Here is a 144179-nt window from a genome sequence, read left to right as displayed (position 1 = left end):
TGTCTCTAAAAAAGTTCAAAGCATGTAGTAAGCGAAAGCTTATAGAAAAGTCCTTTTATAGTATAAAGGATTACGTAAACGATAAAAAAGCTTGGGTATGAACTATTGATTTTATCACGTTGCTTCTAAAATATTTTCAAATTTCAACATAAAACACTCTCTTATCATATTATGTAAAGATCAAATAAGTATTAAATCCATCAATACTGCTAAAAACCCCTTAATTTTTAAATTATAGATTGGATTATCATAAAATTATTGTAATGCTGTATTATAACCTCATAAAACTATGCCTAATTTGACTTGCGCGATATGGTTAGCTAAGCGACGCTAAAAATCTTGTCCATTAGTACATTAACGTAAGCGAAGTCGCAGGCAAAAGCTAGTAGTGTTTTATGAACAAATTTATTCAATATTGGATTGCATCTGAGTTGGTTTATCTGATCTCATTTAACTTTCGGTCCAAGCTTTTAAGCTTACATTTTTCAGCTTACAGTAAAGAAGATTTTTTGTCATTTTCCGGTATTTCTCACCAGTAAATCTCTTATCCAATGCTTCAAATAAAAAAATGTTTATCTCTCGAGCAACATCCTTTGCAGAGGGGTTTTATATTTCATCTAAGAAATGCATATCTTGGCTGGGATCTTGAGCGAAAAGTGGAAAACTCACTTGCTATTTACGTCTTTTGAGCAAATTGGAGTATCTTCGACGTAGCATTTTTCCAGTATAAATCTTAACAAGGAACCAATAATTTTACTATGTAGACTTCACCATTTTGCGCACAAACCCTACTTTAGGTAGGAATATGCACCCAATTCAAAAGGACAACCCAAAAACTGTAAAGTACCTACACAGAACTAATAGAGAACTGTAAAATAGTGAGGTTCCAAGAAAATGGCGCAACTGCACTGGGGCTAAGTTGGCCCCAAACTTACAGGGCCCCTCAGCCTCTATGTTTATTTGTCTAGTTGAAACTAAGAATTTATGACTTTTAACTAATAATAAAAATAAATAAATATACACATCGTCATCTAGCCCCAAAGTAAGCGTAACTTGTGTAATGGGTAATAAGATGACTGATGAATATTTTTATGAATAATACACACAAATACTTAGAATATACATATAAACACCTAGACCCTGAAAAACATTCATGCTCATCACACAAGCATTTTCCAGTTGTAGGAATCGAAACCACGGCCTTGGACTCAGAAAGCAGGGTCGCTGAAAACTGCGCCAATCGACCGTTTGGCTTTTTTTGTTTGGTTTGATCAAGAAACCTCGAACGGATTATTACATTATTATTAATTGTACAGTTTGAGAAAAGCAGCCGTTTAAGTATTTCATCACCATCATCATCCTATTTTGTAACCATCAGATCCACTGCAGTCGGAGATTCTTGCAGTAAGACCCCATTTCTAACAATTAGTTTAAAGCCATTTTGTTTAAATAGAACAGTGTTTGTTTCGGTACCTTGGATAGGAACGCAACTGTTATTAGGTACCGAAGTCGTGACCTCGCCCAGGAAACCTCAAAGTTCTTAGTGCTCGATTGGAGGTGGATAGACGCCATCAAAAGAGTCGCAGGTAAATGAAGAAAAATAACCATTATTCAACTGAGTAAAGAAAATATAATAAGGAAGTCAGGTTAGGAAGCGATTCAAAATATATAGCAGTATGCTCCCTTTGTATGTTTTACGCAATCACTCCTTTGTACAGATTTGTCGAATTTGGATCCCGTTATCAAATATGCTAACCAGTAGATCAAAGAGGTAGTCATTCGCACCCATAATAAAGGGATATTTTATAAACATCCAACGTGTCTTAAGGAAGCCGTTAATGAAGAAAGAAAATAATAGTGGGGGCGCCTCAGTTAATTTAAATGTAAAGTTTGGTGTGACCATGAAAACTGGAGAAAGTGGGAAATTCATTAAAACAACTTCATTAAGGTCTGCTACGGACTAAAACTTTAACTACAGAACTTTCCAAATTATTGTCTCCTTGCAATTTATGTTTTTTGGTCACGAGATTTATAAGTCGCTTAGTTTGGGAAGTTCAGCGACGACGCCTTAATTACTTATGATTTTGAGCATCGTTATTTAAACTGTTCTCCTATTAGAGAAACGTTGAAGAAGTTTGTTATGGACTTCTTAGTCCAGGAGACGATTGTGTTACAAAGCTTATGATTGATAAAACCTGCTGCTTTTAAAGCTGCACGGTGTGAAGATCACAGGCCAGGTTCCGAACAGTCATACTGCAAAGTCTTTTCAGATACGTCCCTTAGGACATAGGCGCTCTAAAAATAAAAGGAAAGTTTTATTCGAGCTGAAAAAGAACTATGAACTAGCGATTGCTAACTTGTCGTGCACGTATATGTCAAGGCTGGCAAAAGTGTTTTCAATCTTGGTTCAGACGAATGTAACTTTGTATAGAGCATGATGGGAAATATTTAGAAATTATTTAAAATAAATAATATTGCACGGCTGACTGGGCAGCAATCCTACTTTCTGCGTCGCGTCGAAAGCTGAGGAACAACTGGAAAATGTTTGTGTGATGAACATTAATAACTAATAGTCTGGGTGATTATCTGTATATTATAATTATATGTATATTACTAATAAAAATATTCATCAGTAATCTTAGTACCCACAACACAAACTACGCTTACTTTGGGGCTAGATGGCGATGTGTGTATTGTCGTTGTATATTTATTTATTTTACTTATATGTTGAATACTTTTTCCAAGATCGACGACTTAACATGCTATCAAAGAAACCTGGTTGGACAGCGCCAATTTACGTCGTCAAGGTCGTCAAACCAGAGGTACCTACTGAACTTCAGAAAAATCCAATACTTTATTTTATACTTTACCTATTCAGCAGTGAAATTTTTCGTGAACCAACCAAATTTTCTCGTAATGTCAGAGAGTAATCGCCATACAACCATTCCTTCAACAACAAAAAATAAATATTTAAATTCACAACCAGTCCCTGGTTAAAAGCAGCGTGCTTACCCGAGTTTGCTTGCGATGCGCTCTTTGCCACTTTAATTAAAATTTCTTTGTTATCTTGCAATCTTTGTCTCGGACATTGCAGGCTATAAATACATATTAAATCGTATTGAAAGGTCCACTATTACTATTAATACTTATTATTATTATTAATATATTTATTAGTGATTATAATTGTTACATTAATATAACTTACTTATTTGCACTGCATATTATTCAACTTGCACTTGACAGCATAAATAGAGATCCGCACACCAAAGACAGTGTACTGACCCGATTGTGCCCACGACGTGTCGTCGGTTTGTGAAAGGCGCACGCCTGGCACTTTAATTAAAACCTCTTTGTTATCTCGCAATCTATGTCTGGCACGGTGCAGTTCATAAATAAATTGTATCGAGTCGGACGTGCCACAAACTCTGCTGCAGACTAATCCATACCGAACAATAAAAGACAAAACCTTCGTAGGATCACTTTGTTGCATCTCTACCTATCCGTAAAAATCACATTTAAAAAAAAGGCGCAACGTGTATCCTTTTATAAATCGTCCATCACACACACATCACATTTGAGAAGCGTAATCACATTTGAGCAATAGCCTTACAATGAAGTTTTCTAGTAACATTAATGGACACTTTTTGTAAAATTTCCAAACGCTACGGTTTTCTACCGCTTGTTTGGTACGACTCCCTACGATTCGTTAAGTGATGTCTATTCTCTATCTTCTTGTGAGAAGGGGACGGGCTCTTCCATCACTGCTCTTTTTAGTGCGAGTTCGCAACTCCAGTAGTTTGAGGGCGCTCCGCTCTGTTTGCTCCACCCGTCACTTTAATTCGCAGTTCTATGACCTATGTGAGTAACTCTCCTCATTGCTGATGACTAAAGACAAAAGCTACTCTGTGCTTAGCTCTCTCTATCAGACGCTCACTCTGTGCATTCTTATGAGGCGCTTAGTTAGCGATCATGTTTTAGAGGCATCTCTTGCAGCACGTATAGAAGCATATTATACAAATATTAACTTTATGTATAGATTAAGGACTGCGTTGATCCTGGGCGATCCGTCCCTTGGCAATCCATCGCAAGTGATTACGTAACTGACGTTGTTGTATCAAATTCGAAATTCAAAATTTATTTATTTAATTAGGCTTACTCTAAGCACTATTGAAATGTTGAGCATCTATCTGCGTTTGTAGAGACTCTACCACCAACCTACCGGTTTGAGGGGATTTAGTTTTTACATTAGTACAAGTAGGTATATGAGATTAGGGGTATGTCTACCTTACTTCCTAACAGGTTAGCCCGCTGCCATCATAGACTGCATTAGCACTTGGTGCGACCATGTACGATTGCAGTCAAGGGCTAACTTATAGTGGAATAAAAAAATAATTTAAAAAATCGAGTTCCGACACACCAAAGACAGTGTAGTGACTTGAGTCTGCCGAAGACGCGACGCGACTTGTCCTCGGTTTGTGAAAGGAACTCACTGGCACTTTAATTAAAACCTCTTTGTTATCTCGCAATCTATGTCTGGCAAGGTGCAATCCCAATATAATTGTATCGAGAAATACGTGCCACAACCTATGCTATAGATTAATTGTTATTGGTAATGTACATTTCGTCTATCCGTTTTTTTTTCTATTTTTTTTAACTAAAGCTTTATAAAAATGGATTGCTCAAAGTCAAAGTCAAAAATATCTTTATTCAAGTAAGCCCATAGGTGGCACTTCTGATGCGTACATTACATGAGAATTACACGGTAGTGAGATAATGGCGATAACCATATTCGTAAACTTAAAACTAAAGCTACGAGGGTTCCAAACGCGTCCTGGTCTAAGAAGAAGCCCACAACAAACTTAGCCGGGTGTTTTTTTTTTATGTTATCACAGTCCCACATTGTCATTTTAAATTATTAGAAGAGCAACCTGGTTAGAGCAATTATTCACACCCAAGCTTTTTTATCGATTACGTAGTCCTTTATACTATAATAGGACTTAGGTTCTTCAGAACCTATAGGATATTTCTCCCTTCAAAGACAAATGATCATAAAATTAACTGTCTATTTATAAGTTGTCGCTTAAGCACGTTTACTTAAGGATACCATTTACCGATGGATACGGAACCCTCATAGGATGCGAATCAATATGCTACTTGACCATATATTTCCTTCAGTGACGAGTTTACATTTCTATAGTATTTATAATTGACGGGCCTAATGATGTAAAAAATCATCGCCTATATACAGAGCAATACATGGCAGGGCATAAAAGAAACATGTCCAAACATGTCCTACAAAGTGCCCTGTGTCCATGAACCCGAGGCGTGGGTGTAAGGCCTTATCATACCGCCAACCAACCCCTTTAGATCGGAACATAGCAATGCATCTTGGCAGCATGGACTAGCATGGCGGTACTACCCCGGACGTGCTCTGTCACAAAAAACTCTAGGAACTACTTTCTAGAACGTACACTGCTACATGTAAAATAATGTTTAATAAATTTAAATTTTTAATTGGAATTTATACCAATACGAATTTTGCAATCAGTTTACTCAACTACATTTTTAATTAGCAATCAATGAACTCAGAATTGATAGGAATATATTATTAAATATTGTTTTTATAACTGTCTGAAAATATTAAAGTTAATTGCACACTACCGCAAAAGCCGCGCTAGTCAAGAGTGTAACGCGTCAATCACAACACTTTTTAACACTTTAAAGTAATTGAAGAGTCGCGAAGTCTGTACTACTGATTAATTTTTTCCAAAACTTCCACAAATACGAACGAATTTCAGCTTCATAACACGGCGAGTAATTTGTATTCTACACAAATCATCATACATGTGTTTTGTACAAATAATATACTAAGAGTACAGAAAAAAATGTTGGAATAAAAAATGTAATACATTAAATGCGTCGATCAATGCAACTGTGATGTGTTCTGATAGTGTTACTGATGTGATTTTATCATTAAGTATCATTCGATTTAGGTGCGATTCCCTAAACAAGCGGCGTGGATTTTTAAACTCCCTGCAAAAGACCTATGTCCTGCAGTGGACGTCAATCGGTTAAATTGATGATGTTGATGGAGGAGTTTGGTGCTTAGTCCCTTCAGGTTACTTCAATGAGGAGAGGCGTAAAGGACCGAAAAAAAGCGATCTTTATTATGCAAGAGAAAGACTACCCAGCATTATGTTAATATATAGGATAAGGTTGTTTATGTTGTGACGTACTTTCAGTGCCGTAAAAACAATTTGCGTGCAGTTCTTTGTCGTTTGCGGCTCATACGGCATTCTGCGATCAATTAAAGACAGTCAATACCCGCCTGCCCACGACGCTCCCTCGGTCTGTGAAGGGCGGTCGTGGCCATTTTAATTAAAATCTCTTTGTTATCTCGCAACCTTTGCTTAGAACAGTACAAACCATAAAAAAATTGTATCGTAAAAATGTACTTATACACGCCGCAAACGCTTCAGATGTAAATGAATTGCTTTGTGTTCATTACAATCGTTATTTGCAGAATAAGCATTATTCTCTTATAGCTAATGCCCGCGACTTCGTCCACGTGGATTAATATTGACAGATGTAACTTTTGGCACTAGTAAACTCTAGCTCTTGAAATTGCTTCATGCAAAAATCACATCGAGCTATTATCGCAGACTTACACCCGATATTAATATAATCTATCCAATCCAAAATCTACAGTTGACGGATTCAACGTAGATAAAGCTAAGCAATACTAAAACCAATCTGCCATCTGTAGATTTTGGATTAGATTGATTATTAAAAGAGCAACTGATTAGTTTCTTGCCAGCCTCCAAACCGGTGGTAGAGTCACTACAAACACAGATACTTGACATTTCAAAAGTGCTTAGAGTAAGCCTACTTAAATAAATGAATTTTGAATTTCGAATTTGAATACAACAATGTCACATGCGTAATCACTTGCGGTGGATTGCCAAGGGACGGATCGCTCAGGATCAACGCAGCCCTTAATCTATACACATGGTGAATATTTATAAAGGGGTATATTTTACGTAGTTAGGTATTATACTAAGAAAGTTGATTTCATGGCTTAATTTTTCGAACTTTGAAGTACTGTTTAAAGTTGGAAAAATTGCTTATTAAACTATTTTAAACTCTCCCGAACATAATATGAAAAAGTTCATTAAAGATTAAATAAAGTCAAGAGGCAAGAAATTATCGCTAATATCGCTCCCGACGATATTTGCAGGTGCAAAATTTATTGACACCTTCTAACCGATATTTATAAAAGAAAATATCACAACATTTTCACTATAATTTTTAACACTTTCCAACGCCGTCATAAATGGCTAACAATGACTTGTTAAAGTAAGCTACTAATTTCCAGTCATGCAGGACTGTGTTAGCAGGTGTTATCAACCTTTGTTAACGGGCTGAGTGCAGCGATATGAGGTAAAAGAACTTAACTATTAATAATCTATGTAGTTCTTTACACCGAAAAAAAGATATGTTATTCTTTATCATATTTTCGTAACAACATAGAAGTCTTTTCAAAAATTTCATCTTTCGCCTTATTCTACGTTTAGAGTAAAAATTACACTACGAATAGAAAAAAGGTATTGATTGAATTATTGTAACTCAACTGTCAAACCTTTATTAAAAAAATCCAATAATAAAAATTTAAAAATCCATCATGATCATCTGCAGCCTATTAAAGTCCCTCTGCTACGCAGAAGCCTCATCTCTCATAGGAGAGACGGTTTTAGAGCATAGACCTACGACGCTGCATTAATGCGGGATGGTGGGCTTTACCGACTACTATCACAAGTTAGTGATATAATCGAGACGTACTCTCCGAGGCACGTAGGTTGAAACCGTCAATTTCTTAACTGCGGTCTTGTAATGGAAACTATTTTACAGAAAAAACACTTAATCTTCATTTTTGTCCCAAAAGTTAAAAGCGTAAAAAAAACAATATTTGGGGAATTTTTTTGAGGAATCTGTGTAGGCAATTTGGATAAGGACAGTTTGAATACAAACCTATACAAAATTGATATAGAAGTGTAGATAAATGTACCTCGTGATATCATTTTACATTATTAATATTGTGAAATGATTGTCCAAATATAAATTTCGGATATAATGATACAGAAATGCAACTACGTGTAATTTGTGGTGCGCCAACCGCAAATCATTAATTGTGGCAAATGCTGCAAATGCCTTCACATTTCAACTCGCGATTTATCCCCGGTCTAATATGAAAGTCAGATGTTGTTATTTTCATTCGTATATTTATAGACAGAAAAAATGTATTTATCACCGTAATAACTTAAAGTATTAGTAAAATAATAAAATGTGTACTGAAATAAAACTAAATATAATCTAAAACGTCTAAGAGGCATAGTGCCTAAGATGCTGGCAGCATTGCCCCTCTGAATGGCCAAAGTAATTCTTTGGCCAAGAAAGCGGCTAGCTCTTGTATAACCAGTAGGCTCGTTAACTCTTATTGACAGTAGTTTAAAAAGAGCTCGAGTCCCCAAAATATCGATCTCTCCAAAAGGCACACAAAAGAAATTGCTATCAAGGTTCAATATTTACACCTCTTAGCCTGCTCGGCACAGGTAGCAGCCACACCCATTGATGAGGTAGCCTGAGTGTGTGATGCAGCTAGAGTCTCGATACACGTAGCGTCCAAAATAAAAGACATTGGCAGCCTCCAATCAGGTATGTTGCCATAGTTCAGCGCCAAAAGAATTGGATCTACTATCACAACTGCAACAGACATATACGCAGAAATATTTTTTAAGCAATTAAAAATCACTTGCTTTTACGTTCCTTGGAGGCTGGGAAGGTCGTTTGATTCGAAGTTGATTTTTAGAATATTTAGTTTTTTTTTTATCATGAGTCTCAAATGCTGGAGGTTGTACGTTTTCCCCCCTGCTCCGGGAAATCGCAGACCCGGGGCTGTAAAATGATGCGTTTGTTAAAATACAATTGGTGGAATACAAACCGCAATTAATTTGACGTGCCAAATGCTGACTACGAATTAACAAACAAAGTATTATTATAACAGAATTTTAAAATATATTATTAATTAGTTCCATAATTAAGTACTATGTCATTAGATAGGTAATCTATTACCAAATGTTAAATTGCGTAGGTATACGTTTTCGGTCCGATCACAGATTTATATTCAAATTCCAATTCAAAAATAATTTTCTATTATTTTGAGGTGATATTGTTGATAGACGGCCGATTGGCGCAGTTTGCAGCGACCCTGCTTTCTGAGTCCAAGGCCGTGGGTTCGATTCCCACAACTGGAAAATGTTTGTGTGATGAGCATGAATGTTTTTCAGTGTCTGGGTGTTTATATATATATTATAAGTATTTATGTATTACATTCATAAAAATATTCAACAGCTATCTTAGTACCCATAACACAAGCTACGCTTACTTTGGGGCTAGGTGGCGATGTGTGTATTGTCGTAGTATATTTATTTATTTATTTATTATTTATTTATTTATTTATTTAACTATATTTGTTAACTTAAAACTAGGAGGAGACCACAACAAACTCAGTCGGTTTTTATTAATTGTAAGTACCTATTATACTATTGACTAACAGCTGTTCCGTTACCACAATCTCACAGTCAATAAATAAATATTTATAAAGTGAAAGCATTTCATATATTTTCATTTCATTATCACGTTTTATATAACTTTCTGTTTTTATATAAACTTGTAACGTATTGATATGTAGATACTAATATGTAGTTTATAAATGCGAATGTATGTTATGGAGTGGAAGGATTAAAGTATTTTAAAGTTACATACAAAATATACGGCATACATATATAGCATGAATCTCGGACATACGAAACGTTTTATCCTAGAGAAGTAGCCCGGTAACGTTTTAAACAACAAAAGAGCCATAGTTACCTACGTACTTAAGCAATAAAAATATCACTTGCTTCAACGGTGAAAGAAAACATCGTGGGGAAACGGTTCAAGATACATGCCATATATCTATGTCACGTAAATATCTTGGACATACGATAATTTTATCCTAGAAAAGTAGTCAGGTAACGTTCACGCGAATTTATCTAAATTGCCATTGTTACCTGGTCATTCAAGCAATTAAAATATCACTTGCTTCAACGGTTAAGTAAAACATCGTGAGGAAACCTGCATGCCTCAGAATTCTCCATAAGGTTCTCAAAGGCGTGTGAAGTCCAATCTACACTGGGCCAGTGGTGAAAGCAATTAAAATATCACTTGCTTCAACGGTTAAGTAAAACATCGTGCGGAAACCTGCATGCCTCAGAATACTCCATAAGGTTCTCAAAGGCGTGTGGAGTTCAATCTACACTGGGCCAGTGGTGAAAGCAATTAAAATATCACTTGCTTCAACGGTTAAGTAAAACATCGTGCGGAAACCTGCATGCCTCAGAATACTCCATAAGTTTTTCAAAGGCGTGTGGAGTCCAATCTACACTGGGCCAGTGGTGAAAGCAATTAAAATATCACTTGCTTCAACGGTTAAGTAAAACATCGTGCGGAAACCTGCATGCCTCAGAATACTCCATAAGGTTCTCAAAGGCGTGTGGAGTTCAATCTGCAATGGGCCATTGGTGGACTGCGGCTATAACCCTTTCTCATTGTGGGAGGAGGCACCCGTGCTGTGTATTGGTCATCATGATGATGAAAATGATATTATGGTATTATCGAAGGGCCTTACAGACAGCGTGTACCTTTAGAACTGCATAGAAAGCACTAAAGGCAAACTGGTCGTCCATCGCTATTTGTACGGAACCAACGCGACAATAATTCATAGGCAGTTTGGTAAGTCATAATTCGACGGTGAGCATTTTGTTTCATTCATCACTAATTGCATTGTGAACACTAGACTTCCTTATAAAGTGACTTAAACAGTCCCACAATTTAAATAACTTAGGCCGAATTACTCGGCGGTAAGCAGGCATAAGAGTAAACTGGTGAACCAATACTCAGCGGGCATACAATAACCAGCTAATCGGCTAGCTAGTATTCTTCACTCTAAGGCATGAGGAAAACAAAAGTACCTATTTCTTATGTCTCAAGAGATAATAAGCATTCCCAACGCCGACAACTTTTAATTTTCGTGTTTACGCATAATTGCTCGCGTAATTCGCGTTAAGCGGCGATAAATCTGTCCGATTTGTTATTTATTTGCCGCCGCTCGTAAAATGTAAGCGCGGTTAAATAGCGAATGTAACGATTTATTTTGCGTTTACAACTATCGAACACGGGTGCGGCCATTCACATTTCAGCTCGCTCATTTTTCTTAGCTTGTATGTATATTGTTCTATGTATATTCATCTTTGGCTGATTAAATTGCAAGCACGCAAGCATGAACCTGCACACATACTTTAAACGCAGAGGTGCACAGAATAACATAGTGTTTGGATCCTCTTTACCCTATTTACACCTTAAAATGTAACCGCAGTTAAATAGAGACTTTCGACTCGCTCATTTTTCTAAACTTCCACACATATAATTCTATTCAAATTTTGACTAAGTAAATTGCAAGCAAGCACGCACTCTGAAACGCAGGAGTGCACAGAGAAAAATGGTGTATGTATCCTCTTTGTCCTATTCTGTCACTTGTTTCTAGTTGGAAACATATCTCTACGTAACATCAAAGTAACGTGCACGGGTGAAGTAATTGCTTAAAGGAGCTGCGCAAGACAGCGCGTTATTAATGACGACTGCTTATTTACAAGTCATTAGGCGTGTTCGTAGGCAAATATTGTTGGCTGTGAATTTGATTTATCTAGTCGTGACTGGGTTAAATTCTGTTCTGGTTAAGTCAAGGTCTTTACATCCCATTGTTGGGTACGATGCCGCGTAAAAACCGATTCATGGTATGGGATTACCTACTAGGTTTTCATAAACTTAGTGCACTTCTTGTACATCCAAAGGCTGTAAAATAGCTACTTTAAAGCCATAACATAGCTGACGTACCTTGAATATGGCGGAATATTAGAGTGAACAATGACGGCCGCCTGGCGCAGTGGGCAGCGACCTTGCTTTCTGAGACCTAGGCCGTGGGTTCGATTCCCACAACTGGAAAATGTTTGTGTGATGAACATGATTGATTTTCGGTGTCTGGGTGCTTATCTCTATATTATAAGTATTATATTCATAAAAATATTCAACAGCTATGTTAGTACCCATAACACAAGCTACGCTTACTTTGGGGCTAGATGGCGATGTGTGTATTGTCGTAGTGTATTTTTTATTATTAAAACAAGGTCAAAGCAAAGCTTACAACCATGTTTTTCAGCATTCAAATTTGCGTCTTCAAGCAACCAATCCTGCTCGTACGCGATTCTTGTGATTTGTCGCTCGCAGAACGCAAACTTTAAAGCCGCTAAGGACGCAAATTAAAAACTCCAAAACAAGGTGTGGCCTTCGCTTTAGGGATAGTTCACACAGACAGTGTGTGTGAGTGTTTACAAATATACTTTAAATTGACTATTATACCTAAACCTTTATCAGCTCACTACAGGGCAAGGCCGTCCACTCAGAATGAGAAGGGCATAGGCCGTAATCCACTACGTCTAATACACTTTTTCAACGCCTTTTAAAAAATAAAGGAAAACTCTCAGGCATGCAGGTTTCCTAACGAAGTTTTCCTTCTGAAGTTAACTGTGAAAGTTAGAGATATTTGTTCTCTGATAGATAAAGTAATAAATTAATGGCGTAATTATCAAAACAAAACGCATCGTATCCGTATAGAGTAAAAATAAACATTAGTTGTCAAACAAACTGTACCATAGAAAATACTTACTTTTTTATTTTCTGTGTACCCGTGTAACTGTAGCGCCGACCCGCGAAATATTGTTGTAGCTACGTGACGAGTAATACGAAGAGGCTTTTAACAGCATATTTACCTACCATCATTATTTCAAATTTAAAATAATGAAAAACTCTGTGTAATTTGATAATTTTTTAAGACAGAAAAAAGTAGTCATGTCATTTTTCGAACCATGCAGTTTTTTGATTTATTTGAAACCCGCATGCCTGAGAGTTCTCCGTAATCTTCTCAAGGGTGTGAGGAGTCTACCAATCCGAACTGGGCCAGTATGGTAGACTACGGCACCACACTGGCCCTGGCTACTAGGGGTTAACCCCATCTCATTGTGTGGGAAGACGGGTCTTCACAGATGAATGAAGCCCTATAGTAGGATAGTAATGCTTTGATATGATGATAAGAAGGATTTATTTAACATACTTAAATTTTTCTTAAAGATTACCCTTATGCATACAAGCTTACTAACTTACCAAATTCTCTCAATATTTATTTATATCAATGATGAATTTTTAGACCGATGATTAAAATAGTTATAGTTATTATGATGTACGGGTTAGGTATGCCCAATTTAGAAAAATAAGTGAACTGCAAAATTCAGCTCGGATGGACAGCGTTTGGGAAACTTCGGGAGATCTTTTCGTTTAAAATCCCTCAGTGCCTGAAGACCATAGTCATCGAACCGTGCATGTTAATCACATGCACTTATGGCTCTGAAATATGTTTGCTTACCCTGTGCCTCTTGAAATGATTAATGTATCTAATACCAAGGCTCACTTAGCGCGTGATGGAGAGAAAAAGGTTCAGAGTATCTCTACGTGATCAAATCAGATATCTGTAGAAGAACTAGAGTTACCTCAGCGTATCGTGAGGCTGAAGTGAGCAGGCAATGAGCAGGTCCCATATCTAAGAGTACTATGGACGTTGGGTTCTCTAGGTGCTAAAATGACGAAGCTGCATGAAGTCGCTCCCCAACAAGGTGGACAGACGACATCAAACCAGTGGCTGGAAGCTGCTGGAACCAAGTGACCCAAGACTACAAAAAAGTAAGTAATAAACTAGTAAAGTAGAGTGCACTTTGGACTACAAAAGTCAATCAGTTGATCTCATAATGATAATGGAAAAGCCTTGATAGATTTACTCGGTCTTCATACCATTAAAAACATGACCAAATTCGAATCAATCTGGTAGGCGCAAAGGCTTTCATACAATCTCACAATATACATTGTTTGTATTGTATTGTATAATTGAAGGCGATGTTTAATAGTATTTATTTACTTTTATCTAATTATTTATTATATGGTATACTAGCAGTTGCCCGCGACTTCGCCTGCGTTTGATTTTGTTTTTTGATGTGGCATTAAATTTAGTTGGAAATCTAAATCGTATCTGAGTCAGAATCTAAGCCTTAAATGAGGGGTTTGCTGCTGTACGCTGAGGAGTTCCGTCCTCTATCTCCAACCACAGTTTGGGAAAAATTAAACACATATTATAACCTCTATAGTAAAAAAAGCAAAACACTCATCCCCTCTCCCAAAGGAACCGAGCTTAATGTTGAGATAAAAAGTATCTAGCACTTCCAAGAATATGTGTATAAAGTTTCATGCGGATCGGTTTAGTAGTTCTTGCGTGAAAGCGTAACAAACAAACTTACATTGACATTTATAATATTAGTAGGGATAGTTCATTATTAGTATTTATTACTATTAGCTTATGTAATAGTGTTTAGTTATTCGTATGTATTTATTTTATATGCAGTTGCAGCTGCAGTTACTTCTCCTCTTTTTTTTTCTTTTTCCTAATTCTAAGGTTGCCTTGCAGAGATCGCTACTAAGCGATAAGGCCACCTTTTGTATTATACTTAAATTTTTATGTTTCTTTTTTATGTATAATTTTTAATGTCGTGTACAAATAAAGAGTTATAATAATTGTTGCAAAGTAGTAACATACCCAGTTAATAATATAGCAACAACAAAGCGACAAAAAACAAGGCATCAAAATTATTAAGTCGTAACAGATTTTAGTGTTTAGTAGAGCTTTTTGTGACAGAGCTTGTCCGGGAATTTACTACTGCCAAGCTCATTTTTGCCTTCAAGAAGCATTGCTGCGTTCCGGAAGGGCGTGGTTTGCAGCGACCCTGCCTTCTGAGCCCAAGGCCGTGGGTTCGATTTCCACTACTGAAAAATGTTTGTGGGATGAGCATGAATGTTCAAATTGTATACCTGTTGTTAAATTTTTACTTTTAATTTGTTATGTTTATGTGGTGTACAATAAAAGTGTATTCATTCATTCATTCATTCATTCAATGTTTTTCAGTGTCTGGGTGTTTATATGTACAATCAATGTATTTATAAAAATATTCATCAGTCATCTTAGTACCCATAACACAAGCTACGCTTACTTTGGGGCTAGATGGCGATGTGTATATTGTCGTAGTATATTTATTTATTTTATATAAAAAAAAATATCTACGCCTCAGGTTGATTAACACAGAGTGGTAATTTGTAGGATGTGTCCTTTGCTTACTCTGCGGAGTGTTACAGACATTGGTTTTCCGATAACTATGGAAAACCATGCTTGATTCGTCGTATATTACTATAAAAAAAGTGTGAGACCTTAAGTTTTAATATTTGTTGTTTTCCTTTATATATCTGCATTACTTTTCAAACAACCTCACGTTGTAGAAGCGATGCGTTAGTAAAAGAGCAACGCCAGCAATGTGAACATTACGTGCTGTTGAATTGTACAGTCCCTACTTTCGAGGGTAATTTTCCTGTGATAACACTGCCGGGTTCCATTTAGTTCAGCAAACACTCACTCGTAATAGAACTGTGAAGACATCACCCATTTGCTCCTCTCAAATAAAATATCTACGTTCGCATCCGATGAACTCGTATATCGTTGAGAGCCCATATTATTCGACGGCAGATTTTTTTGTACAGGCGGTTAGAGCGTTGGTTCCCCGGGGTCTAACAAAGCCAACAAGAGAGACATGCCGTGGTAGTTTTGTTTTTAGTTTGGGTATACCCCCTTTAGATGGGGGAATCCCACATAACCTCCGTGATGCCCAAGGGTAGCAATAAAGCTTTTCCACCACGTCAAAAAAAAAATATGGTCAGACCAGTTTTGGGCAAATAGATCGATTCACCTTATGTTTCTGCATCTCTTGCGTCCAGTGTCCTGATTACTATTTGGATGTCGACTCTCCATTGAGCAAGACGATCCACTAACACTTAGCTTACTTATGAGAAGTCTTCAATGTCCAACGGTACACCATGCAATAAATAATTTTACAACTCAATCCGCTATATTAGACACCTTCAGTTGCAACACATCTTAATTTATTTTATTGTGTCTTCTTTCTTATTTTTAAAGAAAAAGTACTGATGATAATATTTTTGGATTTGTCGATATTTTGACCAAGTTGCATGGATCGTGGTCACGACGGGACACAAATGGAAATATCGGCAAATCCAAAAATATTATCGTGGTATGTACCCGTAGAACTATATTTAATAAATGTTGGTTAACCACGAAAATCTTAGTTTAAAATCTTTAAAAAGTACTGAATGGTAAAACTATTTGATTTGAAGCTTTGCTATAATTAAGTCCTACTTAGGTAGTTAGTTGTGCAAATTGTGAAGTGCAATCACCAATTTTATTGTCGTCTTCCAAAAGTTTCGAGGGTTGTTCTTGACAACGCTCAAAGCTTCCATTTACTTCCGCAAACATTGTCTTGTAATAGAAAATGGAAGACTTTGCCCCTTTCCTCGGTAAAGATAAAATATCAAAGAGTATATTTATTCTATTGCACGATAAGCTTTTACTTTGAAACTGAGTGTTATTTTTTAATCATAAAACTGGTGACCTTAATTAAACAGCGTTTGAAATTTAGAAAATCCATGAACCCGTCCTGAATCAAATATTTTAATTGAGATTAGATTCAAAGGACTAACTATAAACAAGAGCTGTAAAGACTGGACCTAAATTGTCATCTTAATCGAAAAAAGAAAACAGAATCTTTTGTTGACATAAAATAATAAAAGAAACATTAATAAACAATAAGTAAATGGTGGGAAGTTATGATGCAGCCTTAGGTGGAGTGTTTTTGTCTAGAAGATGACTCACTCTTAATTTAAAAGGCCCTTACTTTAAAGATATTTTAAGGGTTTTATCAGAAATAAAAATTATGTAAGCAATCTATCTTTTCGAAATATAAGCGGACCATTGTGATTGCATGATTAGTGCCGTTGAGAACTTGGCGGCACCTTTCCCAAAAGATTATCTTGCTTGTTAGAGTCTGGATTTTTAAAGGGTTCTTCTGATACCGATATTCTCCCCAAGCTTTTTTCCAAAGCTGAATCTGTTTCGCACCACTTTGAGTGAATTGAACATTAACATACCACCACAAAAACTTGCCATTAGGAGATACGTCTTCAAAAACTATAAACTACTCCATGTCTTGGCATATAACCTTTTATTTTATAATGTTTTTGTCCACCTTTCGAGATAAAGAGAATTCTAGTCACGAGCGGTCCAACAGCGCTTGGGCGATCGGTGTGCGCGTAGCGTGCAGCCGTGGACATAATATTATTCATGACAAGAAATACACCCTTTTATCGCTTTTAAGCATAAAGAGCTGTGTAATATTTTGTCAGCCGACGCATGTAGGTAACTATATGGCTTTACATTTTACTAAAAGATTTTAATATTAGTATACGTTGTTAGGACTTCATAAAACATGAACAGGATTCATGTGCACGAAAAGAATACTAAATAACGAAACTATAAATCGTTGATTTTTGCTAACAATATATAGATCAAGTGTTGCTTTTTTTCCGGTATGATCAAAGTCAAAGTCAAACTCAAATATTTTTTTATTGAAATAAGCACATATTAGGCAGTTTTGATGCGTACATTACATTTAAAATATAACATAGAATTGAGTTGAGGCGATAACTAAATTCGTTAACTTAAAACTAAAGCTACGAGAGTTCCAAACGCGCCATGGTCTAAGAAGAAGCCCTCAACAAACTTTGCCGATTGTTTTTTTTGTTATCACCATCTCACATTGTAACTTAAAACTATTCTAAAACTAAAACTATTAAAGAAGCAACCTGGTTAGAGCAATAATTTACACCCAACCATTTTTATCGTTGACGTAGTCCTTAATACTATAAGAGGACTTTTCTATAAGCTTACGTTTAATACAAACTTTTAACTTTTTCAGAGACATTTCCAATATATCAACTGGTAATTTATTGTAAAATTGTATACAATTTCCTTTAAATGAATTACTTATTTTATGTAGTCTAGTATATTGCACTGCAAGTCTATTTTTGCTTCTAATGTTGAAATTATTGCAGTCACATTTTCTCTTGTTATCGTTGTCATTGTTATCGTTGACGTAGTCCTTGATACTATATTTCTACACGTAGCTCACGTTTAACACAAACTTTGAACTTTTTCAGAGACATCTCCAAGGTATCAACTGGTATCTTATTCTTTTATGGTATTAATTCACTGACTAAGCAGATAGTAGCCCAACTGTAAGTAACTGTAAAACATCTCCTATTAATGAAGCAACACTACACACTAGACAGAATTGCCTTGGCGAGACTTCGGGGAGGCCTACGCCGACTTAAACGTAAATGTATTTTTAGTAAACGTAAATCTATTTTTAGTAAAAATATGTAAAAATATAATTGTTATACGTTTTAGTAATAAAGGCTTTTTTATTTTTTTATCTTTTTTTTTTATTTTTTAACAGACTAATAATTAAGTGTAAATAATTTATAAGAATGACTTTTTACATTTTAATGCATGCTGTGATAACCTGTAAATAGTTGAACATTTACTATGTGACTCATTCCAAAAGAGCAAGTTTTAATGTATCTACTGTTGGTTTTCCATTATAAATAAATAAATAAACTTGTTTTGCTTTTTTTCGCGTCTTTAAACAAAGCTCGAGTCAAATTTAAGGGACAGATGTCTTGATTTTGTCTTCTAAACACAAAGCTTTGGTCCTAGTCTTAACTAGAGCATAGCCTTAAGTTAGGCTAAGTTGATAGGTTACATACTCCTACCTAGATCCGTAACATAATTTTGTCATACGACTTTTATACAAGCAATTAACATAAGTCATATGTAGAAAAAAGTAAATAGAAAAGCACAAAACCCTTTCACAACTACGAGAGACTCAATCAAAGCAGTTACTTCCGATATAAACTCGAAAGTATACACGTTGAAAAACATTGGCAATAGAAGTTTGGCTCCATATGGGTGAGGGACAGATCCTATCTAAGTCGTATACGCAATTTCTTTGTGGGAAAAGGGAAAATTACCGCGTTACAGGCGCTATTCGGTACTTCCTTCCTTATCAATGCTACGTATCCGTAAATAACACCGTTCGTTTATAGCTCATTTGAAAGATGAATATACCATCAGAAGTTTCAAAGTAGCTTTTGTTTCATTCCGGTTCATATTGATAAGACCTCCCTGGCGCAACGGTGAGCGGTATGAAGTTAAGGAGGAGGTCCCGAGTTCGATTCCCGGAAGGGGCAAATTGGAAATTTCTCTGGTCTGGTCTGGTGGGAAGCTTTGCCCGTGGCTAGTTACCAACATGCCGCTAAGCGATTTAGTGTTCTAGGGCGATGTCGCGTAAAAACTAATTAGCGGTATGATTACCATCTTAGATTGCATCATTACTTACCACCAGTTGAGATTGCAGTCATGGGCTAACTTGTGACGAAATAAAATTAAATAATAAATTAAATAGTTCAAAATAACTAAAAAACACGCAACTAAAAAACAAAAACACACATGGTATAAAAAACTAAACTAATTTCTACCTTTTAGTTTAGTTTATTTATAGAAGCGATTTTTTTAGTTTTTCTTGTTCTATTATTTTTTTTAGAGCAAAATTAATTGGTAACCCATTCACCATCAAAGAGATAATTAGTGATCAAAGAGTTAAGGATAATAGTTGTTTAAAATGAACATCATACCTGCCTTAGTGTCTATAGCTGTAAATTATATAAATTAACAAAAATCTTATTTTACAAATTAAAAACTGGAAAAATCTTATCAAATTAGTATATTGTCATCGATCCTCGATATATCTTCAAAGTTTGAACGAAATCAGACTGTTTGAGGAGGGTCAAAATCCAGTCCGTTACAAAAATACCAACAAAGCTAATAAAAACCTTTTTTTTATGTTGAAAATTGGAATTATCTTCTCAAATTAGTGTATTGTCATCGGTCCTCGATATGTCTACAAAGTTTGAACGAAGTCTGACCGTTTAAAGTGGGTCAAAATAGCATCAAAAGAAGTCGGTTACAAACATACAGACATACAAGTGAAGTTAATATAAAGCGTGTAAAAAGCGCTTTGTGAGTGGAAGTATAGCTTTTTGTGGCAGAGCTCAAATCGAAAGAGCATGGTTGCAGGTGTAATTACAGAGATATGAGTCTTACCACCTACGCCTAAAGTTGCGAATGCAGCGCAACACTTTGCAACCAACTCTTAAGTTTTGCCAATAAAAAACTTAAGAGTTTGGAACATCGTTGCAAGGTAGCCTGCCTTTCGGTATTTTATAGGATATATTTCGGAGAGTGTGCTCAAGAACTATTTGATCTAGTTCCCCCCTCGCCTTCTTACCATCGAACCGCGAGGCATCGTAAGGATCTGCATCCCTACGTGGTCGATATACCGCGGACGCGTACGAAGCGCTTCGCATCTTCGTTTCTGATTCGCACCGCTAGGATCAGGAATGAAAAAAAAACCCATTACCGGCCCACTACAGGGCATGGGCCTCCTCTCCCAATTAGAAGGGGTTAAGGCTGTAGTTCACCACGCACCCGGTGCGGATTGGTGGACTCCATACACCTTTGAGAAAACTATGCAGAACTATAATGCAGTTTTCCTCACGATGCTTTCCTTCACCAAGTAGAAGCAAGTGATATTTCAAATGCACATAACTTATGCAAGTTTAAGGTGCATGCAGGTGAATTGAATTGGGCCCCCCGAAACAATGAGAATATTTAAAACTTACTTTTATGTAGGTAATATTAAAACTATAAACAACGGCACGTACAAAACAATAAGAAATTATATAAAAAAAATTGGTTGTCTGTAAAGTCGGCTTACTGACGATAAATGAACGTGACAACGTCGTAAGAAAACACTGATGGAATGGTTGCATTTTTCAAAAGAAAATTTTAATTTTATTTGTTTGATAGATATTATCGTTGCTATAAACAATTGACACCACATTCACTTTTCACTGAACTTCATCCTTGCCGAAAACATGTAGATGTATTATTGTATAAAAGCTGTCCACGCGGACGCATCGCTCACTCAAGTAGGAGAGAGACAGATGTCGAACGCGGAGGCCGACTATGCGTCTTTGTCGCTCGTTCCGCGCTCTCGCTTGCACTTCAAGCCTTGAATGGAACGCCTCAGAGCGAGGTAACGCCGCATACGTCATGTTTTTTCGTGCGTGCAGCTGGCTCCATCGAATTATAAGACGTTGTCACGTCAAACACTTGCGGGTAAATTTAAACACAGCCCATAGCACTCTTTTTTCATATAAATATTGAAATTTTGTTCTATTTTAACGTAGTTAGGTAATTTATTATACATAAATGCTCCTTCAAAGCTTCTGTTTTTCTTACCAGAATTTTTTCGTGGTTTGTTAAAGCTAAAATTATTAGCACTACGACGTTGTGATCCGTGTTCCTTTTTAGTTGTGAAGTTTAATTGTTTCTGGATTTTATTTTATTCATATATATTTCAACAAATGATTATCTATCTAAGAACCCCTAATATGATGAGAAGAAAGTTTTATAGTAAGAATATGATATGAAGAAATGATGCAAACTAAACTAAACCATCCACGTTTAACTGTTAGAAGAACTACTGCAAAGAATATCAACTTGTTAACAAAGTGACTGAAGAAGTTAGTTCGAAGAACTGAACCATTTAAAAGGGGGTTAGGCGAATTTGCAAGTCAATGTGTCCGATCTGATTTACTCGGTTGGGGAAAGTTTTCGATGTTTAATTCGCTTTATAATTGAGGCGAACAGAGCCTTTGTTAAAGTTACGCAAAAACATATTTTGGCTGCTCTTCAAATATGGCCGATATTTAATTGGGTTTCACAGTGGTATTCAAAATTCAAATTCAAAAATGTTTTATTAATGTAGAACTTATTACAGGCACTTATGAATCGTTCATACATTTAACAAGTTACACTAATGTTAGTGATGGTGATAACTGCATTCGTTAGCTTAAAACTAAAGCTAGGGGGGTTCCAAACGCGCCTTGTCGAACGAAACCGTTCGAAACACCCCCATATTTTCTCCCTACATCATCATCTTTATTATAGTATATTGCATAAGTGCATAAAACGAGCCAATTCATCTTAAACGTTTCTGCAGCTGACCCAAGTATCTATACAGCCTTAAGCAGTGTTGATTGAGGGCCCATCGGGAAGGCCCAAAAACAGAAATCCATATAAAACGTGTAGCTGTATAAAAGTGTCATAAAATAGTCGCGTGAAACTTTATCTACAAGACACAATATCCTGCAATTCATGTATTATGGTTGACATTATGTAGTCCTAATAAAACAAGATTAGTTTAGAGAAATAATTGTAAGGAAGGGAGGTGTGTTTGTATGCAGATATATTAATTAGAAGCGCTCGAATATTCAAACAACTGAACAGAATACTTGAACGGTATCCGTACGCCTAAACTTTACTGAATAAACTAGTTTACACAAGACCTATCCTGAGCGGGGAGAAATTAACATAAGCCACTATTATTTTGAGAGTAACTGATCTTAGCTTTACTTGGATTGAACTATAACAACACTGAAACCACAAGCCACACAATCCAATATTTTAACTTTTATAATGATTGCCCGCGTTTATTAAGGTTTTTACAAAATCCGTGGGGACGGTTGGTTTTTTGGGATAAAAAGTAACCTATGTTTACTACTATACTCTACTATATTAGTTAAAAAGACGGGGAGTACCCCGTCTTTTTAACTAACTCTATACTAGAAATAAATTTGACTTGGTTGCTTAGAACGAGAAGGAAACCAAGACAGATTCGCATTTATAATATAAGTAAAGACAGTTGAAACTATAAATCGTATAGTTACATAAACCGCCGGTCCCGATTTAATAATCGGGACCGGCGGTTTATGTATCATAGTAGTGATAAGTCACTACTATGATGATAATCATTAAAGTCCACCAACTAGAACTGGATCAGTGCTATTGGTCAATGCTCCCTCGCTCCTCTGAGAAAGAAGGCCTTTACTCACCAGTGGTGTTCGTGTCATACGTAAAGGTGGTGATTTGAAAGGTCAAGGTGCAAAATGTTGACAAAAACGCACAGCTTTTGCTGCAACTATTATGTACAATATTTGCACATCTGCATTTAGTACAGAATGTACTTGCCAAGTTATGCAAAATTAAAGCAGAGTTGAAATAAAAGGAGAAAACGAAAGATATTACAGAGGGAGGAATTTTTTTTTTTTAAGAACTTCCCACTAAAATCAAAATATTTTGTTTGCTACTCTGTGAGGCGAATCTTTTCCTCTCGCCAAATAAATTCCCCAATTTTCTATATTCGACTGACATATCGTTCACTTGAGAGCCCTACGTTTTGTTACTCCATCATTGACTCCCCTTTGTGAAAAACGTCTTGTATATTTCACAGAGAGAGCCCAACATCAAATAGAATGACATTTTCATCTATAAATCGCCGCTAAAATACTCCATTCAGATCCGGCAGGATCTTGTTAAGAACGATTCATTGTAGTATTCAATGTTTCAATCACATGATGTTTCCCATTATATGCTGAATTGGACTAATAAGAAATATTCTTACCTTTTATTAATTACTTAACAAATACCTTTTGTTAAAAACTTTACTTATTATAAGCACAAGAAATAAATACCGACTTCTTATAACGTCGAACGATTAAGGTTAAGGTAAATTTTTCTGACTTCGGACTTCGGACTCGGGCCGTGGCTCGTTATCACCCTAAAGACAAAGACGTGCCGCTAAGCGATTTATCGTCGCGCAGAAACCGACTTGAAATGGGTCAAATATAACTGAAGTGGTTTTTTGCAAATAAAAATATGTAAAATCACAGAATTAAGAACATACAGAATCCTCATTCAGCCATTATTGCATGCAGTGCATTGTGTCCAAAACCACGAGACCACATCTCACTTTACACCCGCGGAATATTGCTAGCTCACAGACTTTTCCCGTTTTCACCATTTTATCCAACCAACTGCTCAAGTGACTAACTTTCTGTTCGGGAAACACTACTAAAGTGGAGTAGTTTATGATGCTTTAATATTAGTCATGTAAAGTCCATTCGTTTAGATACCATCGCCTTTGTGCCGTGACGCCTTGGCCCGTGCCGCATTTTGTCATGCGGCTGCAGCGTACATCCACGAGAGAATTTGGAATTTTATTTCGAATATTTTTTATTTAGTGCCATACCGTAGTGAAACGTTCTGTTTGTTGACTTTGGCAGAAAAGGTCTTTTCGTACTTGATGTACCTACGTCAAACAGATATTATGGTATTTATCGATACTTTAGTATGGATGGAGAACGTAATGACGTTGTATCATTAATTATAAATAGGTCACAGGACACAACGAACCCAACACTTCGCGTGTAAAAAAATTGTGTCTATTTTACGTTTTCTTTTCCTTTCACTTGTCTTTATTATTTATATTCGTATTTATTATAATACCATAATAATAAAATAGAAAAAAAAATCAACAAACAGGTACTCACGTAAAGCGCTAACTTTACAAAATAAAAAGCGTATATGTAAAATGCCAAATTCTCCTACCGGTGTACCGAAATTATAAAATTGAACCGACTATAAATGATTTCCGAATGTTCTTGATCCTGTGTAAAATTACTGTTATAACTAGAAACCTTCGAATACAAGGATATCAATTAATCTAATTGCTTGCTTGTTCATTTTTTTGGGAATCTACGTAAATATAGACATTAAGTAAATTTTCGGAATTACGTGCGTTTTTAATTTAACCAATTAAATAACACTTGATTAAAATTGACTGAAAAAAAAATTGTGGAAACCTGCATGCCTGTGAGTTTTCCATAATGTTCTTAAGGGCGTGTGAAGTCTACCAATCCTTACTGGGCATGGACGACGTGGTCGACTGTTTAGTACACCCTACTCATTCTGAGTTGCTAGGAGACCCGATGATGATGATCACATGATTTATTTTTACATGAGCTTCGTCAAAGACAACACAAAACTGGCTTTTTTTTTTTAATAAAATAGAATATTCTATTTTAAGGTTGACAAAGATCTGATGACACACGTAAAAATGAACAAACACAGACCACTCTTAGACAGTTAAATTCATAATCAGTGAGAGTAATTTTCCAGGATATATTCTTTAAATTATATTCTTTAAGAAAATATAAGAGCGGCAAGTTAATTTAATGAACTCCGACCGTAATCCCTTACCCAGCGCATGGAAACATTAGCAAACAATTTAGGACATTTAACGAGCCGTCTCAAAATGTTTCAACGACAAAGGGAAGGAATTCCTAACTTTAAGTACCGCCTTTGACGACAGTGCACTTCCCTTGTATCGCTGTAATGAAGTCATGCGCTGGCTAAACGTCTCAAATCCAACTAAACTGCGATCGCTATCAAATGATATCGATTTGAGATTGAATTTCCTACAGAAAGTGCAACGTGTACTGTGCACGTATTGTGAAAGACATCTACAATAGCAGTGCATTCTTGTTGTTGTTGTACATATATATTTAATATGAGTATTTGTATATAAGTAAGTATTTATGTGTGCCATTCATAAAAAATATTCATTACCCATCTTTGTACCCATAACACAAGCTACGCTTACTTTGGGGCTAGTTGGCGATGTGTGTCAAAGTCCAAAATATCTTTATTCAAGTAGGCCCATAGGTGGCACTTTTGATGCGTACATAAGAACTACACGGTAGTGAGATGATGGCGATAACAACATTCGTAAACTTCAAACTAAAGCTACTAGGGTTCACAACGCGTCCTGGTCTAAGAAGAAGCCCACAACAAACTTAGCCAATGCTAAGCCAAATTTTTGTTATCACCATCTCACAATATCATTTAAATTTTTTTGTATTATGGTTAAAGTAAGCATATGCTGGATGTTTTTTATGTAATTATTTTCTTTATTAACAAGTCATTTATGCAAATTAATTTAACGAACTCCGCCCTTAATTCATCCAAATTATAGAAACATTAGCAAACATTTTAGGTCATTGAACGAGCCGGCTCGAAACGTTTCAATGACAAAGGAAAGGAATTCCTAACTTTAAGTACCGCCTTTGACGACACTGCACTTCCCTTGTATCGCTGCAATGAAGTCATGCGCCGGCTAAACGTCTCAAATCCAACTAAACTGCGATCCCTATCAAATGATATCGAATTCAGATTAACGTGTAGGTACATGTACCATGAAAATCAATTAACGTTTTCATAAAAATACGCAGTGACAACCATAACATCAGCTGTGTTTACATTATAGTTCAATTGCTATGGTAGTAAAAATGATTACGGGATTAGATTATTTCAGAACAATAAATCACATACACTTTCACATGCACACACGAATACTAAGTAGTTTTATATGATAAATGTAAAAAAAAGTAGAAATGTAAAATGAACACATATAGCTACATATTAATTCATCAGTAACGGAAATTAGTGATACATTTTATAGTTAGGTGTACCATCGATTCGTAGCAACAATTCGTAGCACCTATTTGTAGCAACTATTCGTAGCACCTATTCGTAGCAACGATTCGAATAGCCGGGGAACGAACTCGGTCCCTCCGAAAAGAAAAACACGTCTATCACCGATTTAATTTATTATTACAGCAGTTCAAACAATATGAAAGCCGTAACCTAATACAATTGTGAAAACAAAAATATAAGCTCCAATTTTAAAAGCGTTAAAAGGGTCATGAATATGTCCACACTACTCGAGCGCCGATCGTCCACGCTTCGTCGCAGCGCACGTGATTAGAATAAAGCTGTATTTCTGAACCCCTAGTATAAGATGTCGAGTTTAAAAACACGCCAGACTTATGCTTTGTGTCTATGTCTAGGATCAGTTGTTACTGGATGATCTAGTGAGTAACATAACATGTTGATCTTTGGATCTCTTGGTTGACTGCTTTACGGAGAGATATCAATCCAAGAAAACTGCTAATCATCATAACGGACAGACAGACAGACAGACAGACGGACACACAGACGGACACAAAGACAGATAGACAAACACGTAGACAGACAGACAAACACACAGACGGACACAAAGACAGATAGACAGACACACAGACAAACAGATAGACAGACAGGCAGACAGACACACAGACAGACAAACAGACAGACAGACATACACACAGGCAGACAGACACAGACACACAGACAGAAAGACACACACATTCCCGCAGGAACTAATTGTTTTCTCTGGATAAAAGTATCCTATATGTTGACCAAGTATATCAGCTACCACTATACCAAATTTTATTTAAATCCGTTCATTATTTTCATGTAGAAAATCTGTTTTGGACTCAGTATCGATTATAAAGCATCCCCCGGAAAACATTTTCAAAATATTTTTAATGTACAGAAATCTTCCAGTTACAGTTTAATTATAATTATGCAGAGTAGATAAATAGTCGTCTTGATTGAGCGAGATAATGAAATTCAAAAAATTCAAAATTCATTTATTTCAAGTAGGCCTAATATAAGCACTTTTGAAACGTCAAGTCTGTCTGTTTGTAGTGACTCTACCACCGGTCCGGAACTCAGCAGTTGCTCTTTTCCATCATCAAAAATTTACATTTTAACATTCATTTTTCTATCTTGTAAGAGATGAAAGCGGATCCGGATACTTCCAAGGATTCATCAATTTAATTCAGAATTCATCAATTGTATAGTAACCTCGCTGTCATAAATGTGTTTTAACACATTCTTTAAATTTATACATTGGTAGGTCCAAATGAGCCTTAAATATGCCCAGTGACTTCGACTGCTTTAGCCAATATTGTACCTTATATTAGTAACGCAAATAAACCGTTACTTTCCACTAAGTTTCATTTACGTTTCAGTTCTTTACAATTTCTTCCATTACAAACTTCAAAAAATTACTTTCCACATGCCAAAAAAGATTGTAGGTCGCGGGAAGTACCTTATAGGTTTTGAATGCAGGCAATGCCTTTCAGCATGAAAACTGGCTTTGAAAAGCAAAACCTTTTTCTTGCGTTAAGCTAGAAACTGTTAACAGCATGAAAACCATTGATTACTGTTTACAGACCAATTTTTAAATAAGCAGCTCAATTAATGAGGACCTCAAAAACGGATAAATATACTAACGGACACTTAATGAAGTGGTGCCATATGGATTTTGTTTTTTTCTTTATTAGGTTTCGAAGGCTAAAATCGCAATGAGATTGGAAGTCAACCATTTTTTTTTATTTGATAAAAGTATAAGTAAATACTTTACTTATATATATATACTTTATATACTTTACTTTATTATGAAAAACGCAAGGAATTTCTGGCTAGATCTACAGTCCAAACATGTGACCGGGCTTTTAAAGTTATAGGCTGCTATTTGCTCATTTCATGCCAAAAAATATTAGAGTCGCTATGAAATTGACAACTTAAGGTGTGGTTATTAAAAATGAGCAAAACATTGTGAAATACTAGCTATTGTCACTCTCTGTCTCGAACGATGGTCTCGAACCATATATTCTTTGTTGAGTGAAATAATGGTAACAACAAGAAACGCGTATATTCAACCGGGAACAGCTGTACACCTCTTTAAACACATTTAATTCACTTTCTTACACAACCATAAAAACCGTTTACAAAAGATGGACTTAATGCTAAAGCACTTTCTACCAACCAACCTTCGGATGTGCGAGAAAAAAGAGTGAAGGTGTGGCCAAAAAGTTAAGGAGTTTATTTTTATTGAAGTTATACTTATTTTGGCGCGATGGAGAAAATTGATAAGAGTGAATTTTTACGATGCGCGCGATGCGATATTTATCGTTAATCACTACTGCATTTTAGTTATTTTTTTCCACACACGTTAGAATTGAAACCGCTTGCCTAGAAGATGTCTATTCGTTTTCTTAATAGTGATAAGCAAAACAGAAGCCGTAGATCAGGAAGCAAAGCGGATTGTGCGTCTACACGTACAAAGTTACTCACAGCACCTTGCACTGTCTCGCAGTTTCATGGTAAAAAAGTGTTAGAAACTAGATCAAATAGTTCTTGAGTACACTCCCCGAAGTATATCGCGTGAAATACCGATAGACAGGCGATTATCTTCCGAACTCTGAAGTGTTGTAGTTAGTTAGTTTATTAGATTAATCTCGGAACAAAAGTTGCGCATGCTAACAGCTAAATATTGTTGTGAAAATGATAGGCGATAAAGATGATGCCACAATTTGATTAAAGGGGATAAAAGGAAGGCTAGTACAAGGCTCTGCCAACCTACCCATGGTGGTATAAACAAGTGTTAACAAGTACCCAATAGGCACCCGACGGACGTGACGTAGTTGGCACATGATTATTAGAAGATACTGTTTTATGTTCATTTATTTATTTGATTGATATTCCAATAATTGGTTATTTATGTAACCATGAATTATTACACTAATTAATCAAAAAGTATGAGCTATCTAAATATTAGACGTTGATTGATACATCGATGAAAATACTATAAATAGGGTAGTAGAATAAATATGCGGACATTATACGTGTGAGATTCAACCAAGGTGTTACACTGCCCGAAACTCTCTTTTGCGGAAATCTTAGTCCTGCGTAATACATGTTTTTGAGGACCATAAAACACTGGTCGATAGCAGACCAACAGCGTTATCAGTCCTGGAGGGCAAGCAGAGTAGATATAAATTCCACCATCATCATCTGGATGCCTGTTCGAAATACCAGATCATTTCTACCGCGCACTTGCAAATTATGGAACAATCTCCCATCTGATGTGTTTCCTCAAAAATACAATCTAGGGTTATTCAAGAGGCGGATAGACAAATTCCTTAAAAGCCGGCATCGCATCGGTGGCTCCTCTGGTGCTGCAGATGTATATGCGCGGCGGTGATCATTTATCAAATTATCATTAGGTGACCCACTTGCTCGTTTGCCCGCTATTAATATAAAATAAAAAATAAAAAAAGTAGCTCCCGCACCCGGCCAACAATAGGGCACGGGTTTCCCATCAGAATGAGGAGGCCGTTATCTACCATGATAGCTGGCTAAGTGCGGAGTAATAGATTAAAGAAGCCTTTCAGAACTTCATGTAGAACTCTCAGGCATACAGGTTTCCTCGCGATGTTTTCCTTTACCCATAGACATTAGATTATATTAATAATTAAAACATGTTTATGTAATCACAGACGTAAAACCGTTGTCAGCAATCTGTAGTTACGACTATTTTTAAACCCAGGAAATGTGAATTCTTAAAAATGCAAAATCGTATTTAGCGATTGCAATTTCGAATAAATAATTATCCTGTATTCGCAAATGGATATAAACCTGAATAAAAAACGTAGACTTCTTTTAATTCTTTTTAATTATTGTTTGAAGCTTGCGATGACATTCACATGAAGCTTGACATGCTACAAAGAATAATGTGTTGTCGCCACGATATTTAAGATAAAATGCACCTTATAGCTAAAGAATAAAGTCTAATTTCAAATAATCTCAGAAAATAATATACAGAGTTAATGCTTAGAACATTTCGAAAGCGTTAATATTCGAAATTTAAATATGTATTCCACTTCCCTCGCCTTTGAATTATACAGTCAACTCATTTTTTCTGACATTACATTTTTACATCTGGCTATATTAAATTCGCAGATTACGAAAAATAAAAAAGAAATAAATGTCAAGTGCGGTACTTTAAAGAGCGTGCGTTATGGAGGTTTTAAATTTGTGCCCGGGATGTCCACTGAGAATTTAATGAGACTACGTGACGCACAATAATATTTGCCTCTGCTTCACCTTGCCTTGCAACCATTACCTTTGAAATTGAAGCACCATAGAGTTGAGGCTTTGTTTCCAAATTGGCGATTGATTGACGCTGTAAGCACATTGTTAAAAAAAACTAGCGTTCTTGAAACTTCAAGTTAAATTACTAAAACACTGTAATATTCCTTACTATAATTTTTTATAAAGTTTTTTGATTGATTCTTGAACGAAATAACAAATAAGTATATAAATTTTAATTTCTGCCATTTCGAAAGTTTCGAATTTCAAAAGCTACTTGTATTCAGTATCGTTAAGCCTTAAGTGAGGGGCTTTCTGCTATCCGCTGAGGTGTTATGTCCTCTATCGCCAATCTTTCTTTAGATCTTCAGATCTACACGAAAACTAAGCTGATAGTGTACTATCCAGTTCAAAAAGTATTATTTAAATTTGACATTAACATTTGACGGAGTTATGGTGTTAAAGAGTTAATCACTTTTATCCCCTCTTCCATAAAGACTGAGCTGAATTTCGGGATAAACTATGTCCTACCCACAGAATTAAGAATATTCAGAAAACGCGTACATAACTTATATTAAAGCATCAAAAACCGCTCCACTTTGGATTGGTTTCGGTTAGTCACTTCTTACCATTTAGCAGTTGACAGTTATTATTTTACCTCTAATGTTCTAAGCGTTCACCATAAAATGGGAAAATAGGAAAAAAATTGTGACCTCCCACATGCCGCGGGTGTAAAGTAGGAAGTGCGCGGGGCTTTTTTACTGTTTTTGGACACAATGCACTGTAGAATAATACACTATACAATAATGGTGGAATGAGGATTCTGTGGTTTCTTAATTCAATAGAGCTACCTCGGAGTATAAACTCGTAGTAAGTAGTTTCCGCGGCTATGATACAGACAGACAGATTAAAAAAAAAAATACAGTTTTGATGTTAGTATCGATTTTAGAGTCATCTTCATCATATCATCCCATTACAAGCCCTCAGAGCACGGATCTCCTCTTAAAATGAGAAGGGCTTACGCCGTAGCTACGCTGGCAGTGCGGATGCGATGCGGCAGATAGACTTCACACGCCCTTGTGATTGTGATTGATTGATATGTTTAGGGAGAACACTGGGGCGTGTAGGTTTCCTCACGATGTTTTCCTTCACCGTTTAAAGCAAGTGATATTTAAATTGCTTAAACAAAAATCGCACATAGCTCCGGAACTCTCGAACTCGGTCTCCACGAAAGGAAAGCCGAAGTTTACCCCTTACGCTAAATTATAGAGTGCCCTTCAAATATTTTTTTTTAAATATCTTGAACGTACAGATTTCGACACGTTACTGTTATATTATAAGAATATAGCTTAAATTAATTTATTTTCCGTTTTTATTTTATATCATCACTTTTCTTTGTATAGTATTGCTGGTATTAGATTATTTTAATTAAGCATGCTGTGGTCATTTCTAGAAGGTTTCAATCTCCTGTCTTTCTTTTTTATTTATGTTATTCTCATGATAACGTCATTGATGTTACCAGTTTAATGATCCAATAAAAAATTAAAAAAGTAAAGATAGACTTTTATCTCTTACACCAAACGCATATGCCATCTCCTTTACGTCGTGGGTTCCAAGGATATTTAAAACGGCTATCTCTTCGTCCCCAGGTCAGCATGGACTTGGTCCAAAAACACATTTAGGTACATTATTTGCTCAAGATGCGGTATAAAAGTTTTATCTTGATTTAACCCTCAATAGAAAATAAAGTGGTATAAGTAATTTTCTTTGAGATCGTTTCCTAACAGGAAACTTAGCGTAATAAAGTTGCAGAAAGTAGAAAATCGTAATTTTTTTATTTTCCTTCTTATGAAACCAGTAACATGTTATTACGGTTATTGATCGTGTCTTAACGCTAGTTGGAAAGCCGAAACGGGACGTAACAGTATTCCATAATAATTAAAGACTTTTTCCTGAGATCATTACTAATAGAGACTGTAAAAAGTGGTCATAAAAATACACAATGAAAACCAACACATGAGCAAAAAGGTTATAATAATTATATAAAATAGGTTTGCCGCAAATACAGCTCTAACGATTTGAACTAGAAATGGTTGAAAATTTGAAAAAGAAAGAAATAAAAAGCACGCTAACAACATGTAGGTCACACAGTTCAATAAGTACTTGGACTTTATTATAAAAAAATCCTCGTTTTGATAGGAACTAGATACAAAGGAGTTATATCTTGAGGAGGAATAAGCCCTACGAGCTTTTGCATTATCCGTGCGTTTTCGACTCACACTGACACAAACAATCCCCTCGTGACTTCCCAGCTGTCAGTCAGCTGGAAACTGCAAAGCAATGTCGCAATTTGGTGAAAGAGAAGTCGTGAGTAGAGCAGCCAGAGACCCAGAGAAGACGAAAAAGAGATAAAATGTGACACTAACATAACATTTGTTATATAAATATATAACACGTAAACAATACCCTCGTGAGTATTGTGTAATCGACACTAGAAGTCGTGAGTAAAGCAGACAGAGAAAGACGAGAAAGAGATAAAAATGTGACACTAACATCACACACGTTAGTATCCTCACAAAGATCATATTTTGTTATGTTTGTGAGGATACTAACATTTCGTTATGTTAATGTCACATTTTTATCTCTTTCTCGTCTTTCTCTGTCTGCTTTACTCACGACTTCTAGTGTCGATTACACAATACTCACGAGGGTATTGTTTACGTATTATATATTTATATAACAAATGTTATGTTAGTGTCACATTTTATCTCTTTTTCGTCTTCTCTGGGTCTCTGTCTTCTCTACTCACCAGTTAACTTCTCTGTAATCAAATTATGATATTTCGTCACCCCTCCAATTAGATAAGCAGGTATAAAATTTTTGATACACGTCAACATCCGCAGCCAAACCAATATGTAATCTCGAATCGATATCACTCAATACCAAACAAGATCGAGTTTAGAAGAAATCGAGACATTTAAGCCGGCGCGTGACTCCATTACCGCGATACAAAGGAACAGCACTAACATCAAAGGCAGTGCTTACGAGTTAGGAATTCCTTCCCTTTGTCGTTGAAACGTTTTGAGCCGCCTCGTTAAATGTCCTAAATTGTTTGCCTCTCGATCCTTAACGATCCCGTGTGAGGGGTGACGGATTATGGCTTTTGTTAAAAACAATATTGTGAGGCGCGTCTTTTCCTCAAAACTTCCGTATGCATGCGGAGATTTGAATTCGCGATAGGATTCCAGATCGCTACCTACAGAGGGCATGATTTATAAATTAATCCCTACTAATATTATAAATGTCAATGTAAGTTTGTTTGTTACGCTTTCACGGAAAAACTACTAAACCGATCCTCATGAAACTTCGTACACATATTTTTGGAAGTGTAAGAAGCAATATAGGATACTTTTAATCCCGACATTAAGCTCGGTTCCTTTGGGAGTATTTGACGATTTTACACCATAACTCCGACAAATTATAACCGATTTAAATAATTATTTTTCTGCTATAGAGGTTTTAATATGTGTTTAATTTTGCCCTAACTTTGGGTAGATCTGATGAATGTGGTTGGAGATAGAGGACAGAACTCCCCAGCGGACGGCAGCAAACCTCTCATTTAAGGCTTAGCGATACTGGATACTTCAATTTTTGTTTAGAACTACAACTAAATTGAATGCATCCTCAAAAAACAAATCAACGCAGACGAAGTCGCGGGCAATAGCAAGTAAAATATAAATTATTCTGCTTACGTTGTTGTTCCCAGTTCTATTGTACGCCACATAGAAAAATATAAAATAATAAGTATAACTGTAGCATCGTGTACCTTTAACTGTCCACTGCTGGACTAAAGGCCTTTCCTATTGGGAGGGTTTGACCAGAATCCGAACACACCACCCCTCATCTTCCCGCACGTATCGTAAGAGGCGAACAAGGGAATACAACGGTCAGCAGCGTCCTTTGTCCTCCTGCTACATCTACTGTGATCACCAACTCGTTTGCCCAGCTTGATGATTACAGGCTATTGATGGAGTCACCATTGAGAATTATTGGTCATCATATAAGTTTCTTAGGTGAAGACATAATATTAGTCTAATCACCTAAGCAAGTCCAAATTCCAGGTCGTACTCAAGAACTGTATTTACACAAACGCTCGCGACTTGTGACTAACATCAGTCCGGCAAACTTTAATCACGTAGAAAGAGAACTACGGATAACCCACGCCATGAATTAATCATTTTATTATATTATAAATGCAGAACTGGACTAATTTGTGATCTCAATCGGCAGAAAAACTGATCACATCTAGCGCAGAGAGAGTTTCTTTTTACTCGAGAAAAATGTCCCGTTTGATTTTTTTTCCACAGAGCAAAAGACGACATGTTTTTTGGATAGTGGTAGTTCATCGGTCACATAATAACCTTGAAATTACATCGGCATACATATCAAAATTTCCACGCTACCGAATTCACTTACAACAACTAGCAGATTTATAAATGGCGACTGTGTCGTGCTATCTCTTTCGCATAATACACGCTTGCGAACATTGTGCGAATGTGTTCGTCATGAACACATTGGCAGCCTTTTATAAATATTCTTTAATGGCGCAGGCTATTTATACAACCTGTAACGGAATCACGAAATACTGTTGAATCGTGCATAAGTATATTTCATAAGGACTCACTCTGTAAAAATATTAAATAAAAAAAACATCTTTATTTTTCCATATGACAACAATATTGAAGATAAAAGTATGATACGTGCATAGTACCTACGCTACGAGATGCGTACCTAATAAAGAGACAGGCACTCCTGTCTCTTTATTAGTTTTAGTATTCTTTTGCATCTGATGTTAGGGCTGAGTCTGATTTCTTTCAGTAGAAACTATGGCAATGGTTTACTCAAAAACTATTAGCGTTTCGGTTATACAGATAATTCTCAGAGACAGTAAATAATGTACCGTGTGTAGTGTGTTTTTCGTTTACATGCTGTATAGCTATTAACACAGCATTATCAATATAGTCTGTGATAGTCCAATGCTGCGGTCTACCTCCCCTTTTTTTTCGTGGGGAAATCCTCAACACGGGGAGGCACAGTGGTTATGTCGGACTCGTACCGCCTTAAACCCTTTCAACAAGTCGCCTGATGGCAGGGCCACGTGAACGCTTTCGCACACAACCGCGACTGCCTATCTCCCCTGTCGGAATAAGAGGGGTGGCCCATAACCTGACAGTAGTCAATCAGTCAGTAAATGGACAAGTAGCACAGAGGACGTTGCTGCCCACTCTCCGTAATATTCCCTTTGTCGCCACATACGACCCCCGCGGAAATAGGAGGTAGTGACAACTGTATTCTGATCCGCCGTCACCACGGCACAAGCACAGCCTACAGAAGTTAATGTAGCTCGACGCCTTTAATCTCGTGGTAATCGGTTAAAATATCGTCTAGACAGCGCCGCGAGATTTTATAGGGACTACAAAAGTCCTTCAATACTGATGCTAGTAAGGGTCCTTTCCTCGCCCCGAGGCTCTGTCTATACAACTTCGTCGAACTTTTGTATGTCTATCTTTACTCTGTGCTATAACTTTAATAGACTTTATGTAACTGGTAACTGGATACGGGGGAGCAACTAACGATAAGTTTGCATAAACGTGCATGCAAACTAAAGCAGTAGTTTCATTGTCTACTGTATGGGAAATTCAAGTTACAGAAACTGTTGCGGGCAATGAACTCACATCGTTCTGAGTTATATCGGTTGAGGGTAATTTAAATCCGAGCATCAAAAAAACTTTTTTTTTTTACTACATGTTAGTCATTGACTTCAATCTTACCTCATGGTTAGTAATGATGCAGCGTAAGATTGTCACTGGACAACCTGTTAGAAGTGGCAGTTAAGTAAAATCCATATCCCTAAGGTTGCTACATGGCATCGTACCTGTAGCGGAACGCTAAATGCTTGGCGGCACATCTCTGTCAGTAGTATGGTTACTAGCCACGGCCCAAGCCTCCAATAATATAAAAATTATGAATTTCCCGTGGTTCCACAAATTTCACATAATGGTACGACCACGGTATCTATACATAGTATAAAACAAAGTCACTTTTCTCGTCTGTTTATCCGATTAATCATATCAACCCATTACCGGCCCACTACATGGCACGGCTCTCCTTTCACAATGAGGAAGGGTTTAGGCTGTAGTCCACCACGCTGGCCCAGTGCGGATTGGTGGACTCCACACACCTTTGAGAACATTATGGAGAACTCTCAGGGACGCAGGTTTTCTCACAATTTTCTTCACCGTTAAGGCTAGTGATATTTTAATTGCACATAACTTTGAAAAGTTTGAAAACTGCGTGGTGGGATTCGAACTTGTCCCCCGAAATGTAGTCGAAGTGCTACACACTGGGCTATCACCGCTATCCGACCCCTAGGTAACGTTAAGCGGTGATAGCACAGTGGGTAGGACTTCGACTTCGAAAGCACGCACCTCTAACTTGTCCAAGTTATTTATTTATTTATTTATCTATTTAGCAACGCACCCCGTGAAGATATTCCAGTTGCCCAATTCGTCTCCCCGGGGCTATTAAAAGAATATAACAACAAGTAATAATTACAAAAAATTAAATTAAATTGAAACATAAAAATAAGCTATATAAAATTAAGAATTAAAAAAAACGATAATAATAACAATAACCAAAAATTCAACATATAATTAATAATTTGATGGCCGATTGGCGCAGTGGGCAGCGACCCTGCTTTCTGAGCCAAGGCCGTGGGTTCGATTCCCACAACTGGACAATGTTTGTGTGATGAACATGAATGTTTTTCAGTGTCTGGGCGTTTATGTATATTATTCATATTATAATTATTCATCAGTCATCTTAGTAACCATAACACAAGCTATGCTTACTTTGGGGATAGATGGCGATGTGTGTATTGTCGTAGTATATTTATTTTATTTAATATCTTAGATTACCTACTCTCGAATAACATTTTAACTTGCTTTTGGAGCTGAAGCGGCGGGCTGTGAAATATGTCCCTTGTCCAGTTCCAAATTACTATGAGTTATGTCATTGAGCAAGCGCAGCGCACGAGTCAGTTCGTAGTCAATTTAGTTCTGCAGCATGGTAAAGCAAACAAATGACGACGACGCGCACTGGCATAGCCATCCGGTACATGCAAACCTATCGACCCTAACATAAAGGAGTCACTTGTTTTGCCCTGTCCGCTCTAAGCAATTCAAATATCACTTGCTTCAACAGTGAAGGAGAACATCGTGAGGAAACCTGCATGCCTGAAAGGTCTCCCTAATGTTCTCAATGGTGTGTGGAGTTCACAAATCAGCACTGGGCCAGCGTGGATTACAGCCTTAACCCCTTCTCAAAGTGAGAGAGGAGACCTGGATGCCCTGTAGGGGGCCGGTAATGGGTTGATATGATGATGACGTAATTCTCACTAAAGATCACTTTTAGTGATAAGGCCGCCTTTGCACCCTAGCACTAAGTACTATCACTGCTTTCCTTGTATTTTTCCTATTGTGTTGTGTTGCAATTAAGTTTTTCTATTCTATTCTATTCTCTTCACGTAAATTGATCGAACAGGCTCATCAGAGCCTATTAAATAAATTTACGTGGCAGTTAATTAACTCTTTTTTTCTTGTTTATATTCGTACCGAAGCTAGGTCGTATCGCGACTACATAGACATAATCTTGTCTCTAATAGGAAAGGGGTTTAAAACTAAATGATTAATTTACATGGTTTCGATAAAATAATTTCACTTACTGAACAACATATTTCTAACTAAAGTATGTATAGCGTGTTCAATACATGTTATGTGATACGCAATGTAAAGAATTCTTTTCAAGGGAAAAGTATATCCCCTCAAAGAAAAAAACCGGTCTAAATAACATCCACACTGAATCGAATCAAAGTGCTTTAGCGGCAATCTATTGACGAAAACGCTGTTATTCTATTTGATCTTTGCTCTGCTCTATATAAAAGACAGGTTTAGGAGACTTTTCGCGTATAAAAAGGCCTTAAAATAAATTAATTCTTCGTATGAGTCAACAGACGATGAATTGATTTAGGACCGAAATCTTTTAGACTAAAAATAGTTCATTGAGTCTTCAAAAATTTATACATGCGGACAAAGTTACATATTATTAAAGTCAGTTCATATAAATTTGTTGAACTGACTTTTAAAGTGTGTTTATGTGTATGTTTTGTGTGTACAGCTCATCCACCAATCTTGACCAAATTCGACGCAGAGAACCTTGCATGCTGGAGGCGGACACTGGAAATACTTTATCCCGGAAAAATAAAGAATACCTACAGGATTTGATTGTTTAATCCTTGATTGCACACACTTAATTGATAGAGAGAAATGAAATACGTGCAATGCGTACAAAGGTGGTCTTATCGCTATAGCGATCTCAAAAATCCAAAAATTCTAAATTCTAAATTCATGTATTTCAAGTAAGCCTACTTTATATGCACTTATGAAACGTCAAGTATGTATGTTTGTAGTGACTCTACCGCCGGTTCGGAAAGCAGATTCTACCAAAAAGAGCCGGCAAGAAACTCAGTAGTTGCTCTTTTCCAACATCAACATTTACAATCATCTTTCTATCTTGCGGGAGATGAGAGCGAGGCTGGCTACTTCCAATCTACCTTGTCATTAAGGAATTCATCAAATGTATAGTAACCTCGCTGTTTTAGATGTGTTTTTTTACATTCTTTAAATGCATGTATTGGTCAAGAATTACCTTAGGAGTCATGTTGTAAAAGCGTATACTCAACCCCACAAAGGAGTTCTGCACCTTTCGCAGACGCTATGGAGATATCACTAATTTATGTCCGTTTCTTGTAAGTCGATTGTAAATATCAGCTTTTTGTTTATAAAGAGTAATATTTTGTCTCAAAAATACTATATTATTATAAATATATTGCGAAGCTACTGTAAGTATACCTATAGTATTTATAACTCGTACTGGAGAATTTCTTCATTTTATATCATCTTCATACCCTGTGCGGTATGCACAGGGTATGCACGACACTGACTATTAAGTACTTACTAAAAATAATATTGCACCCTTAGCAGCTTATCTGATATGGCATATAAATGTAAATTCTCTGCAACTTCCAACTACCACGTAATTCCCGTTAGGCTAATCAAAAAGGCAAAATTACCATAATTCATTGCTATGCTCGTTCTCTATCAAATTAGGTTAAAACGTCTTCCGCATACAAAGGTTCATTTTCTGGATTACATACAAAGGTAGAAATTGTCTTCGATGCATTTTCTCGTTTAAATCGCCTTTAGGAATAAAATTGATTTGTAGACTTATTTTGTATTTGATGTGCCATCTCGAAATTATTAGTAAGTAGGTACAGCTTTTTTTTCTCTGACACTGCAATCATCACTTACCAACAAGTGAAATGGCAATCACGGGTTAACTTTTTATTCATCGTCATCATATCAACCCATTATATAGGTATTTATGTTATATATTTTATTAGGATCTTTTAAGTGGTTTTTGCCTGAAAGCGTAACAAAAAAACTTACATTGACATTTATAATATTAGTAGGGATAGGGATAGGGATAGGGATTACCGGACCACTACAGGGCACGGGTCTCCTCTCAGACTGAAAAGAGGTTAGGCCGTAATCTACCACACTGTTCAAGTGCATTCATAGACTAATTCATACGTGTTTTCTCATATGATAATTCCTCACGATGTTTTCCTTCACCATTAAATCATGTGTAATTTTAACTTGGAAACATTCGAGATGCGTACCGGGGACCGAATTTTCACCGCCCAAAAGAGAGGCTGAAGTCCTGACCACTGAGCTATTACCGCCTGTACACTTGCGTATTAATAGACTGAGAAGGAAAATGGGGTATATAATAAATGAGACTTTTCAGCTATTACGATCAGACTATTGATATCTTTTCGTTAGCTAAATTGATACTTAGCAAGAACCGGTCTATAATAATTTTAATCCTGTGAGTGCGCTAAACCGTATACGTAGCTCATTAGGTCTGGAACTCGGGTAAACGAGGCGCACCTAATTGCGAGACTGACTCGGTTCCTTGCTACAAAAATGGTGAAAAGAATATGTGTCGGTAATTTGGCATTTCATAAATTTGCAATCTCGCTATGATTAGTCCGCAGTACATACTAAGTAGCTTGCGTGAAAAAACTCAAACCCACTCTAATCTTACTCTACTTTTTACTTAATTGTCAACTAGCACGAACAAAGCAGTAAAAGCTTTGTAATAGGTTGTTTAAGTTGTAGTACATGGTGTTACCATTTTAAACGCAAGGATAGATAAATAAATAGATATACGAAACACATCGCCATCTAGTCCGAAAGTAAGCGTAGCTTGTGTTATGTGTACTAAGATAAGTGATGAATAATATACATAAATACTTATCATCATCATCATCATTTCAACCACTGAACGTCCATGCTGAACATAGGTCTTTTGTAGGGAGTTCCCCAATCTACGGTCCTGGGCCTCTTGCCTCCCAGCGACTCGCCTGATGTCATCTGTCCACTGCATTGTGGGCCGACTTCCGCTGCGTTTACCGGTGCGGGGTCGCCATTCCAGCACCTTAAGACCCCAACGTCCATCGGTTCTCCAAGCTATGTGCCCTGCCCATTGCCACTTCAGCTTCGCGACTCACTTAGCTGTGTCAGTAAATCTAAAAATAAATACTAATAATAATATATTAGCAATCTGCAGGGATGATTTGTGAATCTAAACCATCCAGGGTGCCACCCAAACGCATACCGAAAAATTCATTCAAATCGGTCCAACCGTTTAGGAGGAGTTCAGTGACATACACACGCACACAAGAAATACATATATAAAGATATAAATATCTATATATATAAAAATAAAGATAAATACCCAGACACTGAAAAACATTAATGTTCATCACACAAACATTGTCCAGTTGTGGAAATCGAACCCACGGCCTTGGAGTCAAAAAGCAGTGTAGTGGCCGTCCAGGATGATATGATTGTTCTTAGCTTAAATAAACGGGCATAGAAAACCTTATACAAACGTCATCAGGTTTGAATGTTGGCAAACAAGACGTGCCTGACGGACTCTTGTGACTTGTTAGAAAGTAGTAGATAGTAGTAAGCACGAAAATCCTTTAACCATCTCTAATTTATCTCAACTTCAACTAACTTACAATCTAGCACTAACTGTAGAAGATTGAGTTCTAGAATAGCTTTTTAAGTTGTGTACGTGCTATTGCAATTATATTAAGCCGATACGGTGCTTTTCAGTATAATAAATGGATCTAGAGTCTACATCTCGGCTAAACATGGCGCACCTAATTGCGAAACTGTAGAGGTTTCTTACTTAAAAGATGAAAAGAATATGTGGGTAATTTGGCATTTCATTCTGAAATCTTGCTAGCGGAAGGTACCTCCTACCGCGAATTCTTTTTAAACTTTTATATACTACTAGCGTACCCAGGTCGTTTCGCCGGGCGAGTTAAGGATCATAATATAATAAAACATTTATTTCTCTCCGTATTCATTCTCTTCTATTCTCTTCTCGAGCGGGTGAAGATCATTAGCTACACCCATGTACACCCAACAATAGTAAATTAAAGCTGTATTTGACAGTTTGACAGTTCAAAATTAGTAGTGCTCCGATCGTCACCAAACTACACAGGATTACTCGCCAGGTCAATCCGGAGATTCCCTGAAAGTTTCATTGAAATCGGTCCAGTCGTTTCGGAGCCTTTCTCTTTTTTATAAATATGTAGAAGATATATATCAACTGACTGGAAATGTACTAGCACGAATAATAAGATAGGATCTTCAATAGGTGCGTTTTATCTTGCTAAAGCTGTACTTATTACCGGCAATCGTCATTATACTAAGTACACGGAGAAGATATTTTGCAATGTCGCTATGATTACCCAGCGGCGGGACTAAGCAAAAATTTTCAAATCCATCTTGCTTTACTGACTGTAATGTATTTGCACGAGTTATAAGATTTAAATCTCTATAATGGCAGGTAGCCTTATAACATAGACAGAGTTGTTGAACATTTATTTAATGTTAGTAAGTATTTCGTGCGATAATTAATATCTCTTTTTTCCAAACTAAGTAAAAATGAGACTACCTTCAATTAATCAAGCAAAACATCCCCGTAAAAGAACGGTTATCTTCAGGTGATTCTTATTAATTTGTACTCCTTCCCCCTTTGTCCTTTAATTTTCCGGCACAACATTGGATTAATGGGTCTCCTCTGAGGTATCCTTAATTAAAAACCCCGAGAACCGCGGTTATTACGGTGATACGCTTTAGGCTTTTTTACCGACCTTTAAAGGAAGAGGAGCACCGAAAAATTTATTATACCGTTACAAAACCTGTTAGTATCTTTTTTATTTCTGTCCATATGTCCGTGTCCATGTGTCCGTGTCCATGTGTCCGTGTACGTGGGACCCTGCCCTGTGTCTATGTGCATATTTCAGTGCAACTAATACTTAAGCCAGATGACTTCGTACAAGCTAGATGGCGATCTATTGAAAGTATACAAGAGCTTTTTGTGACAGAGCTCGTTCAGGGAAGTACTACTCTCATGCTTATGTAGCGGTCTCCACATTACAGAACTAGATGGCGCCACAAAGATCCTGCATCGCGCTAGCGAAGTGTCCACAAAGAATGCCTATATATACAACTTCCAAAAATTAATGTTTCGACACACCACTCCACTCCCCCCGATGTCGTCGAGCCCTGGGGCTCTTCTATGGCGAGCTTTCGCGCTCGCCCCACTCCCCCGGTGACGCCGTAGCAACCCTCAGGTGGTCAGCGGCAAGTGTCCTTCCGAAAAATGAATGAATGTTTGGACCTCCGCCCCCGAGCACGATCACCCAATCGGAGGAAGATCTTCCTATGGTTACGGTCGAGCGTATCACCATACCTCCCGTACACTTATTTCGGCTTCAAAGCAGCTGTATCTTGAATTCTAGTCTGAAGCGTGTGGTTGCCGGTCTAAGTACAGGCACAAGTTCTTTGCATAACCTGCAAAATTGTTGCTCTGTTTAAAGGCGAAGGTTTACGACTTGCCATCGGCTTGGTCCATTCTTTAACGTGAGGAGTAGGTTTTAAACATATTTATATAAAAAAAACGGCAACCACGGGCTTCAGTCCGCGGATCGTAATACTTCCCCGGATGAGCTGTCACAAACAGCTCTACTACTACTGAATTGTACCAAACACATAGGTAAAATTATCAGATATACCAACGAATAAATATACTTGCGCTGGCATTTATAACGGATTAGAAACCACTAAATCGTGGCCATCACATACCCATCCAAATTACGAAATTATCCTTATTTATACTATAAATGAAAGTGTGTTTGTTTGTTTGTTTTTGTTTACTTAACTCCCTAACTAATCAACTAGATTATTGGCATAGAGTTATTTCAAGAGCTACTTTTTAAACCCCGACGCAAAAACAACGCGGTGTTATAAATTTGACGTGTCTGTGTGTATTTGTGTGTAAGTAAGTTAACTTTTTTGTAAAGTAAATAGTCGGGAGTGTTCTCAGCTATGTTTCCTAAAAATCGGTCCGAGATGGTCACCACCACAAAATCACGGAGGGTATCAATTTCCGGGGATAGCCTAGCGGGAGTTCGATAGCCGGCACACACTACTGACTTTTCGGAGTTTTGTTCATTCTTAATTAAAGCAATTTAAATAACACTTGCTTTAACGGTGAACGAAAACATCGTGAGGAAACCTGCGTAGCTAAGAGTTCTCCATAATGTTCTCAAAGGCGTGTAAAATCTACCAATCCGCACTTGGCCAGCGTGGTAGACTTCGGCCTAAACCCTTCTCATTCTAAAAGGAGACCCGTGTTCTGTAGTGGGCCGGTAATGGATTGATGATGATGATTCCAAATTTCAAATACAAAATGGCCGCCACCAAGAAATGGCGAATTACATTGTTTTTTCATACAACAAGATGGGTATCAAATGAAAGAGCTTGACTAGTAGAATAATGGACAATATAATGTAAGTGGGTTTCTTTCAATTTTTAAATCACTATTATACATTTTATTCCAGAAAAACAAACTGTTCAGTAGACACATACTAACGTCAGTTATGTTGACAATTTTTTGTAATGCCAACTCTTTTAACCTGAGAAAATAAGACGGGTAAACCGAGCTCGCCGTCTACGTTGAGAAAAAAAGCAAAGGCGCCCAGATTAATAGGCAAAGTAATTAGCAGCGAATTCAAATAAGCCTCGGAACTTAAACGGCTCCGTATAACAAGAACTGTGAAAGTAATAAAACTCTCTTGGTTTAGAAACTAGCTAAGTTGTGTACCTATTTGCTGAGCTGGATTTTTTTTTTGTAGACTTTTTAACGCATTCTTAAGAATTTCGGCATGGGAAAAATCCCAATCGCACAAAACGTGAAACAAGCAAAAGAGAGAACAATGTTTCCATGTCAAAGATACCTATGAAAGTAACAAAACTCTCCGGTTTAAGAAACTAGCTAACTTGTGTACCTATTTGCTGAGCTGGGTTTTTTTAGACTTCTTGGCCAATTCTTGACACATTCGAAATGGAGCAAAATCTATAAAACGTGAAACGAGCAAAAGAGAGAACTGTGTTTCCATGGATATAAACAAATCCATAGGAGATATCATCATCCACTTTTTTCAACTGTTGGTCATAAGTAGGTGGTTAAACTATAATGTTTTTTTAAAATAAAACATTTACTTTATTCAGTCGTTATAGAAAACTTTTTGAAGTCGAAGCATTATTAATTTCATAGCAGTAAGTATCACATAAAAAATAAAGGGTACTTTCTATGATCTTATTGGCATGTACTGAGTTCTGATACCAACTTAAATAATAAAAACCTTGGATTTTCTCTCTCTTTATCTTTGTTCGTGCTTAACTAAAAAAGTTTACCATGACCGTCCAAACCAAAGCTTAGGTGATAATTTGTAATTTTGTCGCCAATTTAATTTGCCGAGCAAAGTCAGATTAATGCAGGTTTATGATTTGTTGATACCTTCGTGTTCTCAATTTAAAAAAGTTCCTTGGTTCTGTATTATTATGTTACTAGCTGTTGCCAGCGACTTCGTCGGCCGTTGATTTTGTTTTTTGATGTGGCATTAAATTTTGTTGTAGATCTAAAAAAAATTAAAGTATTCAGTATCGCTAATCGTAAATGAGGGGTTTGCTGCCGTCCGCTGAAGAGTTCTGTCCCCTATCTCCAACCACAGTTTGGGCAAAGTTAAACACATATTATAACCTCTATAGTACAAAAATAATTATTTAAATCGGTTATTATTTGTCGGAGTTATGGTGTAAAATCGTGAAACACTTTCATCCCCTGTCCCAAAGGAACCGAGCTTAATCTCGGGATAAAAATTACCCTATATTACTTCTAACACTTCCAAGAATATGTGTACAAAGTTTCATTAGGATCCGTTAAGTAGTTTTTGCGTGAAAGGGTAACAAACAAACTTACATTGACATTTATAATATTAGTAGGGATAGGGACAGGGATAGGGTTTTTTTCAGCCACAAGAAATTTCAGTGGAACGTCTGTTTAAAATTTAAAAAAAAATCAACTAAGAATTAATAAAACGATAATTAAGTGCTATTTTATATAATATTGTATATATGATGCAATTAAGTTAAAACAGCTTACTAAGCCACAATTATGACGTAAATAACAACGTAATAACAATCAAATTAACGATCACGCGACTATAAAATAACGGAAGTAATAAGCATTATTTGTACACTTAGGACAAGCGAAAGTTAGTAACATTTATAGAAAACAACAGAAGCCTATATAAAAAACCGAGGAATTACAAAGACGTGAAGCCGGCAACGAAATCTCGTTAATATTTTACTCCGAATAAATCCAATATCCGAAAGCGGAAAGAGTATAAAAAGAAAAAAAAACTCGATATCGATTCATAAAAATCAGAACGCGGAAATAATTCGAAACCGCCGGCACTTCCGAAAATATTGAAACCTTTGGTGTGGAGTAGGCACTACTGAACAATTAAATGTGGTTAAAAATCCAATTGCTTTATAACAGTAAAAACATAAATATTGAAACTGTTAAGAATTACTGTTACGAGTAATGTTAGCTTTGGTAGGAACATTAAATTTAAAATAAGTAATCTGTATTAAGGCAAACGGCTTAATTGTACTTAAACATAAAAATTATGCAGATAATGTACTAAAAGCTTAAGAAAATTATAATGAGTTAGAAACCATACGAGTTACAACTCTCTTCATTGATACTCATCCATCTTATGAAATAAACACGTTTGTATTGTTTTAGACTATTTTTAAAATATAAGTTGTCAATTAAGGTTTTATATGCAACGTGATAGTGATATAATGATATGAGCGGTTGATTGTACATAATAGAAATAAATAAAAATACGCCCAACGAATTTAATTTTAGTCTCATCAATGCTGATAGTTGATATTCATCATCTTCATCTACAGTCTAAGAACGTCGTACTGCTGGTTACAGGCCCATAGGAAATAGTGATTGTGGGCCCAGATTCACAGATGGCCTCTTAGGTCCTTATTCGTGTAACAATTTCTCTGCTATAGCTCGGATAGCGAGCAATACGTCATATGGCGCGTCTTCTAACACAAAACAACGCAACGGGGTCTATCCATCATACTCGTAGCTAACAAAAGTTCCTTACGATTCATCAATCGAAGGATTTGACTGTGAAACACAAATTAATTACCTAACGCTTGCAAAGCCCTTTTAATTATACGATACGAAAACGATTAAAGGATTTTATTTATCATTTAGGAAATGCTTGTAACTTTTCTGATACGACAGCAACGACGACAGCTGAGTACGCGAGAACACCAGACCAGACAACAAGTTTATATATTTATTGTGACCCTTGTGTGAGATGGCAAAAAGCATTACTGACTGTGCAGGAGATTCTAGGACAGTGGCTGTGACAATGGCTGTGACAATGGCTATGACAGTGGCTATAACAGTAGCTACGACAGTGACTTTGGTAGCGGCTATAGCCGTGGCAATGACAATGGCTTTGATAGTAGCTATGACATTGTCTATGACAGTAGCTATGACAATGGCTATAACAATGGCTATGGAATCGGATATAACAGTGGCTTCAGCAGTAGCGGCCAGCCTGGGATTAAGTCTTAGCAAAGACAGAACGGCGGATTTCTTGTCACTAGTCGGACAATTTGACTGATATTAAAAATCAAAATTAATTTGAAAGATCAAGTCTGTTTGCTTGTAGTTTGTTTACTTGAACACAGTCACACCGAAAGGTTGGCTACTACTCTAACCACTCGGCTATCGCCGATTTTTACACCGCTTTATTACCTCAATAAAGATCAAGCAATAAACGCCAAAAAACTCGTTTCTTTTATTCGCATTAATTTTTCAATTATTTTTGTTTTAGTGGCAATAGAGCTTTTCATTCTGCAAAATGTCAACCCTCTTATTACAGTTTTTGAGATACAGCCAGCTGACCCAAAGACAGACGGACAGATAGGCTTAGTAATAACATTAAGTTAACACACTACTTAACCCTAAAAAAAAAATACCGGGTAAGTATCGCTTTGCCATATAAATTCCCGGGTAAGGAGACAATGGTTCGAAGGTCGCGGTCTGTAGCCCCGATCTTCCTAAACGGTTGAAATGAAACCACGCGTAACGATAACTCTATGTTTACAGTAATTATGGCCCATGCGGACTATTTTGCAGGTGATAATTAGTACTTTAATCAAGTAGTACATAATTGTAATGCCAACGCCACTCACGCCAAGTAATGGATTTTATAGGCTAAGTTTTGCTACCCTTGGTTACAAATTTTCTTAAGTATCTCTACTTTTTTTTTAAAGCACACCCTCTGTGATATGTGGCTTTCTTTTGGTGAAAAATGGTTAAAATCGATTCAGTACTTTCGGAGCCTATTGGGTACAAACAAACATACGAAGAAAACAAACAAACAATCTTTCCTCTATAATATTAGTGTAGATTTACAGGGAATGTTTAGGACATTGTATCGGTAGGTACTTTGATATAAATACGAGTGTATTATGGCCAGCGAAGCCGAGGTCCACGTTTTCTGAGATCATGCGGACGTCATGGGCGCATTCGGAACAAACTGTAGTCTAAAAGGCCACTCAGTCCGAAACGTTGATCTAAGTTGAGGTCCGAGGCCTTGCAGGCACTCTTAGGTCGACGTCCCCCCTTCCCCCGGTGTCGTCGAGCCCTTAGGCTCATGACGAGCTTTCGATCTCGAACTATCAAAATACGAGTACTTCAGCACAGTTAGCTTCGCAAAATAAATAATAGTAAAACTTGGAAACCCACACAATACGTGCGTGTGCACGCGTAGTAAATTTCACAATTGAGCAATGGGAGCCAGGTAAATGTTTGCCACGTAAATCAACTTGTCAGTGAATGCGTTATAAATTCGCGGTCCGTCGGCAAGAACACCTGACGCTAGAGTAATATAACTCTGATTGCGAAAGTCTGCTTTTTCATTTGTTTAACCGACTTTTAATATTTATATATTAATTTCAGAACGACAGTCTGTTTTACCGACTTTAAATATTTATATATTAATTTCAGATTGATGGTTTTATTGCGATGCTACCCCGTCGAATGGAATACCAAATATATGTTAGTCAAATCACTTTTTTACATTTGATAGGATTTTTCCATTTGTAGTAAGTCGGAACAAGCAAGCTACTTACTTGCTTGTGGAAAGCTTGAGTGGAAAACCGTTTCCTATACATAGAGAAACACTTCGAATGGTATGCTAGGAAAACGTCCTGCAACATGCCTGAGGTGTACATAAACCTGAGGCCATTATAATAATAATAATAATAATAATAATATCTTTATTGCCAGACTGTAAGTATACAAGGTGTAGTAAAGTCAATTTGAATTGTGCAATTTATAATCAACCACACAATGGCATGCAATGGTTTACATAAAATTCCACCACAATAAACAATATTTTCGTCAAATTTATTACATGTCTAGGAATATACATAATCATAATATTTTCAATTTTGAAGGTTACAAGCCCAAATTACATTACGAAAGACGGAAATGTTATTGCTCTAATCAAGCCTTTCAGGAGCACCAGTAGTCTAAATTCAAATTTTCGAGAGAATTCCGCCACTTGGTGAGCCGCGATTTCTTACAAGATTTCTTACTAAATAACTCAGCTATTTTTCAATTTTTGCAAAGCAACCTCCTACGTGTTGTCTTTGTCATCTTTTAAGCGCCAACAATTATTTTTTTAATCACAAATATAACCTTAAGTTTATACTTTGCATATTATTTACCATATAATCCAAAATCCTCCGATAACACATTGAATTTAATTGTGCTATTCTTATCTAAAGAGAACCAGTGGCATCAATCCCTGGCACATTTAACTTTCGGAGTTAAGTGGGTTTTAAGCAATTAAATATCACTTGCTTAAACGGTTAAGAAAAACATGCGTGATAAAACCTGCACACCTAAGGGTTCTCCATAATGTTCTCAAAGGCTTGGCCAGCAATTTAATTTTGATAGGTGACCCGTGCCGAGTAATGGACCAATGATTATGAGGACACTACAGATCAAAGTCAAAGTCAAAGTCAAATATTTCTTTATTCAAATAGGCATATATGGCACTTTTGATAAAATATAACATAGAAGTGTGTTGATGGCGTTAAATAAATTCGTCAACTTAAAACTAAAGCTAAGAGGTTTCCAAACGCGCCCTGGTCTAAGAAGAAGCCCACAACAAACTTAGCCGGTTGTTTTTTTTGTTATCACCATCTCACATTTACACTTAAAACTATTAAAGAAGCAACCTGGTTAGAGCAATAATTTACACCCAAGCATTTGTATCGTTGACTTAGTCCTTAATACTATAATAGGACTGTTCTTTAAGCTTACGTTTAAGATTTCACTTGAACTTTTTCAGAGACATCTCCAAGATATCAACTAGTAGTTTTCGTAAGCCTGCCTAGTAATAGCGTTTACGTAATGCGCTGCAGTGTGCGCTATCACAAAAACTTTGTGTGACACTACAAAGATATTCTAAGAAATATTTAGGAAACCTTATCGAAACTTACGTAGCTAGTCCCAAAATAAAAGGAGCTCTTTTCCTTATTGTTGAATGAATAACGATCGCAGCGGGGTGTGGCAACGAAATTTATGTGGCAGCTCATACTTGGCACTCTATAGGTCCACCCCTTATTTGACTATTTCTTTTTACATGGCACATCTGAGAAGCTTGAATGTTACGATGATTTTTAAAATAAAACAAAACTGGCTATGCCCTGCGGTTTTACCCGCGGTGAATAAGGCAGTAGGCATATAATTAAAGTCCTATTATAGTATAAAGGACTACGTAAACGATAAAAAAGCTTGGGTGTAAATTATTGCTCTAACCAGGTTGCTCTTCTAATAATTTAAAATGACATTACAAAAAAGAAACACCCGGCTAAGTTTGTTGTGGGCTTCTTCTTAGACCAGGACGCGTTTGGAACCCTCGTAGCTTTAGTTTTAAGTTTACGAATGTGGTTATCGCCATCATCTCACTACCGTGTGGTTCTTATGTACGCATCAAAAGTGCCACCTGTGGGCCTACTTGAATAAAGACATTTTTGACTTTTGAAAATAAAAAATAATAACGTATCTACATGAATAAAAGGAGTCTATAAAACTCTCCGTGCTTTCAACTACTCTAGTCGTATATTGGATTAAGAATGAGAGGTCCTAAATTCGATTCTCACCTTTGGGGTAGGAAATTAAGTATTGGCTTTTCAGTAATCAGAAAATTCGCAGTAAACCTGGATTTAAATAGTTTACGCAGTCGGTGGACCAGCCCTCGGCCGGATGTTTGTGTTTGTCAATCCCCTAAATTAAAATTCCTTAACCTATCCAAAAATAAATAGGTTTTATTTTATATTAATAATAAACATTGGCTAATAGAGTATGTAGGTATACTTATCTATTTAACTAACCCAGTCTCTAGGTTGACTTTAGTCTTGCAGCCCAAGGCCGTGGGTTCGATTCCCACTCCTGGAAAATGTCTGTGTGATGAGCATGAATGTTTTTCAGTGTCTGGGTATATGTATATTCTAAGTATTTATGTATATTATTCATAAAAATATTCAGTACTCTTTGTACCCATAATACAAGCTACGCTTACTTTGGGGCTAGGTGGCGATGTGTGTATTAAAAAAAAAATAGTATAAGATTTCTCGCTTTGCTTAAATTTATTTGACGGAGATTTGACGTTCTGTCGAGCGTAAATCGAGAAAGAATTCATCTGAAATAAGTACTTTTTCTAGTTTCCTGATAAAACACCATTATCTTGAGTTGTAAGAATCGTCCTTTTTTATTTATTTATTTATTTATTTAAACATCTTTATTGCGTAATAAAGGAGAAATTACAAATATAGTTAAACAAAAAATTAAAAGCAAAAGGCGACCTTATCACTAAAAGTGATCTCTGCCAGGTAACCTTACCGATAGTACACAACAAAACATGAGAGACGGGAAATCGCAATTAAAATAAACAATACATAAATTTACACACTTAAGTACATACTACTAATAACTAATATATTTTTTCCTTTTTTATTTATTTTTTATTCAGCTACAAGTGAGTCCTTGACGAAATCACACTGCAACCTCATAAGCGGCCTAACTGTGAGGGGTATGCGGTAATATTAAACCCTAAACCTAAAAGGAGTATCTTTAATCGATCTCTACCCGACATCGTAACGAACAAATATAAACTTTATTAGTATGGCTCGCTGCTTACTAGACTTCATGCTTCCCATGCGATGGCAATGGATGACATCAGCAACAGATAGATGAGGCATGTCGGGGTGTCTTAACCACTACTTTTAATGTATCCTCACTGTTAACATCTAGTATGATCTAGTATGAACTAGTATGATCTAGTAATACTAGTCGTAAGCTAAAAAAAAAAAATCCTATGTGTAAGCGCGATTTCAAGTCGTTACCAATAATCGGGGTTGTAAATTATTGTTGGTTACTTTTATAAGGAAACAAAAATATCTTATTGGAGTGAAAACTTCTTTTAGCGCGGTACGCGGATAAAATCTCTGGACTCGCGACACCGTTACGAGACGCAAATATCTGAATTTTTAAATAGAGAATTTGATTTTACTACCTCCAATCAACGCAATATTAGCACAACGAGATATAAAAGTACGATTAATGCAGCAATCTCGAGATATTTAAATATCTTCCAATCGAAATTGTTTATTTCCTATTTTAGTTGCCATGAACGTATAGTTTCTATTTTAGCTCTGTCACAATAAGTTTAAACTAATATTTTTTCATTCTTAAGTAAGTTAATGTACAAATTATTAAAAAATACTAATGAAACTCGCGGCAGACCATTGGCTAACCTAGTCCTCACTAAATCAGCGGAGAAATAAATAATCTGTTGCTTTGTTAGTCGGCAAACGCAACTTTGAATCCGCTTCGTGCTATAGGTACTTGTTTTATTTAGTTACGAGCAGGAAGGATTTAATGTCTCCGGAAATAGCTTTTTGATAGAAAAATCGTTATTCAATTTTCGGCTGTCCAAAAAATACACGAACATATTGTTTTAGACTTCCGCTTTCTTTGATGTATCGAATAAATAAATAAAATAAATATACTACGGTAATACACACACCGCCATCTAGTCCCAAAGTAAGCGTAGCTTGTGTTATGGGTACTAAGATAACTGATGAATATTTTTATGAATTATATGCATAAATACTTATAATATACATATAAACACCCAGACACTGAACAACATTCATGTTCTCCACACAAACATTTTCCAGTTGTAGGAATCAAACCCACGGCCGTGGACTCAGAAAGCAGGGTCGCTGCCCACTGCGCCAATCGGCCGTCAAATGGCCGAATGAGTGAATGATGTTTAAAACATTATTTGAACTAAAGCGAAGGCCAAATCGCCAAATCCAACCGTAGATATGTAGTAGCGGCATTCAAGTTGGCACTCTGCGAACGATCAAGAAATCCGAGTTCGCCTACAAGTTTGATATACAATACAGATAGATCTTGACGACGTGGTGGTGAGCACTGTGGTTTAAAGTTGGAGGTCCCAAGTTCAACTCCTGACAGGGGCAATTTTTGAATTTTCTCTGGACTGGTCAGGTGTTCGTGGTGAACTGACATAGCGATTTAGCGTTCCGGTACGATGTCGGACACCGATTAGGAGTACGGGTTAAATACTGCCATACTCCCTAACAGGCTAGCCCGTTACCACCAGGTGAGATAACAATCAAGGGCTAACTTAGTAAAATAAAAAAATAGATATTTAGAACCTGCGACGGTCCTCCAAAGCGGATTGTTTAACATCCAAGTAAGAAGTAAGCGACAATAATGGCCGTCAGATATCTTACCGACTCAACATTGATGCGACTTAAATTAAAGCGTTTAAATGTGTGCCATAAAATCATCATAACGAAGCACCTTATCAAGCTATTACAAGCCTATTACAGGGCACGGGTTTCCCCTGAGAATTAAATGGGCTTAGGCAGTAGTCCACCATGCCTTATAGACATTCGAAAACATTAGGCATGCAGGTTTCCTCACGAAGATTTATATCATAGTTAAATACCAATACCACGGTCTTGTACCAGTTGGGTCAAGCGGCTCCCTAGTTTGATGTCAAACTCGTCGGGAGTCTACTAACGCTGCGTTTACCGATGCGAGGTCGCCATTCCAGCGTTTTGTGACCCCTACGTCCATCGACTCTCCGAGCTATGTACACCGGCCATTGCTGCTTTAGCTTCGCGACTCATTGGGCTATTTCGGTAACTCTAGTTCTTTTACGGACCTCATTCTTGATTACGTAGGATACTCATAGCATCACTCATTCTATCGCCCGCTGAGTGACTCTGAGCCTTCTTATGAGACCCATATTAAGTATATGTCATCACCGGCAATACGCACTGGCCGAAGACGCTCGCACATACGCCAAGCAAGTGATATTTAATTTCTTAAAACGCACATAACTCCAAAAAACTCGAGGGCAAGCTCGGGCCCCGGAGAGGGAAGGCCACTTCGTAGGCAAGTTATTTACTCGTACCTGTATCTCAGAGCTACGTATAATATAGTATTAGAACATGTGACATAAACTTTTTGTTCGGACTGTATGATGCGTAGGCAACGTGGTCTAAAATTTTAAAAAGTTTACTTTATGTCACTAAACATAAAGCTCACATCTCAATGCTATATTCGAATCAAATGCATTATGTTTTGTGTCCGATGGCGTAGGGTTCATGCACACACATCCATCACGTCTTCGCCACGCCACCGATCAGTCAAAATGCTTATTAGCCACGTTGGCCGTGACCAAATGTCAAATATTGTCTTACAATTTTTAACGTATCGGTGTGTATGAACACGGATTTGGACATCCCGATAATTAGCTCAGGGATAAAATTGAGAATTTCTTGACAAAAAAAAATATCGAACTTATTATGTCCCTGCCCGGAAGTTGAAGCCCGAAACACGAGAATTTGGAATCCGTATTCAACAACATGACACACAAGATATAACCCATTTTGATTACCAAAACTAAAATAACAACGACAATATACATCAATATACATGTCGGTTCTTACAACTGATAAATGTTTGTATGATGAACATGAATGTTTTTCACTGTCTGTGTTTTTATCTGTAAATTATAAGTATTTATTTATATTATACATATACGGAAGCAGTTATAGCGCATTGGGTAGGGGCTCAAATTCACTTTCGGGGGGCCGTTCGAATCCTAGCACGCACCTATAACTTTTCTTTGTTACGTGCGTTTTAAGTAATTAAAATATCACTTGCTTCAACGATGAAGGAAAACATCGTGAGGAAACCTGCATGCCTGCGAGTTCTACATAATGTACTCAAAGATGTGTGGAGGGCACGAATCCGCACTAAGCCGGCGTGGTGGACTACGGCCTTAACCCGTTCTCATTGTTGGAGGAGACCCGTGCTCTTTAGTGGGCCCGTAATGGGTTGATATGATGGTTATGTATTTTATTAGAGAAAATATTCATCAGTCATCTTAGTACCCATAACACAAGCTACGCTTACTTTGGGGCTTATTGGGGATATGTGTATTGTCGATATATTAATATTTGTTTAATTGGTATTATTTGCAGAATCACGAACGGTTCAGAACATTCCCATAACTAGCGCGGTTCACATAGAACATTAGATAAACAAATTGAGTCTAGGAATAGTGAGCGGTACATTCGATAAGTTATAGGCTACACGCAGCAGTAAAGTTCTACCAGGGTTCCATTCCGTGTAGTTTGAGACATTGAGCTAAGAATAACTTGTAACTACTTATAACAGAGCCCGTGTCTCTTATACTCTTATAATATTTATTTATTTATAGTGTCTACCAACAATTTTACATACAGAGATTTCTTAAGTATGCTAATAACGCTTAATAACAAACAAAACTTAAACTGAGCTAAACCAACGTAAACAGAATACTTTAATAATTTGTGGGTTTTGGTAATTACAATTATATTTAACTTTACATGTGAGACTTTTTTGCCTATGTTTACTAATTGAATCACATAAAATTTAACTACTTACGATTTATATACTTTCAAAGAAACACCATTTATTGAAAATACTGGGAAACCGTACTGTCAGTTGTCTTTAGATTGCGCTCTATCCGTACCATATAAATCGTAGTTAATCACGCAAGTGGAATATCTCACACTTGGCTAACTCTGATTGCACTTTACAGGCGAGCCACAAGCAACTTATTTATGTGCGCTGATGACGTCATCCGCATTAATACAACAATCAGCTAATGTCTCACTGCTGGGCAGGAACCTTATCTCTCATAGGAGACAGGGACTAAGAAACTAAACCCTAATTGTCAATTTCCAAAGTCCGGGCGGACACTGAGAATATTGCGGGTAAAATACGAAATCTTAACTATTACCGGACTCCGAATGATCAGACAAACCTGGCAAATCATATGCATGAATCTTGGTATTTGGGTTTATGGTAAAAAAATAAGAAACAAGTGTTTTACAGCATTTAAAATTTTCCACCCCGAGTGGATAAATGTTTGTAGTATCTACTTCATTTTTCGCCAGTCGCTCAGTCGCTCGTATCCGCTAAGTAATTTCCGATTAAAACTGGAAGGTCACATTGTTATTAAAAATCAATTGCAATATTGGATAGAATTAAGTTTTACATCCGATAATGAGAATCAAGCAAAACTTGCTCAAAGCTGGTATGAATCTAGTTGGCGATGCATACAAAAAATAAAATATATACTCTGCAGTTTGGTCTGGTGGTCGCGGATTTATCAAATTAAGCTTAATGCCCATTGTACTAACACAATATATTATTAAACCCATTTAGTTTATCGCATTTTACGAGGTTAGCCGCAAGCATTTATCGGTAATGCGTACCTACTTATGAGGTCATCCGCATTATTTCATTCAACGCGTGTGTGGTACGACTTAGATGTAATGTGCGATCAAAATCGCAATGCAAATGTGATCGTGTTCTCACCGAAATCGCAAGGGAATTCCTAAAGTAGAACCGCACAAACTTAAATAATTGTATAAAGGCTAATTACAGAAAAAATATTCATCTTCATCATCATGTCAACCGATGCCCTTCCATCTTCCGTCTTCCCCGGTACCTATAATCTGGGTACCTTCAAATCAAGAGTCAACAGACATCTTCTAGGCAAGCGCGCCCCAACTTAGGCTGCAAAAAACAAAACATATATATAACATACCATCAGGTGTGATTGCAGTCAAACGATTGTCTGTATAGTTAAAAAAAATTACGTCCAACTCTAGACATGGGTCTTTTGTAGTAAGTTACAGGTAGGTACCACGGTCGTTTGCCGCTTGGGTCCAGCGTCTCCCTGCGACTCGCTTGATGTCATCAGTCCACCTCGTGAGGGGGTTTACCGAAATGATTCGTTTACCGGTGCGAGGTCGCCATTCTTACACCTTGGGATCTCAACGACCATTGGTTCTCCGAGCTATGTGACCCACCCACTGCTTAGCTTCTCGACTCTTAGAAAAAATCCAAATTTCCTCGGTTTTTTAAATCGCTCATTTAACCAAATGACTATCTTTTTGCAGTATTAGACACTGTATTCATTTACCAAAAAACAGAGAATAAATCGTTATCAAATTAATTTTCAATAATTTCATTAAAAAAATTTAGGATTGCGTTAACCTGTAGCAGATATACAACGCTGGCATGCCACATTATAGCGTTGTATATCCGTGTGGCTACAATGCGTGGATACAGCGTAACGCATTAATAAGGCAACGCCCTTAATAATAATTATGTGTCAAATAGACGCTAAGGGCTTATTCTTCTACTACTACTACTTTTTAAAATGAAGAAGAAGAAGAAGAAACACTTTATTGTACGATAGTACAATAGTAAAAACTGTGCTGCATGGACCACCGCCCTTCTCAGAATTATAGAACACTAATTATACAAATGTTCCACTAGATTTAGTGTATTTTATATGCGTGAGTTGTTGTTTGTGTTTTAGTGTGTGTGTGTGTGTGAGTGTGAGTGTGTGTGTGTGTGTGTGTGTGTGTGTGTGTGTGTGTGTGTGTGTTTATATTATAGAGACATACTACAGGATGGCTATGGATGTCATATATTTAATTGAATGAACATTTGCAGTAGCCATGTAGTAATTTTCGTTTAAACAATGTAGACATGCAAAGCCAGCCTTATTGCTGCAAGCAATCTCCTACAGGCTCCCATATAAATAAATAAACGTAATATATAAACATAAAATATACATAATATACATGAATAGATAACATACATAATATATATAAGTAGACTTTAATACATAATTGACAAACAATAATTCTATTTGAATCTAATTCAAATGCCATCACTGAAAGAAGAATAAATTAAATTAAAGACGTATCCATAATTTCTAAACTTCGTGTTATCCAGCTGGCACGTCGATTCCTAGGCGCTGTCTACGTCGTCAATATTGGTTAATTTGCTCCTACACTATGTTCTACTACGAATTGTGTTACAAGGCTACTAGTACTATGCTTCTAACAAATAGGTTTTATTTTGTTTACATACTATATTTTTGTATGTTAGAAAAGTAAGGTAAAGAAATGTTAAAATAATTTTACGAAAGACTACCTCAAACTGCTCTGTTATAGAGAGCTCGTGTATGTGTGCGTAATTACTTACGGCCGAATCGTGTGCAAGTAAGTAATAGCTCTGCACTACTCTTGTAATGTGAAATGAATCGGCAAACGTACATAAAATACCTATCACGGAGTTTCAGCATTTTGTACGGAGCGTTCTTATTAAAAAAAACATGTGCTTGGTTTAATCAAAATTATACAGGAATGCTCCAATTTCAAGGATTAAAGCACACAAGGATTAAACACAACTCTGCTTGTTCTGATAGTAAATATTAATTATCAATATCTATATATTATATTGTAAGTTTATTATATTTATATATTATATATGTATATATGCAAAAATATGTTTGTTTATATGCACCACGTTACTCTTCTTGAGCTGTGTTTAACGCCTTTGGTTGCCTGGAAGAGATCGCTATGTAGGTACTTGTTGGTTGTCATACCAAGGCACTTGGCTAAGTGTAAACGCAATATTACTGAACTGTACGATCAAACGTTATTTCCAGCTCTATAAAACACAAAAAAAAAGTTTTATTGAACTATTCTAAGCCGAGGTTTGTTGATAATGGCACAAACTACTATTGGAAGTGAATATTTGCCACAGTTTAGTCGGTGGAATTGTTTCACTGAAAAATTTAGTGGGACATGTGGAAGCCAATAGAATAAGGCCAATACTGCACTGCAAACAATAAAGCGGACTTTACATTTTAGTCTATTTTTGTTATTATACTCGACTGTGTAAATTTTAAGTGACTAGTGCAAGTCTGTAATAAAGTAAGTCATAAAATGTAAGTTAATTCATTTATTTCAAGTAGGCCTAATAATTTATAAGCACTTTTGAAAAGTCAATTCAGTCTGTTTGTAGTGACTCTACCACCGTTTCGGAAGGCAGATTCCACTGAGAAGAGCCGGCAAGAAGCTCAGCAGATTGCTCTTTTCCAACATCATTTTTTATTTTAAGTTTTTTAACAATCTTTAGAGATGAGAGCGGAGTGGCCTGCTTCCAAGCAGCCTTGTCGTTAAGGAATTCATCAATCGTGTAGTAACCACGATTTGTTAAATGTGTTTTAATATATTGTTTAAACTTAGGTAAAGGTAGATCTAATATTATCTTCGGTATCATGTTATAAAAGCATATACCCATCCCCACAAAGGCTTTCTGTACTTTTCTCAGACGATATGCAGATATCACTAATTTATGTCCGTTTCTAGTAAGTCTGCTGTTTATATCGACTTTTTCTTTATAATTACTTATGTTTTTGTTAAATAAAGATTATATTATTATAAATATATTGCGAGGCTACTGTGAGTATACCTATTTCTTTAAATTTGGCACCAAGGGATTCGCGTGATCTAAGTATATATATTGATATATTTGTTGCCGAGTCGGGCGGCTAAGTTGACTAAACTGTTTCATCATCAGCCCGTAAGCACCAATGCTGGACATAAGCCTTTCCGAGAGCGCGCCACCACACACGGTTTTCCACCTTTCTCATGCACGTGTCTGATGTGCCTGTAATTCCACTGGCAGGCCATAATAAAACTCTACTTCAACTAAACATACGGTCTCAGAGAGTCTACTTCCGCCCAGCCATGTAAAACTTTGCGAGCTGTACGCATGGTATACGTGACCCACCGTATTTCCGCTCCGCTCGTCATAAGCACATACTCTTATTCACATTGACAATGATGCGGACTACGGCTCGGGGCGGATCGAAACTGTCACAAACACGCACTATAACGGGACTTGGCCCGATTTTTTACTAAAATTTGGAAAGCCTCTTATTTTTTCGCCTTTTGTTCTCGTTATTTTACGTGTGGTCTGCGTCGATAAATTTCCGAACCTACATGGATATGTTGCTGTTCTGAATATAGTGAAAATAAATATAGGTGGGTACATGCATTGTTCTGTTACTAACTGCCTGCAACATTAAAACAGTTTTAACAATAAATTTTAGTTTAAACAACAATTACTGCCTCCTAGTAAAAACGCTGTTTAAAAAGTACGTTATTTATATAATATATATATATATATACATATATATATTATATAAATAACGTACTTTTATTTATAACCTAACCTAACCTTCAATAGGTCACTGAACCCTCTTATTACCACTAGACTGGCTACTCATTCTTCATCTATCGAAATAACAGCTTTAATTTTGTGCCCGCATAGCGCATAAATTAATGTTGATATTTGTAGAATGTATTATATACACGATTTTGACGTAAAAGGATATCAGAAAATTTGAAACACCATAAAAGTATTTTCTAAAACTATATTATTTTTTGGTATTTCTAAAACTATACTATTTTTTAGTATTTTTTGTTTTGTAGGTACTGAATAAAAAATCTAAGTTCAATTTTAAACTTTTTAGGACATGCCTGAAAGAGCTATATCAACGTACAACTGAAAATTGGTTCTACGAACTTTGTGGGACATCCCAAAAGTGCTAAAAAGTTTTAAGTAAGTTTTAAGTTAGATTCGAATTTCAGGCAGACGTAACGCGTGGTTGTTATATTTATTTAAAATTTAACTTTTGCTTACGTAAATTAAAAACTAAATTCATTAAGACAAAGTAGCTACCTTTTGGCTATTCATAAAAAGCTACCTGAAATAAAATCCTTTACCACTCCACTCACCAGAAAATAGGCACTCTAACTATTAAGGCCAATTTACAAGGAAGCTTTTACATGTTATTCGCCTGTTTACTGTGGAGTGTTGGTACTTATCAGTTAATAGCATAGATTTACACTCTAGTATACATACGCAACTAGCCAGTAGCGTTTCGGGTTTTTTCACCACCTAGTTCTAAGTCTATATTGGAGTCAAAGTTTGCTACAAAATTATTTTCATAGGTTATGATAGACTTACAGACATATATGGCTAGCATATGACATATAGCCAGCGTATATGGGAATCCCCCCATCACTTATCAATAGGCTTCCAGTTAATTTGTTTGATAAGATTATAAGTACTTGTCATCATCATCATATCAACTCATTACGGGCCCACTACATGGCACGGGTCTCCCCCCCACAATGAGAAGGGGTTAAGGCCGTAGTCCACCACGCTGGCTCAGTGCGGATTGGTGGACTAAAAACACTAATGACATCAAATATGTAAGGACAACCTTAAAGAATTTTAGTCTAAAATAACTTTATCAGTGAGAATGTTACGTGGGGTAAGGATGTGGTATGTCATCAGTGGCGTGCACAGGGTTTCTCACCAGGGTATGCATAATGAAGGAAGATGCCATAAAATGGAAACATCCTTTGCATTTATAAGTTATACAAAAACTTTAGGGTAGGCAGAGCTTTTGTGCATGTGTGAAGTGCACGCCACTGTATGTCATCTATGTAAAAGTCGTAATCATAAACTTGCTATGTTGTGTACTGACTACTGGTTGGGTTGGGATTACACCTTAAAATAAAAATAAATAAAAATAAAAATATCACCTATATACCTTTTTACATAAACCCTTTGTGGTTTGAGACGAGTTGAGTTACGTAGTTGCAGTTAAATGTTTTACTCTAAGGTGATAAATTAAAAAAAATATATATACGTGAGTATTGTAAGGGATTGGACGTATCTCTCCAAATAGCTACATCGCCGGCAATCACGGAGATCGCATGCAATCTGGAGCGTTTCTGCGTGCAAGCACACTCAGGTAAGCTTGCACAAATGTCGGCTGTTTACATATCGACCGTTAATATATTGCAAATGTGGTGCAAGTTTCTTGCACAAGTTACTGGTGCAAGCAACTTGCACAGGTTACTGGTGCAAGCGGTATACCTACTATTTACACAAGTTACTGACTGGAGTATTCTACTTGTAATGCCATATCCCTATGTAATCGAGGCATGGACCCGAGACCCGAGGGCGATCGCGTATGTGTGAGTACGGAAGTTTCGAAACGATGGGCCGATTGATGTTGCCTGTGTGTAGGGACCTTAAATGATAATGTATATGATGCCTAAAAAATTTTTTCTGCATATATAAATATTATAATATGGTGGAATGCGCGGGTCATCACGATTACATCTTTTACGTATTTCAAAGCGGCAGCTGACTTGAAAATGCCGCCCTCTGAAACCTGCCGTGTGGCCATCCTAGGAGATAACAAGAAAATACTTGTCTGCCACGCGAGTGGTTCAAAGTGAGTATAGCAAGGTCATAAAGGGAAACTGTTGCTTTTAAAACGTGTGTGTATTGAATATGTACCTATCCTCTTGAGTAGACCCAAAGTATTACCTATAGTTCTCTTTATTAATGTTGTAAAATCTCTTTGATGACTTGAGTTTCATCAAACCTTTAAATCGATCGATCAAACAGAATTAAGATGTCAACGTCAGATTACTTCTAACGTTACCCTAAACCTATAATCTTGATTTTTTTTGCGTTCGTTGTATGAATTATTGAAAGGAATACATTGATTGACATCAATTTAGAAATAATGGTTAGATTCATCAAGAACTTTACAAAAGGCCAAGTAGATTGAATCCCATTAATAAGAAAAATTTTAGCTACTTATACCTAATAAGTACCTAGTATAAGGAAGGAATACATTCAGTTAATTCTTGCCAGAGCAGTGTGTTCTAGTGGTTAGGACTTTGTCTTCACTTTCAGGGGGGGGGCAGTTCTTGACTTTGACTTTGACTTTGAACCCCGCCACACACCTCTAAGTTACTTCTGTGCGTTTTAAGCAGTTAAATATCACTTGCTTTGACGGTGAAGTAAAATGTGTGAAGTCCACTAATCCGCACTTGGCCATATCGGTGGACAACTTTGACGGCCTATTGGCGCAGTGGGCAGCGACCCTGCTTTCTGAGTGAAGGCTGTGAGTTCGATTCCCACAACTGGAAAATGTTTGTGTGATGAACGTGTGTGCTTTTCAGTGTACGGGTGTTTATCTTTATACTATAAGTATTTATGTATAATGTATATTAAGTATTACTAAAAACATTCATCCAGTCGTCTTAGTATCCATAACACAAGCTACGCTTACTTTGGGGATAGATGGCGATGTGTGTTTTGTGGTAGTATATTATATCTTATCTTATTGCTTTAAACGAGCAATTCTTGTATATGTCTAAACACTTCTCATTATTGGAAGAGGCCCGTATCTTGTAGTCAGTGACGTGCATAGAGGGTATGCACAGGGTATGCAGCCAAAATAAAATCAAGAAAATCATAAAAAGTACGTATTGCAAAACCTTAAGGGTAGGCGTTTTATAATTTTTACAACAACGATCTTTAAGTTTTTTATAACTCCTACTGGAGATTTTTGACGTGACAACGTCTTATTATTCGATGGAGCCGGCTGCACGCACGAAAAAACATGACGCATGCGGCGTTACCTCGCTCGGAGGCGTCAGTAAGCCGACTTTACAGACAACCAATTTTGTTTTTTTTTTCATTGTTTATGGTCTGCTTGCCTAGTGGATACCCTCATTGCACGCCACTACCTGTAGTGGGGTGAGTAATGGGTTGATGATTCTAGTGATAGAATAAAGCACTATTTCAAACCAAATATTTCTTACAGGCAGTAATATGGTGGGAATACCTGCTGATGGTACTTAGTATTTTTTTCGGATGCTTGTCCGTAAACTATTTTGTTAAGAAATTTAATGGTAGGTGAATATATTTTTTTTATGATAATAGCAAGTAAGACTTCAGCCTCCATTTCGGGAGGACCGAGCTGGATCCCTGACATACAACTCTAAGGAGATTGTATACTTTTGTGACCTCTAACTTAACGGACTTATGTTCATATGTGAGGAAACCTGCATGCCTGAGAGTTCTCCATAATGTTCTCAAAGGTGTGTGAAGTACACCAAGCCGCACTTGGCCATCCTGGTGGGCTACGGCCTAAACTCTTTCTAATTCTGAGAGGAGACCCGTGGCTATGTCGGTCGGTAAAGATGAGTAGATACAGTAAGAACACGATCATCGGTCACGAAACATTTAAATAATTTATATTCAAGTATTAAAATATATTGCATCTTCTTCTTCTTCTTCTTCTGGGCAGTTTCCGCACGTAAGCGCTTCGCTTGTTGTACGTGAAATTTCCCAGTGTTGTTCGCTACTCCAGCCATCCAAGCTCGTTCCAGAATCCCAGCATGCCGCCCAGGTTGCTGAGGACTTCTGGGATAGTGGCTGGTGATCCCAGGTAGATCTCGCGTTGCTCTGTCACGCCCGTGCACTCCAGCATCACGTGCGTAGGTGTTTCATTCTTCTCCATGCATGCTCTGCAAAGAGGGCTGTCGGTGACACCTATAATAGAAAGATGTCTGTTTAAGGAGCTATGCCCTGTTATGATTCCCACCACCTTCCTAAGTTTGCTTCTATCCAGGCGGAGTAGTTTGTTAGTTAGATGTTGGTTTAGGTTAGGGAAAGCTATTTTGGTTTGTTTACAATCTTTTGCATTGGCCCAAAGTTGGGAATGCTCCCTTTGTGTTTGTTCATGTAGCCATGTTTTGTACTCACTGAACGGAATCGGTACGATCGGTTCTGGTCCTACTACCTTCAGTGTTGTGGCTTGGTGAGCTAGTGAGTCCGCCGCTTCGTTGCCTGGGTTCCCGTCATGCCCTTTGACCCACCTTAGGGTGATGTCATTAGAGGCAGCGAGTGTTTCCAGGGCGTTGTGGCAGTCGTATATGAGATTAGAGGTTGTGCTGCTGCTGGCCAGGGAACGGAGAACCGTTTGGCTGTCAGAGTTTATGATTATTTTATTGTTCATTACCTTTTTGTTTGTCATCGCTATGGCTGCAGTGGTGATGCCGACGCACTCTGCTTGGAAGACAGAATTGTTCTTACCAAGTGGGTAGCTGATCCTCATGTTTAGCTCCGGGCATACTATACCGGATCCTGTGCCTGTTTTGCTTTTGGAACCGTCCGTGTATACTTCGATGGTGGTTTGTTCTGTTTTGCTGCTTTGTTCTTTTTCTAGGTTTATTTTGTATTGCCTATCTAATATGTAGCGTTTACTAGTTCTGTCGCATTTCCACTCTAGTTGTGGTTGCCTTTTGTACGCCTCTTCCAGGATTTTGGTGTGTGCTGTGCTGGTGTTCTTCCAGAGTCCTGAGGTTTTGAGTCTCAGGGCTGCAAGTGTAGCCTCTTTTTTGATATGTAGGTGGAGCGGCGGGATGCCCAGTATTGTTTCAAGTGCTGTTGTTGGTGTCGTGCTCATGCCGCCAGTGATGGCTAGGCACGCTTGTCGTTGAAATTTTTGTAGTTCTTGCTGGGTAGTTATGAGTTCTGTTCTTGGCCACCATATGAGTGCAGCATATGCCAGAGTACTCCTTACTACTGCTAGGTACAGCCAATTCATTATTTTAGGTTTTAGTCCCCAGGTTTTACCTAGCATGCGTTTACATTGGTGTAATATAATAGTTGCTTTGTTTGTTTTGTCTTCTATGTGCCTTTTCCAACTGAGCTTGCTGTCCAAGGTGACTCCTAGGTATTTTACTTCATTAGACAGGGTGAGGCTCGTATTAAACAGGGTGGGTAATTTTGGTATATCCGGTTTTCTTTTGTTAGTGAAGAGAACCAGCTCTGTTTTCTTAGGGTTTACTGAAAGATCGTTTTCCTTACACCACCTTTCAATTAGTCGCAGAGCTCTTTGCATGATTTCGCATAGCGTGTATTCTAGTTTACCGCTGATGAGAATAGCAATGTCATCTGCGTACCCTATAGTGTAAAATCCACCTGTGTTGAGCTTTGTTATAAGGTCGTCGACAACCAGGTTCCAGAGGATTGGTGATAGAACTCCTCCTTGTGGACAACCTCTGGCTACTATTCCCTTTGTAATTCCGTTTATATCCACTTGTATTATTCTGTGCTCCAGTAGCGCTCTTATCCAACTGCGCAGTGTTGGGTGTACGTTGTAGCGTGATAGAGCTTTCTCTATGCTGTTAAAAGTTGTTTTATCAAAGGCTCCTTCGATATCGATGAAGGTTCCTAATGTTGATATCTTGTTTCCTAAGTCTCGTTCTATTTTGGTTACAACTGAGTGTAGCGCGGTTTCGGCTGATTTGCCTGTGTTGTAGGCGTGTTGATTTGGGTGTGGGGGTAGGTCCCTCAGTGCGCCATCTCTTAAGAATCGGTCCCCCAGTCTTTCTTGCGTTTTCAAGAGAAACGACGTCAGACTTATTGGTCTGAAGGATTTCGGTAGGGTGTAGTCACTTTTTCCTGGTTTTGAGAGGAAAATTACTTTGACTTCTCTCCAAGCCAGTGGTATGTATCTGTAGGCTATACATGCCTTGTATATAGCTATTAGCCAGGGTGTCAGTTGGGTCCGGCCCCATTGTAGGAGTGCTGGAAAGATGTTGTCATTTCCTCATGGGTGGAAAGTATTAATGGCCCATGTTAGTCTTTCTGATGTGACTATTTTGTTTGCGAGGGTCCAGTCTTCTTCGCTGGAATGTCTTACTCCGTGGTTGTTCCAGTCTGGTGCATTTACTATTTTGCAGCCTGGGAAGTGGGTCTCAATCAGTGTTTCGCTCATCTCTTTGTCGTTCTTTGTGTATGTTCCGTCATGCTTTTTCAATGACCCAAGTGTACGGTTATTGTCGAGACAATTCTGGCCCGGAAAATTCTGGCCCGAGGGCCAGAATTTTCCTGATTCTGGCAGCACCGTCGCAAGATTCGATGTTGGCGCAGAACTTCTGCCAGGAGTTGTTTTCCTTGTCTCTGATACGTTTATTATATTGGTATTGGGCCTCCTTAAATTTGTCCCAGTCTAATTCATGTCTGGTGTTTTTGGCCCTGTTGAACAGTTGTCTCAGACGTTTTCGTAGTCTTTCCAAGTCGTGACCCCACCAGTTGTGTTTTGGTGTTTGTTTGGTGTTGATCGTTTTTAGTGGGCATGATTGCTCATAGCTTGTTGTTATATGTTTGGTAACTGTTGTTACATTTTCCTCTATGTTATTGCAACTGTGCGTTTCAGTCGGTTTCACCGCATCTATGTTATTTTTTAAGAGTTCTCTGTATTTTTGTCTGTTGGTCTTCCTTGGATTTCTTTTAGGTATCCATTGCGTTTTTATTAGGTCCAGTTCGTAGCATATGCGTCTTTGGTCGGAGAGTGTAGGCTCGTCGCTTACGTGCCAGTTTTTTACCTGGTCGCTGATCTCTATTGTCGCTAGTGTTAGGTCTATAATGGTTTGGTATCTGCTGGACACGAACGTTGGTTCGGTGCCCTTGTTTAGTATGGTTAGGTTAGTTGTTAATAGATAGGAGACAAGTTGCTATGGCATATAAGGTACTAGTATTTATTCATCGTCTGCCAAAAGGCGTGGCAACACTTAAAAAGAGGCATTAGGTTGCCATGCTCATATATTTTTTTAAATATTTTTTAGCTAGTAACTTTATAAAATTATTTACTAAATGTATTTTAAAAATAAGACAATTTTACAGAAGCTCGGCTAGACGAAAGGTTTTCTAGGTCCCAACAAAATGCAACAACGAGCCAATCAACTCAAGTGCAAGAGTCTTCACCAATGGAACCAGTATCCTTAAAAGACGACCAATCAACTCATTCAACGAAAGAAATTTCGTTCGTTTATAATAAAGAAGAAAATTTGAAATGTAAGAACTTGAACTTAAATTTATCGAGTAACGATTCATCAAAAGACAATTCCAAGTTACAATTTTTGGGCTCTATCTATAATGAAAATGAATCCACAAAAAGTTACGAAAATTGTTCGATGTATCGATATGATAATAATTTACAAAAAAAGCAAAGTAGCGAAGAAATAATACCCGGTCATAGTGAAAACGAGTTGAAAACATGGATGTTTGATTTAATTTTAAGTATTATGAATAAAATAAATAAGTAGTCAAAAAGTTTAATATAAAATGATAATAAGTTTATTAAGAACATCGGACACATTTTTAATTTGAATTTTGTATAGGACTGCCACATGTAATACATTGTTAATCAACGAAATGCAGTTAATTATCACTTTAATAATAAGTAAGAATTCTTCTATATTCAATATTTTTTTATGAGAGACAGAACCATTAGTTGATACCGACAGAAATTGAAAAAAAAAATCATTGTATTAAAAATTTCATTTGTACTGGTGTAATCTTTAAAGATAGTTTATTTCAGTTAGATTATTATATTTCACAAAATGAAAAAATAAATAATAAATTTTCTATAAATCATAAAATACAATTATTTTTTTCCGACGCTAATAAACGCTATTGATTGGTTGACTCACTGTTTACATTCTTGTGACGTTACAAGAAAATATGAATGTCCAGCTGAAATAAACTTATAGCTTTAAATAGTATTATGTAACCCAGCTAACAATACCGTGAAATTCGTATTAGCATAGTTTTTAGTACATTAATACCTAAATGACAAGGTTGCCAGGAAGCAAGCCGCTCCGCTTTTATCTCACACAAGCTAGAACAGTGATTGTAAAATGATGTTGCAAAAGAGCAAATGCTGAGTATCTTGCTAGCATCTTCTCGGTAGAATCTGCCTTCCGAACCGGTTGTAGAGTTAATACAAAAACTGACATACCTCACGTTTCAAAAGTACTTATATTAGGCCTACTTGAAATAAATTGTACCTAACATGTAAGCTCTGTCATCATTTCATACACAAAAACGTTTAACTGTCTCTAGTGTTAAAAATAAAGTTCAATCTGTATAATTAAATGGTTTCAATCGTATATATTGTACAATATGAATCCCAGCAAAAACCTCTAACTTTTTTAAGTGCGTTTTAATTAATTAAAATAACACTTGCTTCAACGGTGAAGAAATACATCGTGAGGAAACCTGCATGCCTGAGAGTTCTATACAATGTTCTCAAAGGTGTGTGGAACTACGGCCTTTAAGCCTTCTCATTGTGGGAGGAGAGCCGTGCTCTGTAGTAGGCCGTAATGGGCTGCATGGTCAATGATCTTTGCCTGTCCTGAAGGGGAAAAATTATAAAACAATAACTGTCAATGTCATTTAACAACTTTTAGGACAAAAACAAAGCTATACTTGCTACAAGTTCACAAATTTTTGAATTTTATTTGTTTTTGAGTAACTTCAAGTTTATTATTGATGGACAGTTTGATTAAACAATAAGTTGTAAGGCTAATTTCATTACGACTCTACCAACTACAACATAAATATAATGAAAATATTGTAACCGGTAACATACAAATCAAAAGTATGACTTCAATAATAAAATTACACTGTCTTTCCGGTGCTGGGGATGAGTCTCCACCGTGCTATGTATTACAAGTGGATGAATTCAAATTCCTATTAGATTGCGGATGGGATGAAAAATTCGATATGGACTTCATAAAAGAATTAAAACGGTAAGAATGAGGTTATGTTTCTAGTACACCACATACAGCAGAATGTATGTACCAGACTCAAACCAATTTGGGATAGTTTTTCACTCAAAAATGTCGAATTAATGAGTTTTGATGTGAACTATTGCTTTCATGTTTATATTATTTATATGTATTTATTATTTTACATAGAAATGCAAAACTAGATTTGTACCAGAGGTTGACAAGTTTTTTTAATAGCGATTCTGTGGGCCTACCCAAAGAAGATGCAAAGGCTATGTTGGCCAAATAGCTAGTAAGCTACAGAAAAAACACCATTGTAAACGCAACTTTATTGGTTAATTTGGTGGGAATTAAACAACCGGTGCCTGGTCTTATATAGGGTCCACCATCTTACTTGCAAAATAAGTATTCCAATCTGCAATACAAACAAAGTATGTACAAATTTGGCAGATTAATTTAGCGATTACATGCAGTATATTCAAGCTGGAAAAACAAGAACTAATTTAAAAAGATCTTCTTGTTGTGGTGTGTCAACAATGGTGAACATGCTTGATTGCCTTGGACCTGAATTTGTATCCTGTGTCAGGCCAATACAATTGTCAGGTATTGCTTTTTATATTCATAAATTTGCAGTACTTGAGTTAGGAAATTGGGATTGTCCACCCTAATACCTTGGAGAACACCTAAATAGGTAATAGCCTCCTCCATTTCATTCATTCCCCAAGTTAGATTTAAATATAATTTATTCCTTGTTTTTTTAGACATGTGAACAACATAGATGCTGTACTACTCTCACATTCTGACCCTTTACACCTTGGAGCATTGCCCTATGCTGTGGGGCAGCTGGGTCTTAACTGCCCCATTTATGCTACCCTTCCTGTTTACAAGATGGGACAAATGTTTATGTATGATCTCTACCAGTCCTATAGAAATGTATCAGATTTTGATCTGTTCACATTGGACGATGTGGATACTGCATTTGACAAGATTATACAGCTGAAGTACAATCAGAGTATAGATATGAAAGGTATATATAGCTTTATATTATTATATTTTTACTGCATTTAATATACAAAAAAAGCCTAAAAGCAATTATGATAAGTATAATCTCTATGAAAAACCCTATTTCAAGTATTTGTTGTGCTGCCAACAAATGGAATGGAACTTAAACTGACTGGGAATTATACCAGGGACTTCATCAAGTCCTTTGCCAATTCCTGAATGAGCCATACAAAATACAAATTATATTCTCCAAATACAAATATGGTGGCCCTGGGTATAGGCAGTAGTTACATACAACTACTGCCTATCGAACTAATGTAAATTCTAATTCAAAATTCATTTATTTATAAGCAATTTGAAACAGGCGAGTCATTTGGTTTGTACAGTCTACCACCCGTTTGGAAAGTGAATTCTACCAATATTATGTATCAAGTTAACAATTATTAAGTTAAAATGATACTGCAAAATTGTTATAGCTCTATTGTGTAGTGAGTACATATTATTTAGTAAATAGCTAGCTAGCAAAAATCTAGCTCTTATAAAGCTTTCTCCCCTTATCAGAAGTTTCGAGTATAGTCACATAAACCCATCTATCTACTCTATGATCTCTGAGTAATGATTAAAGATCTCATGAAGCAATCGAGACAGCAATCCTGTAAGTGACACCAGGCCTTACTGACCTCAGTAGTTAATATTATATACACATTCGCAACCCTGTCTAGACTCTGTCTTCATTAACGACAATATCAATGGCATATACTATGCTACCATAATTTCTGTTATTTCAGGCAAAGGCTTAGGTCTCCGCATTACTCCACTCGCCGCTGGTCACCTACTAGGAGGTACAGTGTGGCGTATCGCAGCGCCAGGAGAAGAGGATATAATATATGCTCCAGATTTTAACCACAAAAAGGAAAGACATCTCAATGGGTGCGAAATAGAGAAGATTATGCGCCCATCACTGCTGTTGCTTGGTGCAATGAATGCTGATTATGTTCAACAGAGAAGGAGATTGCGGGATGAGAAACTTATGAGTGAGTTCAAAGTCAAAGTCAAATATTTATTTATTCATATAGGCACATAGATTTCACATTTGATGCTTACATTACATGTAAAATATGACATAGAAGTGAGTTGATGGCGATAACTAAATTTGTCAATGTAAAACTAAAGCTACGAGGGTTCCAAATGTGCTTGTTGTATTGCACACTTCTAAAGACATATGGAGAACAGCTTGTAGTTGTCTTTTTATAATATCTAAACTAGTAACTAGTAAGTAAAATATTTGTTATTAGAGCTTTACTAGGTATCATCAAGTATTTTTTGTTTCTGAACCCAAATTCAAATTCAAAATTTCTTTATTCATGTAGGCCTCTCACAGGCACTTATGAAGCGTTAATACATATTTGTTTACATAATTATAAGGGGATGGTGATAACTTCGTTCAACAAGTTAAATCTAAAGCTACGAGGGTTCCAAACGCGCCCTGGTCTAAGAAGAGCCCACTACAAAAAGAAAAAAAAATATTTTCCCCAGAAACTACGCTATGGTAATGGGAACATATTTTCAGTAAATTGCTTGGGCATGTTTCTGTTCTGTCCGAACTGAGGGTCAGTACAGTTTCAGTACGCTCAAAAAACGAACTAAATTAATAAAAGTGACACCATAATACCAAAAGTTTAATAGGTCAATGTCAAAGTTACTGATGGTGATTGCTAATAATATGTTTCAATACTTATTATTATATTTGACGGCCGATTGGCGCAGTGGGCAGCGACGCTTTCTGAGTCCAAGGCCGTGGGTTCGATTCCCACAGCTGGAAAATGTTTCTGCCATGAACAAGAATGTTTCAATGTCTGGGTGATTATCTGTATTTTAAAAGTTTATATATATTATTCATCAGTCATCATAGTACCCATAACACAAGCTACGTTCACTTTGGGACTAGATGGCGATGTATGTATTGTCATAGAATATTTATTTATTTATTTTATAAAATGTTAAATACAAAATTTTATTTATTACAGCTACAATTCTCACCACTCTCAGAGGAGGTGGGTCAGTGCTTGTATGTACAGACACAGCTGGGAGGGTTCTAGAATTAGCACACATGTTGGACCAGCTGTGGAGGAATAAAGATTCAGGGCTTGTCGCTTACTCCCTTCTTCTGCTTTCCAATGTTAGCTACAATGTTGTGGAGTTTGCTAAGTCCCAGGTAAAATGAATTATTCATACTACAACTAAATTTTTAGATTCCTTGCATCCTGAAACTCACATGAAATTTAATTATGTTCTTGAATCACACTCTAACTCTTAAATATATTTATTTATTTATTTAGTTTCATCAGGCAGCAGCAAAAAAAAAACACTTCAATACTAATATATTACATACACACAGAAATCTATTTATTTTATGATGATGAATTCAAATAATTTTTCAATAACTCCATTATTATCTAAGTATATCCATCATTACCTATCAAACAATGTATATTGGGTAAGCACATACAGATTTCTCAAAATATTTTGTTCATTTTTTAATTAAGAAATAGAAGGACTAACCGAACCGCAATATTTTATTGTTTATACAATTTTTATTGTATGTGCTCCATGTTGAAAAAAAAAGGGGCAGATATTGTTATTTTTATTCGCTCACAATAGATTATAAAAACGCGCAAGTTAATTAATTTATACAGAATAATTAATTATAATTCAATATTAGTTAGTTTATGTTATTCTTTAGAATTTTATTTACAATTTATTTATAATTTTTATTAATACATAACTATAACCTAAAATAAACTATTTAAAAACTAAATAAAATCTAAAACGTCCTCGAAACCACCGCAGCGAGGCACAGTTCCTAAGATTATGATTATTATTATTAGATTATGTTATTCTTTTATAAAATGAACATGCAAACATTTTTATTCGTGTATAATTCCTCTGATATACCCCATATTTTTCTTATAGATAGAATGGATGAGTGACAAATTAACACGAGCATTCGAAGGCGCGCGTAGTAACCCGTTCGCACTGCGACATTTACAACTATGCCACTCCATTGGTGAAGTGACCCGGACTCCAGGACCCAAGGTCGTACTGGCGTCCTTCCCAGACTTGGAGACAGGCTTTGCGAGAGACTTGTTTCTATTGTGGGCTCCGCATCCACAGAATTCAATCGTTTTGACTGCCAGGTAAAAAATATTTCAATAATAGGCAAAATGATTAATTTTGTAAAACTGGCCTAAAAATATCTTATAATTGCATAAAAAGTTTTGTGGATATAAATTGTAAATTATATTTTGAAAATGATTCCCGCCGCATTCGTAACGTCATAGGCAAATCAAAGATGTCTGCCTTAGCTAAAGATTATTGATTCTGGCATTGAGAACACAAAACTGAGCATATGATAGTTTGAATTAAAAAAATACTTATATTTTCTCTCTTCTTCTTGCGATTCTTTGTTATTGACATCATGTTGTTTCGCATTTCTATCAATTACCAAGCTGCACAATTTCATTACCTCTGGAAGGATAAATAACATAGTATGTCAGAGTAATAGGTACTATATACACCTTGGTTTGAAGCGGTGATAGCCCAGTGGGTAGAACTTCGACTTTCCTTTAGAGGGGGGGATTCGAATCCTAGCACGCGCCTCTTATTTTCAGTTATGTGCGTTTAAAGCAATTATAATATCACTTGAAAAAAATCGTGCATACTTTTTTCAAATGTGTGTGAAGGTGTGTGAAGTCCACCAATCCACCAATACCTTCTCATTGTGGGACGAGACCTGTGCCCTGTCGAGGGCCGGTATAAGGGTTTGATATGACGATGATGATGACACCTTGATTTTATTAACTTTATTCACTCTCATCTATATCAGTAGATTTCCTGTAAGATCTCACGAAAGAGAATATGAGAATCCCGCTTTATATCCTTACTTGATTATAGATTTGTATTAAACGTAAGCTTATAGAAAAGTCCTATTATAGTATAAAGGACTACGTACACGATAAAAAAGCTTGGGTGTAAATTATTGCTCTAACCAGGTTGCTCTTCTAATAATTTAAAATGACATTGTGAGATGGTGATAACAAAAAAAAAAAAAAAACACCCGGCTAAGTTTGTTGTGGGCTTCTTCTTAGACCAGGACGCGTTTGGAACCCTCGTAGCTTTAGTTTTAAGTTTACGAATGTGGTTATCGCCATCATCTCACTACCGTGGAATTCTCAAAAGTGCCGCCTATGGACCTACTTGAATAAAGATATTTTTGACTTTGACTTTATTCCAAAAAGAAAGCTATGGGCAAATGTCAAGTCTTAAGATAGAAATTAAATATATCTATGTTGAAAATAATGGTAGGTTACTGATAAAATGTAGTTGTTTTCTTTTCTAGAACATCTCCAGGTACTTTGGCGCGGGACCTTATAGAAAAAGGTGGTGATCGGACACTAGAACTTGCTGTACGGAGACGAGTTCGGTTAGAGGGACCTGAACTAGAAGAGTTCCTGCAGCAACAACGGTTGAAAGTCAACAATACTGTCAAGTACGTAGGAACATTTTATACTGTGGGTACAGTAAGTTTTATATGAAACATTAATTGATCTAGAATAATGATGATGATCAAAACTGAATGTGCAAGTTTTAGAAGTGTATTCTGTTTTCAGTGGCATAGGTATTTTGAAGTATGTTTCCAAATACCATGGTATTTCCATGGGGTAGGGTATTTGAAAACACCCTACGAAATTCCCTTATCCAGGAGAGGTTTTTTTCAAAATTGACAAAAAAAAAAGTCTTCCAAAAATTTTCGTTTAATATAACCCCTCTTGAAAGTTAACCCATTACCATATTAGAGTGCATCATCTCTTACCACCAGCTGAGATAGCAGTCAAGGGCAAGTTGTAGTGGAATAAAAAAAAGTCTAAAAATGATTGAAATCAACTAGATGGTGGTAGATAAACAATCAAACGTGTTTTTTTTTTAATCTTATTTATTTAAAGGGGTTTTGTCAACAAACAAACAATCAAAAGTGTTAAAAAAGTTGATTCTTTTCAGAGAAGAAGCAGGCGGTATATCTTCAGATTCTGAATCGGACAGCGAGTTAGAAATGTGGGTGGTGACGGGACGACACGACATCCCGGTGCGAAGTGACTCGCGACCCTCCGGCTGCTTCAAAACGAACAAAAGACATCATGCGATGTACCCGTGCCACGAGGAAAGGACGCGAGCCGACGACTACGGAGAAGTTATAAAAGTGAGTAGCATACAAACAAATATCATTAAACTCACTGTAAAATAGTCAGCTAATGTGGGTAGTGATAAAGGCAAATCTCCGGCTCCTTCAAGATGAATAAAAAACGTCACGTGATTTACCCGTGCCACGAGGAAAGGACGCGTGCCGTCGACTACGGATAAGTTATAAAAGTGAGTAGCATACAAACAAATATCATTAAACTCACTGTAAAATAGTCAGCTAATGTGGGTAGTGAGAAAAGCAAATCTCCAGCTCCTTCAAGATGAATAAAAAAGATCACGTGATTTACCCGTGCCATGAGGAAAGGGCGCGTGCCGTCGACTACGGATAAGTTATAAAAGTGAGTAGCATACAAACAAATATCATTAAACTCACTGTAAAATAGTCAGCTAAAGTGGGTAGTGATAAAAGCAAATCTCCGGCTCCTTCAAGATGAATAAAAAACATCACGTGATTTACCCGTGCCACGAGGAAAGGACGCGTGCCGACGACTACGGAGAAATTATAAAAGTGAGTAGCATACAAACAAATATCATTAAACTCACTGTAAAATAGTCAGCTAAAGTGGGTAGTGATAAAGGCATTTGCAAACCTCCGGCTCCTTCAAGATGAACACAAATTTCACGCAATGTACCCGTTCGACGAGGAACGGACACGAGCCGACGACTACGTAGAAGTTATAAAAGTGAGTAGCATACAAACAAATATCATTAAACTCACTGTAAAATAGTCAGCTAATGTGGGTAGTGATAAAGGCTTGCAAACCTCCGGCTCTCTCTCTGATGTACCCGTGCCACGAGGTACGGACAACCAACTATGGAGAAGTTAGAAATGTGAGTAGCATACATACAAATACACATTAAACTCACTGCAAAATAGTCAGCTATTGTGGGTAGTGGTAAAGGGATTCGCAAACCTCCGGCTCCTTCATGATGAACAAAGACTTCACGCGATGTACCCGTGCCACTAGGAACGGACGCGAGCCGACTATGGAGCAGTTATAAATGTGAGTAGCATACACACAAATATCACTCATTCTTAAATAGTGAGGTCTTTAGGTACTGATAAAGTCTCTTGTAACTCAACTGCTTCTTCAAGATGAAGAATGTAGGCCGGTTTTGTGTTGAGGCGTATTTATTTTCCTCGTATATGTCTCCGGCTGATTTCATGTCGTCTATGCGAAAAATCTCCTTTCCACGTTAGCATTTGATACATTGATTAAGATTCGAATTATATGGGTCAGTTAAAACATGTATTTAATTATGTCGCAGCCAGAAGACTATAGACTGGCTGAAGTAGTTGATGCTGAAGGGGAAATTCGCGACGTGCCTCCAGCACCGCCGCAGAAACAAGAACCTGAAGGTACGAAACTATTAGATACTATATGAGACGCGTTAACAAATAAATGCTCGTATTGTTATATTGGCCTCTCGTAGTCCTGTAACAATATTTCAGTACCTCCTAAAGTATGTTATTAAATAACATACTGTGAAAGGCGTGATTTATCTACTTAATATAGAAAGCAGCATAGCTGTCGCCAAGTTGCTTCTTCGCCTTGTTGCCTTTCGATGCTGTGTTCTGGTCTAAAGGGTGTGGTTGCCGGTGTAATCACATAGGCTTACCACCTACGCCTCTGATTGGTGGACACAGCGCGACACTTTGCAGGACGTGTCCCTCGCATACCCTGTAGAGTGTTTTTCTGTTTACAAGCGATGGATTGGCTCGTCAACAATCCAATCAAATTACTATGAAGAAAGACACTTCCCAGTTTCTTTATTTTTATCGATTACGTAGTCCTTTACACTATAATAGAACCTTTCTATAAGCTAACGTTTAAAACTAACTTTGAACTTATTAAGCGACATCTCCAAGACGTCAATGGCTAGTTTATTGTAAAATTGTATGCATGCTACTTTAAACGAATTATGAATTTTGTAGCCTAGTATATTGCACTGCAAGTTTATGCACATTTTTTTCTTAAATTTAGTAATATTTTTATGAACATACATTAAATTTGTAGTTTCTGTCACTGTCATTATTTAAAAATCTTTAAATTTATCTCTCAAATAATCTCTCGGACCCATTATGTAAATAGCACGAATATATTGCTAATATAAGTATCTACATAATGGATCTCTCGGAGATTGGAATTTTACTATGAGGTAATATTGCTTACAGAATTACCCCATATTAAAATTTCATATGACATAATGATGTGAAAGTAACTAACCTACCGTAACCTTCTACCTACGTGTACCTACGTACCTACGTGTATCTTCTTTACCGCATAGGAGTAGAACTAAGCCTGTTCGATAAATTATTTTATTCATAACCTTAGTGTGGATTCGTTTTCACCAAACGTCCAGTTTGTATCCGTGTGCTGAGTGCGAGATCTCACTCAGCGGTGAGAAATTCGCAACTTTCTTATCAACAGGTGATATTGCAGTTTAGGACTCCATTGTACAGTAATTAAAAAAAAGAAAGTGCCGATTGTGACATTTGCAAGCTACGTTTACTTATTCGAACGCGTAAAAGTTAACTACGATTTGTATGGTATTGAAAGAGCGCCACCTAGTGACAGTATGGTGTCCCGGCAATGTCACTAGATGACGCTTCCTCGATACCATACAAATCGTAGTTAACTTTCACGTGACCGAGTAAGTTAACGTAGGTAGATTTAAATTAGAGTGGTAATCTTACACTCGCAACTCTGATGTTGTCGTTCACGGCTCACTTACTTAATTTATTTACAGAGGAAATGACAGAAATCCCGAGCAAATGCGTGAGCTCAGTCCGTCAAGTGGTCATACGGGCCAGTATACAATACATCGAGCTGGAGGGCCGATGTGACGGAGAATCTCTACTGCGAGTTGTGGCTCACGCGAAACCGAGGGGTATCATTGGACTCCGGGCCGGTGTTTCAGCGCTAAATACATTAAAGTAAGTGATTATGTCCTAAGGCTTCAGCTTTACTTCATCATCATCATCACATCAACCGATAGACGTCCACTGCTGGACATAGGTCTTTTGTAGGGAGTTTCAAATTCAACGGTTTTGTGCCGCTTGGATCCAGCGGCTTGCGACGCGCTTAATGTAGTCTGTCCACCTCGTTGGGGGCCGACCAACGCTGCGCTTACCAGTTTGGGGCTGCCATTCCAGCACCTTGGGACCCCAACGTCCATCCTTTCTCCGAACTATGTGCCCGGCCCATTGCCGCTTTACTTTTGGGGGGACCGAATTTAATCGCCGGCACGCACTGCTGATCATGTGATAATTTTATTAATATAATTGTATACAATGGCAGCAGCAGGTATTCTTTTTTTTTTTTTTGTTCCACTACAAGTTAGCCCTTGACTGCAATCTCATCTGGTGGTAAGTGATGATGCAATGAATGAAAGTGATCTAAAATGGCAGCGGGCTAACCTGTTAAGGAGTATGGTAGTCATACACATAATCGGTTTCTACGCGACATCGCACCGGAACACAAAACGCTTAGCGGCACGTCTTTGCCGGTAGGTTGGTAACTAGCCACAGCCAAAGCCTCCCACAAGACAAACATTCTACAGTGAAGCGGTGATAGCGCAGTGGATAGGAGCTCGACTTCACTTTCAGGGGGCCGAGATCGAATCCCCGCACGCACCTATAACTTTTCTAAGTTATGTGCGTTTTAAACAATTAAAATATCACTTGGTTTAACGGCGAAGAAAACATCGCGTTGAAACATGCATGACTGAGGAGTTCTACATAATATTCTCAAAGGTGTGTCGAGTCTACCAATCGGCACTAATATTATCGGCAATCGGCAATAAAATTATCAAATCATCTTATTGAAATATTTATTTATTTATACTCTTTATATGCAAACAAAAAAAAACAGAACAAGTATAAAAAAAAACACAGAAGTAGTATACAAAAGGCGGCCTAATCGCTGAGTAGCGATCTCTGCCAGGCAACCTTAGTATAAGGGAAACAAAAGGAAAACAGATCGCAGTTTGTGCAGAATTAAAAAAATACGTACAACTACAAAAAAACTACATAATAATACTTGAACTAGATTATACAAATAAAATAATACATAATATACTATATATTAAAAAAAATATATATAATAAACTAATACACAAATGTAAACTATAGCGATTTTACTGTTGTTTGTTATTTGTTATTAATTAAAATAGTATTGTAAATGTCAAACTATTTAAATCTTCAGGAAGCATTGTGAAGGTGAGGGCATAGAGAAGATCTTTATGCCGAACCGCGGTGAAACCATAGACGCTACTACAGAATCACATATTTATCAGGTAAGTTTTAGTTTTACTTCTTACATCCAAAGTTAATACAGAAATCCGTAAAAAGCTTGGGGTTGAATTGCTCTAACTTCATGTAGTTACAATAAATTGCTGGTGTGTCTTATGAATAAATAAATAATAAATACCTTACCACAGGTGAAACTGACTGATAGCTTGATGTGCGGCGTGACGTGGCGTAACGCGGGAGACGCGGAACTGGCGTGGCTTTCCGCAGTTATCACCGCGCCGCGCGCTCGGGAGCCCACTGCCGGTAAATAATCATTATTATTCCATAGGACCATACATCAGTGGTGTGCATTTCATACATGCACAAAAGCACTGCCTACCCTAAAATTGATGTATAACTCGTATAGGAGGAGGACTTTTGCCGTATTATGCAATTTTTCTGCTGTATGCATACCCTTGTAAGAAAACCAGTGCACGCCAGTGCCAAACATACAATCATATATATCCCATTATAGTTTTGACGCCCTCCCTGGCGCTGCGGTGACCGCTGTGAATTTAAATAGGAGGTCCAGGTTCGATTCCCAGCAGAGGCAATTTGGTAATTTGTAATTTCTGAATTTAAATAATATTTATTAATAAAAAATAATTATTCAACTACTAGATAGTCCTCCAAGTAAAGAACTAACTTGTAGTGGAATTTAGAAAAAAACCAATTATTGGACTTTGTTTGTTATCCCGAAGTAAAAAATATCCTAATCCAAATTCATTTATTTCAGTACTACTTTCAGGCCTACTTTATAAGCTCGTTTGTGCAACGCACGTTTCGCTCCGAAACCGGAGCATCCTCAGGAGATGTTGACTTTACAATGACTAATTTTTAAGAAGAAAAATTGTTAAGGGAAATGTTTTTGTTAGAGAAACTTGCGTAGGGTACATTGCCGAAGATCTGTTTGGTGTGGACTATAAGGATTGAAGAAATTATAAATTACACCATACAGATTCTCCTGCTTTTCGCGGACTATAGCAAATTAAGCTCATTTTCATAATATATCATGGATTTCCGCAAAGTAACGCCTGCTTCTATCCAATAATAATAGAAGACGCCGCGGACGACGAAATGATATCCCTAGAATCTGCCGGCCCTACCAGCACGCCTCACGCCGCATCGTTCATCAACTCAGTGCGTCTGTCTGAGCTCAGAGCCGCTTTGGCTCGACTCGGCCTCAACGCGGAGTTCTCCGGCGGGGCATTGGAATGCTGTAATGGAACTATTGCGATACGACGGGTGAGTTAAACTTAGCCTATGAATGTGCTTTCACTCAGCACAAAATTAAAAAAAAAAACGAAAAATTATTTCACGTAGTTCCTACTTTATTCTATTGAAACTTCAAGAAACACTTCTCCTCTCTCTCGCATGAAGAAAGAGAGAGCGCAATTGATCCATTAAAACCTTCCATTAGAGGTATATAGTACCGGCTGCTCGAATAACATAGGCAGGAGACAAAAAAATTATCCACAGATTTGTCCACTGTCAAGGGATGAAATTGCAACAGGGAATAGAAGTTTATCTTCTGTTTAATATTACACGTATATTATTTTCACCAGAAAGCTGTGGGAAAGATAAAATTTTAACTTTTACCTGGGAAGAAAATTGTCTCGTGACGAGTGGCATTTTAAGAATATATAATTTCAGATTTTTCTCTGATCTCGGTAGTAGTAGCACGCTGAGTTGCTGCCCATTCTCAGTAATATTACCTTGCTTTTTTTTTACCAATACTTCAAATCTACAATACGCATCATATTATTGTCAATATGCAGAATGTTGTCAATGATATTGACATGTGTGCGGGCAGTCTTACTCGGCTAGTGCGCCACCCGCGAGAGGTGGTGGTGAAATCTTTATTCTTTGTCTTTATTCTTTGATTTTTTTTATTTACGTGATGTGTACTTGCGGCGTTACGAATTTCTATTCAATTGATGGCAAAGGAATAAAGAAATAATAATGATTACTGACGTCCATCTGGCTGTGTTTTCGAACATTCTAGGTGTTTCAATTTTCTTACTGGTCATACTTTATCACTACATCAACGCAAACAGTTCAAAATAAATATGGTGTAATTCCAGAAGAACTTACTTATTTTGGGTTATAAATAATGTACACTGCTAAGTGTATAATAATAGATTTATTCTTATCTCCCGTCACCTAACGAATCGTCAGAGTGGCTTATAAATTGATATGTTTAAAGCTGGCAATGCTGTATTAATATAGTTAATCCTTGATTAAACGGAAAGATGGAGTCGCGACAAAAACCAATAAATATTTAATCTTTTTGCTTCTAGTTGGAGAACGGTCGCGTTGCTTTGGAAGGTGTACTATCCGAAGAGTATTACAAAGTGAGAGAACTTCTTTACGATCAGTTTGCTATCGTTTAATGTTAAGGCTGATAATAAAAAAAAATATTAATTAAGTATATTTGTTTTGTTTTATTCTGGTGGCGGATACTCATTTTATAGTTATAATTTGGATACAAATTATTACAAAGTAGATTAGTTACTTTTCTGCTTTAGCTGAAAGGGCATATCGTCCACTTAATGTAACAGATCCGTCCTCGGCTCAACGATGGTAAAAACACTCTCAATTTAGGGAACGAATTCTGTAACTAACCAAATTGTTCCATGAATAAAACAAATACATTTCAGTTATTTTGTAATTTATTTCACATTATCTCCGAGACCAGTTTCATATTAATAATAACATTGTAAACGAATAAACATACAACTCATTCAATACAAATAAGAGACAGCTCTAGTTTCTCTACGAAAAATATCGTCCCGTTATTACTATCAAGCACAACCTTTAGATGCCGCCATTTTGTTAGTAACATGAAACAAAATGATGGACGAAAACACGTACATTACGTTACAGAATACAAAAATGAAAACAAGATAGGTACATGTAACTGTGAATGACATATATCAGTGTACATCGATTATCAAAAAAAACTTCGAACTTTCACAGCTAAGTGACTCGTGATTGTTATATACCAGAAAATTAAAGTTATTGTTAAGTAAGACATAAAAAGGTATATCTGAAACATAAACTTATGTCAGATTTAGCCTAAACATTAAAAAAAGTGATTAAAAAACGTAGATCGAATATGATACTATAATACATATTTGTATCTTTACAACTATTCAGATGATTTAACATTATAAAATGTTGTATTTTCGATAGTAATAATCGATCGATCATCAAATAAAAAATTAAACTTAACAACTAATCTGGCACATCTCACATTTTGTACATCTATCACACCAGCGCTGCAACAGCGATATCATAACAAACTGGCACAACTCACATTTTTGTACATTATCGCACTAGGGCCCGTATTCGATATGACATTGAACTCGCATTAAGTTATGTCAAATTTGACACCTCAAACTGAACCGTCAAATTGAACGACAAAACAAGGTTAATATCACTGCAAATAAAGGCGCGTTCTCAATTAATCGGAAGCTTCTTAAAGATGCGCAAAAGAATATACTAGTCAAATTACTTCTCAGTGTACCTAAAAGAGGGTGTTTCTATATGAGTAGGTCTTTTTAAGTGTTTTTTTTCTTATTTAACCGTTTTCCATACTAAAAGGCTATAACTGTCCCGACTGAATGGTTACTAAGAGTTAAGACTCCACTGTCCAGTCTGTCTGTCACCAAGCTGTATCTCCTGAACCCTGATAGTGAGTATTTCTGTTGCCGCAATAAAAACGAATACTAAAAACAGAATAAAATGAATATTTTTTTAAGGGGGCTTTCATACAACAGACATGATTTTTTTGTCGTTTTTATAGATAATAAAACGCCCTTTGTGTAGTATCCCAAAAAAAACACCTTGAATCTGACTGAAATATTCTTACACATCCTCTTTGTCTCTATGCTCCGCTGAAATGAGACGCACCGCAAGGGTCCAGCGCTAAAACATCGACTCATTTACAAACTATAAATAACTCGAATATTCTTAACATAAGAATAACTACAGCAGTAAGCTTTAAATAATTCACTGGAAATTAAAATTATCATATATCGTTTTTAACGATAGATATTTGTAGTTTCATTATGAGATCCGTCAAATTTTACTTTGTAGTAATTACAAAGAGTCTGTAAAGTATGCTTTGTTTTATTTCAAAATTGCATTCAATTAAAAGAAAAAATGTCTGTTACTTAAACATTATGTTAAGCCTATATAGAATTCTACTGTTAAAAGTAATTTATGAAGTGTTCTATTTTAATATAGCAGTAATCTTTTACATATTTTGACGGATTCTCTAATGTATAAAATATTGATTTTATTTACGATCAGTAAAATCTTGTGATTTATTTCTTTCCCAATACAAATTGACAAATGTTTTCAAAACTATACATGATTGCATAATAATTTAGGTACATAATATTCTTTCTGTAGATTGATATATTCAAAATTTATAACAATTATATACACTATACTTAAAATCCATTTTTCTTTCAGATCATCAAAAGATACTTTACCGATCGCAATAAGTTTTTACTTATGTAATAAAGTTTATTTAGCATTCTTATAGGCGTTTGCTGTGAAAATAATGTTTATGTCTAAATATTTGTTCCAAAAACTTTGTTGGCAACGCCTTGATAAATTAAACATTTAACTGATTGCTTCGAGACTATTGTATTTGTATAAATTTATAATGCACTTGATAAGTTAAAAACAAATCAAATTTAATAAAATATAAAAAAACACATACTTAATTACCTCAAAATTATGACTATTTAAGACAAAACACTCTTTTCTTTTACAGCAAACCTAGGTGAATGTGAATGGTAACAGGTTATTGAGGTATTTAATATTAATAATACTGTTCCACTTTTTAAGCTATTAAATACATAACACTTTTATGTACATATGTTTTATGTGTTGACTATGATTAACAGTATATTTTTACAACAATTTAAAAAATATTTGATCTGGTTGTTGTGGAAAAAATATATATAATTTATTATTAGTGGAACAGCTCTAAAAATAGATTGCTTTGTTATAGAAATATGTGTGAATAAAGATTGATATAACCCTTATGCATATTATATGGACAGTAGCATACCTGTCAAGAAGCCATCCCGCTACTTTAGTCTGAGATTGAATATTTTTTTCGAGTTTCAAACATAGACTTTATTTTTTGGTCCATCGAACCGGATGGCTTCATAATAGGTACTTTGACATATTATTTAAAAGCCGATTGTTCGATCCTATATTTAAACTGAAAACACCGACAACAGTGAAAAAGTGTAAAAGTACTACGTACAGAATAAAACGATAAAACAAATAGAAAGCCGAATACGGCTGCCGTGGATGACATTTACAAGTTATTTACAGTCGGGGAAACAATGCCTCTACGTCTTAGTACATTACTAATAGTTTAGCACTTAAACTACAGTTACACGTAACAGTGATAAAAGCACGTGTGAATGCTTGATGTTTCTTTTTACATAGTCACATTTCAATAAACGAAAATCTAACTGTACAAGACGTCATCTAAATAGGAACAAAATGATTTTCCAATCAACTAAAAAACCAAAAAACTAATTTTTACAGAGCTTTGAGATAGTAAGTAATATTATGGTGAAAATACTTATTACCTCAAAGTATGCTAATTATCATGCATATGTTCCAGAAAATATAAACGTTTGTTATCTTTATTATCAAGAAATAAATGTAAAGAATGTTTTAATCAAATATTATTTTTTGATTAGCTCAAATAAAAAAAAAAAATAAGTTCCCAAAATAGTATGAACGGGATGATTCCGAAAATCTTTTGAATATCCCCTATGTTATACGCCAAATATAAGCCAGATAACACAACATATCGGATTTTTTCCTCGACCATATTTTAATCTCGAAACCTCACCGTACCGTAAAAACTAGATATAATTTTAATATTATACAAAAATAGTAACAAGTTTTGTACTAGATCCATCCATTTTGTACACTAGACGCGGGGACGCGACTTCAAAATGTAACCCTCAAAGAAATAGAATTCTCAATTCCAAGATCCACCACTTCACAGCCATAAAACAGACTCGTGTCTGTCGACACATAAATATATATACACTCTACATATATATAACACCACTTCCGTACCGCTAAATGCAGAATCCGCTTCTATATGGCAACCAAATCCATTTATGTGATCCACTGTGATATGTTATTGTGATCAGTGATCCGTGGTCGCGTCCGCGCGCTACACAACGACTGAGGCGAAACGTGTCAATTGTGAAAATATAAAGAGTAAATATAGAAATGCTACACAGTAAACTAAGGCGAAGAGATCCACATCATCATTACATCATACTCGCAGTCGCTATATCAACTTATACTAGGATACGACATCGACGCGTCGAAAACGGTAAGAGCATCACTTTGCGATGCATGGTATGTTTTTACAAAATTGAGTCGTATTACCTAAGCAATACAGTGCGTTTTATGATGTGTAAATGTAAATTATCAACAGTTAATAGTTTATGCGGGTAGAGACTTTTTAATTTTTGATATACGTATAGTTGATCGCTGCTTTTATAGCATTGAAATCTGAAGTCCATCGCAAATATCATTAACGTCGAAACAAGCTTAAAATTTAACAAAAGTATAACTTTTCTTTTTCCATCCGGGCGAACTTTGCCGCAACCAGTCTAACAACCGTAAATCAGTCCGTTCGGGAAATCCAAGGCGGTTTCCAAGCCTGTTAATGTCGGAACAACTGATTATGAGGGTATCTACACATGTCTAAGGACGCGTGGCACCGAAGAAGCTAAGGGAATGGATTGGGATGGGAACCTACCGCAGACATGCTTCTAGCATCTCGACGAATAGTTTGTTCATAGGCGCGCGACGGTCGCGATGTACGGAGGCCCAAAAGCGGCGCACGGCGACGTCTGCGAGCCGAAGCGCCGGCAACACTAGTAAGAGTTGTTGCATGGCCCCGTTCGCGTTGGCATAGGGCCTGAAACAACAAAGAACATGATAACTTTATCCTTTACACAACAATGAAACATAGAACCATGGCAAGCTGACCTAACTTAGGAATTTAAAATGAAAAAAATAATGTCTACTCAACAAGTGTTTGGCCAAGATGTCATAAAAAATAGAGAATTTATTGCCGGCTCTTTATTCCAGCTTCGGATTGTTTATAGATAATCTTAGGATTACGGTATTGTAGATAGGTGTAATAAATAAGCCAGAGAAGTATATAAAAATCTGCTTTCATAATCTTATCTTTTTATTGACATAATAACTAAAATAAATGGTAAATTTAAATTTCATAAAATAATTAATCGAACCTTCCTTATGTTTTGACAAATTTAGGATATTTTTTTAATTTGGCAGGTGCTTGTCACGTTTTGTATTTTTTTCCGGTTAACTATAATACAGATAATGTCGTATTTCATTAATGGGTACCGCACACTTAGTGCATGTAACACATAACGAACGAACACAGACTATCGAAAATCGGTTTTGTAATCAAATAAATCGATCGTATCAACACAATTGTCTTAGTATATTAACATATTTTGTACACATTTTAAGATTGTAACGTTATTCTTCTATAGAAAGCAATATTAATCATTAAATTAGGATGTCAATGAGTACTATTTATTTGAACATTTAATTGGATAGAAGCAGGCGTTACTTTGCGGAAATCCATGATATATTATCAAAATTAAGCTTAATTTGCTATACTCCGCAAAAATCAGGAGAATCTGTGTGGTGTAATTTATAATTTCTTCAATCCTTATACTCCACACCAAACAGATCTTCGGCAATATACCCTCTACGCACGTTTCGCTACGAAACCGGAGCATCCTCAGGAGATGTTGACATTACAATGAATAATTGTTGCTTTTCGCGGAGTATAGCAAATTAAGCTTAATTTTGATAATTTAATGTTAATCGATTGGATTGTAAAAACGAATACTATTTTAGCTATAACTTTTTTAGTCTTTTTATAGTATTCAACATATACGAAACCGTGGCCAGAAATAAGCATTCATCTTTACTCCTCAGTAAAAGATTATCTCTGGTCTGAGCGACTGCCATACAAACAAAGATGGCCTTAATCATAGTCAAGCCAAACATAGTAAAGGTGTCGGCGCTTGAAGAACGTGCAATACGGATATTTTGTTTACCTTAGCGCGGAGACTGCGTCATTGAGCGCCGCAAGTATAGCGTCACGGAAACGTTTGAGCGCGGCGTGCTCGTCGATACGTGCTTCGGAGTTTGCGAGCGCCAATGCCTTTAATAAATAGCATTCCTCGCGATGCGCAGTCGCACGCTCCAGTCGTCGCGCTACGCCGGTCACCTGGAATGTAAAATGTTCTTAAAAATACAAAATAATATTACCCTAGACACAAGTTAAGCTCTGATAGCCCAGTGGTTGGAGTTTTCGGCTACACTTTCGAGGGGCCGATTTCGAATCCCAAAACGCACCTCTAACTTTTCTAAGTTATGTGCGTTTTAAGGAATTAAAATATCACTTGATTCAATGGTGAAGGAAACCTTCATACCATCAGTGGCGTGCACTTGGTTTCTTACCAAGGTTTGCATACAACAAGAAAATTGCATTAAACGACAAAAATCCTCCTCTTATACCAGTTACATGTAAATTTTATGGTAGGCAGTGCTTTTGTGCATGTATGAAGTGCACGCCACTGCATAGAATGATATGAGAGTTTTACATAGTGTTCTCAAAGGCGTGTGAAGTCAACCAATCCGCACTGGACGAGCGTGCTGGACAACGGCCTAAAACCTTCTCATTGTGAAAGTGCCGTGAAGTGGGCCGGAGATGGGTTGATATGATGATGAGACACAAGTATTAAATTGATGATTGATACTAAAGACATTTATTTAATTTATTTATTTTAAGTATTTTATTTATTTATTTCATTTGTTTGATTTTAATTTGTGAACGATAACATACCTTAACCCCTAATGAGTGGATACAGTATAGGAGACAAATAGAGCGACATGTTGCGGAACGTAGATAGAACGTTCAACAAAAACGTGGAATGTTCCAAAACTCGAGTCGCGGAACATTTCACCGGCTACACTATCTATTGCTTATAGAAATATCGCAATATGAGATCGTGGTAATGAATGCCGCATAAATATTTTTAAATATTAGATAGAAGCAGGCGTTACTTTGCGGAAATCCATGATATATTATGAAAATTAAGCTTAATTTGCTATAGTCCGCGAAAAGCAGGAGAATCTGTATGGTGTAATTCATAATTTCTTCAATACTTATACTCCACACCAAACAGATCTTCTAGATATTTTAGTTAACAATAATTTATTGTATCCTTATCGCTTAAAAGCGATCTCTGCCAGGCTACCTTAGGATTAGGACAACAAGAGAACAAAAAGGTGGTGTAAAATTATTATAAACCTACATTTAAATAACTACATACAAAAAAACATAAACAAAATATACACAAATAAAAAAATATATAAAATATATGTATAAAATAAATATAAAAATAATAAACTAATATATATTATGCGACATGTTGCGGAACGTAGATAGAACGTACCTTAGGATTAGGACAACAAGAGAACAAATAGTTGGTGTAAAATTATTATATACCTACATTTAAATAACTACATACAAAAAAACATTAACAAAATATACACAAATAAAAAATTATATAAAATATATATATAAAATAAATATAAAAATAATAAACTAATATATATTATGACAAGGTATATTAAGGAATAGATGGAAAAAAAATAAAAACCAGTCACCAGTAAAATCAGTAGAACGATTATATCCCCTGACAAGGAATATAATTATCGTGTCCACCTGCTAAAGCACGGGAACGTGGAAAAGGAGAAGTTTACCCCCCCGTTTATTATAACACACCAGTGGCGGTACTCCCATACAAGCAGAAAAGCCGGGCTTGCGTTACAATAAATATCTCTTTTAAATTTTTCTCGACTATTCCGAATTGAAATTAACAAAATAATTAAAACTTGATAGCAATGAGGATATAAATACAATGTTTTAACTTTTGCTCAATAATGTATATACTCTTTGTCTACTTTACTGCAAGCACTACGTTACTCTAGCAGGTAGACTCTGTGGTAGTAACCAGCCGAACGGCGCGGCGCCGCGCCGAACTATCACTATCGCGCTCTTCGCGTGTCTTCGTACGCGATCGGAGGTCCCGCTTTGTCTCGCTCACACTCATTTGCTTATATGGGGCTTTTTTTTACTGCTCTCGCTCATAGAAATTTCAATGTATTTAGCAGAGACAATCTAGATTATTTAATAATTTAGTATGGAGATCAAATGCCAGATTGCGAGTTGAAGTTAGTGAAGATGACCAGCGAGCGAATTGAAACAACTTCACGCGTGTTATTATTTGCGTTACAACTAGTTGACACTTGACAGATTCATTATTATTGATTAGTAACTAGTTAGGAGTTTATTATTGTTTTTTTTGAGTTGAATAGTGAATTTTACTGGTTTGTTTTCTTACAAATTATTGTAAATATTGTTAAATATGAGCTCAAATTGTGTGCAAATTGTTTCTGTGGCGAAATCAAAAAATAATTGGCGAACAACAGGTAAATTTTTTTTATGTAAAAATTGTTTGTTGTCTTTGCATATTTTTTTTCTAATGAAGAGAATGGTTGGAACTCGGCTGGTTACGACATAAATTACCAGGCATCATAAGAATTAAAGAGAGCAAAGAAACACTTGGGATTTCTTTTTAATTTTGGCAAACATTGCATAGAAACTTCTTTATCATAATTCGCGTGCTGACCTTAATCGTAGTATTTTTCAAAGATTTGTTGATATTGTTTGTCATTTATTGACCTAGCCTCTGTAGCACAGGTTTTCCTTCCGCAGAGGTTAGGGCATTCATGTAATTATTGTATCCATCCTTTTTAGCCTGAATAAAATGATTATTATTATTATTATTATTATTATTTAGCACAACAAGAATGGTGACTTAGAGATCATGACGAGTTAAATTTGTCCTTTAGGGCTTGCTCAAATTCAAAACCCTAGGCACGCCACTGTAACACACATATATTATTTTGATATATATCCACTTGTGCGCCAGTGCTCTGAGAGTTGATAAAGTTGTGGTAGAAGATAAATTTGTATCCTGCCGATGCTAGACGCCGATGCGTGCTGAGATTGCAGTCAAGGTCAAACTTGTAGTGGGGAAAACAAATGGGATTATAAATTTCTCGTAAATTTTTTTTTCTGCGAAGTTTTTATTTTTATAGTGCGTGAGAACTAACTAAGACCTCGCACTGTAAGGCAATAAAAAAATGCAGCGTTTCCTCACTTTTGACGATCTGGTGCGTAACGAAAGCACTCCACCACAGTAGCTTTTTGCTTTTATTCTATCTACCAAACGAAGAAAGAAGTTAGATTTTTTCTTTCTTCTTTTCCGAATTAATAAGACTTAATTGGACTTTCATTACTGGAGACTTGGCTTGATAACTTTAGTACTCGTTAAAACATGTTTGGACTATCGTTTCCTATAAAACAGACTGAGAAGAGAAAAGACCTGCCTGAAGTTAAAACATGTTTGGACTATTATTTCCTATAAAACAGACGTGAGAAGAAAAAAGACCTACCTGAAGGTATAGATCGTGTGCCCCAAGGTCCCTTGCCTCTTGCTCGTCGAGCGCGAGGTCTGCGGCGAACCGCAACCGTAGGGCTCCACCCGCTGACATAGAGCGATACGCAACCATCAGACTCAGCATCTCAGCCCACGTACTTTGTAACAACCGCATCTGCAGACAATCAGAAGTGCGGTTTTGTAAGAAAATCGTATGCGTTTGACATTTGGGGAAACGTGTGGCTTCACTTGTCAAACAGTGTCGTATTTGATAGAAGCAGGCGTTACTTCGCGGAAATCCATAATATATTATGAAAATTAAGCTTAACTTGCTATACAGCATCAATATTGCCGCGAACAGCAGGAGAATCTGTATGGTGTAATTTATAATTTCTTCAATCCGTATACTCCACACCAAACAGATCCTCGGCAATGTACCCTCTACGCACGTTTTTTTCAGAAACCGAAGCATCCTCAGGAGATTTTGACTTTACGATGTGTGTTGCCGTGACTTAACAATTATTCATTGTTTGGTGTGGAGTATAAGGATTGAAGAAATTATAAATTACACCATACAGATTCTCCGGTGTTCGCGGAGTATAGCAAATTAAGCTTAATTTTCATAAACAGCGTGGTGGTCATAGATACTTTACGATTTTTTAAGACGATGAGACCAGAGGTTTACATAAGCTTCTGACAACTAAAAATTGTAAATCATTTTTGATGAAATTCAATGTTTAATGAAATTTTGGAATAGAAATTTAACCCAAAAATTCTCAAGCTTGAATAAATGATTATTATTATTATTACAAGCGTTTTTTTTACCACACTGGTTAAAACGGACCCTAGTGGCATACAACTATATATTTTTGTAACTACTACTCGACTTAGTATATTTTATCCTATATTTTTACTAAAACAATATGAAAAATAAAAAAAAATGCAGAAAAAAAATGAAGAACACATTTAATACATCGAGGTTACTATACTATTGTTGAATTTCTTATCGACAAGGTTGCCTGGAAGCAAGCCGCTCCGCTTTCAGCTCACACAAGATAGAAAAATGATTGTTAAATTGTAAAATGATGAAAAAGAACAACTGCTGAGTTTCTTGCCGGCTTTTTAAGAATCAGAGGCACAGACATACTTGTTGTTCCAGGACCCTTTTTTTTTTTTTTTTTATTTAGTTCGTAAAACTGACGGTCAACTGCTTACTCTAAACTATAGGACATTTGGCATGTGTATACAATTGTGCCTTCTCGATGCGGGTACATAAGGCTGCTGCAAACAGCTAGAAAAACTAATTTAGATAATATAACAAAAAAAAATATATATAAATTACTAAGAAAAGTAAAACAAAATATTGTGGAAATAAAATTACCTAAACCCTAACCCTTTTCTTAACTTAAGCTTAATACTAGGTATGTTATCGCTGAAGATATCTATACTATCACGAAAGCAATTTGCAAGAAATTGCATTCGATACATAGGACTATGTTGGCCAAGATAAGTTGTGGTTTTTGGCAATTCATGAAATAAAAGAAATTTGAATTTAAAAAAAAAAATCACACCATTGCACTAACTAAGCTTGAGAATTTCACATCCCAATTACCTGATCGTTTAGTGGCAAATCTGTGAAGCCAGGGATCTGCTTGGCCCATCCGATCACGCCGACAAGCTCCCTGTCATACAGGTCAGCAAGTAACGCGAGGGTCCTGGCCCTCGGATCGGTCAAACCGGTTGGGGGAGCCCCGCATGTGAGTAACTCAGGCTCGTATGATGATAAAGCTTCTAAAACCTGCAATACAATATTAATTGTTTCAATATTTCATATAAGGTACTGAAAGGGTCATTTAATATATAAATATACTAGTGGACCCCAGCGCCATCTGTCGGGCTGATTAGTGAATCAAAACCATCCAGGGTGCCACCCAAACGCATACCAAAAAATTCATTCAAATCGATCCAGACGTTTAGGAGGAGTTCAGTGACATACACACGCACACAAGAAATATATATATAAGACTAGCGGACCCCAGCGCCATCTGTCGGGCTGATTTGTAAATCTAAACCATCTAGGGTGCCACCCAAACGCATACCAAAAAATTCATTCGAATCGGTCCAGCCGTTTAGGAGGAGTTCAGTGACATACACACGCACACAAGAAATATATCTATATATATAAAGATATCACATACGTTCGGACCCTGGAATCAAAAATAGAATAGGGTAAAAGCTCATAGTGTTTCTGATAAGTTTTCGAAGTATAAGCTATTAAAGTGGTGGCTATTACAGTGGCGTACAATAATATAATACTATAATTAAGCGTTTACATTGGATTTAAGGGATTCAATCAAGTCTAGATTTAACGTTGTTAAATTAAATCTAGACTTGATTGAATCCCTTTGCCTATGCCTCCATCATCATCATCATTCGCAGCCTATTAACTTCCCACTGCAGGGCACAGGCCTCGTTTCACATTTAAGAGACAGTTTTAGAGCATACACCCACCACGCTGCTCCAATGCGGATTGGTGGGCTATCTGTACAGTGCAATTGAAATTTCTTCAATCTTTCTCAATACTTTATACGTTTTTTTATTAATAAATGAATATACTACGATATTCCACACATCGCCATCTAGCCCAAAAGTGAGCGTGGCTTGTGTTATGGTTACTAAGATGACAGATGAATATATTTATGAAAAATATACATAAATGCATATGACAGACAGACAAGACACATTTTCCAGTAGTAGGAATCGAACCCACGGCATTGGACTCAGAAAGCAGGGTCGCAAAACTGCGCAAATCGGCCGCCTAAATATTACCTATTGAAAATTTTATTCGCGGTACATGTCACGCAAAGCTGCTAGCAATAAATGAAACTAAATCGGTAAGATAACCATTAAAAGTTACGTGTGTACGACGTTCCTAATTTATTAAACAGACCTTGACTTCTAAAATATACGTAGCTATTATTATATGCGTACCTACTTCCTGTCTGCCAGAATAAGTTTTTAGTCCAGTACATAACCTAGCACAATGAGATCGAAATGAAACCTTGAAGTGCATTTATATAAATATATCTATGCTACCTATTGACTAACCGAAACATTTTTATGGCTTCATTCATAAGGTTCAAAATTGCAAAATTTGGCTACTATCTTCTGTATTTTGTTGCGTCACAAAATCAGGGAAATGCGTAAAAAAAAGCAGGTGTTTTTATGAAAGCGTTATTTGCAGAAGCTGAAGTCTATCATAAATAATTATAAAAAAAAAAAAGAAAAGGAATACGGGAACCTTTATCCTTATGAAAACTTTAATAAAGCTAGAGTTTATTTAAACACGCTTTTCTTTTGACCTAGCAATCAGATTTGAATGATCTTTTATAAGTTTGATCGTCTAATACCTACATTAGGAGCCGATCAAACAAACTAATAGCGCTGGCGGGCTATGCGACGCGGTAGGTCAGGGTTGATTGTTTTTTGTTTTCGTATTAGGACGGCCGACTGGCGCAGTGGGCAGCGACCCTGCTTTCTGAGTCCAAGGCCGTGGGTGCGATTCCCACAACTGGACAATAGTTGTGTAATGAACATTAATGTTTTTCAGTGTCTGGGTGTTTATCTATATATTATAAGTATTTATGTATATTATTCATAAAAAATATTCATAAGTTATCTTAGTACCCATAACACAAGCTACGCTAATTTTGGGACAAGATGGCGATGTGTGTATTGTCGTAGTATATTTATTTATTTATTTATTGTGTAGACTATAAGATCAAAGCCATGTGTATGAGAACCTTATACGATGTTGTGCGCAGAAGAAGCCGCGAAGAACCAAGTGTACCTATATGACTCAACACTACAAAAACCCCTTGCCTTAGTTAGTTAACTAAGTAAGTTAACAGTGTCTCTGATCTAAAATAAGCGTGTTAAACCTCAGAACTTAAGCATGTAAGGTATAAAAAAGCAAACGAGTTTTTATTCACTATTCTCGAAAACTATCATCCAATTTGAGATAATAATTTGGTTTTATATACCTTATGTTCAAGTAATAAGGCTTTTCATTATTTAAAGCGGCTCGCGATACTGTTATGTCATAACTTTACGTAACAAAAACGTTTGACTACTGACTAAGAAAAAAAAAACAGGTTTTAGTTTCTATTCTTCTAAAAAGTGTATGTAGCTAAACTTTCTCTTGCCTTCCTACAGGGACCAAACACGCAATCGTCAGTACACGTCATTTTAATTTCATACAGTTGGGTTAAGGACTAAGTCAACGAAAACAATGATTGGGTGTAAATTATTGCTCTAACCAGATTGCTTCTTTAATATTCAAAATTCAAAATTCATTTATTTCAAGTAGGCCTAATTTAAGCACTTTTGAAACGTCAAGTCTTTCTATGTGTAGTGACTCTACCACCGGTTCGGAAGGCAGATTCTACCGAGAAGAAGCCGGCAAGAAACTCAGCAGTTGCTCTTTTCTATATCAACAATTTACATTTTACATTTTAAAATTCATTTTTCTATCTTGTGAGAGATGAAAGCGGAGCCGGATGCTTCCAAGCAACCTTGTCACTAAGAATTTCATCAATTGTATAGTAACCTCGCTGTAATAAATGTGTTTTAACACATTCTTTAAACTTATGCATTGGTAGGTCCAAAATTACTTTAGGAATCATGCTATAATAGCGTATACTCAAACCTTGCACCTTTCGCAGACCGTTTTAAATGACAATGTGTGATGGTGATAACAAAAAAAACAACCGGCTAAGTTTGTTGTGGGCTTCTTCTTAGACCAGGGCGCATATGGAACCCTCGTAGCTTTAGTTTTAAGTTGACGAATTAATTTATCGCCATCCACTCATTTCTATATAATACTAGCTGTTGCCCGCGACTTCGTCTGCGTTTGATTTTGTTTTTAAAGTATTCTGTATCGCTAAGCCTTCAGTGAGTATAGTATATATATATATATATATATATTACATGTGGCTGTCAATTAATTATAGACAAATAATTTGCAATAAAAAAAAATTGCGACTATAATTAAAGGTAAGCTATCCTATCTCTTAAGTTGGACCAGACTGCTCACGGTGTACCAATTTAATTTGAAATCGGTTAAGTAGTTTAGGAGTCCATCGCGGACAAACATCGTGACAGGAGATTTATATATATTAAGATTTTACATGTAATATATACATCAAGAGTGCCATCTATGTGCCTATTTGAATAAAGAAATATTTGACTTTGACTAAGATGCCGAGTATTGCAAAATGAGGTTCGAGCAACATATGCGATTATTAATTGAAGTTCTTTATAGCGAAAAATAGATATTATTATTCTACATCATTTTTCTGACTAAATGGTTATCCGATTTGCAGATATTTGTTAAAGTTATGTAATGAAATAAATAATAATACACTTAGGTAAACGATGATCTTTGTTTTAGTCGTATGTTTTTGCTCGGTAATATTTGTGGAACTATCAGCTTGTACGAACATTTTCTTTTTAGCTGCATTAAATTATGCTTTATAGATTATAGTTTTTAGATTTATTTGTACCTTCTATACGTGTACGCTCACAACATGTTTTAGTTGTAAGTTTAATGTTTTCTCTATTAAGCGAATTTTTCGTATTTATTTTGAGAAATAAAGATCTTAAACCATAAAAAGAAGTATTGGATAGAAGCAGGCGTTACTTTGCGGAAATCCATGATATATTATCAAAATTAAGCTTAAAATTAAGCTATACTCCGCGAAAAGCAGGAGAATCTGTGTGGTGTAATTTATAATTTCTTCAATCCTTATACTCCACACCAAACAGATCTTCGACAATATACCCTCTACGCACGTTTCGCTCCGAAACCGGAGCATCCTCAGGAGATGTTGACTTTACAATGATATTTTTAAATCTCTTGACACCACGCCAAAAAAAAAAAAAAGAATCTATGATGAGACAGCTCCCCTGTATTAGTTTATCATTGTATTCTGTGTTAAATTCTACATTTAAAATTACCTTAATATCATCCAGTTGTGGTCGCGGTTGGTTTGGAGTGAGTTGATCTGGTGCGCGTCGGTACTTCTGCCTCCCACCTCGCACGCGATCTAATCGCACGCCCTCCCTCAGCATTCCGGTTCTTAGACATTTGCGAAAACGGCACGCTTGGCATGCCTTTCGTCTTCTTTTGTTGATTTCGCATTCATTTGACGCCGGGCACGTGTATTCTATGTTTCCCTGGAAAAAAATTAAAAATTTGCACTACTTCTGAATAATATGAGCTATTGTTACTATAGTAATTCCTTCACGGAGGGGCTATTTTATTTAGAATACCATAAGTTATTATAATATATTTAATTTATTTTAAAAAAATTGGTTTAAGAAAAAAGCTAATTTAACAATTTAGTATCGAGTGTGCAATTGCCAACTACGCAGATATTTATTTATTTATGTATTTTTTTTTTTTTTGCTTTAACATGGTGCAGACAACATAGATGTTAAGAGATCTACATATTCAGCCAAGATTGGCGTGAAAAAATCATAAACATTATTTTAAACTAATAATTAACTTAATTGAATTATAGATTATGTTCAGAATATTAAATTTAAATCTGTAATATTTTCGAAGAATCTATACTAATCCCAAATCATAATTGTAATTTTTTTTTTAAACCTACCAATACATTGATTTTAGTGAAATTTATTACGGGGATAAAGAGATACGGATAGTTCGCAACCCAGTGTCCAAGAACTATTTTATTTTTACGCACAAATAATACATTTAACAGCCGATTGGCGCAGTTTGCAGCAACCCTGCCTTCTGAACCCAGGGCCGTGGGTTCGATTCCCACAACTGGAAAATGTTTGTGTGATGAGCATGAATGTTGGTCAGTGTCTGGGTATTTATATGTATATTCTAAGTATTTATGTATATTATTCATAAAAATATTCATCAGTCGTCTTAGTACCCATAACACAAGCTACGCTTACTTTGGGGCTAAATGGCGGTGTGTGTATTGTCGTAGTATATTTATTTATTTATTATTTATTAAAATTGAAGTAATAGAGGTACGGCTAGTACCGACACTGCTATATACCGATACTACGTTACTTTGTCATTGATAAACTCTTCCCAACTGATTTCAGTAATTCCTTTACGTAGTAAGCTATTTTATTTAGAAGTAACACAGGTTATATTTAATTTCTTTTAAAGATTTTTGTTTAACAAAAAAAAACAATAAAATCCGAATCGAGAGTGCTACTGCTCACTACGCAAAATAAAAATATTGGAAAGAAGCAACTGATTAGTCTCTTCCGAGCATCTTTTAGATATACTTAATCTAGAGTCACTACAAACATAAATTATCGTTTCAAATGTGACCATAGAAGCAATGTACTTAAAATTTGCTTATTTACTTTTTAAATCGTTCATACCTACTGTTCCGTTAAGAAAATAGATGAAGGGTACAGAATATGAAATTAAGCGGTCTTATCGTTTAGCAGCAGTCTCTTCTTGGTAAACTGAGGACTAGGGAAACAGAAACATATCGTATATTAAAATTATAACTAAATTATACCTGTATCGTCCTTTTAAAAAACGCCTTGCACGCCTCACAGCTCGCAACACCATAGTGGAACCCCGACGCCACATCGCCGCAAACTAAGCACCATCGACGTGGAGCCTCGTCGTCCCTCGCTCCGCTCGAAGCTGCTACGGTTGTGGACGAGCAGTGCTGCTGTTCTGGACTTGTGTTCCCAACGATACCGCCTTCACCAGGTGAAACGCAGAATCTGACCTCTTCTTTTGGTTCCAATTCAAGCTGTAATATCAATTGTCCCCATTATTCATGTCCCACTGGCTGACATTGTCTTAGATCTCCGCTATATGGGAGTCTTTCCGATAAAATAGAAGAGAAGCGCTTAGAGTCAACACGGTGCTCCGAAGCGGTTAGGGTAATAATAACGACCGAATTCTTAACCTGCTTTATTCACATTGGTATCGAAATGACCCAATTAAGAATTTGACAGTAGTAACGAAATGGTGGCCGTTTCGATACAGGTATTAAGAAGCATTTGTCAATAAATATCTCTCGCACTTATCAATAAATATCTCACGAGTTAAAATGTTCCTCATTACTTAATAGTTGCATAAATAGCGATTATTCAAGAGGGTGCAAAACGCCAATTTCCTAACTGCTTCCACCGACAGAATACCTAACAGTTTTAGTTACGGGCCGACAGAAAATGATCCGTAGCACGCTAACCTCTACCTACGCCAACGAGGCAGTAAAATAAACGTGTAATGCTTATCTAAACAAACTTCTTTTCGACCTATCACAACTTATAAAGTAGCGGCACGCTGCGATTGCCGGAATGAAGGTTGGTTTTCCTATCTCTCTCTGTCTTTCTTATAGATTAATTATATCTTCGCGCCCACTCGATGCTTTATTTAGCTATCATATCGTGCCTTTACTTTAAGCCTATTTACCGTAACCTATGTAAATTTAAGATCGATATTTTGTATCGTTTCAGCTAATTCTTTTTCCTCACGATCGATATGATAAGTACTCAACAACTCAACCTCAACTCGGGGATATATGCCATTCTCACCCTAAAATTATGTTCGCCCTCCCTGATATTTCGTATGGCGCATTTTTTCAGATCACCGTCTAGTTGCTCCCTTTTTAAACTTTATAACAATCTAATCTTCGGAGATCGGAACTTCGCCATATCTACATTAGAGCTTAAGAGATTTAGAAAATACTTATTTTTAATTCTTAATCTGTTCCATCAAGATTAGGTATCTTTGGAGATAGAGAATCGAACTCTTCAACAGTATGTTCTTTGTCCTCGAATTGACTGGCGTGCTGTTATTCCGACACGCCTCTAACTGGCGAAACTGGACACGTCGCGTCGTGTCCAAGAGTCAGGGTCTACTTCGGTTCTGCTGTTGAGTTTGAAAGCGTTTCCGTAGCTCCGCCCCCAAGCAGTGAGTAGAAACACCGTGGGTGTCAGTCAGTAGTCAGTAAGATTCTGACAAAGTTCTACGAAATCCATGGGGTTTTCCCCACTTGAAAATGATCCTAAAAGTGATCTGTGCCAAGCTGTAGGACATTAACAGCCTGATGACGATGATAACTTACTGCACAGGGCTCCAGTACCGCCATAGGACGATGTTGCTCAGTTGGAGAATACTGCGGCGGCGGCTCAGCCTCTTGCTTCACTCGCCTCAGCAATGGCTCTCCGTTGACGGCGGACATCATCTGCACCTGCAACGAAGCAATCGAAACTATCGTAGAGGCTTTAAAGGCATCTAATGTTATATTATGCGAAAGTGGCTTCCTTTACGCCCTAACAATCGATTTAATTTTTGGCAAGGAGTTATTGAAAGAACGGAGAGTAACGTAGCGAACTTTTGGTCCTGGAAAACATCGAATTGGGAGGTTTACAGGAACATTCTTACACCAAATATAGTCCTTCTTTCATGTCCTAACAAAGCAGCGCTGCTAGTACAATTAAAATTGCTTGATTATTATATAAATAATAAGAACTTAAAAGATATATTACAACAGACTTCATTTTAAGTAAGCAATCCGTTTATATGTACATTTTTTTTAAATATGCAATTATCAAACGACTGACCCAAATTAGATGAAAGTCCTTTGGCACCAATGTGAAAGTATATCCTTACAAAAGATAAACAGATTTCAAAATCTGTTTATAAATAACGGATTTCTGAGGTAACAAACATAAAAAAGAACCTCCTTCATTGTTTGGAAATCGGTTGATAAACAACATCGATCGGGTCTTTTGGGAGCCTCCTACGCTAGGAAAACGTGCCAGCAATTACTAACACGAGATTTTATACTCTGCAAAGAACAGCATTGCTAGCACGCGCTTCCAAATAATTATCTCTACACTTTACTCGTATTTTTTTCTATAAAGATAGACGAGATAATTGGTAGACATAACTCTGGTCGCACGCATGCTAGCCCCACAGGACAGCAGGAAGACCAACTCATAATGTCATTTCTTTCTTAGCTAGTCATATTGTTGGTTGTTTTAGTTGTTTTCTGATTGCGCATTTCTTTTCAAAGGGTTATAAATAGAAAAAACAGCGAGCTGTCGAATTGACGCAAATGAAATTTTGCTAGTGTGGTTGTTTAATAAGTTGATTGTTACTATTATGTAACTATCAGCCGAAGTAGCATTTTGAAAGTAGGTAAGTACTCTTCTTTCCGCATACCTTATACTTCCAAAAATACTCTACGCTAGTCATAAATTTTCTAAATTTGCGAATGCAGGGAAATTACCTCCTAGATACGATTTTAGGAGTCGGTTTAAGTATATTTAAAAATCAAAAATCTAGGCCAAATCACAAAGTCAATCTCTTTCTCAAAATTTATAAAGCACCTATATCTTTTGCTACGATGAGTCATGTTTAAGTCATTAAATCCAAACTTGAGTTTTTTAACGTCGAATGATGATTATAAAAGTACATCGGCCAAATATAAATTCGGCGAAATCTAAATCACTATGCACGCCAATTATACCTTTACGTGGGCAGTCAGAGATTTTAACAAAGCCATTAAAATCAATTTGCATAGTTAATTTAAAAAAGGATAAACAGAATCTATATTTTAATAGAGATACAAAGAACTAACGGTAATAGCTTTTTACACCACACCATATTCCATTTACGTGTATCATTAAATCACCAAATTACTTGTTAGCAAAACTAGAAAAATCGATTTAGACTTCCAATTTCTAGACTACGTTTCTTTGCTTTTATTTTTTAAGAATGTTTTATATCCTTTCGAATATGAGAATAAGGCTAGAGCAAATCGTAGCCCTTGCTCTTATAATCTTTTAAAAAATATGGATCTATCCTAGAGCCTTCACAGAAGTTTACACTTTGAGTTTGCAATACTAAGTACTAGAATGAATGTAAAATGCATATTAAACTCTTCACAAACCTTCTGGTGATAAATTATTCAGAAATAAAAAAGATATTTGATGCTTTGAGATAAAACCTAAACGGATAGCGAAAATAAAAATCATTATCTATTTATGACAAAGTTTCAAGGATGCGACAGGTTCAACGCACTTTTGACATTGTCGGCTTTCCGATAAAAAATGTCGTGACGCAACCGGCGTGACTTTTTAAACAAAGTAGGTATGTGCTTATCACACAAGACCTATATACTATAATATACGGTATTTCATAATGATAAATTCATTATGCGCAAACTGATTTGTTCAGAATATATTCCTTTTCCATGCATAACGTGTATTTAAATAAATAAACCCGCATACTCGAAATTTATAACATCTATACAATATTTTAATTTTCAAAATACATTACATGGTGACAGCAACTGTGTTAACATTTAAAGTAAAATGGGGTCACTGAGCAAGTTTTAGGAGGACAACAGAAAAAAAAAATCCTAGATTATTTTAAAACACTTCATACAAACAACCAAATGGGCACATATTCGAGTAAGTATATGTGTCCATTTAGTTTAAATTACACTAGACGAATTGTAATTGTGATTAGGGTTGCCATTTTTTTTATTTTCGACTACTTTTATACAACAACGTAGTATCCTAATAGCTACTAAGTTCTCTTTTTAAAATACCTTGTATATACGTACATATATACAAAATTCTAAATTTCCATCAAACAATTCACGCGTAAATGCATGAGCACTTCACGGTCTACACTATCTTGAATAAATAATACCAAAAACCTGAAAAGTTTTGCACGAGTTAATTTTCAGATCTCCCAGTTGGATAAGAAAAAATATTTTTGTGGTACATTGCCCGATTATTGAGCAAGGTTATACAACAACACGCTACGACCCACACCCTGGTAATAATATAAAATTGAACCGCTTACACATGAACGCGCTAATCTCAAAGTGGCTACGAGTCCAATTAAAAAAAATGGGTTAAATTCCCCATCTGTTGAGGTAGGTTATAGGCAGTAAGTTAAGACTAAAACGGTCTTTAGGTATCTTTCCAAACTTAGTATTAAATATTGAATCCCGTTATAAATAATTATTTAAAAGAAGCTTAATTCCAGAAGTTACAATTCAAAAAACATTTTGGGTAATTAAACCTTTGTCAAATCATTTTGTTTTTATTTTCTCTGTATCCATTTAGTTCCAGTTAAAGAATTAACGTCATTACGCCTTAAAAAATAAAAAAAACCTTGAACCTTAATTCAAACATTCACCTACGTATTTTTAAAAACTAAAAGACTACGCACCAAGGAAACATAAATTTAAACAATATAAACATTGAATACAATAAAGTAAAATCTTAACGGAAACGTTGCTGTCATACTAGACAACGAGCCTATCCCAATCTCATCGTGGTTGACGAGTATTCGGCAGCCCCGGCGCCACGTTCGCCCAAATTGCCATTTATCTACGAGCTGCTGAGCTCAAAGGTGAGTCCACGGGCGTGCGGTCGATGAACCAGTCCGCTTGTTATTATGAATATCTATTTTGCGCCACAACACGCCGAAATTCTCATGCTTACGCGATTTATATCGATTTCAAGGTCTCCGTTCTACCAATTTTTTTGCTCTCCAGTCAAATATAATTACTGAACGATCAGCAACATAAGAAAAGTAAAAGTGACATGGCTTGTAGACGGTATAGCGTTACGCAACGGACATTAAATATTTGTTAACCTAGGACTTAGGAGATAATTACATTATTATCAAGTCGTTGAATTTTGTTATTTCGCCACTATTTTATACCTACTTACAGAATGTAGCAGATAATTTAATTTTTGTACTGAGTATATTCACGCTAGTTAAATTTTATTACTAAAAACTTTATTATAAAACAGACTGATAAATCATGGGTGATAAATGTGGCCCATCAAAAAAATATCGGTAGCATTTATTTTTCAGATATTATTTTAACGTTTCACTATAAACAACATCTAATAAGATGTTACTGAAGTTTTTGTTGGGGTCTAAAAGTAGGCTATATCCTGTCCTGTAATGCGCAGTTACCTCGGAGCTAAATTTTAACAAGATCGGTTTAGAACTTTCATAAAAGCTGTTCACTGCTCATGCCTACATTCTTAGACATAAATTCGATTTTAATATAAGCTTCAAGAGTTTCTGAGATTTCGTAATTAGTCGATTAGTGCTTTTTTAAAGTTATATAATAATGCCCAATCGTTCAGTTCTACACAAATCTTTTAACTAATATGACAGGTCTAAAAGTAGATTAACCTTTCCCACGAAGACAGTGAAAATATTACTTTTCAGCCTTTCAATTTAGTATAGTTTATAGATATTTGCGTACAAAAGAAAAGGCGTCATTGAATACAATTCTAGACCAAAAGCCAATCACAATTTTTAAGACTAAAAAATTAAATGGTTTGATTTGTGCGAGAGAGCAATTCTGTACAGAAATAATTGCACTACTGTTTAAACATAACATTACTGCACGTGACGCATGAATCGTAAGAACTTTTACTTCGCCGTCAAATCTTTATATTACTGATTTATAAAATCTTTAAGTAAAAAGAAAAACTTAACAACATTTCAAACATATTTGGTTCCATTAAACAAGTAGCAAGCACTGAAAAATAAACATCCGTTACGTTTAAGGTGAGAATCCGCAAGAAAAACCCTGAGCTGTTTTTAAATTTACAATTTTTAGAAAAATTGTTACCCTTCAAAAAAAAGAACTACAGATAAAATAAATCAATATTCTACGATATGATGTCTTCATAGTAGTTGATTCAAATATTTTTTAATGACATAAGAATAATACTTACGATTAGTATCAGGCATGCATAGGTATGCATTTTTTTGACGTGACAACGTCTTATAAATTGGTTTGCCGGGTGACACTTCAAGAAACTGCGTTACGCTCCGCTCACGTTATGCGCTCACAATGAGAGCGAGTGAGAGGCACGCGTCCCTTCCACTCGGGCATGGTTAGCCCGCCTAAGAGCGAGAGAGACAGACATAAAAAGTGAAAGGCACGCGTCCCTTTGTAGTAAACGCTGTACGCAAATGTATTGCAAGTTATTGTATGTATATTTGTATATAAATACGTATGTATGTGTAAAGGTAAAAATAAAATTTTGTTAATATGAAATTCAGTGCGAGATTCTTTGTATAAATTAATGTTTTAAATATAATTCTTTGTATAAATAAATGTTTTAAATTGTTACTATTATTTCATCCTTCTTCCTACTATACGAATGAATATTCACATTAAAATTATTTTACCACTCAAAGTCGTTGTCACGTAAAACTTTCGCCCGTATACCGACTTTACAGGCAACCAATTTTTTTATTCGTAACTAACACTTATAGAAAGTGTTGTGGCATTCACAAATATGTAAACTGAACTAAATTGATAAATCTGAAAACAGTGCCATCCTTTTTACGGCCAACATAGTGAAAAGTCAGCATTGCATTCAGACCTGTTAACTTAGTTTCGTTTAGAGATGTTTGCACAACACCAATGGATTAATTAATGGACATTTAGCTTTTTTGCCAATAAAATTAGATGATATGCAATCGTTGCTCTATAAGAAGGGTATTGCGGCACAGAGGGAATAAATACTCAAGGTTATATGTTCAGGGACGCGCCTTAAGTCGTGTGTCGGATACCAAGTGGTTAGTGATTTGGTATCCGACACTCAACTTCAACCGAACGGTTGTTATTTTCCATTTTGGAATGATGAGGCTCTTCTTCTTGGTTTCACTGGATTTTCTCTAACGTCTAGTTTAGCCTTATCTTCTAAAACAGATTTTGACTAAAACCGAATTTAAAATTCTTGAAATGTACTGGCCCCACCAGTACATTTCAAGCATTTAAAATTCGGGAAGCCGAATATTTGGGAATATTTACCCAAACATCTACGAGAATTTATTTATTATTTCAAACGAAATATACCATCAAACGCGTGAAAAGCCTTCTTTCTTTATTTTTATGTTAATTACTGGTGGATCATACAAGTTCAATGAATTTTTAAAGATAAATTGTGAATAATTAACGAATAAGAATAGGAAATTTTTATTTTTTAAATTTAAGTTAAAGATCCGGGAAAGCTAGTGTAATCCATACATAATAATTAGTTCTGTTTGTTAGATACTATTATACGCCTACACACTGAAAAAAATTGCAAGGAGGAGACTGCTTCCTGAAGAAGTTCCTTCATTCAGCTCGTACGCGTAAGATAAAGACGTACCTAATACCTTTATAGCTACATCTGATAAAGGTTAAATTTTACATGGATCCCTAAAATCGACCTTACTATTCGTTCCTGTAGAAATTGAAAATTTTTGGTATCTTATTCTTCGAGTTCATAAAGGACCTCACCTTTGGTATCTGTATACTGTATAATTCTCATTCATATAAATAATAAATCTAATATTTCGTCATTGCGCATTTTTCTCTGCCATTTCATAATAGATTAATCATATAGCTTATCAAATCACATCGTCATAATATAGTCTGTGCATTTTGAACGCTATATATTACACATTATTTATCAAAATCGACCCAATAAGGTTGACACTACGGTTGCACGAACGAAGCTCGCTTAGAACGAAGCTCGCTTAGAACGAAGCTCGCTTAGAACGAAGCTCGCTTAGAACGAAGCTCGCTTAGAAGCAAACCGCTTCGCCTTCAGGTTTCAATGCGCCACTAGGTTGAATAATGATTGTTCAATTTTAAAATAATGATGCAGAAAAGCAACAACTGCTGAGTTTCTTAACGGCAGAATCTGCCTTCCGAACGGTAAAGTCTCTAAAAACATACGGGTTTAAAGCTTTCGAACGTGCTTTGCAAACACCATCTGAATCAAAATGAAGGCCTATATAAGGGATGCTATCACATTATATGTAAATAAACTTCCCTTGCTGCGGTAATGTCAGGTAACAAATTAATCAGACGTAGCGTCGTAACGTTCTTTGATTAGAGAATAATGGTAGCTTATAGTCAAACTTATAACAATTTACTAGGTGTTGATAAATTGGACAAAAAGTTATAAGTAATCGCACATTTAAATTTATTTTACAGCCTGAGCCTGGGCCACCGATTGATGGGAAAATACCTCCACCTAATCCACTTCCATATAAGTAAAATGCAAAAAGATCCTGATATTATTCTGTCAAAATTGTTAAGCAAAATGCAATGAGTTTAAAAACTACGCATTTTACACAGCATGGCAACCAGATAATTTGAATTTAATACACGTTCAAAGAAATAATCATAATACGAGTATGTTTATCATGCGTGGTGACGATAAAAATAGACCGACATAAGTTTGACTGTCTAATCAGTTTTGACGTAAGCATAACAGAGGATATAGGGAATAAAAAATCAGCGTCGCGACGCTGTATTGTTTATAAAAACGAGACCTACCTCAACACGAAGTTTAGTTAGATATTCAGAGAGCTGTATTTTTCCATGCGTTATCTTTATCGCTTTTTTGATAAAGTCAACGCTGGCAATTACACATGTATGGCCACTGGACGCTTTGATAGTTGCCACGCGTTCAAGACTGAGCTAACAGACGTGACAATATCGGCTTAATGCGTGATGCGGGTTCATTGTAGTTTGCACAAATGGGTTATTATATGCTTAACGTAGTGATACATTTTATTTTAAAATTATTTGCATCTCTACTTAGTATAAAACAAAGTCGGTTCCTGCGTCCGTTTGTCCACTAACTCCTCCTAATTTAGATGGGTATTACTTATAATAAAGTATAATTAAATATTTTACGCCCAAACCTGAGACGTTTAGGAATTATTATTTACCGTTGACAATTCTGCTAAGTGCCCCTAAACTACAATGGCGGAGTGCTTAAACATAATATGCATAACATTCAAAAATCTAGAGCACCGGAAGAACATCTATGATTTGAAAAAAAACTACGTACGTTTAATAACTCTAAAATAAATTCATAAAAAATGGATATCCATTATAAGAGCTGCATTAAACGCTGAAGCTAAATAAAACATATATATGAATATATGTATATCCTTATATATATTTCTTGTGTGCGTGCTCCTCCTAGACGGCTGGACCGATTTGAATGAATATTTTGGTATACGTTTGGGTGGTATTTTTAAATTAAACTTCCTTCTAATCGGATATAGAAAACGGAAAACCAATCAAACATGTTTTAGCTACATTTGAACTTAGAATCCAAATGTAGTACACAAATATTTAAAAAAAGACTTATCGTTCGTCCAAGGAGGTAAAAAACCTCCATCAGTTTTTGTATAAATTTTTTTGCTTAAGTTTAAATTGGCTGTGTAATTTACCAACTTGATTTATACTTCACAAAATCCCAAATTATAAAAAAGTAGTATTCATTATAAGAATCCGCCAATTTGCGCCATCTTTTTTACGTGGCACACCAACTTCTATAAATACTTTTGTGTACACCCTAACCCTATTATGCAATTTTTAACTTATACCTAGTGGAGATCGCTTCTTAGTGTTAAGGCCGCCTTTTGTGCTTTAATATTTTTTTATTACTGTTTAATTATTCTTTTGCTTTTGCACTAAAATGCATTTCCTTTCTTTCAACTTCGGTGTGAAGATTGGTCTTCTTCTTCATGTTAAAACAATTATATCTATAGCACAAGCAAAAGACATGCAGGAAACCGATCTACAACGCGTACTTATAGATTTACCGCGACTTTACTAAGAAGTTAAGCAGCAAACTGGGTATCTTCGAGGCCGGTCTAAACTGAAGCATATAATATCACAAAATTGAAAACCGAAACGAAAAATATAAAGGCTGTAACAATCCACAAAACACAAATAATGAAATTTAAACGCGGGTTTTATTTAGCCACTTTAAAATCTTAGTTATTCCTAGCTTACGCCGTGTTGGTTGGTTATGGTATGTATATATAACTTTCCAAAGTTTCACATGGAAAAGGATTGAACTCTACCAATCCGCACTTAGCCTGCGTGGTGGACTACTCCTTGAACCCTTCTCGTTCTGAGACCCGTGCTCTACAGAGCACGGTTCTGCTTCCAGGTAGCTGTGCTTGCTACAGCAAGCAGTCGTACCAATATCACCACCAAAGAATTGGGAATATCAGTGTGATACGTTTACAATAATAAGTAATAATTGGGAGCTCTGCACTCGAAATTGTAGACGAGTACATATACCTAGGACACACGATCCAGTTAGGTAGGTCCAATTTTGAGAAAGACGTGAACCGCCGAATCCAACTCGGATGGGCAGCGTTCGGGAAACTTCGAGACATCTTTTCGTCCAAAATCCCTCAGTGCCTGAAGACCAAAGTCTTCGAACAGTGCGTGTTGCCAGTGATGACTTAAGGATCCGAAACGTGGTCGCTTACTATGGGCCTCATAAGAAGGCTCAGAAACACCCAGCGGGCGATGGAAAGAGCAATGTTGGGAGTATCTCTACGTGATCAAATCAGAAATGAGGAGATCCGTAGAAGAACCAGAGTTACCGACATAGCTCAGCGAGTTGCAAAGCTCAAGTGGAAATGGGCGGAGCACAGAGCTCGGAGAACCGATGGACGTTGGGGTTCCAAGGTGTTAGAATGGCGACCCCGTACAGGTAAACGCAGTGTTGGTCGGCCCCCAACGTGGTGGACAGACGACGTCAAGTGAGTCGCTGGGAGCCGCTGGAAACAAGTGGCCCAGGACAATGGATTTTGGAACTCTCTACAAAAGACCTATGTCCAGCAGTGGACTTCAATTGGTTGAAGTGATGATGATGAAGTGATGACGTTTACAAATTCCGTAATTTTGTTAAGCCGAGTGATACGTAAGCATAGTGGTGTCTAACCAGGTGTCTACTCACCTTATCTAAAATCAATCTTGGGCTTCATTTCCGTCAGCGCACTTGCCGAGATAAAAATTAGACAGTTCTATATAATATGCAATGTTTGCGTGTGGTCTGTTGCCCAAGGTCGGCACATTAGTTATTCGCCGGCGGTCGCCACCGATGACTTCACTGCCACATTTTTATCAAAGCGCAATGTTTTAGCCAGTTGAACGATAGACGTTCTTTGTTCGATAATATGATTATAATGAAAATAACGCGAACTGGACACAGACGATTTCAGTTTTTCGGTTCACAGCGATAAAAACTACGGCATTCAAACATTTGAAAACTAATTTAATACCTAATGTACTTTAATACAGTTCACAAAGCGGTGATAGACCAGTGGGTAGGACCTCGACTTTACTTTCGGGCGGCCGAGTTCGTAACGTAGCACGCACCTCTAATAATTCAAAGTTATGTGCGTTTTAAGTAATTAAAATATCACTTGCTTCAACGGTAAAGGAAAATCGTGAGGAAACCTGCATGTATTAGAGTTCTCCATAATGTTCTAAAGGTGTGTGAAGTCCACCAATCCGCACTGGGCCAGCGTGGTGGACTACGGCTTTGACCCCTTTTCATTGCGGGAGGGCCGTGCCCTGTAGTGGGCTGGTAGGGTTGATATGATGATATTAATGATGATACTTTAATAGGTAACTTGAAATGTGGTGTTGGAGAAGGATGCAACCATGGACCGCTAGGGGAACAAACCTATTAGTCCAGGAGCAACTATGAATCCAGGCGCTCCACATTTTGTTCCAAAAATATTCTTAGTTACTTTAGTCACATATTGCCCGAGGCCGAGGGTGAAAGACCAAGCGACCGATCACGTCGTCGCTGTTCTGACCAGGCAAAGTAGCTCCTATTACAAGAAGCTAGTAATAAAAAACGCAACGAAGGAACTTGAATCCGGACACGACCTTCAGTAACGAAGAATTCGACGAAGAAGAAGAAGAGGTAGTTAGGTAGATAAATAGTTAACGTATGGTAATTAAATGTATGTGATTGTTACATCGCTTACATTTACATAATACTGAACACAAACTCAATCACGCACCCGCTTACACTCACTCACACACACACACACACTGTCATCGCACTATGGCCCACAAACGCACAAATAAATCCAACTTTTTGAACATAGGGAGCACGTGCATTAAAAACTATTTGCTATAAATAGAAAAATGTAAGTTCATCATACCATATTCTGTTGTCAAATATATACCTCGTTGGTACAAAGGTTAGTATAAACTTTTATATATTGATGCCCGCGTGAATTTTGAAATAAGACAGAAATCTAAGTACCACCAGCTTGGAGTTAGAAAATTGGGATAACCCCCGGGAGAGCAGGTTAAGCGTTCGACTCTGGCTATTTTTAATAACATGGAAAAATAATCATTAAACTCAGCCAAACCGCATTGGAGGAGCGCGGTGGGTAGTTGTTCTAAACACAGATCTCTTCTCTCCTATGTTCTAAGCAGTAAGACGTTAATAGGCTAGTAATGATCCTGTTGTGGATGGATCATAAGACAAATCATGAAGAGGAGAGCATTGACGCCTTTAATACGTGTTTTACACTTAGTTAGGCATCAGTGGTTTGAACCAGTTCAACCTACTAGATAGTCTTACAACTATTATGGGACCATTCTTATTTTATTTACATAAAAACATCCACGGTATTAAAACGCTATCTCCTCCCCCTCCTAAATTAATACCAATATATTATATTACCCACGCGTAGTTACAACAAATTACAGATTAAAAATTCCAGTCGCTATGTTCCACTTAACCATAACTTTTATTACTCGTCAATCACGAATGCGTTAGAAATATGTACCTGCCCACCGTCCGTATACTTTGAAACTAATTAAAATTATATGTTTCAAAAACTATCAGTTCCTTTAATAATTTATCAAAGTTTAACCGCAGGCTGTTTTTAACGAACGCCGTGATTAATGTCAGAAACATCATAGAGAACAGAATGATTGCAGCCTTTGTTAACGCTCCGGCTAGACGTCATACATACATAGCTCTATGTATGGGTAGGTCAGGTTCGCACGCCTACAAAAAGCTTGGCCCAGGCAAATTCGGCGGCGGCGGCTGTGAGGTAAAAATAAATAGTGGGGGATATGACAAGCGGGTTTAGAAGTGGGGTGGGGGTGCGCGGAGGGGGGTGCGTCTAGACTGCGGCCTTGACCGCGCCTGTTTCCGCGCGATCGAGGTCGACTCGACCCACAGCCTACAGACCGAGTGCGGAGTGGTGCGGAGCGATTGCGGAGCTCCAAAACGGTACACGGCGATTTAAACGTGCCACCTGCTACGTCATCGTTTACTACCATTTTCGATTTGCTTTAACAGATGTATTAACTAGAAACTCAAAGGTGTAATTCTCAAGCGCAAATCTCTGTGGAATTGAGCACAGACCCTCAATGCTGCTCCATTGTATGGCAATATAGTACAAAAATGTATTGTCTTAAAATCCCTACTGACTGACATTGTTTACTACCTCAACAACACTAATAACACATGAATTTAAGGATTTTCAAAATATATCACTTGCTATAGCATACCTATCGAAAGTGTGTGAAGTCTACTAATCCACAAATTGTAAAGAGTTAAGCACTTTCAGTCATTCCTGTATTTCCAAATATTCTTCTATTTTCTTAAACAACCTTACGGGGATTAGTCCAAAAACAAAACAAATCGGTCAATGCGTTCTCCTCACACTTAACAATTAACATCATAAAAATTTTAAAACTAAAGATTTAATCTATTGCTAGGTCCGTCTAGAAACTATAGATTTTAATTTCTGATATTGTTTATACTCGTGAATACGTCTCAGAAATCTTTTGAAAAAAAAAACCTAATATATTCGTACGATCAAAATTTAAGCCGCGAGGGGCGATAAAAATTAGCTAGAACAAGGCGGCCGGTAAGGCGCGCGGTTGCGGCGTCGCGCTCGGTCTGTGAACTCTAGCGATTCGACATTGCGTCGACATTGAGTCGAACTAAATAATGCAGATAGCGGAGGGTTAACGACCGACAGCACCCAATATCACAACGCGGACGATCGCTACATTCAAAGCACCTGCCGATGTAGCGTGACGCACATTATATAATGATGGTGCGACCTACCATAATGCGAAGCAAGCATCTTAAACTTTGCCCCATATACTTAAACACCAGACGTGCTGGTAGGTACCCATGCCGGATATCACAATGCGACTATCGCTACAATCACAGAATCTGCCGATGTAACGTGACGCACATTATATAACGATGGTGCGACCTACCCTAATGCGAAGCAAGCATCTTAAACTTGTTCCCATAATCAAGATATACGTAACACAAATTTCTGGACCATTTCTGCGGACCAAGTTTTGAAAGTCTAAAATTCATTTCGTAGTATTGCAAAAGAATTGAACCACCTTGTCTTTTAGCATATACTTAAACACCAGGCGTGCTGGTAGGTACCCATGCCGGATATCACAATGCGACTATCGCTACAATCACAGAATCTGTCGATGTAGCTTGACGCACATTATATAACGATGGTGCGACCTACCCTAATGCGAAGCAAGCATCTTAAACTTAGTCCCATAATCAAGATATACGTAACACAAATTTCTGGACCATTTCTGCGGACCAAGTTTAGAAAACTAAAATTCGTTTCGTAGTATTGCAAAAGAATTGAACTACCAACACAACTATTTTCTTATCACATACACTTTAACACCAGACATGGTAGTAGTTATCTTTGCCGGATATAACAACGCGGACAATCGCTACATTTAAAACACCTGCCGATGTGGCATGACGCACATTATATAACGATGGTTCGACCTACCCTAATGCGAAGCAAGCGTCTTCAACTTAGTCCTGTATAGTTAACATACTCAAAACATGCGTGCCACACGAATCCTGAACTAGTTCTACGTATAAAGTTTTGATAGTGTCGAATTCGTTACTATTGCATAAAAAATTAAACAACTATACTCTACAAATATACTTCAAAACCAGGTTCAAAGAAAAAGTATAAAGGTATATATGTATTAGAGCTATGATCTATCCAAACAAACCCTGCATTTTTTCGGGAATAAGTAGAAATTTCACAAACTCTGCGTTCAAAATACCTATTACTGGGTGAACGGGCAAGCAAACAAATGCACTTTCGCATTTTAATAGGGTTGACATGAAAAGAGATGGCACTTGACAATATACGGAAAAAAAAACAAAAAAATAGATTATAGAAAAGAAGCAGGTACAATAAGCCAATAATGGTAGAACATGCTTTAGAAAAGTAAGTATGGGTAATGGCTAAGTTTAAATATCCTTGATTCTATGTGCCGCACAATTGCTAATCGGAAATGATTCGATAGATGGCGGTTGATTTACGCAGACTTCGTTGGGAGGGGGGCGGGAGGGTTGCAGCTCACCGGGTGACATTGCGCGGCCGTCGACACCGCGCCCGACCTACGCAACGACTTGCGAAGCGTGTTCGGCAGTTCTTCGTCGCACTACCTTCCCTACTAACACTCAAGTCCTAGATCATTTAAAAATATGTTTTTTGTGAGGAACATCTCACGCGACGAGTCGAACCGGCTGTTGGCTAGCGACGCGCAACGCATTTAAATAGAGCTTCGTATTCATTAGGAATTTGTTATGCCATATTTCTTTTAACAAAACAGTTTTACTTATTTTCTATGCAAATTTATTGAACACAACCTTAAATGACACTCAATTCTTTGACCCGGCTCATAGACATGCGAATGCAAATTTTTACCGCCCCGCACTCGTAGGCTGAATACTCCGCACTGGTAGACGGCCTAAAGTTCGGCTTAAACTAGATCAACGAGCACGGTAAACCTTCGTTCGTGCTTACCATCACCGACATGCGAAAATAATGCTTAACACGCATTGGTGCAGCGTGGATGGGAATAAGATCTAAATCCTTCCCTCCTGCGATAAAGGAGGCCTGTGTCCAGTGGGACACAAATGCCCGTTATCACTAACGATGAACTAGGCAATGCTTAGGCAAATAAGTAACGCCTAATCAAGGTGATTCCGAGGCATAATTCAACCAATAGTTATCGTCTAAGAATTGGTGAAACGATTTTTTTATATAGAAATCGCCTAAATCATAATGCATTCGATTTAAGCGATGCCTAGGTTTACTGAAATCGGGCATAATAGGCTGAGGATAATATTGATACTACTAAGAAATGCTTTTAATCCATTCATTGAACATGTTGATTGGACAATCTCGAATGCAAATTCGGAATCAGAGTATCACGGAAAGTGTCGAAGCATAGTCTACATTACTTTTAAACTATAACGCAGAAACTATGTTAGCAGCCTTATTTCTGATGAGTAATGTGCGAAACTCCTGTATTATTGCTAACAGGTTGTGTTATTTATTGATACCTACTGACATATCAGAACATGAATTATTTGAAAATATAACCGAAGAGTACACTCTTTGGTTTAATTTGTTCTAAAGAAATATAACAAAAACCCAGGTTAATACCATGTTACACAAGCAAGCGATAAGGTTAATAAAAGATAAAATCATTATAAATCAACGATATCCAAAAAAGTTAGTTAATTGCAAATAAAAACAAAATCCAACCACAGTTCGTTGCCACCAATTAATATTAGTTCTGTACCTTTTGTGTGCCACAAATCGCAAAAACCTGCTGATAAATATCATAAATATGATTGCGGTAACAGGTTTTTCGCTATATGTATCGATAAAAAATATACTATCATCAGGTTAGACATAGTATCATGATTCTACAAAATTTGTTGCATACTTTGGTCTGTATTAAAGGGACTTCTGTAGCTAGCGCGGAGGTCGTTCCTTGTATAAAAGGCAACAGAATTTGGTCTACCGTCAAGAAATTATTATTTTAACTGTAAATATAAAGCTTTCTATGACTATAGAAAGCTTTGTATTCATCGATTATAAAAAAAAAAAAAATATAACAAAGAACTCCCTAACTCAAATAACAAACTCTATGGACTTCATTTATTCGAAATGTAAAATTATAACTTTGTACAAAGACACTCTATCATATTTTCCTTATGAAGCGTAAAAATAAGTTTTCTTATTTGATGAAAGAGTATTTTTTAACATTAGTTCAATAGTTCAGAAGAATATTTAAAGAGCCTGAAAACTGGATTGGGATTCGGGATTCATTACTTTTAACACGGTTCGGAATTTCAAAGAGTCTATTTAAAATTAAGTTCTATTTCATGATTTTAGAGCCTGAAGTAAATAAATATTACACGCACTTTAATATACTTCAACTTCACTCACATATTTTTTTGTAATTAAATCCACTTGTATAGGATAAGTTGAAAATTTCCATGCAGCTTCTACCGTACACATTTTGCAATTCGCAATTCACTTTGACCTAATTTTGTAGTGTAGTGCGAAGTACTGCAAACTCAGAGGAAATTATAAATTTTAAGGTAAAACTTTCATTAAGACTTTTAAGGTGTTTAATTTAAATCGTGGTTTAATAGTCCAAAAGATATGTAAATAACACTGTGGACGTGAAAACGGCAAATTGTAACCGCGTATGATAACTGTGGCGACAGTTACGCACTGTTCACGCATTGCGTACGCTATGAGCACGCTCGCCCCACCAGCGCACGCGCCGCCCCGTAAATACCACGTGCTCTTCTTCATTCAGATTGGTCCCTTCAACACCGTATGATCACGCTTGTAGCGAATGAACGCCCTACAACTGCAGTACCTTTATAACGGGCAACGAATAAACGTTGCCCAGTAAATTTTCCTGAAGCGACGCCAAGTATTGACTACGCGTTGGTTGGTCGGACGTTTATCGTTAACTCAGTTCGATGTTTCTTTTATGGACTGTTTCTTTTATTTCAGTACAATTGAATTAATTAAATTATTTATAATTATAAATGTGAATGTAAGTTTGTTTGGTACGCTTTCACGCAAAAACTACTTAACCGATCCTCATGAAACTTTGTACACATATTCTTGGAAGTTTTAGAAGTAATATAGGATAAATTATAACCGATTTAATTAATTATTTTTGTACTATAGAGGTTATAATAAGTGTTTAATTTTCTCCAAAGTTTGTGTAGATCTGAATGTGGTTGGAGATAGAGGACAGAACTCCTCATTTAAGGCTTAGCGATACTGAATACTTTAATTTATTTTAGAACTACAACTAAATTGAATGCCACATTAAAAAACAAAATCAAACGCAGACGAGGTCGCGGGCAACAGCTATTTAATTATAAATCATTTGACGGCCGATTGGCGCAGTGGGCAGCGACCCTGCTTCCTGAGTCCAAGGCCGTGGGTTCGATTCCCACAACTGGACAATATTTGTGTGATGAATATGAATGTTTTTCAGTGTCTGGGTGTTTATCTATCTTAATATATATAAATCTCCTGTCACGATGTTTGTCCGCGATGGACTCCTAAACTACTTAACCGATTTAAAATTAAATTGGTACACCGTGAGCAGTCTGGTCCAACTTAAGAGATAGGATAGCTTAGATCTTTAATTATAGTCGCAATTTTATTTTATATCAAATTATTTGTCTATAATTAATTGGCAGTCACATGTTATATATATATATACTACTATACTCATTTAAAGCTTAGCGATACTGAATACTTTAAAAACAAAATCAAACGCAGACGAAGTCGCGGGCAACAGCTAGTATGTTATAAGTATTTATGTATATTATTCATAAAAAATATTCATCAGTTATCTTAGTACCCATAACACAAGCTACGCTTACTTTGGGACTAGATGGCCATGTGTGTATTGTCGTAGTATATTTATTTATTTAATTACTTTAATAACCTTATTGCAGTATATTGCTACTGTAACTTTTTTGCAGATAAGTATCAATTATTAGAACTGAAATCTTGTAGCCCGGGGAAACGAATTAGATAACTGTAAAGGAATCCTACCTGGGCTCCACGGAAAACAGTTACCAAATTAAGTTATCGTTTCCCAAAACTTTACGTTAATACGCGAAGAGCTTTTTTTTTAGATACCTACCCCTTTTTAAGACAGTTGGCTCTATTGCGCGCATGGCGAAGAATTAATTAACATAGTTAAACCTTTCATCGGAGAGAGTTCAGAGAGCAAAAATATATTTAACTAGCTGTTGCCCGCGACTTCAAGAAACAAAATCAAACCGTCTGCGTTTGATTATGTTTTTTGATGTGGCATTCAATTTATTGTTAGTTTAAAGTATTCAGTTACGCTAGGTCCGCTGAGGAGTTCTGTACTCTATCTCCAACCACATTCATCAGATCTACACAAAGTTTGGGCGAAATTATACACGTACGATAACCTCTATAGTACAAAAATAATTATTTAAATCGGCTAAAATTTGTCGGAGTTATGGTGTAAAATCGTCAAACACTTTCATCCCCTCTCCCAAAGGAACCGAGCTTAATGTCGGGATAAAAAGTATCCTATATTACTTCTAACACTTCCAAGAATATGTGTACAAAGTTTCATGAGGATCAGTTAAGTAGTTTTTGCGTGAAAACGTAACAAACTTACATTGACATTTATAATATTAGTAGGGAAGTAGGGATAGAGATAGGGATTAATAGAATAGCGTCCACTGATAAAAAATAGATCAACAACAACGTAGTTTGAAATATAAATAAAACGCATGAATATAAATAAAAATTTAAACTACACATGAACCATTTAGGCCATCAATCTACAAATCAATTCCTTTTTAATGGCATGCAGCGTTTTATAAACTACCGAAGGCCAACCTGCATTTTACGACAATCTTACAAATATATATACCTACCAAGTACTAAATAATAATAAGCGAACGAATAATATTACACTGTATGATATCACGTTGTATATTGACTACATAATACCTACAACAACTCCTACTAAAGAAATATTCATATTTATTTAAGTTATAAGGCACTTGTAGAATGCATAGAAATAAATTAAATAGCAAATAATTAATGACTCTTTAAAATAATAAGTATCGATCCTAACACTAAATGTAATGATAAAAAATAATTACAAATGATGCTATCTCATCAACGAAAATAAAGAAGAAAAAAAAGATAGATTAAGAAGGAGGATTGCAAAACATTTCTTGTAAACCAAAGGGAATGAAAAAGTTGTTAATAAAAAAAAAAGCTTTTTAAATAGTCTTCATGACATGACAATACCTGTGACTAATAAGCGTATATATATAGGCAATTGAGACCGAAATGATTTTTTGCCCACTTATGATACCCAATCTTAATAAAGACACGAGTATCTTCACAGTTCGAGATTTATTTAAACAATCCAAGATAGATTCCGAAATAGAATAGAATTTAAACGCTTAAGCCGTTATTTCATTAAAAGTAAAGGACGATATTGCACTGTTTGACGCGAACTTAAGCTATTCCAATATAAAATATGAAATTAACAGGAACAAGCCGGCATTGTATTCCGAGTCTAAAAGGGAGGGGGTGGTTAGTAACGAAATGGACCCTATTTTTATGGCGCGAGGTTCCTGATCAATAGAAGGTTAAGAACCACTGATGTATACGTTGTGTTAGGGCAGGCACGCAGCGGCGTCGGCGCGCCGGGCCGCCGGTCTCGCAACGCTTTTTTGGCCATAGGGTTGCCGATGACTAACTTAATTACGAGACATTTAATAACAAAATTACGTTCTGAAATATTCGGGCGGATATTAAGAGAATTTGGGAACGTACTTAATGTCAAGATAAATAAGGATTGTCAGAAATTGATTTCACTGAAAGTACTCTAGTACCTCCTAGAGAGCACCTCTCAGACAAAAGTTTGATAATCATTTATAATGTTACATAAACCTGTTACAGATGTCGTTTCCACATCGCCGTTTCTTGAAGTTATAGGTAGGTACTTCTTTTGGCGCGTTAGGGAAATATTATGAGAGTAAAGATCTATTATAAATTCATCCATCATAAGTACGAGTATATGAAAGATTTATAAAAAATTAATCTAGACTCTAGATTAATTTTATATACTTCTTTTTACTTTTCTTTCTAGAGCAACTGCTGAGTTTCTTTCCAGCTTCTTCTCGGTAGAATCTCCCTTCTGAATCGGAGTCACTACAAACAGACAGACAGGAGGTTTCAATGGTGCTTATATTAGACCCTTAAAAGAAATATTATTTATATAAAATATTCATCTCTCATCCTAGTCCCCATAACACAAGCTACGGTCACTTTGGGCAACGTGTGTGTTTCTTTTTTAAAATGTTGATAGAGCTAATCTCTTCACCTAAAAACACGGACTTTTTATGCCAGGAAAACAAACGGTTCCTAAAAAGATAAGTAATAATATACTATGTATTATAGTATCTATACACTATTTTATGTCTATATCTTAAAATAAATGATTTGATATTTTTTGAATAATTTATTCGAATAACTCTCGAAAAAAAAATACTGCTCCTTAAAATTAATTAAAGTTTGTCCACCTGCAACTGGTTTAAAAGCACAGTTTTAGTCAAAAAAAACTATTTAAACATGAATTATATTATGTATATATATAAACCAAATATACCTACATGTTACAAAATATTTATTGTATTGTAATATTTTTAAAACCGTTCTTTTCTTTCATTTGGATTATTTTTTATCGTTTAAAATAGATTTGTTACTTAATTTTACAGAATCATCATCATCATCATTATCATCATCATCAACAACAACAACAACTACAACAACACCCTAAAACGCCCCACTGCTGAACTAAAGGCCTCTTTCACCGCGAGGATTTGCCCATAATCCCCTCACTGGGTAGACGGGTTAGTGATCGCAGTAGATTGTAGTAGTAGCACAGAGAACGCTGCTAACCGCTCTTTTAATTCCCTTAGTCGCCTCGTACGACACCCGAATAGTTAATAGCTATTATAAACGTCATCGAATTTTCTATATTTTAGATAAGCCAGCCCTATATAAAAATAATTGTGTGGGAGAGGCCATTCGTGGAATAGCTCTTCTAATGATGTGTGTGTGTGCGATGTGTGTACACAATCATAGCTGTGTGCGCCGCCGGTTCATTGTCAAGGCCAACTGCCAAATCTCCCGCTTGAGCCCCTTCCCCCCACACTTCTACTCCCTCATGTCAATTATACGATTTCAACGAAGCCAGCGAATTGTCGACTACATATTACTCAGACAGTGAAGCCTTCTTTGAAACTAACAAAGAGTAAACCGGCAATATATAACGTGCTGAAGCATTTGGTCGCTTCTTAATATTTGGTACCCGCTCGCTAGTAGGTTATGCTGCGCGGCGCCGACGTGATAATAGCGTATTTTTAACGTTACCTATCGCATTCCGTTGGTTTTTATGTACTCGGTTTGCTTGCTATTTTGATGGATGTTATATAATATATAAGTAAATGTTCCATAGGCATCTATATCTAACTTAAAAGATGCAATACGATTAGATGATGCAATATACGATTAATAAATAAAACAACGAACGCATGTAACACATGATAAAAGAGTTACATTGTCTCACATATCGAGCAAAACATTAATAAAGTTAACTCTGTATTTTATATAATAGGTAATAATAATTTCTTCAACACATTCTAATAAAGTTAGCCGCGGAAGTAGTTATTAACTACAGTCTAATAATTATTCATATCAATACATGAACTGTCCGTGACCATATATTCGTGGCCTTGTGACCTATCTGATACAAATGTATTATCTACATAGCGCATGCTGAATACAACAACAATCCTGCACTAAGATTTAGATTACTCTACAAGCAATTATTTCATTAATTTGACTAGTTGGGACTCGCTACTCTTGCTGGATAACCGCTATCTGACAAAAACCTTACAGCAGAATAGTGCATCTTTTAAATATACGAACTTAACATTTGTTTTTGAATTTACTTACAATTCAGCTAATCATTAAACGACACGATATTTAGTGGCACTTAATGAAACGAGAACTTGGTAATACTTACACCATAATATCGTATTCGTAGACGTAGGGCTACGAATGTTTACGTAACGGTCTAACGCTACGACCTCGTGTATATTTGCATCAAAGAGACCAGAATGTTATAGGATAAAGAAAAGTGAAAATAAAAAAAAACCTACTAATTACTTAATAAACTGTTAATAAACAACAAGATTAATATAAAACTGGGCAAAACATGAATTAGGCGTGATACTCAAGTGATTATTTTCTCAATCTAAGAGATATCCAAAAATATGCGGATGTCAAAGAATACTTTAATAAAACTTAATTAGCATTATCTGCATGAAACTAAAACCATACTAAGATATAAATAAAAACAAACTGATTCTGTCCGAAAAAAGCTGTAGAGTCCTTATTTCGGACGCTAAAAATTTTTAATTTTTAAAGTTACTGCCATATAATGATAACAGTAAAATACGTTAAATTGAATTATGGAAAAGTGGTTTCAAAGCAGCCCACAGACGAACACGAATAATTTAATTTAGATTTATTATTTTATAAGTAAAGACACGACTGTAACTGTAAACCGCGAAGTAGCTCTCCATAGTATTATTTTCCAAGCATTCAATGAGAAAACGTAAATTATTCTATAAAAAGAAATTTAAATTTTTAAGGAAATATCCGAGCCCCACTGAGAAATTTCGTGTATGAAAAAGAAAACAAACAGAAATATGAAATTTATTTTGCAATGAATTATATTTCCATTATTGAAAAGGATTTTTATAATGTCCCAATTAATAGGGACTATGGGAATCAGTTCGCTAATAATACTGTAAAAGGATCTTTGATTTTCCAAAAAAAATTATCTGTATTACCAAATCAAAGTTTTGGTTGATAACGAAGAAAACTTTAAATTATTTTACATTACTTAATGCAATTTTTCGATTGAAAGATAAAGATGCAGTCAAGGCCATATTATTATCGTTTGCATTGTGTATACAAGATTAGATAGATAAACAAACTGTACTAAATTATAACAACATCGATCTTTTATCTATGCATGGCAACTTTTTTATCGATGACAAATTTGAGAAGGACTCAGAACCAAGCCAGATCCTGATAAACCAGTTTACATAGAAAGCGAGTACATGAAGTATTTACTTTTCTAAACTTATTGGATTACACAATGAAGGTACCCGATACTAATTATCTCGAATGAACGATCCCAAATAGACAATTTTTAGAATCTATTTACTTCCGATGGGCGTCTATTTGCATTAATTACGTCAGACAGGTCGTAATATAGTATGTAATTATCAATACAGTAACCCGCTTTGTCTAAAGCATTTCATGGAAGGTAAGGCAAAATTTCTCATAGCCCTTGACGTCCACCTAAAATCGAATGCTATTCATTATAGACGGCCTTGAATGCATTCATGCATACTCAACAATTTATAAGTCCCTAAACAAGTTGAACGACTGTAAGAACAAAGAAAAATGAGACAGGGAATTATATCGAGTAGGTAGTAATAATACGAATAAATCCTTGAGAAATCTAAACGCCATCATCGAGTCGCATGAAATAGGTGCGGCAAAAAAAAACCGTTATATAGGCTTAGTACTAGACACAGACATGGCTGGCGGACGATCGATCACGGCGCGTTGGGGCAGGTCCGGTACGCGCTTTGCGTTTCGCACGTGTAGCACCGGTGTTTCAGCAAATAGCGGTGATATTCTCTGCGATACCTACACTAATCGTGCCATTGTTAGGAAAAATGGCCTCGTCGTTTAGAAAACTGTTTGTGATAAGTTTTATTTATTTTCCATTGCACTGCAATCTAAAAAAACTAAAGCGCTTCTAAAAGAATACTGAACAGGTCCAGAGAATAGATCCTTTCAAAGGACTTCCGCGCCGACACGTCACGAACCAGAATAGCGATCAGGATCTGAAGGTAATTTTTGGACAAACGAGTCGGTCAATTGTTAACCACTTGCGAATACTTATTCATTGCAATACGCAACTTCACATAAGGATTTATTAGAGTGCCTATTACGAAATATTTTATTCACTCACACAAAGCATTAAATTAATTAGTGATGCTGAATCTAAATATATAATAAAAGAACTATGTTTGAAACTACCAAAATGAATTTACATCTTAAAATAATTAAGAATTAAAATATAATGCTGTTTTAAAATTAACAGGTATTGGAGTTAATTTGCATATATGTAATACCGAATGCAATATAAAATATCAGTACAACTGATTTGCCGAAAGTAAGTTGATAAAGTGTTAGGATAGGTCATGGCCAAATCAAATATAATAGAATTATGAATATCGACACTTTCATGCCTAGTAGCAAAATCTAATTTAAAATTTACGCACCATTTCCATATCCATCTCCATCGTCCAGTCCATGTCGGCTGAGTGTAACAAGTTAGTTAGTATTTGGGTAGTCTCACGTTAGAGTACTGCGCGTCGCGACGTTCGCCACACGAGTGCAGCGTCGGTCGTCGTGTCGTATGTTGCACCGAAATTTCGTTCTCGCGTGCCCTCCCCGCACCCGTCACCTCTTCTCGCAAATTTTTAGAATCGCACAACGCCATCTAGGGACGATCGGAAGCCCCCTCCCCCTTAACGTGGCCTTGAACTTGACAACACATCGTGAGCGACCTAGTTTTGCGGCGAGTCCCCGCCCCCGCGCTCACTCGCGCACTGTCACGGCCGCGTCAGCTGAATGGAACCGAGTGCAACATAAAGAATATTTTCGCGCCACTCCCGCTGCAACTCTCGTTTTCATTGTATAATATTACATCACGCACATGCGCGCAAAGTTACAACGCCTGATTAACATTCCGAGTGTCACCCAGCAGCTACCTTAAATGTTTGTATTATTATTACTCACAGTTGACTTGTAGATTGTAAAAATCTGCAGTTTACTTTAAAACACGTAAGATTTAACGTGTGTAACTGATCTACGTAAAACGTTTTCATTTAAAGATACTGTTTCGAATAAATACTTAGATAGAAAAAAACTTGGAGAAAAATTCAATAGTAGAAATAATTTTTTTAGGTTGATCAAATAGGTATACCAATTAAATCTAAATTATCATTGGTACAATGAATTTTTGTTTAAAAATAAAGAAAACCTACAATGACGACGGACTGGTGCAGTGGGCAGCGACCCTGCTTTCTAATTCCATGGCCGTGGGTTCGATTCCCACAACTGGAACATGGAGGATGAGCACGAATGTCTTTCAGTGACTGGGTGTTTATTTGTTTATTATAAGTATTTATGTATATAATTCATAAAAATATTCATTGGTCATCTTAGTACCCATAACAAAAGCTACGCTTACTTTGGGGCTAGATGGCGATGTGTGCATTGTCCTAGTATATTTATTATAATTTAATTAAAGTATAGCTGGAATAATTGTTCCGATAATTCGCCTGATAAAATTTCCAAATTATTTTGAATGAAAAGATTTCTAATCATATTTCATAAAATAAAATATTCTATTTTCTTCTTGAAAAGGGTTTATTTTCTTTATAATTTACATGAAATGATACTATACTTTAACTAACGATGACCTTCAGCGAAGTATTTCAAAGTGCTTTGCAATGAAACTTCGTGATCGTGTGCACAATAAGTATAGTTTCACATGCATTTTTAATATTCGCCGACTGATATTTTTACTGTGTAACACATAACTTTTTATATACTTAGTTAATGGAATTATTAATACCCTTTTAGTTAACTGTAACACACATTTGCGAACATATCATGGTAGAGAAAATCAAAATAATAGAGGAAGCTTTATTAATTTAAACTTTATTAAAGAAAATTAATTGCAATAGGTTAGGATAAACTAAATTTATAAACTTTAAAAATAACTCACCGGGTAATTTTATGTTTGTTTAAATTTTGTATCGATTGACTACTGTGGATTTCACCAAAATAAATTGTAGAGGAAACGGTCAGAGATAGCAAGATTTAAATTTCAACTTTAGATTTAACCGTCCAGTTCTTGGATGTGTAAATATTGCATTTAAGTTAAAATTTCGTTGAGTTGAACAAATACACACAAAAATTATTTATTTTAAGTGTGTCAATTTTTATAAGCACTTTTGAACGGGTGGAAGTTGGATTTCTTCTTCCTGTAAGGTGACTTGAATTTTCGTCACAGATAAATGCCATTCTAAGCTAGATTATCAATACGAGATTATATGCAAATCAATAAAATGAATCCTTTTGATAAAAACAGTAATGGATTTGGAGTATTTATATTTGATAAGAAGGTGCTGGCACGTTGGAAAGTTGGAAGGACTGGCGACTAAAGCGACGCGGGGAAATAAGAAGAAAAGGATAGGGTGAAAAGAGTGACATCGGGCGTTTGGGATGATTTGGCGAGATTTTAAAAAGGAAAAAGGAAAAAGGGAAACGAATATATTAGTGAAAGAGTAATTATTTTAAGACTCTAAATTAAAAGGATATTGTTTGCGTAATTGACAAAGTATATGATAGTGTATTCTGAAATTGGTTTTTATTTGGACTGGAATATTTTTACATTTCTAACATAAATATAATATTTTGTGTGAGATGAAAGCCAAAGCCAACTGCTTTCAAGGAACCCTGAGAAGTTAATCAATTAATTAAAGCACCATATACTAGATGGTAATGTTTGGTATATTGGTATTGTTTTGAAACATCGTTTCAACTAATGCATTGTTATAATTTTGATAAATTTGCTTTTAAAATCCTTTACAAAGAAAGCATGACTTCACTCAACTTCACAAACGCATTTTTTTGGCTTCCCCAGATTATATGCAAATGTCACTTATGTATTTAGATCCGTACCTAAGTTAAGAATAAGTTTTTTTCTTGCTTAAACTAACGATTTATATTCATTTTCGATTACTACAGGTAGAGTTTTTGAGACGGTCATCGTTTGACAGCTAAATGAACCCTTTGACGCATTAGATGTTGATTTTTTCCTTGAGTTTTTCGTACACATTAAAGCCTTAACATTGATGCTAAACAAATTCAACTATTTTCAATTTTCTTTGCAATCTACTGGTAGATTTTATGTCCAGTATGGCAATTCTGTCGCACACTAATCTCTTACTAGACTAAATGAAACAATTCTAACGACAGTTCTACGGAAACAACTTGTGAAAAGGTTAGTACGTACCACTTTTTTAAAAGCCAATAGTAGTATGTTGGAAACATTGATCAACTAAGATTTTGGAAATGAAAGTATAATCCTGAATTTGTCACACACAGTCCTTCGCAGAATGCCTAAAGTCAAAGTCAAGACTTTCTTAATTTGCAGTAATAGTAGACACTTTTGTCACAGTGTGACAGTGCCATTTTTGCATTGCAGTAACTCAATACTGATACTGGATTATTGATGATGGTGATCATTTTCCGAGCTTCGGCCGTCGAGGGTTCCAAGCGGGCCCTTTAGGACTACGAGCACATGAGCCCCTTGTTAATAAGTCTAAAGTTATCCGTAACCCATTTGACTTAAATTTAAATACTGCTGATGTTATGGTTGTCACCGCGTATATTATGAAGTTTTTACTACGACTAAACTACTTCAAAAAGTCCAACCCTCCCCTCAATATTACTTAGCTCCGAAACCGAAGCATCCTCAGGAGATGTTGACTTTACAATGAATAATTGTTAAGACTTTGCAATGAATAATTGTCACTTTACAATTATTCCTAAACATAAACATCTCCTGAGGATGATCCGGTTTCGGAGCAAAACGTGCGTAGTGGGCACATTGCCGAAGATCTGTTTGGTGTGGAGTATAAGGATTGAAGAAATTATAAATTACACCATACAGATTCTCCTGCTTTTCCTGGATTATAGCAAATTAAGATTAATTTTCATAACATATCTTGGATTTCCGCAAAGTAACGCCTGCTTCTATACGATGGTTTATTCAGTAAAACTATTATGCAGGGTTCCTTATAACAAAAATATACGTGCATTAAGAAAACCATTTTATAAAGAGAAACGAATCAGTGGTTGAAGGTTTGTAATTTAGTTTGATAAAATAGTGAGCTCTAATCCTGTTCCTTAAATTAAAATTTATGAGGCAGCAATCTCGAAAGCAAAATGAATAGAGAGCAGAATAATTGTTTTAAGTTCAATTATATCCATGGGATTCCACATTATGACGTTACGGTTGTTGAAGTTTTTTTATACAATATATTTGAACTTTATTGTACGAGGTAAAAGTGGGTCAGTAACTGTACGCTATTTTTCAATTTAATTACACTTTTAAACAAGGTTTTTACAATAAACAGTTACAAGTTTGAGTTTATGTTTTAAAAGTAAGTTTACTTTAATATATTATATTCTTTCTTCCCACTGTATAGTGTATTCTCCTTGTTTGACTAATCCATATTAATCTGAACTATTAGAAGAACATCACACCTTTTTGAAGCAATTTGTGATATCCCTATTACTGAATAGAATATTTAATAATAAAATACTTATTTGAATATGAAAAATTATGGTCTAAGGCTGAAGTTATTAAAATATCACTTGCTTCAACGGTGAAAGAGAAAAACATCGCAAAGAAACCTGCATGCCTGAGAGTTCTCCATAACGTGCTCAAAGCATTATATTGAAATGTGCTGTCGTCCTTAATACGAAAGTTAATTTCAGAGCATTTCTATCCTCCCTTATGGGGCCGAAACGTAGACACTGACCAACCATCAGCCCGCCCAAAAATTCTGCGTCTTGGTTGAATTTTAGAGTATTTACGGCGTACAATTAAATGCGTAGAGTGAGGTGCCCTCGAGCATGATTGAAGCAACTTATGTACGCTTACCTTACCCTAACTCAATCTTCTTTTATTTCTTCTTATTGGACTACCTCATCTACTGCTGGACTAAAAGCTTGCGGGGGGGGGGGGGGGGGGTTTGTTTGGTGATCACAATAGTTGAAAATAGTAGCACAAAGGTATAGTCGCCTCATAAGACAGTGTTCTGATCAGCACATGGCACATACAGATTACGTTCATGTAACTATCTACAAGTTGTTAATTATAAAATCAATATTAAAATAACATACTGCTGTCTAATTAGCTCTCTCTGTACATAGCAATAAAAAGTAATTCCAAGAAAATAATAGCTGTACGTACATAATACGTTTTTTTAGAAATACTATCGCACTTTCATTAAGATGTTCCGCCATCTATTTTAATTAAAGGTAAACTCAGTATTTTGCTGCGTGTTGAACAGTATTTGCTCTGAACAAAATCTTTGATAAATAAGAATAGATCTTTCAATAATTCGTCCAAAAACCAAATCATTACCAAATCATAGAATATGCCTACTAATTACCAACCAAGGACCAAGAATGAACTGCGTATATTAGACAATAAGTTATAAGCACAACCGTAAAACCATGTTAGAACGGATATACGATACCTACCGATAGGTGAAGATTTGCTTTAATTATTTAAAAAAATTCTACTAACAAGTCGGCAATAAAATGGTGCTCTTTTAACGTTTCGGCACCAATAAGATTGTGCAATTTTGTTCAATGACCCGATTCATAAACATAAATATATTAATTATTATTAACCAGACAGTTTACAAATTTAATGATACATATTTAAAAAATTTAATGTTAATAACTCAATAGTGCCCATTTTGTTTCACACTGATCTCTAAACTAAACTAAATCAGGTCAACAGGTCTTAAAGTATTGTCATCCTTTTCAGCATGTTCTTTATGGAAAAGGATAGCTCTACATTTAATCTATGCCTCTGATTTTGAAATCTTACACCTTTAGCTCTTATGACTATTATTTCTACCATAGCATCAACAAAACGTGGTTAGACCCCCATAAAGGTGGACAGATCACATCAAACCAGTGGCTGGGAGGCACTGGACACAAACTTCACAAGGCTGCGGTATTTGGGACTCTCTACAAAAAGCCTCCGTCCAGCAGTGGACACCCATTGATTGAAGTGATTACAAAGTTGATGTTAACCAAAATAAAACAAAACAAAATGTTTGTTGTTCATGCACTATATTGTTCAAAACAGTGAAACTGGTTTTGAAGGGTTTCTCAATATGGTTAACCCATTTATTAGATCATTAGGAGCAAAGATATTACCCCACGAATTGCAGAGAAGACATTTTCAGTTTCCTAGTTTTGGTTTACAAAGAGTTTTCAAGAATACTTTATTACAACACCAGTTAATATAATATACATATAATATATTAACTGGTACTTTTTGTTTTATGGTACTTACCTCAGCCCTATGTCACCAATTGTTCACTAGGAGGTTATGTCCATTGAAATGGTATTGCACCATTTCTTGTTCCACACGGTATTCAAAACGAACATAGTTTGCAGCAGAGGGCTGCATATAGTCAAGTGCGCCTGAAATATAAGAAAGTAGTTTTTCAATCGAAATTTTATAAACAAAATTTTATCACCCACCATATTGACAATTCAAGATTAGTGTTATACAGAACTCTGAAAATTTGGTAATTGAAATTGGGTAATTAACAATAATGATTATTGTGTCCATGTGCTTTTACCAGTATATGTAAAAATATGAAAAGTCAAAGTCAAAGTCAAAGTCAAAAATATCTTTATTCAAGTACTACCACAGGTGGCACTTTTGATGCGTACATAAGAACCACACGGTAGTGAGATGATGGCGATAACCACATTCGTAAACTTAAAACTAAAGCTACGAGGGTTCCAAACGCGTCCTGGTCTAAGAAGAAGCCCACAACAAACTTAGCCGGGTGTTTTTTTTTTTTTGTTATCACCATCTCACAATGTCATTTTAAATTATTAGAAGAGCAACCTGGTTAGAGCAATAATTTACACCCAAGCTTTTTTATCGTTTACGTAGTCCTTTATACTATAATAGGACTTTTCTATAAGCTTACGTTTAATACAAACTTTGAACTTTTTAATAAATATCAGCAGCTAACAAATTTGAAGGAAATTTGTGTAACTGATATGAAAACTCCCTTTAATTAACATGAAGCAAGCTTATTATCAGAGATATATAAAATTGTTTCCTGCTATTTCTAGTCTAAAGATTACCAGACAGGCAGGATATTTTAATGTAAAACAATTTTTTTGATTTTGCTCTTCGATATTTAGTGCGGATGGGTGAGTTAGATGGCGTTTTAATTATTTACTAGCTTTTGCACGTGGCTTTACTCATTCAATTTTTTATTTCGGAAATTTTCACTACAGAGGTTTAATAAAAAGTCTTGCTGCTAATAGAAAAATATGAACGTAAAAAATCAGAAACTTTCAAATTTTTATCCCCTATTTGATGCCTTTGGAGTGCGAATTTTTAACATTTCATTTCTTGTCGAAAATGTATTTCTATTTTTAATTGAAAACCTAAAATCAAAGTTTCAGGGATGCAACTTGAAAAATAAAATGGTAATGAAGGGTTTCATACAACTTTCATCCCCCATTTTACTTAGCAGAAGCCTACATTATGATAATATATATGTGTGCAAAATTTCAGCCTGATGAGTTACGTGGTTAGAGCTGTGCATTGATAGATTAGTCAGTCACCATTGCCTTATATATATATATATAGATAAATTATATTAAGTTACTACTTAAAAGCACAAAAAAGTACCATTTTGTAAAATTTACCTGATTGCCTTACTCCCTTGATATATTATATTTTATCTCTTTTCCCAATTAATGTAGCCCTAAAAGTAGAATAACAAGCTTTAAAAAGATTTTAGCATAACAATTAGATAACTCATAAAGGGAACATGATGTGATAACAGCTATTGTATTTAAAAAGACATAGATATTATATATATAAGTGCCAAACAGCTAATCAATTTTGCAGAATACTTGAAAAAGAATAGATACAAAAGAAAGAAATAACCCGCCAATGTTATGTATATCAGTTATAATTTATATATTAATAATATTGTCCGTTTGAAACTTATTTTAACAATATCCAAGCATAAATCATATTGCCCTGTTGCTGCACCAAAGAAGGGAAACAAACATTCACCAGCATATTAACAATATGCTAGTATGTAATATATTAGGTGTTTTACACAATATTGCTTGAATTTATATTAAATCAGGCCTTTTCTCAGATAGTAAAATTATATTTTTTCAGGGTTATTTAACTTATTATATAAACACAATAAATACTTCAATGAAACATTTAATAGTTCCACTTACAGTAAGAATATCGATAGTTTTAGGTAGATAACATTGAAAACCACACAAATATTACAGTTTGTCCAATTATATATTAAAAATAAAGATATTTTATCTGTCAAAATCCACTCTGAATATTCCAATATTTACGGTTTATTTCTTGTATCTTTTTACTTCACTATGAACTTATACAACGTTTCAAAATATCTACTATCTCAAAGACACAAAATGCAAATTAAGTTTCAAAAATATTACACGAAATTAGTTTTAAAACTTGTTTTTCATAACAAACCAGGTTAGAAAATTGACGTTTGCTTTTTTAAAAAAAGCTGTTCCGTTCGTCTATGGATTTACATTCTAGCACTTTTAACATTAGATAAATAATAAAATTCAATAAGTAAATAAATATACTACAAGACTTCAGGACTTTGGATTTCAGAAAAATAAATAGCTTTAAAATAAAGAAAAAACAATAAACTTGAACTATTTGGGCTGAGGGCAATCACCATTAAAGGGGTTGTGGTGGAACCATCAAAACCATCAAATTGGTTTTGGTATATTGTAAACCAAACTAAATAAATTTTCTATTACTTTTTTATATCCTCTCTGTAAAAAGCTAGAACCTATAACCGCAAAGCAAATATACACAAAGTACCAAAGAGGGTAGAAACACTGCGGAACCTCAAATATCTACCAACTTCAATAGTGGCAACATTATCTTGCTATTTTTTCATGCGACGACGTTTCCCTTTTTTCGGGCCAACTCATCGGTCTTTTTGACACCGAAATATGTTTGTTTTCACATTAAAAAAGTTATGAATTGTGAATTAACTATCAAGCAAATTTAAACGAAAACATTTTCGAAATGGAGGTGCACTATCTCGTATTATTTTTGAGTATTTTATGGCAAGGCTGCGACGCTCTAACGTGGAGCCTGTTGCCGAATACACAGAAGTGTTTGAAAGAGGAATTGCACGCTAATGTGCTTGTCGCAGGAGAATATGCGGTAACAGAAGTCGGAGGACAAAGAGTTGACTATATTGTAAGTTTTAAGTGGCGTATGAGCTTAAAGATATGTGTGATATCCTCATTATGAATATTGTAGGTCGTTTCCATTGGAATGGGAATAATTGCAGGCAGAAAACATATTACGGCGCATTCTAGCATAAGAATAAGGGACGACCTCCTTAGTCCAGCGGTGAACGCTATGGTTTAAGTTAGAGGTCCCAGGTTTGAATTTTCTAATTCTAAATTTTTCTAGTCTAGTGGCTTTTTATAACCCTACCGATCAAGACGTGTCCTTAAGTGATTTAACGTTCCGGTACGATGTGATGTAGAAACCAATTAGGGGTATGAGTTTAATATAACTGCCATACTCTCTGCCATTACTGCCATATTAGGTTATTCCGCTACCATCTCACACTGCATCATGACTTACCATCAGGTAAGATTGCAGTAAAGGGCTATCTTGTAGTGAAATAATAAAAAAAAATGGACATTAGATACAGAGAACCTCATTTCTATCCTATTGAAGCATGTTTATTTCTGTCTTAGGGTTGTTTGTTGGCAAACCAAACAATCACCTAAAAATTCCTAAGCTTTGTATAAAACTTTTTCGATATATATGGAGATAACTTCAGGTACATTCCACACACAGAAAGCTTAACACCCTTCAGGTTGTTGCACACAGCATTTCTAGGAAATGTTCCTTGCATTCCCTGCTAAGTGTTACCATCTAGTGGGCACTCTGCTAGGGCTATGGTAATTTCTAAATATTATTAACATTTTTTACAGGTGCGTGATTCAAAGGGTCATATCCTAGCTACAAAAGATCATGTGACAAAAGGGAAATTCACATTTGTGACTGAAACATATGACACATTTGAAGTTTGTTTCATATCAAAAATACCTCCAGGTATGTTTGCACTATTTACTTTCCTACACTTTCCTTTTATCACAATTCAACCTGTATTGTAAAAAAGATAGCCCTAATTTAAGGTGTATCAATATAGTTTGGTTTATCTACTCAGTATTGTAAATTCAGCAATTCTGAAATAAGATACATTGCTTTAACCTAGGCCCTAGGTTTCAACCATTTCCAACATTTCTATGTTCGGATCTGTTCCATTCAATAAAATTGTCTGTGTTCCATTAAAAAATAAGCTCTTTAATTAAGAAAGGGTATATAGGTAAAACTATGGTAAAACCACTACTGCATTCAACCCATGGTTAATGGTTAGTAATCCATGAAAAGCTGATGTAGAATGGACATCTATGCCACATCTATGCAAAACCATGTAACATGCATAATATTAAAGTTTGCATTTATTTCCAGAACATAGAGGAGTTGCACAAGATGTAACTTTAGATATCAAAGTAGGCATTGAAGCAAAGAATTATGAGGGAGTAAGTATATTTTCTTTTAATTAAGAAAAAAAATTTAATTTATAAAATATTATTTTTCTATTCATTGATAAATTAGATGAAGAATTTTTTTCACAAGGTTTTTCACATAGTAGAATAAAGTTTATCACAGATTATTGCAAAGGCTTCAATTTATAAATGTATTAACATTTTTGTCTCAATAAAGTAAAAAAAACTTACAGACACTTTTAGTATGTCCTCAGCAATCTGTGGTCCTAACCTATTGCATAAAATGCCCTTCTCACAAAAGGTGGCTTCATGACATCTGTTATATCAGTGATTCAATAATTACAGAAATATTGCGTAGGCTGTGTAAGTGACATCCATTGTCAAATGCCTGATTGATACTACTATTACATTGGAGTTCAAAAACAATTTTATTTGGGTCACTTTATGTGAGAAATGGCTAAATTATTCACTTTAGGAACTACTATAACTTCTCAAGATGTATTTATAATTATGTTTATACTCATACATATTTTATCTATTTTTTTTATCGGTGACTCTTCTATGCCAATCTGCATCTATCTACTAGAAATGGGTAATTTGTGTGGACTGAAATGGTTTTCCCCCACCTTACTAATAAAATATAACACCGGAAAATTGCCTGCCATTATTACTATGCTATATAACATTGCATATAATTATTTGCATGACATAATATAGTAGGTATGTTGAACAGTTGATGTAATAATAATTATTAAAGTTTGAAACTTCGGCTGAGCAGTATTCATGTTTACATTATCAAATAATCTATTTTTCAGCATTAGCTAGATCATTCTAAATGTAATTTCGAGAGTTTAACTGCACTGTACTGGGCTGGTTGGTGACTTAAACTGATCTACTAGTGTGAAATAGTCAAAAATTTTAAAAACTTCTGTCATAAATAGAATAATATTTTTAATAATTTATTAGCGTCTGTGCCAAAATCATTTTAACATAGGTTATGGTGCTTCATTTCGATTACATATAGATGCAGTGCCGGATTAACCACGTAGCAAGAGTTGCAAGGTTGCTACGGACCCCGCGCGAAAGGGGGCCCTTCATATTTAATACTGCTCATCTCTGCCTGACTGACTGACAGACACGCACACAGACATCACCTATAGTAATTTACTAAACTATTAATTACCCACAAAATTGTAACCTATAGATAGCAAATACGTCTTGTATTTAAGATACGTATTGAATATTGAATTGTATTTTTACCACTTTATACTTAAGAACCCATAGCAGATCAAGGGCTCTTTTAAAGAATTTGCTACGGGCCCCGCGCTTTCTTGATCAGGCACTGTTTAGATGGTGGCGAGCCAGTTGTGTAAATATATTTTTCAGCAAATACCTATGTATTGCTAGCAAGTTACGAAACCATAGAGTTCCACTGTATTATTTTTTTTTTAATTAATTTTTAAGATGAATTTCATTATTCTAATGAAATTTTAGGGTATTAATTTGTTTGAACGGAAAATTGTTAGGTCATGTGCCAGGAGTAAAGGTATTCATTCACTAGTAGCACTGATGTCAAAAGATGGTTCCAATCTCGTTTCAATTATTCCAGTAGCCATCTATCTATAGGTTCAAATGTCATTAGGGCAATGCTAAGCCAGTTTGCATTAATTCTGCCATATTTGTTTTATTTTCTGTTGTGCTTTTTATTTATTTTATTTCAAAGTGGTTGGAATAATTACCTATATATATATAAACTGGTTTAATCTGTCAGGCATTTTATGCTTTCCAAAATATATATATCGCTGCATCAATAGAAATAGGAGTTATTTAAGAAAATAAATTGTAGTGTGTCAGGATTTCGTGATAAAAGCTGAAGCTAGAGAAGCTATTTTACTAGTGGTTATCATTGAACAAACTTTAAACTGAATTTGTTTTTTTTAATAATCCTAAATCCATACGAAATATGAAAAAAACAAAAACAAAAAACCACACTTCGTGGCAAGAACAATTAGTCCGGTCAATTTAGACATTCGAAGTTACATAAAGTCCCAACAAGCTGAATTTCTGTGAAGTTGTTTAAAACATAATTAGAAACAATGTCTAGAAGTTCCCCATCATTCCCCTGTAAGGAAAAAATTTAATTCAAGGTCAAAGGTAAAAAAAATGAGTTTTTCACGATTTTCAGCAAAACGGTAAGTTTTATCATAAAAGTACCTTAAACAAAAATTTTAGATCATAAAATTATCTATAAAAAATGTATCAATACTTTTTTTCTTACGAGCCACCGTTTCTGAGATATAACGATTCAAAAAGTTATAAAAGTTGTTATCGTCATAATATGCACACGTTTCCACGCCACCTATGAGGTAGTGTACTTAGCGCGTTTTTTTTAACGTGGTTTCCCCCAATCCCCCATACGCTCAGCTCTTAGGAATTCTTTAACAATGGAAACCATACAAAAATATTGAATCCAAATTTTTGCAGTTGGTCCTCGTTCCTCATATTCTTTTAGTTTTTGATTTAATTTATCAAGTAAAGCTCCAGATACTTCATCGTCATTTTCAATATCATTGTATGAAAGAGTATTACCTAATATATGCTCGATATTTACGATTAGATCTGCATCCATTATGTCATTCATTTCAACTTATTTTAATATTATAATTGCCAAAGTAAGCTGAAGTAGTGTATGAGCTCGAACAGCTCTTGCGTAAGCATGACCATTCAGCATTTTTTCTAATGATTTTGACGCATAGATTTCTGCTAGTACTTCTTTCATGCCGCTTCCTTACATGATATGACCAATTGTTCCCATAAAAGACATCAGTAAATGAATCCTCCAAGTCTGATGATGATTTTTGATAATTCAGAGCCCTGAGGTGCGGCTGATACAATTTCTCGAGCTTTAGCATACAGGGGCTGGTCGAAAGTCACGATGCATACAGTGTGGCCATACCGTTTTGCATTCTCTAATGCACAAAGTAAAGTCGTATAGATAGTATTATAGTTACTGGCTGGTTGGTGAATAAATGGTAAAAATGAAATTTTAGATTTAGAATAATTCGTATGATTATTTGTTAAACGTTCAATAAAACCATTCCAACCGGGTAAAGACTCATTTTTCCATTTTCCATAAAACCATACTACATCAACTTTTTTGAGAAACGATACTGTTTCAGTTCCATAAACAAAATCTTTAACATTTATTTTACTGTAGCCTACTACGAAGTTACACTGGCTTAAAGATTTAGGGACTGGGTTTAATTTTACCTGATATTCTTGTAGTTAAAACTTATGTATATTTTATATTGTAAGTATAAGTTACAATGACCGATAGAAAAATATTTAAACATTTAATATATAATATATATATAAAAAAAGTATTGATACATTTTTTATAGATAATTGTATGATCTACAATTTTTGTCTGAAGTACTTTTATGATAAAACTTATCGTTTTACTGAAAATCGCGAAAAACTCATTTTTTTGACCTTTGACCTTGAATTAAATTTTTTCCTTACAGGGGAATGATGGGGAACTTCTAGACATTGTTTATAATTATATTTTGAACAATTTCACTGAAATTCAGCTTGTTGGGACTTTATGTAACTTCACTCTCATTTTTTGGTCTAAATTGACCGGACTAAATAGACAAATTAGGTTAAACAAGTTGCCTGGCGAAAATCGAGGTGAAAGGTAAATGTATGCCTAGGAATCTTTGACTAGGCGTTACTTAGACATTGCTTATGCCAGTTTTCACTAACGAATGATAATCGTTAGTGAAAACTGGCATAAGACTAGGATTGTAAAGTCAAAATTTGAACGTTTATTGGTCGTTTAGCCAACGCAATCGATTAATTTGCGCTGTCGCCATAGCCTAAAGTCAATTTTTTCTTACCTGTCTTTTAATGCAAAAAATATTTTTTTTTACTTTTTAGTGTAAATTCTCTTTCAAATTGTTTGGAGAATAATAAAAACGCACTTACACGAAGAGATTTTTTTTTATTTATTTTATTTATTTCATCCTACTATTTTTTTCATATTTTTAAAGCACACTTTTCAGTTTCAAACATATAGATTACATTGTAGGAAAAGTTGTAGATAAAACGGAGTGTAGTTGCGACATCCATAAATACTTAGGTGAATAATTATAAATGACGCCTTATCTAAATAATCAACAGTTTAACACAGGTTCTAGTAGGAATAGAACTTTTTGTGGCAGGGCTCGAAGTACTACCATGCTTATTTCCACCGGTGTAATTAAAGGCATGAGGCTTAACATTTACATCCAAGGTTTATGGACGCAGGGTTGCACTTTGTAGGACTTGTTCCTTGCGTGCCCTGCAAAGTGTTGCTCTGTTTAGATTCGAAGACGGTTTTTCACATACCATAAGGCGGGCCATCGGCTTGGTCGGTCAATTAAAAAAAAAAAAAAAAACTTTCAACGAGCTGTTGCCCACAGCTTTGATATTTTGTTTTTCATGCATCCTGCGTGAACAGTACATTTTCCCGGGATAAAAAACAGCCTATGTGTTATATATGTATATAGATAGATTATACCCTGGAGGTATAATCTATCTCCATTCCAAGATAAAAGTTCAGTCAAATTGGTTCTGTAGTTTTTGCGTGAAAGAGTAACATCCACCCATCCATCCATACATCCATACAAACTTTCGCATTTATTATTAGTAGAATACAACGATCCAAGACGTTAGACGTGTAAGTAAATATTAACCATTAATAAAAAAAAGCTCCACAATCGCATACTAAAATTCATAATCTTCTCATACAGATTGCCGAAGCTGCAAAATTAAAACCTATGGAGATGGAGCTAAAGAGATTAGAAGATTTATCAGAGGCTATCGTCCAGGATTTCACATCCATGAGAAAACGAGAGGAAGAAATGAGAGACACTAACGGTAAGTGCTGTGCTTCTTTAATAGTTTTAAATGACAATGTGAGATGGTGTTAACAAAAAATGTTGTGGGCTTCTTCTTAGATCAGGGCGCGTTTGAAACCCTCGTAGCTTTAGTTTTAAGTGGTCGAACTTAGTTATCGCCATCAACACACTTCTATGTCATATTTTACGTGTAATGTACGCGTCAAAAGTGCCATCTATGTGCCTATTTGAATAAAGAAATAATTGACTTTGACTTTACTGCGATCACCAGCCCGCCCAGCGTGGGTATGGGCAAATCCTCCAGTTGGGAGAGGACTTTAATTCAGCTGTGGACTGTAATAGGCTGTCGATGATGATAAGTGCAAAAAGTATTAACTGACACAAAAATCTATCTTAATAGAAAAAAGGTTAAGAATTTGCTCCTACGCTTCCGTAGTCAACGAGAAACCATTGACGTCAGATCATAATACAGTTTCCACCAGCCCTCCTCTTCCCCGCCGGTGTCTACTAGGCGACGCAGAGAATTTAACTTCAAAGAGCAGCAGTGGCGTGCACTTCATACATGCACAAAAGCACTGTCTACCCTAAAATTTACATGTAACTGGTATAAGAGGATTTCTGCCGTTTTATGCAATTTACCTGCTGTATGCATACCCTGGTAAGAAACCCAGTACACGCCACTGAATGCGAGGACCAACCCTACTGCCCAGCGTGGTGATTGTGGCAAACCCTCCAGTTGGGAGAGGCCTTTAGTCCAGCAGTGGGATCTCATATGGTATTAATGTTGTATATTAAATAATTATCTGTAAGAATATTAAAATATTTTTTTTGTATTTTCGGTTGAAGGATTATTCACGCTAGACCGTGGTGGGAAACGGCCGTAGCCCGGTCAACTACGGTATAATTGCGAAAGTTGTTTGTTTCTTTTTTAATTAGTCCTTTCTTAACGCCCTACCTGAACAACCAATCGACTTGATTTTTGGCTAAGATTTCGATAAAAGGACGGAGAGTAACATACTTTTTATCCCAGGGTTCACACAGTATCTGTAAAAAACCGTAAAAACGTGTGCAACAGCTAGTGTTACGTATATTTTGTATGGACACAATGATTTGTAATATATGTATATAAGATTTTGTACGCTATACAGCTCGGTTTAGCATACAAAATATATGTAAATTAGTTGACTGTGCTACGGCCGATACTCGGCTTCGTCCCACCACTGTCTAGTGTGAGTCATTCTTAAGCCGGTAACAGTTCGATACGGCGAAACGTTTTTAAAAAACCTATTTCTTGTTACAGAGTCAACAAATAACAGAGTGCTATTCTTCAGTGTGTTCTCAATGCTTTGCCTTTTGGGATTAGCCACGTGGCAGGTGCTATATCTGCGTAGATACTTTAAAGCCAAAAAACTCATTGAATAACATTATTTTTATACTAGATATAGTCACACTGGGCTAGATATACTTTATGTTCCTCCAATTCTTCATTTACTATCATTAATCTTGTATAAAAGACCAAAATGTAACGGACAACAGTCCATCATAAATGTAATTCAATGGAAACTGATCGGTGTCGTCTAGGAAGTTTCAGATTTTCCTCATGAAATTGCGTATACAACGTGCATTTTCATAGCCCCAATGCTCGCACTGCATAAATATTATGAAATCTTTTCAAATTAATTTCGTACACATTATTTCCAAAATATAGGTACGAGGTATTCATCAAAGTATACAACTTGTAACGTATAAAGAAATAATGTTGAAGGGTGCATAAGTATATTTCATAAGGAATCACCCTGTAATAATATTAAATCGAAAGTCTATCATTTATTATTTTTTTTTAATTATTAACAATGCTTAAGAATAAATTAAAAAACACTATTAAAAATTTATAAAAAAAAAAACTTCCACCCTCCGCTTGCGGGGCTTTTGAATGCCCAAGCAACCGGTGGTCAGGGCTCCTGAGTGAGAAACCTCCTCACAATACGCGCCGTTTCAAGGACTACTGCCTTCTGTATCCGACCCTTGATCCAACAACCAAGCGAAAGCTTCTTGAGATGTTGGTCGAAGCTTTTCGCGAGAAGACCATTGACTGAAACGACTATCGGAACAACAACGGTCGACTCAACACTCCACATGGCGGTAATCTCGTGAGCAAGGTCCAAGTATTTAGATACTTTTTCCTTTTTTTAAATCGAAAGAAGAATATTTATTTTTCCATACAAACTAATTCAAATCATACTAAGTAGTTACTTATGACAACCTTATTGAAGATAAAAGACCGGCACGTGCATAGTACCTACGCTATGCAACGCGTACCCAATAAAGTGACAGGAGTCACTTGAATTTACTATTGCACGTTATGTTAGGGCTGTATTTGATTTCTTTAAATGGCAATGGCAAATTTCTATTGCAATGGTTTATTCAAAAGCTATAAGCATTTCGCTTTCACAGATAAGTCTCAGAGACAGCAGACATAATGTACCTCTAAAGCCTGTAAAGTATTATTTCGTTTATCATTTACACGTTGTATATGTATGTAACTAAGTGATTTTGAAATGTGTCCAAATGATCCTTTTAGTCAATTATCGAGAACATTTTGTGACATAACAGTAGTAAAAAAATATAAAATAAATTAACAGTGCAACGACAATACAACAAACTTTACAGTACTGTAGTTAGTAATGTTTTGCCATAACAGTATACGTACCGAAATGACATAAGGAAACTTAATAAACATACAGTCGAATTGAAAACCTTCTCCTTTTTTTTTTAAAGTCGGTTGAAAATATACCTACCCTTTGCAAATGTTCGTAAAACCCGAGCAAATAAAGAATACACTTATAAAAGGCGTCAACGTCGTGCTAACTCTTTCGCACGTTTTATGTAGTGCGAAAGAGATAGCACGACTTCGGCTGCCCCTTTTAAATATTTTATTTTAACAGCGCCTCGGGTTATACCAAACCTTTAGTTATTCTTTATTTCAAAGCGCTTCATTCAAACATTTTCTTTATGCATGAATATTTGACGTTGTTACGTAAGAGTTGTTGCTTTAAAAATAATTCCTGCATCACAATTTTAACCTGGTGTGATTATATCGTTTTTCTTAGATCTCGTGGCAATGTCACGTTGTATTGTATTTAAATAAAACATATTTCATT

At 36.0% G+C, this 144179-nt stretch overlaps 3 protein-coding genes across 4 annotated transcripts; 2 read left to right on the top strand and 1 right to left on the bottom strand.

The window, feature by feature from the left end:
- Positions 1-70220: 70220 nt before the first annotated feature.
- LOC120631934 (probable cleavage and polyadenylation specificity factor subunit 2) lies at positions 70221-83521 on the top strand. The gene is made up of 13 exons (XM_039901638.1): positions 70221-70554; positions 71295-71560; positions 72324-72569; positions 73563-73750; positions 74509-74732; positions 75935-76084; positions 76594-76792; positions 78064-78154; positions 79546-79732; positions 81003-81093; positions 81238-81352; positions 82146-82333; positions 83389-83521. The coding sequence occupies exons 1-13, from the start codon at positions 70406-70408 to the stop codon at positions 83479-83481; spliced, it is 2187 nt and encodes a 728-aa protein (XP_039757572.1). The 5' UTR covers positions 70221-70405; the 3' UTR covers positions 83482-83521.
- Positions 83522-83742: 221 nt separating this feature from the next.
- LOC120631935 (steroid hormone receptor ERR1) lies at positions 83743-134022 on the bottom strand. The gene is made up of 11 exons (XM_039901639.1): positions 133766-134022; positions 133214-133272; positions 131829-131959; positions 125932-125969; positions 101856-101981; positions 100290-100532; positions 98731-98949; positions 94325-94510; positions 92729-92887; positions 89257-89429; positions 83743-88073 (listed from the first exon to the last, which is right to left on the bottom strand). Exons 4-11 carry the CDS (start codon positions 125962-125964, stop codon positions 87908-87910), a joined length of 1305 nt encoding a protein of 434 aa, XP_039757573.1. The 5' UTR covers positions 125965-125969; positions 131829-131959; positions 133214-133272; positions 133766-134022; the 3' UTR covers positions 83743-87907.
- A 441-nt stretch (positions 134023-134463) lies between these two features.
- LOC120632302 (transmembrane emp24 domain-containing protein bai) lies at positions 134464-142834 on the top strand. Of its 2 annotated transcripts, XM_039902143.1 has the most exons (6): positions 134464-134786; positions 135539-135659; positions 136080-136150; positions 136704-136709; positions 140911-141037; positions 142319-142834. In XM_039902143.1, the coding sequence occupies exons 1-6, from the start codon at positions 134610-134612 to the stop codon at positions 142438-142440; spliced, it is 624 nt and encodes a 207-aa protein (XP_039758077.1). In that variant the 5' UTR covers positions 134464-134609; the 3' UTR covers positions 142441-142834. The 2 variants fall into 2 exon arrangements, with proteins under 2 accessions (XP_039758077.1, XP_039758078.1); XM_039902144.1 differs by lacking the exon at positions 136704-136709 and having other exon boundaries at positions 142319-142456.
- Positions 142835-144179: the final 1345 nt, after the last annotated feature.

The sequence above is a fragment of the Pararge aegeria genome, chromosome 19, assembly GCF_905163445.1.
Source record: "Pararge aegeria chromosome 19, ilParAegt1.1, whole genome shotgun sequence".
Lineage (NCBI taxonomy): Eukaryota > Metazoa > Arthropoda > Insecta > Lepidoptera > Nymphalidae > Pararge > Pararge aegeria.
Note: the sequence above shows the minus strand (reverse complement) of the source record. Positions and strands in the feature narration are given on the sequence as shown.

Coding starts and splice junctions, on each gene's coding strand:
- LOC120631934 (XM_039901638.1), top strand. CDS start 70,406: ATGACTTCAATAATAAAATTACACTGTCTTTCCGGTGCTGGGGATGAG. Junction 76,085..76,593: donor AAAGTCAACAATACTGTCAA/GTACGTAGGAAC, acceptor GATTCTTTTCAG/AGAAGAAGCAGGCGGTATAT. Junction 78,155..79,545: donor GCAGAAACAAGAACCTGAAG/GTACGAAACTAT, acceptor ATTTATTTACAG/AGGAAATGACAGAAATCCCG.
- LOC120631935 (XM_039901639.1), bottom strand. CDS start 125,964: ATGGACTGGACGATGGAGATGGATATGGAAATG. Junction 101,982..125,931: donor TGGAGATGGATATGGAAATG/GTGCGTAAATTT, acceptor GCTTCGTTGCAG/GTGCAGATGATGTCCGCCGT. Junction 89,430..92,728: donor CACACGATCTATACCTTCAG/GTAGGTCTTTTT, acceptor TTTACATTCCAG/GTGACCGGCGTAGCGCGACG.
- LOC120632302 (XM_039902143.1), top strand. CDS start 134,610: ATGGAGGTGCACTATCTCGTATTATTTTTGAGTATTTTATGGCAAGGC. Junction 135,660..136,079: donor CATATCAAAAATACCTCCAG/GTATGTTTGCAC, acceptor ATTTATTTCCAG/AACATAGAGGAGTTGCACAA. Junction 141,038..142,318: donor AGAAATGAGAGACACTAACG/GTAAGTGCTGTG, acceptor TTCTTGTTACAG/AGTCAACAAATAACAGAGTG.